This window comes from Dromaius novaehollandiae, chromosome 8, assembly GCF_036370855.1.
Source record: "Dromaius novaehollandiae isolate bDroNov1 chromosome 8, bDroNov1.hap1, whole genome shotgun sequence".
Lineage (NCBI taxonomy): Eukaryota > Metazoa > Chordata > Aves > Casuariiformes > Dromaiidae > Dromaius > Dromaius novaehollandiae.
The window spans coordinates 22,187,069-22,303,904 of NC_088105.1; the positions used below are offsets into that span (position 1 = coordinate 22,187,069).

Genomic DNA, 116,836 nt, shown 5'->3' on the forward strand with positions numbered 1-116,836 from the left:
AGCACTGCATCCACGTGACTTTGTGCCTACCTCCAACCCTTCCACCTACTTCCAAGCCTGCTCTACAGGGCCTGACTACAGTACCCTGCTAGGGAAGACAGCAACAAGCACTAAACAGCATCAGCTTCTGTAGAGGGGCTTTATCCCTCAGGTGAGGGTTCCTGCCACCCACACAGGAATGCTACATTTGGAGGTTGTTTACCTAATTACTGGTGGAACATGTATCGGAGACTGGGAAAGCCTGTGTTGCACCTGAAAGCTGTAAAGCTATGCTTTGTATAGAAAATTTAATTAAAAGGTATATATTCTGTATTGTTCTGTCAAATTACACTTGACTCTCAAAACGTTACTTGTCACAGTTTAACTTCTATTGGACTACAGTCAGTACAGCATTGTTTAAATGAAACACACTCAAACACTGATTAACTGGGACTTCCACTAACTTTCTTCTTTAAAAAGCAAACCAAAATTCATATTAAAAGTCTAGGAGTCCTTTCTCCACCCAGCAACTGCAGTGAAGGCAATGGCATCACATCATAATTGTAAACAATATATGGACTGTCTGGAAATGAGACGATAACTTACATTAAAATGTGCCTCCCTCTCTTCCACCATTTAGGTGAAACTTATGGAGTCAAGGCAAACCTAATATGCTTTGTAAATTGGCAAACATCACTTTTAGGTTCTGGAGATACTTTGGAACCAATCTCACTGGGACCTGTCTAGGAGGAAGAATTTTGCCCCTCACTAAGTACCAGATCTGGCATGCTTTCTCAAAATTAGAGAGCAATTGATCATTCAGCACAATTTTCAGTTATCACAGTTTCCACAAGCTCATGTACCAAAAGTGCCCAAGGGCCCTGTTTTAAATAATGAGAGCTAGCGAGTCACAGCCAACAGATGATCAACTTCACCTGCCAGGCAGAAAGTAATTGGTCCCTTTCTTTTCCCTCTTCATCATTTCCATATGCCTCAACTTCTTGAAGTGGCTCTTATTAAAGTAGACAAAAGTTAATTAAACAAAGAATAGGGAACAAGTTCCTTTTAGTATTCCCTGGTAGATAACTAGTACTAAGGCAGGTGATCAGGTACAGTGTTTAGCTGAACCAGATACGGTATTTCCAATGAGCTGTCAACCTTTGCTTCTAAGCTGTGACTAATCAAAGGTAGAGCAATCTCATCTATGGTGCCTGTTCATCATGGCAGCAAAGATGAGTCACTTACCTGCAGTAACATCCCACTTCCTACACTGATGCATACATTATTGAAACCCCTGGCTGGAGTCATCCTACATCTCAGGCCTCTTTAAAGATTTAAAGGAGCTTTAGAAGAAAAAAGGATAAAATCCTGTTCCACTGATAAATCTAGAATCACCCCCATACCCAGAACAAGCCGGACCCTGTGAAAGTGCATAACCAGAGGCCAAGTACAAAGTTTGAACAAACCTCAAAATTACTCACAAAATGCTGAAAGACTCTTATTGAGGATTTCTAAAAACGGTCTACACTTAGCATGTCCTTATTCTGGCTAGAGCTCTATCAGTCACCTCTCTACATTCTTCTATGACACAGTATATTTTCCACATCCATGTTGGAACATTTCCTTATAAAGTACTATTTTTATCATTTATCTCATTTATATCTGTTAAGTCATTTCTGCCAGATACTCTTGCACCTCTGCTACTTCTTCATCAAGCTTTAAGTTACTATATCCAGACAAATTTTTCTGCCTCCTCTGTCTTTTCCACTGCAATGAGAAGGTGGCTCTTTATTTTCATTTATAGAAAAGGTTTATTCCTCACCTGCCCTTTGGAGAGGACCCAGCTGATGGTTTATGATCCTGACTTGTTAAAATCATTCCCCAAAGAGTATAGTTAAATGGAAGACCACCTGCCTCATGACCATTAATTATCTTGACTCTAATTTCCCTCAGTGAGAATTTCCATCAATGAACTCAGTACTGTTGCTTAATTGGTTGCACTGGCTGTTCAGGTATACTGAATAGATCAGGAAACAGTAATCTCAGAGTGCCTCCTCTATCTGCCTAAAATGTTTCTACATTTTCTGATCTAGGGATCACTAACCCAGTTTTCTCAGAAAAGCATGTAAAAAGCATGTTAGCTGACACACCACAAAGGTAAAAAGGACAACTCTGTGACCTTGCCAACTTAGTATTTTTAGTCTGACACCATAGAAACTTACAGGGTATTTGTTTATTAACAGCTTTTGTAGACCATCATAATAGGAATATTAACAAAAATCAGATATGCTGATACACAAAATACATTATTTGTAAAAACAGATTGTGTGTCATTTTACCAGTGCAGAAGGTACAACAGGATTTTACAGAATTAATAGTTATTTTGTCCCAGGGTATTGGTAATTGTTACTTTCTTTCCTGCAACTGCTTTTGCTGTTGCCTTTTGCCCTCACACTTCCTGGTGCACTTCCGATTCAAGTCTACAAAGAGAAAAAGGAAAAAAACCAGTCAAATAATGTGCAGCATTAGTCCTATTACAGCATTAAAATGCTCACAGAAGTAAACTGGGAAAATAATTAGGGGTCTTTTGTGTCTGACATCCAGGATCCTCTCTCAGGGGAAAGACAGACCCTGGTTTGTTCTAGTCAAAAAAGTACTGAAAAATGGAACGACAGACCCAAACATTGAAGAAGTCAAGTACAACTATCCTCTACAGCAGCAGACTAAAACAGTGTTCTCCAGCCCAACTGCCTATACCACAAGAGTCTGTGAGAGTATGCCAGAACCTGGTACCTCTTGAAAGCAGATCAAGAAAAATCACCGTAATATTTTACGCTCCTGTAAGCCACAATGTAGCAGGAGTAGCTGCCAGAGTAGATGCTGCTGCACAGTCTTTCTCCAGCAGTCCTGGCTTCACCTCCCAGTGATGGGGAAAAACATCCCAGATGCCGAGCTCCTCAGGTTGGGCAATTTGCAATATCTTTGCAGATGTCAGTTAGTTAGCTTTTACTCTCAGGACTTTTGCCAGCCTGAGTGCAGGGGAACACTCCCTTCTGGCATCTCAGCTTTTTTACCCCAGCATAAAACAGAGCAAATAAATAAATGCATCGATCATAAAAAATAAAAATTAAAATTGTAAAAAGGGAGAAGACATCTAAAATGCTGATCTTACAGCTCAGGAACCTCAGCAGCTCCAGCATGAAAACAAGCGGGCTACAACTGTTCTGACTTCCCCACAGCAGACACGCCAAGTGCTTTTACGCCAGTGAAGGACTACCTAGATAGGGTTGCTCTCCCACCCCTTCGCCATTGTCCAATCTTTTTCTTCCTCTGCTAGGCACACTGGGGAATGGGAAGAAGGATGAGTACAAGTGTCTGACCCACCCATTTTGCACCAGCAGAGGATTTCCTGAGGAGGGAAAGCAATAGAAAGAAAAACAGGAGTCTGCGTTCAGGCATGCTGGTTGCTGTGAGACATCAGAGGATACACAACATCTACATCCTTTCTTCTCAGGATGCAAAGCAAATAACACATTAGCTGGCAGATAAATTACACAGCCTATACTCCTGTCTCACCATAGGTTGGAGCTCTGTCCCATCTTCATTGTCCTGGAAGGGTTTCATGCTTCTGTGTTTTTGCCCCTCTGTTAACTTGTTACTCTGATTCACAAAGGTCTACAAGCAAAAAATCAGGGTGAGATCATATGAGAATGCAAATCATTATGTAAATAAAAATATCTGGTAAAGAAAGATAATTAGCCTGAGGGTACAAAACGTAGGTTAGCTGTTCCCCAGCTGGATGACACTGACTGATACCGGGAGGAACTCTGCAGAGACTGCAAGGGTAATGAAAGCAATTAGGAAGAAGGCTGAATCAAGAATCTGTGTCACATCTCCTACTGCATCAGGGAATCTTCGGCTGTCTGCAATGACTCACTTGGTTCTCCACTCACCATGGTCCATGTTCTGAGGGCCCCAGAGCCTCCCCCTTCCACCCCCAGGTGTCTGTCACCCGACTGTAACACAGAGATCCCATGTCAGATAGCTTCACGTGCTGGGAAACTCCTAGTTCTGGGCTACATGAGCAGATGTACCTCGAAATGCAGTGAGGAGGGATCTGGATGTGCTCCCCCCACCATTTTTCCATAAAAGCTTATGCAGCCTGTCCTGCAGGGAAGGCTCCTCTCCCCTGTGCTATGGGAAGTCCTCTCTTCTCCTGAGCCCCTGCAGCATGGCTAACTACAAAAAATTAAGATCAGAGTTGAAGCAAAGCAACTACAAAATCTGGATATGCAGGAAAAAAAGCCTCTGACTGTTTCATGAAGAAGCATTGGCTTGAGAAGTATTCCAGCATTTGGCAAAACAGAGGGAGAAGAAGAGAGGTCAAGGCTTCAGAGTTTTCCATTCGGTAACATATTGCTATTTAGGACATGTGCTTAAGTACTGTTCTGAATCAAGGCCAAAGAATAACTATCTGCTCTCTTCTGTACAAAGGGTTAAGCCTATCTTTTGGCTTTTGCTTTTTTGTTGCTTTTTGGTTTAAATAGAATTCTAAGAACATTACAGGGAATGTAACAACAGCATTTAAAAAAAACAAAAACAAAAACAAACAGTTCTTATGACACTGCCCCTGACAAAACCTATCCAGAAGATTCACGTTATATGAGCTATTCTGGCTCCTGAGTTTGTTTTTCATGAATCACTAGCACTTTCTTTGTCACACGGTTCACAAAGGAGAAGGCAGAACTAGTGAAAAATAGCATGAAAGGAAAGAACATCTGCATCTTCAACCATTCCCTTCATAAGAAAGGAAAAGCATGTGTACACTCAAACACTTCGGGTACAGCTGTCGCTAAAGTGCTCTTCATCACTACTAACTATGCAATAACTCTCCATGGAAATGCCTGTAACACAATACAGTAATTATCAAGGTAAAGAGAAAGAACAATCTGTACAGATGCAGAAGGATTTCATCCGGAGACCTAAGACACTAAACTGGCAAAAGCATCTGTGTATGTATGGAGCAGAGCAAATCAAGTTTGCATGAAGTTTGTTCAAAACGACATCATCCACAGGATATGGATGGATACCTGACCTGCTGCTGGCAACAAGAGCTCCTTGTTTCTTGTTTTTGCTCCTTGCTGTACAGTAAGTCACAACAGATACAAACATCTAATTTTAGGACACATCATGGATAAAACTCTGCAGCTAGCTCAGCTTTTCTTAAGTACCAGCAATATATTTAACAAGCCATAAAAGTCAGCCATCACTTACGGGGTATAGCCTAAAAGAAGGCAACAGATCATAGCTAACACACAAGGGCCAGAGGCAGTCATTTACTTCAGTTTATAAATTCACATATAATTTGTATCCCTGAGCCCATCCTGTTCTAAGATGTTGGACTGGAAATGGCACTGGTCTTGGGTTCAAATTGGGAAAGAAAAAGTCCCTGAAAGCGTATAACAGCTCAAATGTCTTTATTATTACAGAGGTTTACCAGCAATTCCTGATCCATGAAGTATGGCTTCTCTGCGGATCCATCATTTGTTTCTATATCAATAGCAAAGCAAAGGAACAGGACATCCACTGTCACTTCAAACACAGACAGAAAGCTGTGGGATACCACGTAGGCAAAAAATCCAACCAGCAACAGAGGAACTACCCAAGCTTGCAACTCACGATGGTAGTTAAATGCCATCAGTCCTCCAAAAACAGTAAAACATACAACAAACACCTGTAAAGGGCAAGGGGAGAGAAATGCAACCTCATTAATCGTGTAGTAATGTTTCACAAAAAACAAACACACACCTAAGGCAAATACATTACAGCTAATATTTTAACAGCACATCTTGCATTTGGCACTACTGGCATCATGGAGTTGTCATGCTTTGTGTTCAATTAAGTGTGTAAATTTTGTAGGGCAGAGACAATATTTTACCATGTGTTTACCAAAGACTCAGTGTGACGGGAGCTGTAAGAGTGGGGCCAAGGACGCTACTGTAATACAACTGAATAACTGAGTAAAGACTGTGAAAACGATGAAGCACCCCAGGCATTATAGTCTGTCCCAAACTCGTTACACAGCCTGAACAAAACTAAGTCCAAGAAAAGTAAGCCTTCTTTACTTTGGGAATAAGAAAAGAGAATCAGACCTGAATTTTTCACTTCATTACTATGGAATGGTACTTTTCTTACTCTTACCTTTCCTAGAAATAGGATAAAACTTCCAAAACAGGTAATGGATGCAAGTTTAGCAGAATTCTTTGCCAAAATAAAGACAGCATCCTTAGCTGACGTACAAAAATTTGTCCCATTTATGGCTGTAGTTGTGTATGCATGCTGAAACGAGAGAAGATAATAATGCAAATGGACAGTAAAGACCCACATAATCTAGGTTTTACTTCAGCAAAATGAAAAGCTTTAAACTCTGTTCAGAAATACTGACTTAATACATATATAAAAAGCTGTTTTGCATAACATGACAAATTTTGCATAATAACTAAACTTCTGATTTCAATTTTTTTCTCTACATACTTCCTACCATTAGAAAATGGTATAACAAGGACCAAGTAAGTTTCTGAACACACCTTTATGCAATTAATTTTAAAACACTGAAGTTCTCTAGTCTAACTTTGTTAATAAATATGACACAAATTACCACAACACTCCTGTAGTCACACTATCCGAACTTATTTATTTGCTATGAATGCATCTCCAAGACTGTTGGCAAACTACATAAGTGGAACAACCAAGTTATGTTGTTATCAAGCCATCTGGGAGTCAATGATTACAAAGGTTGTATAAATAGACCTTTCAGAATATTCATATCGTTTTGAAATTTAAGTTCATGGTTGTAGCTGTAAAACACAACCTTTTCATTAAAGACAAAATCAACTACGAAAATGATTCTAGAAGAGCAGCAAAAGGATCCTGGACTAGATCAGTGAGTCTTATGTGAGGAAAAAATAGCAGAATTTTACCAGATAGCCATGACACTCACAGTTTTTAAGGTACTAAGGATTTTGTGAGATTTCTCTTTGTGGAAATCTGCCATGACAGGTGGGAAGGACAGATTAGTTACCTTCTTGGGCTGGACTATTTTAGCACCTCTTCTGGATAACTTGGTGCATCTGTCCCATTTATGGAACTCTTCAATGAAATGTTGAATCAGTGTCCAAAATACTGGCTAGGAAAAACAGCACTCAAAATACCTGAAATGTGTGCCAGCAAATCTTATGAATAGTTTCCCTTTTCTCAAAATATTAGAAGGTGGATTATGTCACAAAACATTAGTTACATCTGGTATGTTCAGTAAGAACTACAGTGTGCAAGGGATTACTGTTCAGAAGGAATTTATAAATCCTAAAATGTATTTAATGTTTAGATTACTTACTGCTTCATCTGGGAGTGAAAAAAAATCTGTTTGCTGAAAGTGAATTATATTTGTCTACTACAAAACATTTCTGGTTCAAAAATACATTTTTCCTTACTACAGATAAGCACATAAAGTAGCTTCAGATATCTTAAGGCATATAAAGTCTATTTCTGCAATGTCCAGTTTTACCCCATAGCAATTTCTGTAATATATTGTAGTGTAGCACAGCTATATTGGCATTACTGAATCTTAAAATATTACAGAGGAGAAAGAAATTAAATGCAGGCAAAGATCCTTGGTATCTTCATTGTGTCTACTTACTTCATGTATGAAGGAAATTGTTTTTCTTACTAATCAGGGCAAAAAAATCAGTATAAGTAAATAATGACATCCTATAAGCATAGTACTTGTATAGTAATAAAAGCATCCATAGATGGAAAAAGTTAATATAGAGACCATGGATTTACTGTGTACTATAATAAAAACAAAAACAAAAAACAAAGATTCCACTGAACTCTATGGAAACACAGAGTATTTGCATAAAAATCTGTTTAAACAAGCAAGTTCACTCCATTCCTAAAGAGGAACAGTGCTGTCTGTCCTAGCTGGCCTTCACTTGCACTTCTGCTGCTCCCCTCCCCGCAGTGCCGCAGCGGGACCCGCAGGGAGGTGCACCCTTGGCTCAGCTAGGCGCCGACTGCGCCGCCTCTGACTTCTCGGTTGCCTGTACCCCTGGAAGAGGAGCCTCCTTGTCCCACCTGCCTTACTCAACCCGACCGTCTGCGAGCGGCCTGCTGCCATCCCGCGCTCGGAAACGCCCCGGCCCAGGAGGCAGGTGGAGGGGAGCCGGCCGCTCGGGGAGGCCGCCCCAGCCTTGCTGGCCCCGGGTCTCCCTAGGGTGCAAGGTGTGCGAAGTGGAGGGCCTCAGGCCAAACTCCCGCTCCGTCTTTCATCTGCAGCTGTCACTGCGCATTTCAAAAGGGTTAGACCTACCTTTATAATGTGCTGCGAGTGACATTTGTTTCATCATTCCCATTTACAGACAGGAAATTGAGACATGAACTGGAAAAATGGCTTTTTGAAGTTTGTTTCTGTCCCTTAAGAACTAAGGCTGCAAAATAGATCCTGATCTGGTGAGGTCAGTATGAATTTTGCCAATAAATTAAACAGAGAGTCTGTATTCATAATAAATAGCAAAAAAAATCCTCTTTCAAAAATTAAAAAGAATGCTGAAAATGCATGTACACTTGTACAAACACTGTTTCTAAGCTTAAAATAAATAACCACTTGTTTGCACTCTGGAATTAGCCACTTTGGTATCTTAGGAATGTGCAACTAAAAGAATTTCTGATACTTATTAACCAGCACAGTTATCTTGGAAAGACTGAAAAATAATACTGGGGAGTGAACACTACCTGCATAAGGATTTGTGGTGTTACAAACCAGTTAATAGGAAACAGCATTCATGGCAATTATAACTTCAAGAAATCATATAAATACCAGCTAGTCAGGACAAAATCCAAGCAAGGTGGACAGCTAGGTAATAATCCAATATTACAGAAAGAATAAAAGAGATGCAGAGGTGAATGAGCTGCCAGATGCTACAATGAGCTGCCAGATGCTACAAAACTAGTTGTTAACTCAGATAAAGTCAGGACTTTTCTCTACTGTTGCAAACCAAAGACTTAGTCAAGTGATGTCTACCTTTTGATAGACATCATATTTCTGAGAAAAAAAAAAAAAGTATTTTGAGGGTTTCTTGTTCAGACTGCAGCTTCATACATCACAATTCTCAAGTTTCCTATACAGACCCACACCCTGATCCCATCCAGCCCTATAGAAACCTATATGTTCTTATTAACAAAATACACTTCTAACATTTAATGAAGCATATGTTCCCATCAAACTCAGAGCTGCACAGAAATGAGCTATATCCTTAAAAATCAGTGCTTTCCTTGAAGATGTTGCTGATTTTTCATCCTTACCCACAAAAAACCCTAACACCCCCCCCCCACACACACACAAGCTACTCCCAATATTTGCAAATCTTTCTGGACTTTAGACCAAGAAGCTTAGATGTCTTGTGTATTTTCTAGTTCCAGGGTATGCACAAAAACCCATTCCCTTTCGAAGAAAGGGAAGTTACAAAGGCTAAAATGGTAGGCTATAGTCAATTAAGAACTTGCTCTCATCTAGGAACAGGTTATTTAAATGTGTTTCTCTCTACAGACTGTATTCTCTTTTCCCATGCACAAAAGCTTTAGTGGAATTGGAAATGTTTGAGAGAAGATCAACAAGAATGACCCAAAAGGTATGGAATGTCTTCTGTCTGGGGAACAACTGAGTATACCAAACTCTCCTGGTGTGGAAAAGAGATGACCGGAGGAGGATGCGGTAAGAGATCTACAAAATCCTGAAAAATGTGGAGGGAGTAGATAGGGTTAGATGGCTCCTTGTTTCTTCCAGCGCAAGGACTAGGCAGAGGGGGAACCACACAAAGCTAGTAGAAGCCAGATTCAAAAAACTGATGATAGTTCTTCTCACTGTGGTTTGTAAGCTGTGAACTGCTGGCCAAAGAATGCTTCAGCTGCTAATAGTTCACATGAGCTCAAGGGAGACTGGAAAAGTTCAGGGAACAGGAATCCACTGAGAGTTATTCAACACACAGAAACCATAACCAGCTCAAGAAGTCCCTAGGCTGGAAATGGATTCAGAAAGGACACTGGGGATAGGGAAACAGACACTGTTCTCACTCTTTCCTAGCAGTCACTCACAGCCGCTGCTGGAGATGGGATACCGAGCTGGATGCAGGTTCAATCTGATCCAATATAGCTATTATTATGTTCTTAATCTTTGCTTAATGCATCGATGTTTTATAATGGTAGTCTCTGCTACACTGATATGCAAGTAGCAATGGCCTCAGTGCTGTACCATGGATCAGAAAGCCTGGGGGACAGTGGGTCAGGAGCACTAGCAAGTCAGTCCTGCATCATCACCTTTGTGAAGAACACAAGCCTCTTTTGCTTGAAGCCTGGGAACTAGACACTGGTTTCTCAGTGTCAGAATGAATAAATAAGGAATGTGAATGTTTACATATTTTCAAATACCACAGTATGCAAAAAACTATTTAAAGAAGACATCCTTCTGTGCTTCAAAACACAGAATGTCAAGGGTCTTGGAAAAACTGACCTGCTAGTTTCATGAGAAAGGCCCTGTGGCTCAGATCCAGGCCATAAGTTCCCTGATTGTTGAGAATAATTGCTACTTTGTGTAACAGCTGAATTCAGCCCTCCATTCTAGGACTTGCTTTAATAAAATGAGCTTGCGGGGAGAGGATTGCTATAGCAACAGTCTTCTTAAAAAAGAAACAAGAGACATGCTGCTCTTGCATCCCACTTCAGCTTTTTCTGCTCTACTGATATTTTCAGACTGACCCAATTTTCTTGTTGCTGCCAAATCTCTTGGGGGCTGCTCTGGTTATCTACACCCAGGGCAACGTTGTGGAGTTCAGATGGGACTTTTAAGTGCTCCTAGCTCATGAGTGCACAGCTGAGGAATCCCCTCAGAAAATAAAATCTAGGGGTAGCCATGACAGTGCTGTTTCTGTGGCTGCTGTACGCCTGTACTGATACAGTGAGAAAGCTGCATCATGCCTCTCAGATGGTGCTGGGAAACTACACTGAACTGATGAGGACACGTAAGATTGGAATGGACTTCCAGCCACTCTGATCCCTGGCTGTTTCAGACTACACAATTTCTTCTGCTAAGTTAAAAGCTCCCTCTTTAAACTACTTAGGGCTTTCCCCCCTCCCACCCACTCCATTTGGTGCTGTTCCAGACCATTGTCTCTCTGGCCCTTAGGAACCTTTTTCCAATTTCCAGACAACATCTACTCATGAACAGTTTACATCTATTCATTCTTCTTCTGATCTTGTCTCGGCTCTTATCCCTCCTTTTGTTTCTCTTCCTGATATACTGATAGATGGCGAACCTGTTTGCTCTTACCCTTCATTTGTCAGAGTAGACACACCAGGATATTCCAGTCCACTCTCGTGAGATAAGCCTGACTGCCTAATCAGCAGCCTGTACAGTGACATTGATCCCCCTCTCTCTATTGGAAATACTTCATCCTAACACCTCCTAGGACTGAATCTGCCCTTTCTGCAGCTGCATTAACTGATGGCTTTTGTCCCATGGTTGACAAACATGCTAATATTCTCCATCACTTCCAACCAATAAGCATCCAGCTGATACAGAAATGATTATTTTCAGTCCTTAGGTTAATCATACCAAGCCATTATATTTCATCCCATTTCTATTACTCCAGTTCCTCAAGCCAATTGTATCTGTACGCATTCCGTCTTTCTCTTCGCAGGTCTTCACAGAACATCACTTAGTGCATTCCAGGTCACAGTTCTGCACCCACTCCCTCCATGGCTGTCATCCACTGGGTACAACCAACACGTCTTTCTCCTGGGGAGGGTAGTTGGATCTCCTTTCAGGCAGCAACTCATTGCTACATCTGGGCTCTGTTTGACCCACAGGGGCTGGACCACAAGGGTCCTTCCTGCCTTAAGCGCCCATCATACCACGATTACATCATTACTTGAATAGCTAACAGTGGCAGCTGCATTACTGCAGCAACGTTCTCATTTAGGAGTTCCAAAATAAAACCAAACTAAACATAGCCAGAGTAGTTCAGAAATTGCCCCTCTTAAAAGCATGAATTACTGGTTGCTTGCTTCATTGCCTTTTCTTAAGGGAGGAGGAGAGGAGAAAGGCTTCCACTTAGCAAACTGGAAATGCTTCAGGGAAGTTATAAGACACTGTCAGGTTACAGACCACACCGCTGTTCAGTTCTGCCTGCATCTAAGCAAGAGTAAGTCAGTCTTGTTCATCTCTATCCTCCGCATAGTTCACCATATAGAGCAAATAACAATCTAATAAATTTTATCTTCTGTTGTAGCACATGTAAAGCCTCTACAAGGAAAACAAACATATTTAAAATACGATTTCACTGAAGATGAATATTTTAGCCAACTGCATTTTCAAGATGATTGAAAATTTAGCTTAACATGTAGTAGCAATTTTGTCAGTAACATTAAAACACAGTATTGTTTTTTTGGAAGGAAAAAGAAGTGTTAGACGGAGTGAAGCAGAATGCATTTGGCAGTGCACAGGAGAACTGTATTTACATTAGCATGCATGAATTTTGGTTTTATCTAGCTCATTTCTGCACAAGGCATTTATTTAACCACAAACTCCTGATAGGCTTCCATCCAAAGTCTGAGAGACAACCAATTGCCATGGATATAAGACCATTAGTCAGTCTTGCTTGTGGGGTTTTTTTTTGGTTTTTGTTTTGTTCTGTTTTGCACAAGACAGTTGGTGGCTTTCAGTATCAGCAAGGGGTCTCAGGACCAGGTTATCACACTGCCTTTCATCGGTAATGGCTACCACCAGGCCCTGGAGGCTACACTGCAGGTCACTGTGCTGATGAAAACAGAGAAACCACACACTGCTCAGCAACTCCATCAGAAATCCATGTGTTGCACTTTGGAACAGTTGCTTGCCAACTGGCTACAGATGAACCCAAAGCAGACACAAAAAAGCAAAATTATCCTGCAATAGATATACTATGTTAAAAAAAAAAAAAAAGTAACTGCAAAAAGACTACAAAGAAAAAAAGTGACTTCTTTGATGTATCAAAAGTTAAGACTTTGCCACAACAATTTAAAAGAGCAGGAGACAGACAGACCTTGTAGCTCCCAAACCACATAAAGAAAACAGTATACTCTTTTTATGGGAGAGCAGTTTCAATCTACCAGATTTTACTTGAGATGATTGGACGTGTTTATCTGGAACATACTGAAACCATCAGAGCCAGGAGATGAAAAGTCTGTGGTAATTCTGACAAGTGTTGGCAAACAGAACTGTCAAGTAAGGATAATGACTTTATATTCAGAAAGCACTTTTCATCCAGATAGAACCCAGAGTGCTTTACAATTGTTACTAATGGATTATACACACACATGAATCACTTTGCCCATGACTGAAATGGAACAGCTTAAGGACTGAACTGTTTAACAGCACATAGCAACGCTACACCACAGTTTAGCACAGGATCCAGTTGCAAATCCAAGAGAAATCTTTGGAAGGCAGAATGTAATTATCCACATTGCAATGTGAACAGGATACCGGGTTTACATTCCCATTCCTCCAAAAATTGCCACTGGAAATACGGCAACTGTCAGCAACTAGCACAGCACTCTGACACGATGGGAAGACAAGAGAGTACCTTTTTGGCCCCTTTTGAGCGAGGCTGCAAGAGAGTGAACAAAGCTGAGTTTGGAGAAGATGAGTCACTTTGGGGAGGCATGCAACAGTCAAAGTGTCAAATCCCGCATGAATGATGGCACACTCAGCCCAAAAAGGACCCTTTGACAACCTAACAGAGCACTTGGTGGATATTGCATGGGAAGAACGAACCTCACACACTGTACCACCAATGTTACTTCCTCTGACACTTGTTTCTCATCCGCAAGTTTCCCAGAGTGAAAACAAAGACTCTGTTTAAGCCTGATTAAACTTGTGAATGAAGGAGGAGAAAGAATTTAAATCACCTATGCAATATAACAACGGGTTGAGAAAACAGTGCAGAAGTGATGAGGAAGGCTGTCCTTTTCTCTTTCTTTTTTTTTTCTTTAGAATTTCCAGGTAATTATACGCTTATTACTGTGATGAATGTAATTCTGGGGTAAAAGGCAACAACATAGTAAAGAACGTTAGTACACACAATGAGTTTTGGACCAACTTTTGTAACAGCTGTTCCACATTTTAGTAATTTCAACTCATATAAAAATCAGAATCTTAATACTCAAAAATACTTTCAAAATGTTAGAAACATATGTATAAGCAATTAAAAAAGAACATGAAGTCTTATTCTCAAGTCCATGCTCAACAACTATATGAAATTTCAAGGCAGTACCCAGCAACTTTCACCGATCTCAATGAGAGCTCTTAGAGGTCAGCACTTCTGTTAATCAAGCCATATGTTAAGCTGCTTAAAACTGTAGATTCTGATTCTTTGACTTTTTTTTTTTTTTTAATCATTTGGCCACAGATTTTGCAAAATTGAAGACTGGATTTTATTTTCAATCTTAATCAAAATATTTTTTTAAAATCAGGCTTGAATATATTCTTTATAGGAAAAAAAACTTAAGAAAAAACTGATTAGATAAATTAATCATCCTACGTAATGCACTAATCTGAGCCTGATGTTACCCTTTCATACAGATAAAACTTCTATTACATATCTTACAACATGTTCCTGCTTTTCTTCTCCAACCCTCTCCCAAATTGCCCTGGGTTTGGAGCAGATGGAATGCCATCATCTTTGCCAAAAATATGTTCAAACAATTATTCAACAGTAAACATAATATCATCATCATTAGGTAAAACCCAACTCATATATAATAACAAATTTCTTTTCCTGCAACAAATTAGGAAACAGGAACTCTTTTAAGAGAACAAATATAAGCTTCTGAAACAAAGAAAGAACAGCGCAATAATTATTTCTTTTTTTTTTTTTAGTAAACACATAGCATATAACAGCTGGAAAAAGCAAACACAAGGATGCTGGCTATCTCTTTGAAGGGCAGGAAGCCAAGGGAAGGATGACTATAAATGGAATGCTTGGAGTCAAAACTAACTCTGAGATTCCTCACCAAGTCAGGGACCGTAAGATCTACCCAAAAAATGTAAGTCTGGAAAATTCATCAGCTAGAACTAGAGATTTTGCCACACAAGTACTTAATCTAGACTGCAATAAATGAAAAACTTCTTCTGTATAGTTGTCCAGGATTAAGTTTAACTTATGCACCTACATTAGAACAACTCCTCAGACAATTTATCAGAATCGTCTTGTGTACCTCACTACTGGCCTCAGCAATGGGAATAAGAAAAACAACAGTTACAGAGCTAGGAATCAACATGAACAATATCTGATTTCTTTCACATTAAGAATACCACAGCCACCAGACAACAAAAGGGGACTGACAAAGAGAAAATTTAATGATATACAATGATGCAAATAGAGTTGGAAAAAAACTTGGAGAAAAGAATCAGGAAGGAAAGAGTAGGAGTCAAGTGTCTGAAAAAGTGCTGTCTGTCGGAAATCATCTATTTCCAATAAAAACACTTTTGAAACAAACTGCTAACAAAACAAAGATGTCTTTCAAAGAAAGAGATTATTATATCATCTGGCTTTTTCATCATGGCTTATATTCCCAGATATATTAATAACAGAAATCAGCCAACAGTTGAAAGTTTTTTTTTAATAGGGACCTTCAAAGAGAAAATAATATAACTACCCATAATGTTTTATAAAAGCAATGGACAGGAACTGGGTACAGAGTCTAACAAAAAGGGTCCCAGTTCTGATAAATAAAGTCCCTAGATTTTATCTCTAATAGAAAAAAAGTAGTAAGCTGCAGACATCCAGTTCCCTAGTTCAATGACATCTCCTGGTGGGTATCTTGCTTCTTCATTGCTTCCTTCCACCTGGACACTCCACAGTTCAGAAGTCTATCTGGCACAGCTCAAGGAGATGTTAAGTCTTCACACCCTTGGAGATAGCAGGTGGCCCTCTGAAAGGGCCATCTCAAGCTGTTTTAACAAGTTTTCTGAAATTTACACTCACCACCTTGCATGTTTGTCAATTCCTTGTTTCTTGGCAACATTCTTCACCTAACTTGAAGATGCTTTTTTTTAAAAAAAAAAAAAAATTTAGCTGGCCAACAACTAACTTTGGTTTTCATGTACTGGACATTGTTTGTTGTGTTAAATGGAGGTAGATATATGCATGGTTTCTAAAGAGGCATGCAGATGGTCAAGCGATAGAGAGGTGATAGACTGTACCTGGTTAAAGTATCTTAAACACCTTTCTAGGCACCAAAACCAGCAGAAACAGCACTTGAACAGGCACTTTGCACATGCACTTTCCTGTAATAAAATGAAATATTTGGTTACTGGACACAGAATTAGACTCATACAAAACTGACATTTTAGAAAAACTTGCTTTACAGGACACTATTTCTTCTTACAAAGCATTCATTTAGGCAATAGATATTTCTTTTCAGATTATAGGAAATGTTTTTAAGTCAGACCCTACAGTACTAATGACTGATGAGCTGAGCATTTTGTTCTTCCTGTGGATGAAAGATTCTTCTCTGAGAAAGAAAATAAGTGCTGTAAGCAGCTTTAGTGAGCTAACAGCTGCATGGAGAACAAAACAGGCAGGCCAGTCAGTAACCCTTACAGTACTTTTCAGTGACCAAGGAGTACACTGGCAATTTTTTATCTTTTTTGTCATTTGTCAAAAACCCTTCACATTTCTGAAATGACTGGTATGCCAACAGACAAAAATAAAAGAAAGAGCAGGAGAATTTGTGTGTGTGTGCGCATGTATTGACCCAGAGCATACATTCATTTTTCAGGGCAGAGGGGAAAGGCTTATATTTTCCTGAAGAAACCATTCACTAAACAATTTGAACTCTAACAAGGATATTGATCTATATTAACTTCATACCAAAAACAGAGCAGAAAAGCTCAGTGGTTAATCCACCCCGAACACCATATCAAAAGCTCAGAATTGTTTAACACGTAAAGATATTACCAAACAAGACAAGAAAAAGACATCTTGGCAGCCATAGTAGCCTTCCAATTTTAAATGGCCATTTTGCTCAGGGAAAGGAAACTCATTTCAGGGATATATGAGTCTTTTCAACCTTCTTTTTTTCCAGAGATCAGAATGATTTTGTTTTGCTTTTGAAAGTAAAGCTCTTACAGTCACTGTATGAAATCCTCAGGTCCCATAACTGCCATGGAACTGTGCAGAAATCATGAACTTCCTAACTTTTTTCTCAAGAATTTCCTGCAAATATTCTAAGATTAATTCCTTCAAAATGGCCACTGTACATTCATACAAATACATACACACAAATTCCTGACAGCAGTGAAATACTTTTATGTTATCATTTTTTGTTGGAGAAATTATTTTACTAAAAATGTATAAACCTCACCAGATGCTATTTATTAAATACCTATAGCAGGGGCCTTCAATTGCAATCTCCTCTCTGCTATTCTGCTTGAAGATTTCCATGTAGGAAGTACCAGTGAATTTACCTGCAAAACCTGCAGTCCTTCTCAGACAGCTAGATACTCCCTGACTTCTGCACTCCATAGAGAACAGGAACATTTTTCGCACAGGTGGCAAAGTCAGGGTCAGCTCTACAGGAATGCAGCATCCCTTCTCCATTCTTCACTACTTCTACTCCTGCCCTGTTTGGAGGGAACCTCAGTGGAAAGGTGCCACAGCCCTTCCTTCCTTCCACGGGAACGAGCTAGGTTACTTTGGTGGGGGATTCTTCTGTGGACTGGGCCCATGAGCAGGCCTGAGCACTCTCTAGCCTCTTTAGGAGCAGTTATGGCCACAGGTCATGTCACACCTGCCTCAGCTGGATGCTTGGCAACTGGATCAGAGGAAGACAGAAGAAGCTTGAAGTACACTGCTATAGACAAATAATCCTTCTTTGCTAGGTAAATCTTCTACAGCTAGTCAGATTACAAAAGCGTGTACCCAACAGGTCCACTCATTCTGCTTCCTTTAAAGGCAGAACATACTCTATCTTCTTTCTAGCAATACTCATCCCACCTACCCTCTTTAAACAAAGTTCTTAATTAACCCAACTCACCAAGTTTTATAACCAAGACTTCCATACAAAAGCGACATAAACCCAGACGCTTATAGATATGCTTAGCACCTAATTAAGAGTGACTTTTATTTTGGTGTTCACAAACATGTCTCACACGCGCCTCACCAGTACCAGGGATGCTGAGTGTAAATACCCTCTCAGAACTACACACAACTTGCTTCAGGGCCAAGGCAAACTTTGGAGGAAAAGGGATAAACTCCAAGACCTACATTTGAAACTTTCTGTCTAAATGTTTCTCTAGAATCAGAGCTGTGCAGTCATGAGAACCTCTCTCCTTGCCAAAGTGCTGGAACTAACTGCAACGGTGTGTTTTCAGCAGAGGGTGAGAAATGAGAAATGTAGAGAACCATGAAACAGAGAAAGAAGGCAAGCAACAATCAAAACAGCCCAGCTATATTTTTGTATGCCTTAAAAGATGTGTTTGGGATCCTATGCAAATGCCTGGAATAGCTCTTATTTCACATATCCTTTTTATAAACTCACGTCACAAGACAGGTGAAATCTTTTATATAAAAGACATTTTATACTCAAAATAAGTACATCATTTTTAGTTATTCTTTTTAAAAATTTACGATGCAAAAGTTTTAAATAAAGCCTTCTGCCAAATTTTCATTTTCCATTACCCTTCATAAAAAAAATGACATGTAAAAAGTAAATAATGATCTTTTTAATGCTGGTGTTTTCTTATTTTGAAAATATCTTAGTTGAAAGAAAAAGGTAAGCACACTTAAAAGACTTTTTCCATAAAGAAAATGGCATAAAATATAAAATCCACATTCTATCACTGATTTTTTTAAGCAACATATGTATTCTTCACATTTTTTTCCCCTGAATCTCACCTTATAACTACTAATTTTATGGTGTTACAGGAGTATATACCTACCTTTTGTTTTAAGAAATTATAAAGGTACAAGAGAAAAATCCTTGGTATTCTCAGTATTGTGATTAAAAACGACCCTTTTACAACAGTTCCTAGATGATAGCAAAAAAGAACTGATATGGAAGACAGGACTGGGTGACGTGGTGGGCTATTTTTATTTCTAGAAAGAAAAACAAACAATTTAAAATGTTTCAGAAACTGTTATTTAAGAAGATATGCATTCTGTTATTTAAGAAGATATGCATTGTATCATTTCAGGAAATTTCTGGAGATTTAAAGAATTAATCTGATATCTCCTTTAGCACTTAACATAACTCCAGTGTTCCTACTGACTTCATCTGAACATTCACTGCAGTCCAAATGAAAGTCGCCAAGTTTAAAACTTTTATTAGATTGGTTTAATTCTTAAGCAATGACTGTTTTGACGTATTCCGTAATGGAGAAGTATCTAGAAAAACCTTGTACGGAAAATATCAGAAGTGAATAACATCTGAGAATTATACTTCCCTGAACACTTCTCTCCATTTTCTGTCCTTTCTCTTTCCCTCTGCAATCTTTTATTTGACTGTTGTTTCAGCAAGAGTTTAGTCTGAAGGAATGAATTCACTATTTCTGCTTCAGTGGTAAAACTAAAGCCAAAAAAAATGACAAGATCTCATGTGTAAAACTGTCTACTTTTATTGCCACAGCTTGGCCAAACTGCATTTTAAATTTTGCTCAGATAATTAATACATACGTCTTACCATTGAGCAGGTTTTGTTTTAAATGGAATACACAAGAAAAGAACTTGATACTATACATTAAAAATAATAATTTGGCCTAAAAGAGCTGTAATGCTACTGCACATTAACCTGTATTGTTTTGGGATAATAAAGTGTATTCCAAAATTGAAAAGGAAAGATAAAAAATAACCTATTATAATTGGTCTAATAATCCAAATACAGATTTTATTTTCTTGATTTTTATAAAGGTCAGTTTAATGTGAATCCTTTACAGAGAAGTGTATGACACAGCTCTGAAGTATTTATATGAAAACCAAGGAATGAATGTAAAGCCATTCCCCTATCCTTGTTCAAACACTAAAAAAATCAGATAAACACTATAAATACCTAACAGAAATGTTTTAGAGGACTCAAAAAATACTGATTAATATTCACAAGTTATCCTTCCATAAAGCAACCCTTAAACAATAGGAATAGTTCCAAAAAAATTTACTCAGGCAATACAACCAGAAGCAGTATAATTAAAACATTAAGTAAAGATCAGACCTTAAATTACAAATAAGACGTTCTACTTCTATAAGTAATTCTTTCAAAATCTGTTATCTCAAGAAAATTAATAGTTTACAGAAGAAACTAAAAAATAAACAGGACGAGATAAGAGAGAGTAACTGGGCGGGACTAAAAAGGTCTATAAATATATTTTTATTAAATCCTCACCTCAGCAAGGATTTAAATCATACACACTATGTCAAGATAGCTATCACAGTTCTGCAAGAATCCTGAAGGTATCACTGCAGCCCTTTCAACAGGCTAGCTACTTTGTATCTGAAAAGTTAAATTTAAATATGTGAATATACCACACTATTTTAAATAGGAAATTCCAGCAAAGCAGTTGCCGCATTTATTATTTTTGGTCTAATAACTTGGGGAACAGCCTGGGGGATACTGGAATTTTATACTGAATAAGCCTTTCTTAAAGACTTTAAGTTTCTCTGTTAGAAACACATACATCCCAAAATACATGAGCTTTCCACCCATACAGTATCATTGCTCCTTTTCCTCTTACAGTACCTTACCTATGACAGTCTCAGTCAGATCTCAGAATATAAAATCTGCGAGTTAAATGTTAACCAAGGGTAAGAAATACAGAAAGGACAAAGTTTACTCTTGCGTTAATAATTTACTTGCCGTTGAAGAGAAAAATGAAGAAAGATTTTGATATTTTTATCAGGACTGATTAATGAGCAGGAATGACAGGACCTGAAGTTTGGTTTAGATAAATTTCTATGAGTTTGGAAGCTTTTCCCAACCTTGTCCTAGCAAAGGAGTTCTCCCTGCCATGGGCTCTGACAAGGTTGCTTGTTTTGCTTTGAAACTGCTTACAAAAAGGACAAAGCTGGCTCAGCACAGGAACCGTAGGAAACTGGCTACCTAACCACAGTAACGGCGAGTGCGTGTGACTCAAAACAAGCTCAAGATCGGTTCAGTCATCCACCTATACCAAATTGCCAAATTCCCATCACGGCTGAAGTTTCACCCAGCTTTTCTACACTGCATGGCTGCAATCCTGAAATGACTTCAGCACAAGCCTAGTCGCGCACATGCGTAAGCTTTTGTCGATGGCTCATATCGTGCAGTGAGTTCTGTGCACGGAGGCTCCCGTGCGTGGACACGGTACCCCGGGGCACACAACGAGGTTTCGGGGAAAACCAGGGATGTGCCTGCAGAGGACTGGCTGCATGACTGGTCAGGGCCACAGCTTGATTCTCCCCTTTGGTATTCCTATTTCATGTTACCCCAGGATTGCTTGATTTACATGCAACACCACTATTCCAAACTCCTGTGCATCTGTACTTAATACCACATCAGCTTTTAACTATTCTATTTCTCTAGTGCTGCCAGTTGTCTTTATTTTATTGTGAACTCTGTGATATTTGATATCTTTCTTAATACCAAGTTTTTTGAATCAAGTGATCACACATGAATCTCACCTTTCATTTTAAAACCACGTCTTGTTTTTTGTGAAGAAAAAATTCAAACTATAAGACCAAAAAGACTTAGATAATTGAAAGTAAAAAAATGCTTTTCTTTAAAAATCTATCCCTCTTTTCAAAGCAGTGCTTATGGTTTTTTTTCAGTCCTGTCTCATCTTTTTCAAAGACTGTTTAAAAGGAGATCAAGAGTTTTAGCATAAAAATACTTTGTAAAAAGTGTTAATGAATTAATCACGCATTCCCCAAATAAATATGAATCTCAGTTTTAAAAAAAATGCAACAAATTACAAGATCGCAGTAACAGAGACATTATCGAATGAACACAGGGACTGTGCTTTCAACCTCCCTTTTACCCGCTCCGCAAAGCACAGGGGACCCGCCTGACTGCAGACGTGCTGCAGGGCCCTTTTGCATGAGCGAGGCCAAGTATGTGAGTAGGGCAAAGGATGCTTATAAATATGACAGTTGTATTTGAAAGGGGGAGGGGAATCCTTTAAAAACATGGTCCTGGTTCATCTCTTAATGACTTTGGTGCAAATTCCTAAACTTAGATTGTTGACCTCCTGAGAGACATCTGGCAGTGAATTCTGTGGCATTTCAGCTCCCAATGAAGCCAGTGGAAGTTGTGATGCTGAGCACCTTAGAGACAGACTCAAAGCCCCAATCCTGGAAACACTTGTATACATGTCTAACTTCAAGCCTGTGCAGCAGGGTTTGCAGAGCAGAAGCACTGATCTCCAACCCTACAAATGCATAAACATTCAAATAATTACACTCAGAATAGTAGCATGGGGAGGACACAGATAAATTACAATTATTGAATAAACTCCAGCATGGACAGGACTGTGATCCCTGTAACATGAGTCAATTCACCATACCACCTTCCTTTAATCCCAGAGAGGGGCAAATCCACATCTCATTGAAAAGGCAAACACACGCATAACCCCTAAGCACATCAAGGTGAAAATAAACCTTTTCATAGAATAGCAACACTAACAAAGAGGTTTTCTTAAAGACTGAGCCTGTTTCACAAGTCATAAAAAGTAACCGTTAAAAAGTTTTATTTCATTAAATTCATAAAAACTTTCAGTTATTTATGTTTAATCTGAAATTAAAAAAAAAGGCAAAATCCATTTTCAGTGGTGGTGTTGCAGATCAAATATATATCACCTGTAAAACTAATCCAGCCAGAACAACTCCCTACCCTCCCTATTCCTAGCCGCGCTTGTGGCTGTTGGCCACGCAGCACATTGCTGCGTGTGCTGCGGAAGAAGATTTCCGCAAGGAAAGGCCAGGCCATTTCCTCAGAGCATTTACTAGCCAATAAGAAAGTCTTTGTGCAAGGTATCATAAACAAACTCCTGTGACATGGCTTTATGACACGGCCCCAAGGAATAGATTAAAAATACAGAGCAAACAAGCTTAGAATTGCTGGAACAGCTTGAGATAACCCCTGTCCTTAATGATGCAGCAGCTCTGCCTGTTCCCCATCCTCTCCCGTTCCTTCACTGTTCTGGTGTCTCTACGGATCTGCGCTGGCAGCCTAAAGGCCAGGAAGAGGGATCACCACCACAGAAATATCACATTTCCCTTCCCAAGCACAACTCTCTCAACACAGTACATGTTACCTGGCAAGCAAGAGCAGGGCTTAAAAGTATCTGTGCAAAATGATTTCAATACAATTGGGAGCAGGAACCTTCTGTACCCTGCAGCCAGTTCCTGGAGCAGGAGAAAGTAGCTGGAAAGCAAAGTCTAACCGCGTAGTAAAAGTCATCAAAACAGCTTCTACAGCTGCTTCCCTGCTCTGCATGAAGACATGGACAGTGTCTTTGCCTTGGGGACTTAGATGGTGTGTCTTACCAAAATGCACTGCAGTACACAACCCAGTAAAAGGCAGTGAAACTTCCTTCCTTTCCCGTGCTTTCTCAAGCAAGCTCCTTTAAATGAATCCTTAGTGCCCCAACATTCAGCTCTACGATACAACCATCAATTGCTAAAGCTTGAGAAATACAAATATGTTTAGAAGAAAAGAGCAGTCAACTATGCACAGAACCACAAACCTGCCAGTTACTTGAGTTTAGAGCTTCAGTCAGAAAAAGGAGATGACATATGAAATGAGAATCCCTCTCTTTTCAGGTCCTATCATGGCATATAAAATAGCAGTGTGAGATTATGCCACTCTACAGACACCAACTGTGGTGGCCACTGCCTATTACCGGGGCTTCCAGCTTTTCAGCTATGGATGGGGCAGAGCCACCGTCAGCCACAGAGGGAAGTTCTCAGAGTCAGCTCCTGCAAGCAGGGCCTACGCTGCCTTCCCTGCTGGATGGAGGAAAACAGAGCACTTGGAAGTCTTCCTGTGGAAGGTTTTTCCATCAGAAACTGAAACATCCAGGGATACATTCTGAGGAGTGTCAACAATAACCTAGTGCCTAAGCTTTGGAGAAGTCCAAAGCCTTACCTCCCAGCACCCCGGCAGCCTGAGCTCCAGGCTCCCTGGGCGCTCTCCTGCCAGGCTCCCAACCTCCGAGGAGCTCGCCTGAATTGCCCTCAGGCCACCTTCCTCAGGGGCTGGTCTTTCAATAAATGGAGATTAGCATCATATTCCTCTACTACAAAAGGAAGAAATGCCTTAAAATGCCAGAGTTTTTCACAGACCAGAAAATCTTGTTACGGGACGTGGAATAGAGGAACACAGCAATGAGGTTAAGAGAGCTCATAAAACATTTATGAATAAAAATGTTCTCAGGATACAACTCTCTTCACTGTCAAAAAAAACTCCAATAGTGTATTATTAAAACTAAATATTCCCCCACAATGTTAGCATAATACCATGCCACTGCATGAAAACAGCTTAGTTTCATTTTACAATACTACAAGAAGTGGGACAAACAGCATAAACCATAAAAAGCAAATAAGATTTTTCCTCAGTTCCCCCACATTTATCTATTAGGGTAGTACAAAACTCAAGTAAGTTTGTTTACACATCTCTAAATTTTTAATAGTGCTGTTAAAGGACTTGCAGTTAACTGAAAATATCTGCACAAAATGAAAAAAAATACAGCAGACCAGGCATTAATGCAGACAGAACAAACAAAAAGCCAGAGCAAGGACGAACACTTAGGAGGAATATGCCTATGAATGTATGAAATTACTGAGCAGCTACGTTTTACATCTCCATTTGGAGCTAATGCAGTCTCCTGAGAAAGGGTCAAATGCAGCCTGTCCCTTATGAACTGCAATTTCATTAGACTCAACAGAGCTCTACTGGCTTGTATCAAGGATCAGTTTGACCCAGTAAGCGTAGAGGTAAGGGTGAGTCATACTAATATCATACACATTGTAAAATCTTACCCAAGATCTTGCAACAAGCAACATTATTTTAGATTCAACTAAATTCCAAGATATCGGCATAAATTGGAACCTATTTGACAGTACTTTTCCTAGAAAGAGATTGAAAGGACATGCTGAAAAGAGTGCAAAAAGTATACTTCGGGCAATTCTGCACTTACCTGTTGAAGTAACAAGTAACCAGTGCTCCAGCAATCGTCATTTGCTGACAAGCAAGAATGAATTCACTAGTCCAGATAAGGCCAACAAAATGGTACCATGCCATGTAGTGAATTCCAGACAGAGCTCTATATTCTACTTGTCCTCCTGAAGTAATCTGTGCAGTGCCTGGAATTGAGATTACATCACACTATTAATAAAACACAGCAGTCAAGAACAAAAAAGTACATAAAAGAGCTTTTGTACCCTTGCTCTTAACTTTTCTTCAATAACATTATATAAAAAGCATGTGTTACTTATTTCTATTCATTTTCAACAAAATCAGAAAGCTAACATTTTGCAATTGAAATAGAATTTTGAAAAATAAAATCTTATAAAGCACAAAGGCTTACATTTAAATTGGGTCTTAAGCAGAGCTGCCAGTAAAGTCAAGAGCACAACTATAAATCAGTAGAGATTTCTGAGAAAAGATTACTCAAGATTACTCAAATGCTTCAGAATGCTTCTTCATTCAAATTTGAAATAAATTTGTAGACAGTTATGAAATGCTTTAAAAATACATTTTCTCTATGAGCAGCAAAAGAGAAAGATGGCTGCAGAAAAATATTAAGGATACATATGTAACATCGCAACAAAACAAAATTACTATTCTAAATACTATCACTAATTAGAACCATAGCAGAACAGGTTCCTGTTGTCTATATTTTGCAACTTTTGTGTAAAGTAAAGCATATAAAGAAAGCATTTCCAAAAATACTTCCAAAAAGCAGAATGCAGACATCTGTATGGTACGAAAAGCTCCAGTGCTACCAGCATACTGAGGAACACTGACAAATGCACTTATTCAAGCTTATTCAAGCTAACATTTTTTGTCTCTGCTCCTGCTAATAAAAAAGAACATATTCTATATACAAAAGATGGTTTTCACAACAAGCTAGAGTAACTCAGGCAACATTAGCAATCAAACTTTTCCCCGTGCAATCCCATCTATGACACTTGGCTTTGAAGTCTAGTCAGGGAATGATGGAATCAGGATATTCCTAGTGAAATGTCTCTAGGGCTGTAACCTGGCATGTCCAAGTCTCAAATCTATTAACTTTAAAGATAAATATATTCGCAGAATAAACTGATCTCTGGAGGTGAGCAATTTCTTATTTTAGCTCTATGAAAGAAAGAGCAAAGGGATATGCACAATTCCCTGTTGCTGCTAGAAGAGCATTATAACTTAAGCTTTAATTCTTCATGTTTTCCTACATGACAGTGCAACAGCTCCAAATTCAAAAATACCACAGACATAAAGCTATTTGTGAAACTGTTCATTTATCTTTCCTTTTTCTTCCTCTATAGCCACAGAGTTCATGCTCCATAATAGCTGAAGGTAGAAGCAATAAAAACTTGTTTTCAGCAATACCATCAGGTTTAGAGAACCATTACAAGTCTTCAGAACCTTGATCCATTTGTTTGTAAATTATGAAATATATTAATCTACCCTATGCATAGCAGTGTTGCAAAATTATTTTTGAATTGCTTTAAAAGGATCCAAAAACGTTACATGGGTGCATAATTGTTATTACATAGTTAGCTCAAAGATGTATCTGTCTAAAAAAAAAAAAAATTGCATTCTTTTACTCCTGCAGCATTAGCACTACAAGAAACTCATCCCTGTCAGATGCTGAGATGAGCTAGTCTCTGTTCAAGACAAAAAAAAAAGAAAAAAAAGAGTAAGTCCATGAACAGATTTACAGCTCACAAAATAAGCATTCTTCCCAGAGCTGAGCCAGTCTTACTCTTAGCATTCTCATCATCAAGACTTGCATCCATCAGCACAGTACAGCTGACCTAAAGAAGGAGTTCATAGGTCCCATAACAGACTAGATCATCAAGGCAATCTTTGCTGAAGTGCAAACACAGACATATTTTCTAGCTATTTTATTTTCTGAAAGGCTATCAATTTTAACAAAACAGGAAAGCTCTGTAAAGTGCTGTAAGGACAATCATTCACACAAATACTGTTGCTTCCGTTATATTCAAATGTATTTTAAGCCTGTGAAATGCAAGATACTTGATGCTGCGAAAAAGCTATGACTCTTATCTCAGATTTCTTCTCTCAAACTCTCTCAGCCCTTCTTCCCCATCCCCTGCCTCCCTTTTATAAGCTTGGATTCAAAAGTTATTTTTCCTTTTTAAGGGAGTTTTAAAGGATAGATTCATTTACTTTGATGCATTAAAATAAGCTCTCTCCTATACCATTCCTTCTTGTTCTGAATTCAAGGGATTTTTCAGCTCCCTTACTTCTTTTCCAGAAGTTCTAGACTACCATTTTCTTATAGCACATACAACTGGCCAAATATGCTCATTAATCATAGCTCATAGCCCTTACCGAAGAACCTGTGCAAACGATGAAAATGATATGACAATAAGACACAAAAAGATCTCCTACTTCTCCATTTTTCTGCGAAGGCATTATGTCATTTGGTAGCAGAATTAAGCATGTTTTCTGCCATACAATCTACCCGAATATTTCTTTTCCAAAAAAGGCATATTTTAGGCTTTGCTTCTCTAGTGTTGTCATAAAGATTGACAGATGTCCACATCATAGATTAATTCTATTTGCTTTTTACCAACCTACTGAAACAGCCACCTGCAATAACAACAGTAACGCCTTTGCCTTTCCCAGCCAACCTTGTGCAGTGTGTGTATGCACTGCTGTGCTCTGCTCCACGAAAGTCAGGCACATCCATCCATGAGTTCACCTTTGATCATTTCACTGTCTAGATATGGAAAACTGGTTTTGTTACCTCACAGAAATCTATTTCCCTCGTAAATATCTGCGTCTGACTGATGGCCTGTGCTTGTGGGCCTACCATGCATGTATAATTTTGACGGCAGAATTATATACTATGCTATTTTTTGTATGTAAAAGTATGTCAGTATTACTAGTACAGATACACTTTTAAGGCTATCCTTGATACCCTTTTGAAAAAGTTCATGCCCTTTTCCTTGTCACTCCACTGTGATCTATCCATTCATGCAAGCTAAACATCCTGAACAAAGCCTCCAAATGTGGTTTTATTTTGTCCACAGAATATTTTTCCTCCAACTGCATAATCACAGCAGAGACTGCTGAAAATGAGTCTTTCCGGTTTACTACAGGTGCTTAGTGGTAACATCAAGAAGTTAGTAAAGAACTGAAGTCTCTACAGCTGAATCACCAAATCTGACAAAATCTGATCAGTACAAACGTTGATCCACCACAAATATTTCTAAGAAGAGTTGTTAAGAATGCAGTCACTGTTAACCAGTTAAGTGTTAACCAGTGCTGTGCCATAAGTCAGCACAGCAATGCAATGATCTAAAAGTCAGTGTGTGCAAGCAATATCATTAGCTACATTTTGGTGCTTTCAGATTTATGCCATATGCTCTCATATGGCAACAAGTACTGCAAGTTTTTGCTGATGCCTTGGGCAGCAGGCTGTTGTAAGGGGCTAAAATTCCTGGGAAGTATATTTTAACAATTCCTTTATCAGAAACAAAGAAACACTGACCAGAATATACTAACTCAGAACCTATTCATCAGTTCCTGTTAACATGACAGTATGATCTGCATTTAACACCTCCCACTGCTAAATAAGGAAAGGTTCTGGCATCGTACACTGAATCTTTATGCTTCCCCCACAGAATTTATTGTGTTATTTTATCTGCCCTTTTTCCATGTAGTAGCATTTACAGTTAAGCTAGGTGACTGCAATTAGAATGCCAAGAATCCTGCAGGAAATATGTTTTTACTATCAGTTTAGCTACTGCACAACTTTATGTGGCAGTTTTACTGCTCACTTCCCTGTAGGATGCACCTTCATTACACGAAAATCGCGCACTGCCATCTCATCCTGTGTTATTTGCACAGCATTTATGGCACATGGATTTTGCAGCTCCTGCGTGCTGTAAAGTCGAAAGAACACGTTTTGCAGTGCCACATGGCTGCTTCAGTTCTGCAGTAAAATACAACACAAATTAGCAAATAGTAAGACTCAATACTCCTAAGACATAACAGCTTTTCCAAAGCACAGCTGAACTCCATTCCTACCCGACTAATGGTTCTAAGTAGTGCCACTGTTTGTGCTGTCTCAAGTCTTCCAGAGTCTGGCATTTCTCCTAGTTTTCTAGGTTTGGAATTCACTCAGTCTCTGCTGCTCTTATGCACCCTGAATTACCAAGGTACTTCAGCAGGTGCCTGAAAATGCATAAGTAGTCCCGCTATTTTTAATAGTACTATACATGTGTTTCAAGCTAGTCATGTGCATAAATATCTTTCCAAGTGGGGGCTATAATTTTCTGCAGCTCCTGAGAAGTCAGTCTCTTCTCAGAGTAACATTAACTTTTGGAAAAGACATAAATGAGGTGTCTGTGTGGTCACATAAAGATCAGGTGCACCACAGCTGAAGCAAGGATCAGGTGCTTCAGAGCTGTAAGATGCACAGACACCATAAATATTATATAACTACAGGAGGTTTAAGTAAAATGTTAAGAACAGGTGCAGCACAGTAGCAAGCCAATTTCACTTGCCCATCTCTCCCAGCTTTGTATTAGACAAAAGCTAATGTCTTCCTAAGTATTTCATTCTTCCAGCCTTCTTAAAGTCTAAATTTAAAATATACTCTGCTTAGCCCCATAAAACATATTTGTTAGAATAAAAAGTCAAAGTGACAAAAACAAGAAAAAAGATACATATTTGCTGAACTGAATCCTGGCTAAGAAATGATTCGACAAGAGAGAAAAACTGCTCGAAGCGAGCTTATCTTAGGAATTCAGAGAAGTACTATCAGCCCTTGCAAAAAGTCCCCAAAACTCAAAGAGCAGGAGAAATATCTTCTATATATGGAATCAGCTGATTCTAGAAAAGAAGTGGAAAATACAAAGCTGTTCTGCCAATGCATTATGAATTAGATAGCACTATACTTATTTGTTTTTACAGGATCACAAAGTACTAGTCATTCTAAAACAGCAAAACAACCTGCAACGTACCAACCCCCTGTGAATCGCTTTAACAACAGCCAGCATTTCAGAGGACTCAAATTTGGGTTGAAAACTTGAAATAAAATTTAAAGGAATATTCTCAATACCAAATCTAGCCTATTGTTTACTTGTCCTAGTTTTGAACTACAGAAAACGTGAGCTGTTGTTCACCAGGTAGAACAACTCTCACACCCTTGCTGACACCAACCTCCTGTGTCACCTCACCAAGTTACCTCAGCCCATGGGCTAGATAAAACAAGCCTTCCCTACCTGACCAGGTGATTAAAAGGCTAAAATTGCCTTTATTGTGTTTGAACTCCTCCCATGAGAAGTCATTCTGTAATAACAGCAGCTGTAAACAACTGAGCAGGTTGAGGGGAAACCTTCTCAAACGACTTTATCGGCACCTAGCGGACACAGCCGCCGCGGCACGGTACCTGCTTCCACGTTTGCCCTGGTACCTCAGCCCCTGGGCTGTGCTAGTAACTTGCATTTGTTGGGTAACAACAGCCACCATTTAATGTAGACAACTTCACACACAGAATTGTTAATACAAATGACAAAATCAATGGAAACTTTGATCAGAAGAATCAGCTGAGTGCCATAGAGGGGCATTTTCTACCTGCATTGATACTTAAAGTTGGTATTATTTATCAAATGCGCATTCTCTCCTAAACATCAACACCCTAACTGCTAAACAGTAAAATCTTACGAGGATTGCTACCTACACTAAAAATATCCTGGCAGAAGATCTCAGTCAAAACATATCTAGATTCCTCACATAACAATGTATCGACGGTTACAAGTACCTGGAAATGACTTTTCCTTCTCACACTAAATCTGCAAGTAGTCAATTCTTTCACAACGAAGAATTGTCTTTCACAACTAAGAGTATCCTAGAAACATTACCATTGCTCTGCTGTGCAGAAAGGTTGTGCTGCCTTCTGTACTATCTTGTTTCTATCAGTTCGGAAAAAAACTCTCGGGAAACATTTGCCTTCCCATCTATGCTAAGGGAAAAACAAAAAAAAGTACCTTTGAGCCAGGAGATAACCTGCTGCACTATAAATGTTACAGAAGGTCACAACCTGCTTGAATTCTACCTTCCAAGCCAGTAGAAAAAAAATGCTGAGTGGAAATGTCTACCAGGAAACAGAGAATATAACCAATGAGGGAAAACAGCACAACATGGAAAAAACATTAAAAGCCCCTTGAAGATAGTTTTTATTGGGTTTTATTTCCCTGTGAATACATGTGGAATTCATTCTGGGATATAACGCGCAACTCACTACCTTCCTGCAAAGTCCTGCAGCATCCAGAATATATCTGGCTATCTCCCCACCCTGCACTTCTATCATCAAGTTGTTTCTGTCTTATGAGCTAAAATATATCTTCTAATGACTGCTGCATTTCAAAAACCTTTTGACTATGACAGACTCAGCTGGTATTTTCTAAATTTAGAAACATACATCTTCATATTAAAGTACTAGAGAAAATTCCTATGGGTAATATGCTGGCTCAGCTTAAAATCAAGAATGTATTATTTCTTGCTAATATTTCTTGATAAATACATATTTAGCAAATCCGTGTGTTGTCATTCACTTTATTTACCTACTATTAGATTTATTACAGTTAATGTCTGATCTATATACAGGTCATTAACTAGTTAAATTGTATCCGATGCAAGCAGGTGCATGAAAAGCAATTCTGTAACTCTACCTAAAAATGAACAGTTGGTTGATAGCTCAGGTGATGCTACTTTCAGTAAAGAACTAGACTGAACGGGTGATGAGATAGCCTACAAGACCAGTCTGAAAACTACTGCTTGCCTGTTTGATACGTACATAAATGGCATGAAGGTTTTGTGGAAAAGCTAACAGCCACACAAAGCTGTATTTGGCACATAATAATGTCTCTGTAAAGGAAAAATCTAACTAAGATGGCTGTGGAGAAGAAATATCCATGACATCCTTAAAGAAAAGTGAATCTGACTATTTATTCAGCCAGGAACAACTCGAGAGACTGCAGGTTGAACATCTGGCTTCTCTGGGTCGGACAGTTTTGCAGGAGAAGCAGATCATCAGCCAGGCAAGTGCTTCAAGCAGACATTTCCGACAGACATCAGCTATTGGGCAAACAGTAGCAGAAACAGGGAGATCCTTGCAAACCTGCATGACTCTCCAGCTAAAGCTGGAAAGAAACAAACCCCTTCTAACCTAAGCGCAACGGGCAACTGACTTGCAATACCAGCATGGACTCGGACGTTCTCACACGTTACAAGTGAAGTGGGATTTGTACACAGCCAGATTTAACAGAACAAGGCTGAGATGGCAGCAGTAGTCAAGGGATGGGGATGAGGTGCTGGGCCTACAGAGACAGTTTTCTCAAATGGGCTTAGCTACGGAGAAGTTGGAGGCTTTTCTGGCCTAGGAGGGATCTGTAGGCCTGTACAGAGGAGTTACTGCAGCCCAAGGGGTGGAGGAAGGGCAAGACAAAATGACAGCACATAAGTATTAGCAGGGCTTGCCTGCATTTGGTTTTCTAAGCAAAAGCACAAGCACTATACAGTTTCAGAGAAAAAAGAACCCAGGAACAAAGAAAGTCCATGACAAACAACTGCCTCTAACTCCTCTGTGAATTCAGCATTTACTCCAACCCATAGGACAACAGTGAACTTCCTAGCAGTGGTCCTAGAAATTTAAAATGCACAAACCCCCAAATCACAATGCTTCCTTATGTGCAAAGGCTAATATCTCCTTGAGAAGTTATCCCCATAGCTGCACATACCAAGTTTAGCTTCCTTTCTTTTGGTGATGTTCGTCATAAGGACAACCTCATTCTCCCTTGGGTGTCCTGATGCTGCGCCAAAGGCTGGCATTCCAAATTATTCCTAATTATTCCTGGTTCAATGAATGACAAATCTTATAATGATATGCCCCTCAGTAATACTACTTCCATACTCAAAATCTGTTCTTACAGATCATTCATATTATGATTCTCCATCTTTACAACAAACCTCTATATTACCTTACCTTCAGAGGTAAGGACCTCTGGAGTCATTCAAATACTAGCATACCAAGGCAAATAAGTATAGCAGTTTTCACCAAACTACTGCTCAGAAACAACATGCTGTCTCCAAGACAATTGGACATTGTTTATCTCATGGTAGATTAATGTTCTTATTTCATAACAACTGCACTAAAAGCTATCCTCCCCCCTTCTCTTACTTTCTGCATTTAAATACATCAAACGTGCTACATCTTCCATAACCTAATCATAAACTAAATAAATGAGAAAGAACAAAAGTAAAGCCCACATCTAGGAACAAAAATAGTGCTATGGCTCACAGAACTATGGCAATGCTGAACACTCCAACAAGTGTGAGGAACAAGAACAAGAAAGAAAAGGGTAACACAGCCCTACAACAGTGCTAGCCCACATTTTGCACCATAAGGTCCTGTATTTAAAAAGCGAACTTAGGAAACAGCTGGCATTCATCCCAAACCATGGAAAAGCATATATTTACCTGCAGTTCCTAAGCTAAGTAGCACAGCAATCCAAAATACCCAGAAGACAACGAGAATCAGAAAGCTCCAAAGTGGTTGGAACAAGAGGAAAGGAATTCTGCTAATTATTTTGTTAACAATCTGGAAGAGCTGTACTGTGAACTGAAGCCTCTTTCTTAGTACAAGCATGAGGGAAAGCAGAACAACCTGTTACAGAAGAGAAAAAAAAATCAGTTTGTTTTTTTCTTAAAAAAGTATTGAAGTTGTCAAATGTGGGGTCAGGGAACATGAATGTCACAAAAACATTACAGCAAGGCATTTGACATGAACTTACTATGCACTAGAAATGTCTTCTGAGACACTGTCTACTTTCTCAAAGAGCTTGTGGCTTAAAATCGCATTTTATGAAATCATGTTGCGACTGTTTCTTTAAAACAAAATAGGATTCATAAAACTGTGACTCACCCAATGCAAACAGCCCTTTTGCTTTAATGTAATGAACACAAATGTATGCTACATGTTACATATTGCTTTCACACACCCTGTATGTTATGAACATTTAAACTTCCTTCCTACCAGGTCAGCTTGCCATTGTTCATGATGGGAGGAGGACCAGTCCTTTTCTGCAGAAAGGACAGAAGCAAAGAAACTGATTTGATAGTTGTGTATGTATGGAGACAAAGCACAGATAAAATGAAACCTCATTTAAAGAAATTATTTTCTTCCCAAAGGAAAAAAAAAGAAAAAAAGCAAAGGCAAAAATTCCACAAGGTCCCATGCCCTCTATCATTTACAAAGAAGTATGAACAGCATTTAAAAGAGAGGCTGAAATTTATAAAACAATAAATAAAACCAGTGACAGCTGTTCCTCCACTTCTCTTGCCTGCTCTACAAAGAAGCCATCTGCTCTTAAGAATAACCTGCAGTAGCGGATGCTTCCAGAGTTCTACAAATGATAGTGAAAGGTATGGGAATGAACATGCTTACAAATGAACTTATTCTTTTATTATCCACAGAAGTAAAAAGGTTATTGTTCATAACTTACCAGGATATGGAAAAAAAAAAAAAATCTGATGTGTAACACATTTGTATCTGTCACTGTAAATTGTCAAGACTATTCATATTTGATGAATCCCATCCTATTTTGTTTTAAGGACAGCAGTAATGTAATTTGCACAATTCATGAACAATTCACAAATTTTTTGCACACTTGTATTGAGCAATGACTTCTTTAACACTGCAACATCAGAGTTAAAAAATTCACTTTAAAAGTCACAGTCAGGTTTCCTGTTGGGAAATAAGAGATCAATGAAAGAAAAGCAGAATTTACCCCTGTAACTTGAGGCCTAAACACTGACCTGCTGCCTAAGCTTCATCCCATCCCCTTTTATAGTCTAAGAGCTGCCACCCCTTTCTTCTACTGACAGGGTAGGTTGAATTCACAGATCTCATAGGCATATGCAGCCAGTGCCTCTCTGTTCACTCAACATGATTTTCCAGTTAGCTGATGCAGAGAAGAATGGGAATGAAACTTTATTCTTGTATTTCTACAATACCAGGGCTAACAGTGTTTGTACAGGGTTTCAGTGTGGCAGAAAGCCGTGTCCTGACACATGAATTTCATGATGAAGATACGAAACTATTTAAATGCATATAAGCAGATCTTTTCATTCATTCACCATTTCAAACTGGAAAGGAATGAGGAAGCGCAAGTATTCTAATTGTTTCATAACCACTATAGTTCAAGTTTTTAAGTTACAGCCTCTATCTGTCATTGTTTACTGTAAAATGCTACTTACTGTAACTACTGTAGAGAAGATAGCATATCCAAGTAGAAATCTTATATTTTCCTTTTCAGTTTCCAATTCAGTGCTGGGGCCATTCCTGTAGTCGTAATAGAGCCACCAAAGAACACCTGAGACAACTGCAGCAAACACAGATCAGTATGAAGGCCAGCAGCACTCCACCGGTTGTGGCACAATCTATATTGTTGGCAGGCTGATGTCCACTTGACATGTCATGATTCTGCCACCCTTCTTCCTAACTCAAGTTCAACTGAGGAATACTGTAGTGTAACAGGCAGCTACAGTATCAGTGATGGTCTGTTAGTCTGAGGTAAAAATGCAGCAGAAAGTTTGGTTTTCTTGCTGTCTTGCTAAAACTCAGCCATGTAATTTCATTCAGGGGGTAAGAAGCATAACTTTTAAGGAACGTCAGACTTTAGCTAGACACATTCTTATAGTTCTCTCCTTATAAAACAGGCAATATTAAACTTTGTTAAACTTTCTTTGAAATGGTAGCATTTTCATATCTGCATTCATCTGTCAGAAGAAACATAATTTCCTAGCATCCATAAATAATTAAAACTCATCATCACCCCAACACTCCACAGCTGGAACACCACAGCCAGATTTGGCTCCCAAAGGCAGGTAGGGTTCTCCTTGGAAATGGCTGTGTTAAGCTTAAGCTTACTGAGGATGGCAGTGGAGAAACAGGTTTGTTGTTTGTTCAGCTGCCTTTCCTTAAGTTCATTGAAATGATCCATTTAACTAAGCACATGCTAAAAGCTAAATATACTTACATAGCAACCCGAACACAACCAGAGCAATCAAAGTATGGACCAGAAGTGTTCGAATGAATCTGAAGGTTAAAACCAGTATAAAAGAGAAGGCTGAAAAATATGGAAGGTAAGGTTATTATGAATGTTACAATGTATTTAATTTAACTATTATTTACTTTAAAGATAAATTACAGTTTCTGGCAGAACTGGGGTTTTTATTTTTAAACAGTGATCTCAAAAGCAACAATTTTTAGTAAAACTAGCAACCTTTTTAACATTTAAAACACAGTTATCTGTAAGTTACTAATAACAAACTAATAACTGAAATACTTCAGCTTGGGAATCATTAGGTTTTCAGTAGTATTTTTGTAAAAGATTTAAGTTAAAATCAAAATGTTAACGCTGACACTACTATTTCTTTCATCAATAGTTTCTAACAGTCCCCTGAAAAGAGGTAAATGATGGATCATATCTAAGAACACAAAATCTGATATATCAAAGGACCGCATTTCATCTCTTAAAAGTCTTCTGATAACAAACATTTTTTAAAAAGACAACTCTGCCCAGAAAGTATGAAAAAGATCAGTACTTTTAAATTAAAAATATAAAATTGATAGAAATATTTAAAACTTCACATTTTAATCAGACATTATTGTTCACTTTTTATTTATAACCTTACCCAGGGAAAGGACACTCAGTCCTATTACTGTATCTCTTCCTGCCAATATTCCAGCCAGAATACGGTGAAGAGCATCCATTTCATTAACCATATTTATTAAGACAGACGCATAGTTGGAATAGCATTCAGGATTTTGTGGAACACACCGATTAAATAATGGAAAAGATTTACTGGAAGGTTAAAAACAAAGATGGTGAAAAACGCCCATTACTGGAAATACGGTGTCTAATTCAGAGATCAATTCCGCTGCTCTAGTCCAAGCCCTCTGCGGTACCCCACCAGCACCCTAACACAGTTTCGCAGCACCAGCTGACCAGGGTGACCCGTAACCCCGCAGGTGCCCTCCCCACCTAGGGCAGACCTTTCACATGGAGTCTGACACACCAGCACACTGGGAAGTGGAGCAGTCTGTTACAAACGGTCAGGTGGTCGTTTTCTGTTGCATCTGAAAAATGAACCCCCAGCAGCATCGAGCCTGTATCATAGTGCCACACCCATTCAAGACCAGCCGGGGGAAAAAAAGTGACCTACTCTCTCAATCACCAGCAGCATGTAGCTCCTATTTAATTACTGGTCTGGCTTCACCTGCTTTGCTGCCATGTGGTTACATAAAAGCTAAACTCATGCTAGCATGGCTGTGAGCTATGTTGTTGTAGGTAATTCTAGACCACAAAAACTTTGCACAGTTTTTATGATATTTAAACATCCTAAAGGCTGCATCAAAACAATGTTTGTAAGGTACAATTAACCCCACCAAAGATTTACATATAAAGTTATTTGGCACTCCCAGCTAAGCTTCTTGAATATGTTTATCGCCACTCTTTGGCAATGCTGCGCTACATCTATAGAACACATATTCATACCTAAAAAGGAGAAATCAGTTCATCGGCACATTAATACTTCTCTGACTAGCTTTACTTCTACTAGGGAATGTGACTAGGTAACATAAATGACTTTGGTGAGGTTTTTTGCCAAACGGAAAAAAGCATAAAATGTCAAAGAAAGTAGTAAAACATGCCTTATCTTTTCATCAGTTTACATGCCCTCCTTTGATCCACTTTAAGTAATGCTTTGATGTGTCTCCTGCTCTCTTATCTTTGTTTTTTTCCTCTATTTTCTCATGTTCAGAGCAGTAGATGAATTAGCTCTGCAAGCATGGAGATTCCAATTTACTGTATTGTCATGAAATAGTGGAACATAAAATTAACCTGGGGTTTAAGGATTTTGACTCACAAATTTGTAATCAAGGAAAAAATCAAACTAAACCAATATCCAGACTTTATGTGCTATCAAATGCTAAAGACAGTCCATCTGCCCAGTGCCTTCCACAGACATATGCTTCAAGCCAGCTGGGTGTGAATTGACTCCGGCAGAAAATTTCTGGGCTCAGGATAATATGCAAGGTCTGCTGACAGCACAGCACCTTTTCCTTAGCCTTGAGGGAGTGAGCAAAAGTCTGTGCAAAACACCTTGAAGGTAGATAAGTCGCTGCTCATGTGGAGTGCAAAGTAAGGGCTTTGTCCCTGATTTGGTGAGGAAAATCTCTCAAGGGTTGAGGAATAGAGTTCTTGTTCCTTCTGTGGGACAGGAAACAGTGTTCACATGTGCACACACAAGAATGCATAACAAGATCTGTGCAAAAATAAATAAAGCAAAAACATTTGGATTGTGAAGCATCAAGTCAAACACAAAACATGAGGAACTAATAATTCTGAAGAAGCTGTTTGGACTCAAGGGTGTGTTAAAGTACCTAGTAATTCTTACCTTGGTGGAACTGGCAGTGTGGGACACAGCTCAGGTGCCTTTGGATTTAATGTGTAACTGGAAACATTCAAGTTGTAAACACAGAGATAAGAACCTAAGAAATTAAAAAAAATCCAATGGTAATTTAATATTAAAGTCTGTTTTGGGGAAAAACTCTTTTTCAAGTAAGTTTTGGTTTCAATTCTGTTTTGATCCCTTAGCAGGCCATATCCATCAGTGATATTCTAGTGGGAGTGTAAAAAACAAATTCGTTAATGGGTAAATCTAAAGCAACCTCTGGGGCATCTAGTCATGTAGGCTTGACTACAGTTCCCATTTACTGATCTTCCTGGACAGCAGGCACACTATTCATTCCTCAGGTCTAAACAGTTAGAGTTAAGGCAATGGAAAAGCCTTTAATGACAGAAGCTACAACAGAATTAGGCCCTTCATGATACAGAACAGAATACATATCTACGAAAAAGCTAAACACTTTCTGGGCTAAGGTGTCTAACAATACTCTGCTTCATTATATAATGCTTCTGAGAGAGGAATGTTTGAATGCATTCAAGCCATTCAGAATGCAACACTGCCATCTCCCTCGAGATAAACTCCTAAGCATTTTTAGTGTGGAGGGAATTTCATGTAATTTCGTTCAGTTACACTGAAATTACTTATGTAATATCACAGGCATTTACAGCGTTCTGTACATACCAGAAGACAGCAAATTATTCCAAAATGAGATTAAAACAAATGTCATTTTAAATAGCAGTTCTTGCCAAACAAAACAAGAAAACCCAAAGGGACGGAACTCTGACCCCCAATACACACAGCTAACACTCGTGTGGTCTGCAGTTTATGCACACCCCACAGATTAAGGGTCAGGCCACGGTTTATCTATTTGTTGGAAATGACTGAACTGGAGCTGCCCCTTTTGCAAAACAGTTACTTCAGACATCATGTTCATCTTGAATAGCAGAATTAAAAAAAAAAAAAAACCTCTGTGGAAAGCTTTGGGCTCTGATTTCTAAAGGGATAACAATTTTTGTATATCTCTAGAATTAATAATCCCACCATAGTTTTAAATCAATTTAAAAGAACCAGTTGGACAGGCTTCTCAAATAGCATATGAGCTTTATCCACCTACCGGCACCCCCAACAAACTACACTAGCTCATTTTCAACAGCCAGTTTTCAGCTGGATAATCTCAGCATCGGGCAGAAATGAATCAACAACTTTTGAATTCACATAAGAGAGCTGTAAGATTTCTGAAAACTGTGGCTTTGAAATAGGTCACAAAGAAGTTTTATTTCCTGTCATTATGGACTGCTCAGGAAATTAACGGTAAGAAATGACTCCCCAGCATACCAGGCATATCAGCGATAAAGTGAAAGCTGCTCAGCTGTTCTACAGATGCATTAAGATATTCATGCTCTCTGTGACATACCATTGTTCCTTGCAAAACTCTGGAGGTCTTCCAAAGAGCTGAGTTGCTCTTGTGGACAACTAGACACACACAAGGAAATGGAACTGATTTTGAGGCTTTGCATTTCCAGGTTGCATGAATTAAGAAAGAACACATACCTAGAAAGAAAAAAAACAATCCTCTTTTCAAAAAACAAGATTTCTGGTATTCATAGGTTTAAATTCTGAGCCTTCTTTTCATCTTTTTAAAGCATTATAATGCAAATGGAATTGTTTTTCCACACAAAATGAAACAAAGATTTTGAAGCTAAAAGTTATGAAGTAATGTGAGAATATGCTACATTTTTACACTTTATTTTAAATTCTTAAATGGAATTAAAATGGCATCCCCCTGTCAAGGGGCATCCCATTCCAAGAGGGCGAGTTCTGATGCACAGGTATCCGACAGGATGACTGGGAATATCAACATGAAACTTCTGTAAATACAAAGATTTGGGCATACAGAATGACTGCTGTTTTGGCAAAAGTCCTATTTGCAATCCTATTTAAGAAGAAGCCAAAAGAAAGGATAAAAATGTAGCACATTTTCAAATTCCATCTTAACTTAGAGCTTCACTCACTATTTTTCAGCATTTTCACACCTTCTTGTTTATTTTAAGCGTGTACATGCATGTATATATGACTGACAACTACAAGATGTATATCCTGTGAAGTTTTGCCCAGATCTCAAACATTTGTTTTATTTAGGCATTATCTGATGTACTTACTTTTTATTAGTCATGTCCTGTCCAGAAAGGGGTGCTCCTTTTACAGGAGAGTTCTTCCTACCACATATGTTCCCGAAGCTGTCGTATCCAAGCACAAGTCTTTCTGCAGCACCAGCCATCACAGCATAGCCAGTTATAAACATCTATTAAAACATTTTGCTTGTGAAATCATGCTACCATATCTTTTCCCTTCCATTCCATAAGTTTCCCTTTTAACCCATGGCTTTTTGTTGTGTGAAAGCAAACAGTTAAATCCAAAATTCACCCCTATGCACAAGGCCAGAGCAAGTAATATGGACAAGTTAAGCCCTATTGTCTCTTTAGAGCTTTTCCTCATTTATCACAGAAACTGGAAAGTATATAATTAAGCAGAGTATCACAGCAGAAGAAAGATAGGACTCATGATTAAAACAACTGGAAAGAAACAGTAAGGTGTGAAACAGCCTCTACCAGAGTTTCTGCGTGTCAATAGGCAAGGTCACTCAACCCACAGCTTTTCACTCCAGCCACTAACTGCCTGCTCCTCATTTTTCAGGGTGCCCTTCATGACATACCAGGCCAAAATATCTGCAGAAATGTTGAGTCCTTGCAGGTGTTATTGAATTTAATCAGAGGTATATTTTAAACATGTAAAGTATAGTTAAAATGTAGGTTATCTCAAATTTCAGGAAGATGCACCCTTTAACATGTGTGCAAAAACCTGGAGAGAGATCCACAGATGAAATTGCCACCACTGAAGGTCAGGTCCCAGTAAGCCTCAGGGGCCGCAAAGCACCTCCACTCACTGAGTAGGGGACACACCTTGGTCAACACAAGACACTCTGTCTATGAGGGCAGCTTAAATCCTGCTCTTGTGCACCATGACGGGCCAAAAAGCCGCTTGAAAAGAACCTTTCCAAGTGCCAAGCAGCAGTAATTCTTTTTCTGTGAAGTTTGTGAAACCTTGAGCACTACTTTACTTAACACTTTATTCATAGCACTCCAGTTATTGAAGAACTTGGTGATTCAATCACCTCCTCTGGTTCATGGGGTGTGAACCACATTTCACATATACAAAGGGCAACATGCAAGGCTCTTGGCTACATGCCAACTGCTGGCAGCAGCAAGTCTTCTCAGTCCCACTTGAACCACTACTGCTTTGCATGGGGTAACCAAGTATCAGAAGTGCTGGAGAGAGGCTGTATGTACCAGATCCAGCACAACTGCTTTATTACTTAAGATTTAGTGCCTTTACTTTGCTATTCCAGTGGATCCTGGGAGGTCTGGGAACCTACATTTTACAGGTAGGCACTTAAAGTGGCTGCAAGTACAAATCCTTTCTAGGTCTGTTTCTTTAGGCATCTACATCCAAACGTAAAAAGTCTAAAACCTAAGCATTATACCACACTTGCAATACCCAGAAAGAAATTCATCATTCTGTATTTGATAAACAGTTCAGATCATGTGTTAAACAAAGCCTGGGGACACAGAATGACTGAGGAAGATAAAAAGTAGCATTAAATAATCACCCACTCACCAAATAAGGCAGGCATCTCATGGAAAGAGGAGTACCTCATCATGGAATTAAAACTAAAAGAACATCTGCTAGCAGCAAAATTAATCAGGGTGAAACCTAACGATATAATGTTGGGAAATGGAGTGGGGGGGGGGGGGAGGGGGAGAAGCCCTGAGGGGACAAGGAGAAGAAAGCTGGTAGTGTGGAGTAAGGGCAAGCACGCACTGGCAGATTAATTTATCTGCAGAAAAGTAAACATCAAAAGTAAACTCCAGTCCTGTATATACATGGAACCCGAAACATATGGGCAGGATTTGAAGTCCATGTAACGCACACTGCGGCAGAGCACTGCACCACCACAAGTGCTGCCAGCTCTGCTCCAGTGCAGTCCCGGGACCCTGATGCCTACGCCCGTTATTTATTTCACCTCAGATTTCATACAGTGTAGCGCAGAGTCTCTTAGCTCTGAATCTCATTTCTCTTTCGAGGGAAAGCATGCTTACCAAACCAGCCCAGAAAATAAAGAAGAGAAACAACCAGAGAAGGTCTGTGCACTTTCTATAAACGACTGGTCTCCATTCCCTCCGCTCAGAAACACTATCTTCAGGATCCTAAAACGAAAGAGAGGAGGAGGGGAAAAAAGCTCTCTGAAACTAAAACCAAGTTTCAAATGCCTGAGATGCCCCAAAAGAGAGCGACCTGGCACATGAAACGCCAAACACCGGGCAGCTCTGTGGCCTCCGAAGTCATGCCGCTGGGCCGCGCCGCGCAGCGCTCCCGGCCCGCTCCCCGCAGTGCCGGCAGCGCCCGCGAGCGCGGGGGAGGCGCGGGGTCCCCGGCAGCCGCCGCACGCCGCCTGCGCCCCGGCCCGCGGCGCCTGGGGCACCTCCCGCAACGACCGGCCGCGCCCCCGCCGCTGCCCCGGGCCCGCTCCGGCGCCGCGTTCGCGGGGTGCCCGCCCGGCGCTCACCTGCTGCCGGCCCTCGCGCCGCGCCATGCTCCCGCCCGCCGGGCAGGCCCGCGCCCCCCCCGCCGCGCAGTGCTGCGCCGGGCCGGGCCTCGCGGCGCCGCCGGTCGGTGGCGGTGCCGGGCGACGCTCCCGACGGGGCCGGCAGAGGCCGGGGCCGGGGCCGGGGCCGGGGCCGGGCCCGCCCGGGAGGAGCGCCCCGGGGCCGCGCAGGGGCGGCGGCCAGGGGGACCCTCCGGCAGCTCCGCCCGCGGCCGCGGGACGCCCGGCCGCCTGCCGAGCGCTCCCCGCCCGGGCCGCGCGGCAGCCCGGCCGCGGCCCCGCCGGGGAGCTGCGCTTGCTAGAGCGAATGGCATTTTCTGTCCCCCCGACCTGCAGCCGCAGCCCGAGGGGGCGCGCCGGGACGCAGCCCCCGGGGCGGCCAGGTGCCCCCGGGCTGCTGCTTCAGCGCTGCCCCCGGGAGGGGCCTGAAGGCCGCCGAGCGCCCGGTGCGAGCACGGGGCGGGGTGTGTGTGTGTGTGTGTGTCACGTTTCCGAGGTTCTAAAAGTTATTTTCTTCGAATAAATTCAGCCACTTCCTTCTTGCGAAGGGACCCGCGCAGCCTCTCCGGGCGCAGCAAGGCCCCGGCCGGCCCGGGGCGCCCTCCGCGGGGGGCGCTGGCAGCCGCGGCTCTGCAAACCCGCACCGGCTGCGTTGGGAGGTTGGGTTTTCACCATTAATTAGTTCATTTGTGGAAATTACTGTAGATTTTTCTACTGTTCCTGCCAGTGCAGGATGTGGCCCACTTGGTTGGGAAAAGCCAACTGACATCCCCTTGGCTAGTCTAGTTGCATTATCAAAATACCCCCAACCAGTCATAGATCCTCCCCCCCTTTTTTGAGGGGGGTACAATTAAATTGCACTGACATAACTGAGGGTATGTATATGTTAGATCATAATTACCTCTCATGGATGTCGGTCTGAATTCTGTGTGCGCAGGACTACGCACACTGAAGTAGATCGCTACTGTGATGTGAATGACCAATGAATGCAGAAATCACCAGCCAGTTTTAACGACCTGTTTTCTTATGCTGTCCCTGGTTTGTATTTTCACTATGCTCAGCTCTATAATATAATCTAAAGACAACTAACGGTATAAATTAGAAAACAGTATGAAAAGTACATCTTTTTTCCTCTTCCATGAAGGTCAATGGAAAAAATGTCCTCCTTAAGCAGCAATGCAACATCTGCAACCACAGTAAAATAGAAGTAAGTGGAAGCTGTTGTGAAAAGCTGTTTAAGAATTGGTACAGCTTGTGCAGGAGACGGAGCATTTTTGAAGCATTTTGCTTAGAAAAAAAGAATTTATTCCAGTGCTCAGGCAAAAACACAGAATGAAACTTTGGTGACAAATTAACACAGATTTGAAGGTAAATTGCTAATATGAGAAACTGGGATTAAAAAAAAAATGAATTTCTGCCCCAGAGTATTTCAGGCTCCTTCTAAGCTAACGGGAAATAAATACAATTTGTAAACGTAAATACATTTTTCTACAAAGTTAGTCTGTGTAGTGTTTCTGAAATTGATTTTTTTAACTGAATTTAACAGAGCTTAGTACAATTCTGACTTAAATTAAAAAACAGCACAAATGGGGTTGCTGAGAAAACACAATAGGAAGGATCTCTAACAGGCTCACCATTCTTGTCTGTATCAGTGTTGTACTTTTTAATGTTCATTGTTCTTCAGTTGTACAATGTTTTAAGAATTTGTGTAAAATTTAGAATAAAACATTGTTTAAAATTTAGTACACTTTGCAGAAGTAATTTTGTGTGTGCAGAATGTAAATAGAGGACATAAAATAACTTTTCCATCAATTTGCACTGTTGCACTTTTAAAATACATGGTAAAATATGCACAAAAGTAAAACTCATTTTCCTTTGAAATATGAATTTCTGTAAAATTTCATGTGAAACGCTTAACTTTTTCTGTAAAAGAAATCTAGTATTTTGAATAGATCAAGAAAAATAACCAAAATTATTAATAATTATTTGGAACTTACTTAGACACAAAGAGTAACCTTCTTATCTGATTGGGAAAATCATTCAAAAAGGACCATGCCAATGATGAAGGTTAATATTAGAATTTGATGGCTTGCTATCATCAAATGCTAATATTAGCGTTCATTGTTGATCTGCCTCTTTTTGAATTATTTTCCTTAAGCTTTGTCTTACATTCTTATTGTGAATAAAGGAGAACAGCAAGCTGAACAAAAAAACCATTTTTTTAAAGCCAGGTTCCAAGCAGCTGAAGTTCCGGGGGGGGCGAGGGGGGGTACCAGCAGAACCCCACCGTCAGGAGGAAGGCCCCCTTTCAACAAACAGTATCAGTCATAATTCTTGTTTCCCTTCAATCAGAATAGGAAAAGTCATCTCACACTTGATAGTAAATTCTTCAAGATTTTGATAGGAGAAAGTTTAACTGCAAATTAAATATTTTAATCGTCATTTTTTTCCTGAATTTCAAACATCAAAGAGACCGCTTGTTCTTAGCAGCTGATCAGTAATTTTATTTTACTTCACTAGGTGGTGCTCTGCTCCATCGTTCATATGTCACTGTGTCACTCACAGTTTAACCCGCCTGGTATGTTGTGCTGGGGCACTGACGGAAGGGAGATCAACATTTTTAAAACTACTCCTAGTTTTTAAGAGCTTTATCTGCATGTTGTCCATCTTCAGACATGTTCATCTGCATCAGCAACAGAAATACTGCAGCATTGAAAACTCATGAGCACTTTTCTCTGATTTTGGTTCGAGGGTTTTGTCACAAAGTCACCCAGAATACATGGAAGAAAAACAGGCATAAACCTCGTCTCCTGACTTCAAGCCCCTGCCTTAATCACAATATTCTTTTTATACCTTATGAGTGTGTTGTTTATTCACAGAGAACAAATCCTGGTGCACAAATCCTGGTGCTGCCTACATTTAGGGCTTCCCCTTCCCACCAAGAAACTTAGCTGGTTAAAACTGGGGCAGGGATAGGGGGTGAAAGAGAAATGTTTTGAATGAGAGCATTACAGTTCCTTGCTAGGCTGGTTAAGTGAGATTACTACTCCTGTCTGTATCCCCCTCTGGGTCAGACAAGGCAGAGACAATAATTATTTTAATAGCAGGACACAGCAACTGAGAAAGTCAACATAAAAGCAAGCATTTTCTGCCTAATTAGAGGAGGCACGGCTGGGTATAATTTCCATTACTCTCAGATGATCTTGCTAATGTACAGTAGTTTAGCAAGTAGGCAGTGTTCTCCATACGTAGCTATGTTATTTGGAACATCTTGGATTGAAACACCCAGAGACTGAGCATAATGCCAGCTATGATGTTCAAGATGTCTCATCAAATTGCCTGTTAGCCAGGTTTCCTGATACTTTCTCCACTCTAAGACCTTGTTTATGACATTGTCTCACTTGAACCATTCAGACTGAAATTTCTCATGGCACATGTTAAAGATTTTTTGACAATTTCAGACCAAATTGTTCAGTCATTTCTAAGAAAGAAGTTAGAGAAGAAGACATTAGGGTATCCATGTTAAATAAAGGCAATGGTCTTTTTTGGTAGTAGTAAAGAAATTCTTACACGATCATGATTTGGATCAAAAATTTCAAATGGCCAAAGGGAAGCAGTGCTTTCTGCTTCTTATCATATCTGAGACGCTTCACTCACATTCACTCAAACTACTTTGATAAATCACTGTAGGCTCCGTCATCTTTCTGGCCTTCATAGCTAAGGAGTCTGAAGACTGTCTGCATGGTGTATTCCTGAGCCTGCTTGAGCTTGTTTGCACTGCCCTGAAACATGCTTCTGACCTGTCACGCACTTTCGCTGTTTTGCTTGTGTCTCAGTGATTGTTCTGATGGTGTCCAGGCACAGTGGAAAAAGAAGGATCCTGAGGTGAATGTGGAGAAAGACAAAAGGAAGAGTGGCTCTTGCTGGTAAACAGTTTCTTGCAGCTGATGAGTGTTGCGCATGACATGGTGAATAAGGTAAGCAAGGCCTAGGAATTACCAGAGGAGGATCAAGGGATTCACAAAAGTCAGTGTGAGCAAGGATCATTAGAGCATCTAATTTAATGTTGTAAATGGTGGGCCATTATGCTTGTGTGTTCAGTAATCTCTGACTGACTGAAAGCCAGAATTGGCTCAGCGAAGACGTTAGAAGCAGAAGTCTCAAAGGGAAATGGAGGACTGTGACAGTAGGGGACTCATAGGCAATGAGAAGAGGTGGACAGAAGACTGGCAGAGGAATAGCATGTAGCACCGGAGGGAAGGCTAGGACTAGATGTGAATGAGGCTGACAGCCAGGAGGAGATGGCTGAAAAGGAAGGGGAAGACTGGACAAAGAGGGACCCTGAGAGCTAAGGCAGATCAGGATTGGTATAGGGAAGTATATAACTGGCAGGTAAAGAAGAGAGTAGATCAGAGGAGAAGCATGAAAGCTATGCAGGGGTTTAGAAAGCAATTGCACAAGTCCGGAAGGTGCATAAGGGATTAGAATTGTGGTGAATGAGCAAGATAATCTAGATCTGCTAATACCACTCCCCTGTGCAGCTGCAATATCACCTTTCCTCTGCTGCCAGCAAACATCCGCAATGCTCACTGACAAAGTGTCCTGTTGTACTCTGGGCTGACTGGCACCTCAAATCACCCTACTCAGTCTCTGATCAACCTGCTAGTACTGTCGGTTACTCCACTGGATCAGCTGGCAAAAAGGTCTGTGCTATGTATCTAGCGTATCCAATCCTTTTCATGACTCATGTTAGTGTCTTTATGATGCCCGATGTTAGCTCTTCTGTCTACTCATCTACAAAAACCTACCTGATAAAGCTATAAAAGAATATGTTTACGGCTGGAAAATTAAGTACTCTGTATTATCCACATAATCATGAATAAAAATTCACAAAAGATAAACAGTATTCTAGTGGTGTTTCACTTCTCAGCCCTAAAAGTCACTTGAATTTAACAAGCTAATCATCAATTAATAAGCCACTTCCCCATTATTTCCAGCTTCCAGTGAACAACCATTCCACCTTATTATGGGTATTTCCAATGAATTGAGGGACTCAATTTTTATTCATTTCTGAGTAGATTCCTCAGAGATCTAGAAGAATAGACTGTGCATCTCTCATAGCGCAGCTACATAGCTTCAGCTTACTACTCTTCATTACCAACCCTCCTGTTATTTACCAGTCCTATGAATCATTCAGGGAAGAAATACAACGCCACAAAGTTAATTTGTTTCAGTTTCCTGACAAGCAAGTGGATATCTGCACAAAGAGCTCTTTCAGCCTTGTCAATACACAAGCTAGAATACAGTCTGACCCTAGGAAAGTATTCTGAACATGTTTGCTGAGCTGAAGCTGATAATAAACTTTAGAGCTGACTCATTTCAAGGTCTTGGAACAGAGCTAGGGGGTCAATGTCTTAGGATTACATTGTACTTTATTTACAAGTCCAGACAAGAAATAGCACTAGAGCTGTAGCTTTGCAGAATGTCAGAATTACAATGTACTTATTAAATGTTCTGACTGATAAATGGCATGGGTAGCCTAAGAGTAAAGAGCCTGAACTGGAAATACTTCCACTGTTCAGGACTGTTAATGTCCCTCTCCAGTCCAAGGAGTAGACATGCTCATACATCTCAGTGCATTCAGTACAGAGAAGCACTTGGACTGCTCTTCACAACATACAACAAAAGCCAGGGAAGGTTATTGTTTGAGCTTTGGAGAAACTGAGAAGTGAAAGTGCAGGAATGATTCGGATTTCAGTAGGTTTTATAAGGCCGACTTCCTCTGTAAATCATGTAAACGGAAGCAAGGATGGAAGCAATTCCCGAGAACAGCAAAGGAAACAGGGAAAAACATGAGACAAACCCAAATCAAACAGGCAGCTAGCAAAAGGCAAGAAGCAGGACCACGCAGGCTCTGTAGAAATATCTGTGGTCTATATAGTCAGGTCTAGTTCTGAATGAAAAGAATGGAAGCTTTTCATTAACTGGGTGAAGACCAGGGCAGTGTGTTTTTTAATCAATGCTGAGTTAAGTAACATACCTACTGATATGAGTAGAGGGAAGTCGTCTGTGCCAGCATAGAATCCTTTATTGATAATTTAGTTCCTGTAAGGACAATTTATTTTAATGAAATAGGTTCAGCTATTCAATGTTGCCTATGAAACATAACCATATTGAGTACAGACAGAGAGCTTGGACTGTAGGCTTGATGTTAGGGCCCTTGCAGGACCACTGTGTCTGCCCAGCATGAAGAGCTGCTGCTCTCACAGATTTACCCAGACGATGTCGTTCCCAGGCAGTTTTGTTGGCTCTGATCTTTGACTACAGCGGAAGGGGGATTATGAACTCCAGATGGCAAGTTCTTGTGTAAAACATGACTTTGTTTACAGTATCTTCTAATTCATTTAAGTGCAATTTTGTTGTCAATTTTAGTTTTGGATTTTCTGGCAACTGCTTTCCACTGGTACCCTTAGTGACTACTTAAGACTAATTTCCTGTATTTGTTGCGTCTAGATGTTTGTTGTTTTGCATGGAGCTTTAAAAGCATGTAGAATTCTGCTTGTATGGTATAGTTGTCTCTTTAAAACATAAACCCTTTTACTGTATAGTGAGGCTTAGGCAGCAGCATATATTTTCCTGTTTTCTTTTTCTTATAAATAACAGCTTTTATGTAGAGGAAGCATTAGGTCATCTAGGCCATTCAAACTTACCCAGCCTGATGCTCTCAACTCCACTACAGGCAACCAGCAGAGACTCTACTGACTCTACTCAAGTTTTGAGACTTCACAGTGTGGCCTACTATTGTAATATACTATATAAATGAATAATCATTACTGTAGTGAGGAGCTCCACATCACAGGATAAGGCTCTTCATTGAGTAATATTGTGCTTCTGCAACATTTTATAAAGTTGGATGAGATCCAGAGTTCCACTGCAATGGATGTTAAAAGGACTGAGAAACATGGCATTTTCATTGCTTGAAAACAGAATATTGAACATCCTGCTTGTCAGCATGCCAACAGCAGGAGGAAATGTGGCATTCTGTTTGCTCAGTGGCAACATGCCTCCCTTCCAAAGAACATACAAACTGCTTTAAAAACACTGATGTTTGAACACCAAGTCTAAAAAAACCTGAATGTAGGTATTCATGGTGTGTCAGATAATGGCTCACAAGATGTCTACTATTTATCTGACCTATTGCTTATACTACCTCTGGTTTACCTTCATATTCCTGTAGAGACACATTTTAATAGTCAACATTTCTCATGAATTACTCCCTCAATTAAAGTTTCACCTTAATTAGTCATGAGAGGAAAATGAACGGCAAGTGGAATGCAACAGCCGAACTAGCAGTCACTGGTAGTGCTACCGAGTGTGTGACAGCATGAGTTACATAAACAGTTCGTTCATCCTTATTAAAGTTACACTGAATCAGCACCAGGGCCACAGATGAAAAACTCTCTCAGATGACTAGCTCTAACTCATAGGAATTATGTAGTCATCTTTATAGAAACCGCTATTTACAGGACAAAGGTCCAATAACTGAAATATCTGCTAAGAAATATGGCCCAGTTCTGCGAACCCAAAATTAAATGTATTATAGCTAGAGAAATAATTCCAACAAAGTAAAGCTTACTCTCTGAACTAAGGACTTCTCTATTAAGAATTTGTAGGATCCAACATTATATGCTACTTTTTCAGAGAGAGGAGCCCTAAAACCTAAAAATTCTTTTCCATGACATTTTAATTTTGATCCCTGTTATCCAAAAGGTATCAGATATTGTCACATGTTAAATATCAGACTGTCTCTGGTAATGTCTTCTCCTTTATGTACACATGAAGCCCAACTAGTTAGAGCAGCTGGACGCTAAAAAGAGAAGCCTCACAGCTCCATGTCATTGGCCAACTGTGCTCCATTTCAGGGGTCCATCCATACGTCAGGTATCGACATAAAGTTGCATACATTTTTTAAACAAGTCACACTAATGTTTCTGTTGATTGTTTAAAGTAAAAGAAGAAACAGCTTTCCTATTATAGCAGTAAGACTAGTATTTACTGCATTTGTAGTATTCTTACTGAAGTTAATTTTGTTTCATTTCAAGACTATTTTTAAGAACTACATTCTTCTGAGACTTCTTTACAATTAATAGCACTGCTTCTGTAAGAATAACTCATTCACTGCCAACATAATGCTTACTACAGATTCCTGATGCAGCTTATGAGCAACTTCATGTTATAAAATGTATTTGTGGTGAGATAGATATCACTTCTGTAGTAGACATTGAGACAAATGAAAATTGTACATAAATGTCTCGATATTGCGGCAGTGTTGATTTATTTTCATCATTTGCACATAAATCTAGGAGTGTTATATATCTGTTGTGATTAAGTAACAGAAAAACAGTATGCCTAATCCATTGCATTATTGATAAAGTTATGGGATAGCTACTGTACTTTGTTAGTCTTCATGCAATAAAAAAGAGTTATCGCTCTACTAGCTGTTCCTGCAAGAACTACATTTTTCCTAGTAACTACATGTTGTAACAATGGAGTAAACCATTACATAATGTATGATATAAAAACACTTGATGGAAGGTAAAAATATCTTTTGGAAGTAGCTATTTGAAGAAACAACATTTTGCTGCAATCATTACATGTTTAATAATGGAAAGACACTTTTTGAAAAGAGGATGTTGATCTTTCTTTCTAGTGACTAAAATTTGAAGTGCTCTGAGCAATGGCCATACAATACGGTTTCCTGTTCACGTAACATGTTTGCACAATATAAAGTTGCTGATAATGCTAACTACTTAGTAAAGATTATAAAACCCAAAGGACGTGCATATGATTGGGAATTCCCATGATCCTTCCTGTCTACCAGTAAAGGGGATTTATGGTAACGTGCCAAGACTTCTAACATCTGTGGAACGAATCATACAAACCCTTCACCCTGTTAACCTGTGACCTTTATGCTTCAAATTTCTGTATTTACACAGTCAGATACGTAGCCAGTAGTAATCCAGCTTTCTGTCAACACTTGGCTTAGAAAACAACATGCCACAGCAAGCAATGATTTTAAATTTGACTCTTTTGTGTATAAAACTATGCTAGGAGAGTTAGAGTCAGCAGGTGATTATAATTCTGCTTTAGCTCTGACTTCTCTTCGAAACCATAGAAATCTGCAGGTCAGCTAGTGGTCTAGCTACTGTTGCTGAAAGGGAGCCATTTTGCAGCAACCAGGGACAAACCACCAACTTGCACACCATGCGCTCCCATACTTGTTTGTAGCCTCTGCCATTAATATTGCATTGGCTTGCTCATTCCTGCAGGAAATATTTGCATAGGATTGGAATCATATGTAGGGATCTGGCCTTCAGATCTCTGCTCAGTTCGTTTGTGCCTCACTAACTGATGTCGAACAAGTGTCTTCACCTCTCCATGCTGCAGTCCTGCCCCTTGGTAAACAGGGAACAGCTGTGCTCTTCTACTCTCATAAAACACCCTCAAACCAATGTACAAAAAGCAAACTATCTTTGCCACAATAATTTTGTTCATTATATTGATCTGAGTATAGTCTCTTATGGCAGAATGTAAATATAACAAACAGTGCAGGGAAAAAGATATGTATATTACATGTAAGTTATAACACGGATACTACTTGTATGACAAGATTGTTGAACTTTTAGAAAAAGTGGCCACTGTACATCATATTTTCCCTATTTTCAGCTGATTTGTTAAAGAAAAACAGTTGAAATAACACTATCTTGTACCAGGAAGATAGGCATCAAAACCACATATATTTATTTTAGATAATGTAATCTGAATAAAGACATTTAACTGTGACATATTTCCCCCAGGAATCAGCTATCTGCAAAGAGGCTTCAACTTTCACATCACTGAGCTGTTACAGATAGAACCTGATTTCCTTGAATTTCTTTTTTGAAAAGCATTACTAAAAACAGGAGTTTTGCATTCCAGCTTTGCACAGGAAAATGCAGTTTCCATTCTCCTGATACACAGCCCCAGAGAAGTATATATTGTATGTGTACCTGTGTGTATGTGAGCTATAGAACCCAAGGAACTTGAGTACGCATGTTCTGCATTACTTATCACTCTTCTTATAAAAGCGTTACGATACAAATGGTGGAGTCCAAAGTAAATAGTCTTTCAGCAGTTGATTAGTAATGTGTGTCATGGATGTAGCCTGTAAAATGATAGCTGGTCAGATCTTAGGGAAGTAGCTGCAAGTTTTTTTCCATATTAACAAGCTGTACTCTACGTTTCTGTTCTTATTACTGTGGAGTAGCCTAGAGCCGTTGCTTAAAATGCATGAAGATACTTATTTTCTAAACATCATAAGCTGCCAGTATGGACACAGAGTCTTTGTTTCTTCGTACTCGATTTTTAAAGCTCTCCTGTTAATATATTTGCAAATGAAGCCACTACTTGCGCCTTTCCCATTGCAGCTTGCTTCTCCCAAATCACACAACACTGGTCCTTCAGTATTCTAGAACACATCAGTATTCTGGATGTATTGGTATTTTTGGTAACCGAAAGGAAGTACTATTGCTCACGCTGTTGTTTGTTGCAAGCTTCAATTGTTTAGAAATCCTTATGTGTAAAACTCACTTCCTTCCCTCTAGTGATCACTAAAGTAGCTTTTTAGTACTAGCCTACTCTGAGAGTTTTCTTTTTTATGCAGCTCTCCATTCCTCTTTAGACTCAGTTGATGTATATCATGGAACAAACAGTGACAGATGTAATACAGAAAATGTGTTGGGATATAGAAAACAAAACAACTGATGTCTCAGAAGTTCGAAGATCAGAAGCAGAAGTTCCAAGCTTGTGGTACTTGAGGAGGATTACAACAGGAAAATTAATCAGAAGAGAGGAGAGAAGAGGAGAGATCTGCAGCAATGCATCTCAGGACAATGATCATAAGGTCTCGAGTCATCAGGGAGCAGAGAGGCCTTCTAAGCATAGACAGAAGCCTTTCTCAAACAATCTCTTGCTATCTTTTCTTAACTATTCTTTCTTATAATACAAACAGAATGAATTCAGAAATCCCATGAGCCTCATTTCTGGTCCATATTTCAATGGCAAAATATAGGAACAGACCAAATCCTGCCTGTCTATTCAGGAAGATTATAGTAATTGTAAAATATTAAACAAAAGAGTTTTAAGGTTTGGGTGGAAAACCAAAACCAGACATTCAATATGATTCTCATCTGTCATTGCTCATTGTGGTAAAGGAGCAAACAAGATATGGAGGAAGTGCACTAGTTACTATATTTGCTGTCCTTCCTAATGTCTCAACAAATGAACTGCACAGCCGTCACACCTCACGCCTGAAACTCTGCAAGGATGGCAACACCTTTGTCAGAAGGTGCCAGTTTTCCAGGACTTGTGAATATTGTTTCTCAGACTTTGTACAGACCATATAATAATAGTTGCAGAGGAACTGGCCATCTGTAAATGTAATTACTATGTGTAACTTTTTCCTGCGAAGAAGAAGCTAATGGAATCATGATTTCTTGGACTGATTCAGTCTTTTCTTCTGTTCGTGGAGTATCAGTGACGATTATTTTGTTGATGTTGAACTTATTCAACAAATAATTTTTTGATTTTTTTTTACTTTTCTGTTATCAGTCCATATTCTAAACCCAAGTTTGCTGTTCAGCTGTGATTGGCTAAACAAAAGTATATATTACTGTTAACTTCCAATGATATGAGTCTGAAAATATTTATGGAACAAATATTGAACAGACAGTTGTTTCATAATACATATTCAGCACTGGTATAATGAAATGCTCAAGTGTTCTTGCAGATGGGTGCAAACATGACTAAGGTAAACTGATTTATTTATATGCTCAGCTTGCTGATAATGAAAAACATATGCATTATTTTCCCAGTGCTTGATTTAATCTAATTATTATATGGGCAGTAGCACAAATTAGTATGTAGTTGTTAGTATACTTCATATAATTAGTAATTCTAAGGAGGTAATTGTGTGACTTGTCTGTGTTTAAAAAATGACAGCAAAATAATATCAGACCCTGCTAAAAAAAAGTACACTAATATACCATTGATGCTTTACCTCTTTTGACTCAGGCCCACCTACATTCCAGCATCTTTTCCATGGGTATGCATGCCTGTTTACCAGTATGCTGTGACCATACACTTAACCTGAAAGTAATGCTACTGTGAGGATGCTGTTGGCCAGATCCTCATAGTTTCAAGGCATTCCTGAAAACCCAGAGTAACAAACCAGTTGGAAAGCACAAGTACACACTACTTGTCTGTGTTCATCTTGCATTAGCCTCTAAACTGAAAAGGAAATTTTTATGGCACAACACTGCAAATCTTCAGTATGAATATGAACTGCTGAAGCAGCACTACTAAGGGGTGGATAGAGGAGTGGACAATGCAAAACTACCCTTCTATTTGTTGATTCCTAGAAATGAGTGGGCCAAACTCACTGAGAGATGGGCAGATTCATTACTTTGTTTCATTCTTCTGAAAGGAAGCGATGTAAGTACAGGAAATAGAACATGCACTACATACTTCTGGTGTTTCTAACATACTCCCTCGGTGTTTTGCTTCATCTTTTTTACCCTGCTGCATCAAAATTGGGAAAGAGAAAACAGATGAGAAGTGGACAAAAGACAAATGAGTGGCATGGGCTGACTCATCCTATTCACAGCCTGATCAGATTGGACTTCAAGGATTCAGGTGGGCTAATGTGGGGTAGCCCTGCTGTTATAGCTCACTGGATAGACAGACAGTGTCTCTGGAACTGCCAGGCTGGAATTTTTACAAGAGCTACAATTCATTGAAAACAGCAGTAATAAAAGATGAAGTGGAAAAATATACAGAATAAAGTCTATTAAAAAAAAAAAAACCTTCCATGTGCCTACTTCAGGTTGAACTACTCTAGGCTGGCAGTATTCAGCCTGTGATTCAGGGACACTGCAGGTCTGCAAAGACATCAGGAGGTAATCTGCAAAACAATTATTCCCCTCTCCCCCACGGTATATACACAGGAGTGCGCACAGTTCGCAGAGTTGTGTGAGTGCTTCCTAGCAAACATAGACTGTCCATAGCTCCCACAAACTCAAAAGTCATACTATTTTTTTATCCTTTGTATTTTTATTAATATGGTTAGAGCAGCTAAAGTGTGATACTATACAGCAGTAACATTGTGCTTACCCAAACAAAAAGCACTTCATTGTCTTCCCTCCAAGTGCCAAATAGTGCGATGCATGATGGCTTTTTCCTCAAAGTGGCCAAACAGCCACCTTAATAGAAAAGGCTGCAAACTGTGTGCTCACTCATGGAATGATGGGGAGCAGTACACAGACAAGTGTATTCCCTTCTGCAAGGGTTCTTCAAAAACAGAGAAAGGACTCCAGAATATGCTGCAGGACTTGACTTTGCCTCTCTGATAGGGAGCATTTCTTATGATCCATCTTCCCCAGGCCATACTGCCTTGAAAAAGTAGGGTCCAGTCCAAGACCTAGTGATCTTGGATACTCTAGCTGAACTTACTTGCTTTCAAGTGAATTGTAAAAAGGGAATTTGCCCTGCTCCTTGTTCTGCCCTGAGGCTTTAAAAGGATACCTGAAAAAACAGGCAGGAGCAAACCCCGTCTCTCAATGGTGGACATATATTATGGCCCACTGTCCCTGTCTGATGTCATTGATGTTACAGAAATCACAGAGGTAAAATTTCTAGTCGGTAAAATAGTCCCTTCCTTCTTCACCAAAAATACAGCATTTTCTCTAAAGTTCAGTCAGAACCAGTTTTGACCGAGGACAGCTGATGAGGGTTTCAGCGCTTGCCCAGGAATCTGTTTGACAGCCAACAGATTGTTCTGCCATTCTCCTGAACATTATTTCTGGCCTCTGAAATTCCTAAAATAGGACATTTTCTTTCCTATTCTACTATTTACTGTTATGACCCTATTACCTTGCCAGAATTGTCAGTGATCATATTGCTCCCTCAGATAGCTGTTGACTTATTTAGGAAATAGTGTAAAAATGTCTAACACAGAATTAGGTTGTAAGACTGTAAATTATGCGGTAAGAAACTATGCAATATCTTCAAGGTTTTTACAAACAGTTTAAAATTATTTACTTAATCATCCTAATGTATACCCTTTTGGGAACAGCTGCCCAAAACAGTTTTCCTTGTTTGTGGCTTAAAAACAAAACAAAGTAAAACTAGATAAACAGAAACAACAGTTGTCATTAACTCCATTCATACATGCAGAGTCCAGCCTTGTTCACTTTCATGCAAGAGTTTATTCCTCTTGAAAAACCATGACTGCCAAAAATAGCCACTTGGTGATGATGATTAGCAGCAAATGCAAAATATTTATATAATGATATATATGTAGCCCTTAAAGTCATAACAAAACTGAGTCATTGCCCTGACTAACATAAGCAGACACACAAAATGGCTTGGATACAGGAGGAGGTGCAATGGAAAAGAAGGAATAACAAACATAAGATGTGGCCTCTTTTCAGACATACAGTAATGATGACCATAGTCAATCAATGCCTTGCCATTAGCAGGACATCATTCTCTGAACACACTGAGAGGTGAGCTGTGAGGAGCCATATGAAAGTAATGTTGGTCTTTGAAAAGTTGTATTTCTCCAGAGAGGAGCAAGAATATGTTTCCAAAATAATGAGACCATATTTATAAGTCAGTCCTAATGGTACTTGGTTCACTGCAGAAACTGCAGAAGAGGCAATGCCAAATTCATCCCCAGCATCAGAACCAGTGGTATTACTTGCAGGATGAAACTGATTTCTGACTGCTCCACCGGAGCCTGCAGATTGTGCAAACATTTTCTAGTAGGCATACAAATTACTACTTGGAATAAGGTAATTTTCTTCAGTGAAGCCACATCTTTAGTAGGATTAGTCACATCCACAGACGTGGCTCTTGGTAGTGTCTGAAGAACAAGTCCCCAAACAGAGTATTGACACAGTATGTTTGCAGATTAATTTAGCTTTTAGTAAAAGCAAGTAGAAATATCATTTCACATGGGAACTTAACTAGAGAACTCTGAATAGGCAAGAAATGTTTGTTTATGCCTTGTAGCTTGAATGTTTGGATCTCATTTGAATGATGAAGTACAGTAGTGTGGAGACAGAGCTAATCTATAGGTATATAAAATTATGGATATTAAAGATCTCTTTAATGTGGTGTAAAAGGCATAAGAAGAAATCCTAGCTAGAAACTGAAATTCAGTTGAAATTCAGACAGGAAATAGAATTTTTCACCAGTGAATATGATTAATCACTGGACCAAATCGCTATGGGAAATACTAAATTCTTCATTCCTTTAAGAGTTTAGTTAAGACTACAGGCTTTTCTGGAAGGTACATTTGAGTCAAACAGAAATCATGGTTTAGTCACTTACACATTATAAGACACAAAGCAGGATTAACCGGATAAATTTAATGTCCTCTGAGTTACAAGAGGTCAGTGCAGACCACCTGGCACAAAGTCCAGCTGGAGGCTAGTCACTAACAGTGTGCCCCAGGGGTTGATGCTGGGCCCTTTCTGATTAACCTCTTTATTAATGACCTGGATGACAGGACAGAGAGCATTCTCAGCAATTTTGCAGATGATACAGAACTGGGAGGAGTGGCTGATACACCAGATAACTGTGTTGCCATCTGGAAGGACCTTGACAGGCTGGAGAAATGGGTCGGCAGGAATTTCTTCAAGTTCAGCAAAGTCCTGCACCACAGGAGAAACAACCGTAGGCACCAGTACAGGCTGGAGCCAACCAGCTGTACTACCAGCTGCAGAGCAGCTTGGCAGAAAAGGACCTGGGGATCTTGGGGGACAACAAGGTGAACATGAGCCAGCAATGTGCCCTTGTGGCAAAGAAAGCCAACAGAATCCTGGGCTGCATTAGGCAGAGCGTCTCCAGCAAGTCAAGGGAGTGACTTCTCCTCTCCTCAGCACTCGTGAGACACAACTGAACTGCTGTGTCCAGTGCTGGGCTCCCCATGACAAGAGAGACATAGACATCCTGGAGTGAGTCCAGAAAAGATGATCAAGGGACTGGAGCATCTGACATACGAAGAGAGGCTGAAGGAGCTGGGACTGTTTAACCTGGAGAAGAGAAGGCTCAAGGGGATCTTATCCATGTGTATAAATATCTGATGAGGGGCGGGGGTAAAGAAGAGGGAGCCAGACTCTTCACCAGATTCTAACATTTCCACTCCTAGCTCAGTGGAAGCATGCCCTGTCATTGCTGTAGCACATAATATTCCAGAAGTTGGCTACAGAAGCTAAAAGTGAGCCACAGCAGGTCAGCGCAGAAGCCTGCCATGCTGGGAACCATGTGAGAGACACCATAATTGATACCTCGCACTGCAGTTCATTTCACGCCTATCTGGCAGAACAACATTTAGATTACTTCACCTAGTGAAGTATAAAGCCAGTGTTTATCTGAAGAGAGTAAACCACAGATTAGTGAGATGTGGGCAGGGTCTGTATTCAATTTTTCATACATGCCACCAAGCAGCCGTGACATTGCCCAATGGCATTGAGCCCAAGGTTTGTGGAGAAGCAGAAGAGAGGACGCACAGAGATAAAGTCTGGAGTACGGGGATGAGGTGTGGTGCCAGCAAGGCTGCAGCACAGAGATTTGGGGCCCTTGGCTGAGGGAGGTGGTAGGATGGGCAGGGCAGTGCTGAGGAACTGAGGCCCCATCGCTGTTTTAGAGGCGGAATAGACACAGTGGAGTAAAGCTTAGGGGCTGGGAGGGTGATGGGAACCAGGTGTGGTGAGAAGGCAGCTATCAGGGCAGGGTTCCAAAGGCAAGGCAGGCATGAGGAGCAAGACCTGGGGCAAGGGAGGACCATGAGAATGAACCAAGAGCATAATGAGGAGGTGCAGTTTATGGCACCACTTCAGATGTGGGACAGGCACATGTGTGTGGGGCTTGGGGCTGAGGAGGACCACAAGGATGGGCCAGGAGCATAGCAAGTCCCTGCATGGCTACAGAGATCATGGTCCCCAGCAGCATGTCTGAAGCAGGGGCACAGAGTGAGGCTCAAGGTTGCAGACAAGAGCTACCAGATCGGGCCCAGTAGGTGCTAATGATCCAGGGCAGGGCAGGCACAGAGGTAGGGACCAGGGTGCAATGGGGATAAGGTGTAGCACAGCTGACAGGATAGGAAATGTTGAAATGCCCAGATCTTGCCTGTGTGCCCAGACAGTGATAAAGAGGAAGGGGAAAAAAAGAAATCGCATAGAGCAAGTGGCAACCTGCTCTGTCCCTCCTGGAAATAGTTGGCACCTAATGGAGTGCTCTATAAAGTGATTTGTGTCAAGTGACAACAACATTTCTGGGAAGCCTAAAACTGGCTTTAGTGTGTGATTGAACAAGGCTGCAGGTTGTAGCCTGATATCACATTTTAATTTGTGGCAAAGCTGATTAAAAATGTGCCATTGTCTCCTTCTCCAGCTACCCAGCGGAAAGGAAAGGTTACTGTCAGCCCTGCCATGGGAGAAATCATATATCTGGTTTATAATTATTTTAAGCTTCAAGAGTAAAATAATACAGAGTATTATTATTATTATTATTATTATTATTTTGCTTTTCGTTTTTCTACAAAATGTATCCTTTCTGCAGTTTAAAAAGAAACACAAATGATACAGTTCCTGTAGCCAACTAGAACTGAACATCTAAAATCCCAAGAGATGAGAAGTTTTGACTCATATATATGAAACTTGCTGAGTAATGTTAACCCTTAAAACAATTCTGCTCTAACTCTTGCAAACTATTTTGCTGTTCTTCAAACCACATCCTCCACAAACAGAGGATCTTACTCCTGCATCTTGCATAATGTCTGTAGCAGTCGTGCTTTTTATCAGCTTTCTTGGTGCTTAATAAGCATACAAATATTTTCCATTTCTGTTTCGCTTGTTGTGTCTCTGTATGGTTACACTAAATGCTGTGTCATAAACTGCTATGAATGGACCACTCTGTTACATTCCTTAGCACTGAGCAGTACCCTTTCTTTAGAAAGGGGAGGTATAATTCGAAATCAAGCTCTTTTTTTCCTGGGTGGTGCTAAATATCTAAGTGTATATATATTTACATATATGTATACAAGTGAGACTTGCCTATGTATACATACGTATATAGCAATACACATGCACATTGCTATATACGCGACATAAAATACCATGTTTCTGAATATTGCTATGCAAATGTTCTATAACCTAAATATAACTACTGGAACATAAAAGACACAGTGCAACCTACCTGCATTACAGACACATTTTAGAGTTTTACTAAGTTTAAAAAGGCAGAAAGAAATACCAAAATACTTAATTTTATGTCATAGAAAAGACAATCCAATAAAGAAAAATAATAGTGAAATCAAAAGGCAGGAAACTTCTATCTACCTTCCTGAAAACTATTCACGTCTTAATTCTGCATTCCTTGTGAACCTTAAATTCCCACCAAAGTTGATAAAACGCAGTAAACTGATCACTGAGTTCTTAAAATCTGTTCACATAGGTTAGTGAACAAATATTGACATGACTGCAACTGCTGTCTTTAGGACACTAGAATAGAAGGAAGAAAGTTTGTTTACCTCAGAACTGGACCTTAGTAGTGTAATAATGAGAATCTATACACAGAGGTGATCTTCCAGATCTTATTTCTTTAGCTGATTAAACATTTCCATGATTAAAGGTTTTGAGATATTGGTGAACTACACAGTGAGATGTGAAAGCTATGATACCACGCTAGGCAGTAAAAAACCTCTAAACACCCTGGAAATTACAGGGGGATATACAAATATATGAAGTTAGTTCTCTAACGTTTATCAGAAACTTCAAGGAAACCTGCACTACCAGAATATCAAACAGCAACTAGCAGGTGGGATTTGTTCAGCTGTGACAATACGAGAAGATACTTTTCTATTTTAATAGCGTATCTTTTGAAGTCATATAACCTTTAGCCACTGTCTCTTATAAAGATGGAATATATTTGTTTTGAGTGAAACCTTGTCTGATCTCTACGTCAACCTGTATTTGCTGATTTCAATCAATTGGCCAAAAGCTTTTCTCCACTGACCCAGAAGTTTAGTTAGTTGTACAAATAGCTTTATCCACTTCCTTTGATGCATCTCTACAGTCAATCAAAGACTATTATTATTTCATGGGACATATTAATTTTACAAAACTGTGAGAAAAGGTCATGGCAGAGCAAACATGCAAAATATAGGCAAGGAAATACCCGCACTATCTTTACAGCAAATATAAAAAATAGACAAATATACCAAAGGTGTTGGCAGAACAGTCTGGCACTTGTAAGTTAACACTGAGTGCTAAAGTTCCCAGATGACTTTGGCCAAGGCAATTAATTCTCTGTGACACAGTTTGCCCATCTAAGAACGAAAGACAGTATCACTTAGACCTCCACTTTCCTTTTATGAAATTCTTTCAAGATCCTCAGATGAAAAAAATAGATTGTTGTTACTGTAATTCTTTTGGTTTGCTTTCTCCAAAATACTCTGAAATATAAGAAATAAATATGAATGCATGTTCCTTGTTAGTGAGTCTGGTAGTGGAGAAGGAATACTAAGTGCCCTTATGTCTCATTGTCTCCTCTGACACTACTACAGTGAAAGATTACTTTATGGAATATGGATAGCTACAACGATCATTACAGTGCTGAATTACTTGTAGGAGATGATTAGTTTCAACTCAGAAGCAGGAAAACCTCAAAAAGTTAAAATTTTGATTTAGTTTTAATGCACAATAGGCATTTAACTATATGTTTGAATACTTTGCATCTACCAAGATTTCAAAATTGTGATGGTGGCTTCACAAGAAGTGATTATTTTCCCCAAGGTATTTCCAATTGTCCTATTTGCTTATAGCTGTGGTGGAAACAACAGAAGCACAGTATTTCTCGAGGAATTGCAGTGCTTTTGTTTTTGATGCTAGCCAGAAGTTATAAGTCTAGTTTATGAGGTTGTTCAATTGCTTTTAAGCACTATATGCAAATTTGGGGTAAGATGGTGCAACTAAAACAGTATTGTGATGAATAAGCACTTCTGCTCTGGGAACTTGATTAATATCTGTCTTGGATCGCACACATAAGCACATTAATGATTTCAGTTTAACACAGAAAGAACATTTGTGATCATCAAATAATTTAATACAGAACTATTCAGTGCCCAGAATATGCAGGATATATGATACTGAACAGTAAAAGAGGGAACAACTACCATGTACTCAGTTTGGCTAACGACACCATGAATACACACAGACATTTTGCACAGTCATTGCAAAATTCCATGGCCTTTTAATTTTTAGGTTGTACTTTTGCATGTACTTTTCTTTTTCTAGGCTACTAAATAATTTTTAGGCCATGTAAACAGCCATGTACATTACACAGTAACGAAAGTGAGAAATCTGTGCCATTTGCCTGATGATGCATGCCATAATGAATGCTGGACATTTATTCTCTTTGTTCATTTCTGAGCACTGTTTGAGGAAGTGTTTGAGGTCGTCTGCATGCTACCCATTCTGGGGCCTGATTGCTTATAGGACTATCTGTCTTTATGCAGTATTGTGACATTTGGAATTATCTAGCATGTTTTTACCAACAGTAACATTGTAGAATGGATTCAGGTAACTGTCAACTCCGAGATTCATCCTAAGAAAGCCTAGACTTGTTGGCTTTGAAGACATGAATATGTTTTCTTGGGCTTTTTGCATAAGGTTTGTTGGTGGGAATTACACTCATTTCTCCTGGAGTGGAACCTATGAGGTATAAGCATTTATTCACAGGTTCACTCTACACTGTTTGATAGCTCTGCTTATATAGTGTTTTAAAGACAGGTTTAAGTTTGTTTAAACTGAAATTTGCGTCCAGACTCTTTGAAGATGAGTCTGTGCTCATACATGGACTCTGAGTGAATGTGAGAGCATTAGAAAGAGCCTTCCGCTCTGTAGCACAGGCCTAAGCATAATCCTATTAAGCAGTGTGCATAAGTTAGACATGGACATAGTTACATCTGCTCAGCCCAGCTCTGCCACTATACATCCCATAATACCTTGCATCAATATCAGATGGCAGCCAGGATGCTATATTGCTCCATGATTCTCCCTGTGACCTAATGTTTCACATAGCAGAGTCTTATGAGAAATACAGGTTACCAAGACTGTCTTAAGCATTGTGGATACCTAGACTGTGGGATCTAGAATAGACTGTGTTTTTGGCTTCGTCTTGGACTTGTATTCCATTTAGCAGCATAAGGGTCAACAACACACGAAGAGAGTGTTAGAAGGATGCTTTATACATATTTCCAAATAGATAAATAGAAAGAAGAGATCTCTCTGTATAGAAACTTTGCAACATTTTCAAAAGATTTTGTTTCCAAATTGTTTTTTTCAAATACTCTGGAGGATCCAGAAATTCAGTATTTAATGTCTTCCTGTAGGGTCTTGGAATGGACTTTCTTTGAGTGGGAAGCCTCTGGGGGAATTCTGAGTACACAGGAGTCAGATGTTAAGGGCAAAGTTTCTTTGGGTTTGGAAAGATTTCAGCGATGCATCTGACTTAAAAAGAAAAAACAAAAATACCTCTGTCTTTGTTCATTTCCAGCATATTTATTTATTTTGAGCCAGATGACTGCCATTAACCTGTTGGTTGGGCTAGGCTTCCTGAGCAGTATTGCTCTCTCCAGTGCTAGTTCTTGCTATTTCATTTTCTGTATGAAAAGCTTTCAGAGTTCCTCCACCAGCATATGAATGGTATTTCTTTCTTTACTTCTGCAGAAAGTCATATCACTCCACTGCTCTGCGGCCATGAAATTGCAGAGCCCTTGTTCCTTTATATGTGTAAATGCTTTCCTACTTTTCAAAAAGTGGGGGGGGGGGGAGTAACAAATCAAGTAACAAGCAAGAAAATCAAGAAACATCAAGACTTAACTTATGAAGAGAGAGCAGAAGCTGTGCAGCCTTCTCTTCATATACAAGCCTGCCTTTCTTCCCATATTTTTCTTCAGTGTTGTCAGCACACTCCAAGAAACCAATCTCTGTTTTCTCTCAAAAGTAACCAGTTTGTTGCATCAGAAGCAGACAGGACAAGAGAAAGGAAGAATTTGTGCTGAAAAACTGAGATTCTGAGAAAAAATTGGTTGTACACTACATCGGTGGAAAAATGCTGGTAAAAATCAATGAAGGCTCATCAGAACAGGCACAACCATAACAGATTAGAAACCAGCCCAATTTGTTCTGCAATAGAGTTTAACAGTCCACTTACTTCCACGTCTGTATTTGGAAGGCATCCTTTAGGAAGTTAAAAAAATATTGCCGAATGCCAAAACCTTCATTTTTCAAAACACTTTCTACTGCTGTGCTATCTGTGCTTATCTGGTTTCTGTTTGCAAAATAAGTGGCATCAGCACATATCCAGTATTGACTGGATCTACCTACTCCCATTTCGGGTTGAGTTAACAATGGTTAAGAGAACTCAGTGAAGCTGGGCTGCTAAAAAAATACCAGGCTCTAGTTTGGGCTTCTTTAGCTGTTAGAAGAAGAAATTGAATTGCCTTGTTCAGCTTTCTTTTAACCAGAGATTTCCTGCACATATCAGTGCAAACAGTAATAATTTGTCTGCCATTAAGTCCTCCCTTTTACCAGCGTGGGAAAAGAAAGTTATGTTCAGCTGGCTTCACAGGTGGCTGTTCAATACACAAGTCTGTCTATTGGATGCTAGGGAATAATTAGCTTTCCTTTTTTCTCAGATTGGAATTTTGTGTGCTAGAGAATAGGAAAAAAATAATTAAATGTCTCATCTGTGGCTTAAAATCTATGCCAAAAAATGACTGGACAGTTTCTTAAATTAAAACAGTCATATTTCACATAGAGAATATTCCTTGGTATTAAAAATCATATTTGCTTGGTATTTGCTTTTCAGTGGTTGCACATTTTTATTTCACAGACTATTCCATTGATTTTCAGAAATTAAAATATTAGAATTATTAGTTTTTAAATTTAGCATCTTTCATAACATCTCTCCATTCTCAAGTGCATTATATTTCTCTGCTCCATGCATCTGGAAAAGATTAATATAAAAGTGGGAAGCTGTGGAAAATGAAGGACATCTGACTCACGCAATTAGAAATTGTGGCCAAACCACTCAGCAAGGAGGAGGTAAAAATGTCCTGGGAAAACTGAAAACTAGCTGTTGTGAACAAGAAATGCCAACTGTGTTCAATAGGTCTATGTGAATCTGAGTTTTTGGTATACCACCCTGAACACGCATTCAGCTACGCACATTTAAAATTAATGGGACAGAAATTCACACCAGTAGGTAGCAACTGAATTAATGGAACCAATTAAAATAACTACAATATTACTAGAGTCTTTCTGTATTTCAAAGAATAGCTTGGATATTTATATATTAAAATTATTTAGGCATCTGTAAATGTTAATACAAGACTGATCATTATGTAAACAAACCATAAATGTTATTTTTAATAAAATCCCAAAGGTTTTTGCTGAAAAGTCATTCAGGCTTAACTGTTAAATTAAAGGTTTGTACTCAAAACTAGCCTTATTTTAGAATAGAAGAATCCCGTTTTTGATTTTTGGGTCTGGTACAGCAGACCACTGCTATTGAGTCACACGGATAGCCATCATCTTTTCCCTCTCACTAGATGGAAAGCTGATTTTTATTGCTTATTTACCTGTATTGTATATATGGGAACCCTATTGTTAACAAGCAGAGGTTTGAACAGCAGTGTCATCAACTAAATATATCAAGAACTGAGATTTCAAAATATTTCCTCTGCACATCAAAAATAAAATACTTGTGGCACTGTAACTGTGAGGATTGCACTGGGGCATATGGGTCCCCTCTGAACACAGTAAAGCGGAGAGGCCCAGTGGGACAGGAGAAGCAGGCAAACGCTGCCAAGCGCTGGCCAAGGCCCCAGGCCTCAGGGAGGGCCACCTTCGGCTGTAGTAGGAGCTGTGCAAAAGGAGCTGGGTATAAGAGCAAGCACCGAGACTTGTTCTCTTCTTACTGGACCCTAGACTAGCTAAACAGAACAGATGCCTGAAAAGATTTTTTTTTTTTCATTCAGGAACTGAATTACTCTGGTAATTTTTAGTCTGACTAGCAATGAAGTCTACCAGAAAGACTTTCTGTGGAAGCTGTGACAATCATTGCTTGGGCTGGATTACCTTCAAGTACTGGCTAACATGAAGAACGCAGCCTTGGGAAAACACAGATCCAGAAGACCTGGTAAAGGGGAAGTAGCACAAAAACAACTCTAGCACATTCTGGTGAAGCAGTAACTGCAACTATTAATAACAAATCCTGTGAATAGCTACTGAAACGCACAAATAACTAGAAGCAAGTCCAACAGAAACTGCAGGAAAACCAGTCCTGTTAACAAGTATAGCAACTCCTTGCACAACAACTGCAGTTATGATAACAGCGACTGCAGGGAGAGAACCAACAGCAGCAGCTCCTGCCTTGTCTGCAGAACTGTGAGAGCCAAAGTCCCCACTGTGGCACTAGGAGATGCTACAGGAAACAGAGAAATCCCCTTAAAAATCGGGCACAGTTAACACAGAGGCCACTGTAAAAACTTTTGAGATCTATAACTGAAGAAGAGTTAAAAGGGCCACCCAGGTAGGTCACAGTTTCCCTGCGAAAAGCCTTGCAACAAGTATGAGGTGCAGGGCAGTGAAACAATACAGATTTTTTTCATGCTGCCTATCTAGGCAACCTTAGCCTGAATGAGAAAACTAACTGTTGGTAATCTGGGCAGAAAATACCCCAGAAATCCACCCCTGTGCAGTAACCTGATACCTCACAGATTTGTATGTATGTGGAGGCTGAAAACTGAAGCACATTGCAAAAATCATGGAGCAAGACAAACTAAAACAACTTGACTACATCTTTGTAACAGACCTTGGTCCCACCAGCAGTGTGCATTTCAGATAGAAGAGGCAATATACCTGATGAAAAAGCTTGAAAGTGAACTTGAGAGTGGAACTGGGGTGCTGGCTGAGACTTGGCAAAGGGATGCATCTAAACTCAAAAGTGACAAACCCAAATGTTGAGCAAACCCTGGCACAGCCAGGCTTAGGTTATTCTAGGTGTTGACACCCAACTTGAAGACTTGTTAGCACTTGCAAGAGGCACGCAGGTGAAGAGAAAGAAGTCATTTCTTGTTTTCTCTTGTGATCAGAAGGTGGCAAGCGCAGAGGCTGCCCCTTTGTGTGGTGTCTCATCATGTACTTCAGAGGCTAGGGAAGACCCACCAGCTGATGCTGTTTGCAATGTCTGTGTATGTATGTGGGCTGCCTCTGTAATGATGTACATTTCTAGCCTATGCATAGAAAGTCAAGCAAGTTGTTAACTGTTACTCAGCAGCTGTGGTACCCAGTAGTTTTGGCCTAAGTCTGGGACACACAGTGTTATCTCCTGAGAACAGTCTTGGAACACTTAATGGAAAAATACTGTCCAACTTCTGACCCTCACTTGTTGGTTGTTAGCCAGTATTCTGCTGGAAACAGTGCTGAGTCAGCAGGGAGGTGTCTGTAGACCAAAGCAACTTGAGGGGATAAAAGAAAAAGGAATGCAGTGTAGTACTGGAACTCCAGGGAAACATCTTGGGAAGCAGACTACTCCCACAAAACCTCTGTGACTGACATTCTCTGATATCAATACAGCTTTTGTCCAAGGTCCCTCCCAGACCCAAAAGACCAGGGAGAGTGTCTGGAGAAAGGAAGATTTTTCCTTGGTTGAGGAGGATCAGGTTAGAGATCATTTAGGAATACTTGACATCCGTAAGTCCATGGGCCCTGATGGGATGCACCCACAAGTGCTGAGGGAACTAGCGGACATCATTGCTAGGCCACTCTCAATCATTTTTGAAAGGACATGGAGAACAGGAGAGACGCCTGAGGACTGGAAGAAGGCTAATGTCACTCCAGTCTTCAAAAAGGGCAAGAAGGAGGACCAAAGGAAGTACAGGCCAGTCAGCCTCACCTTGACTCCTGGAAAGGTGATGGAACAGCTCATCCTGGATGCCATCTCTAAGCATGTGAAGGATAAGAAGGTGATCAGGAGTAGTCAGCATGGATTCACCAAGGGGAAACAGTGGGTCCAATATTGTTCAACTTACTCATCAGTGACCTGGATGAAGGGATACAGTGCACCCTCAGCAAGTTTGCTAATGCTACAGAACTGGGAGGAGTGGCTGATACGCGCAAGGGCTGTGCTGCCATTCAGAGGGACCTTGACAGGCTGGAGAGATGGGCAGAGAGGAACCTCATGAAGTTCAGCAAAGGGAAGTACAGAGTCCTACACCCAGGGAGAAATAACCCCCCCACACCAGCGCAGGCTGGGGGCTGATCTGCTGAAAAGCAGCTCTGTAGAGAAGGTCCTGGGAGTGTTGGTGGACGGCAGGCTGACTGTGAGCCAGCAATGTGCCTTGTGGCCTTTAATGGTATCCTGGGTTGCATTAGGAAGAGTGTAGCCAGCAGGTCAAGGGAGGTGATCATCCCCCTCTACTCAGCCCTGATGAGGCCACATCTGGAGTACTGTGTTCATTTCTCAGCTCCCCAATACATGAGAGACATGGAGCTCCTGCAGCAAGTCCAACAAAGGGCTACTAAGATGATGAAGGCACTGGAGCATTTCTCATATGAGGAAAGGCTGAGGGAGCTGGGCCTGTTCAGCCTAGAGAAGAGAAGGCTGAGGGGAGATCTTATCAATGTGTATAAGTATCTGAAGGGAGGGTGTAAAGAGGATGGGGCCCAGCAGTAGGACGAGAGGCAATGGGCACAAACTAAAACACAGGAAGCTCCGTCTGAACATGAGGAAAAACTTGTTTACTGTGGGGGTGACGGAGCACTGGAGCAGGTTGCCCAGAGAGGTTGTGGAGTCTTCTTCCTTGGAGATATTCAAAAGCCATCTGGACACAATCCTGGGCAACATGCTCTAGGTGATCCTGCTTTAGCAGGCAGGTTGGACAAGAAGATCGCCAGAGGTCTCTTCCAGCCTCAACCATTCTGTGATTCTGTGATTCTGTCAGAGAATCCTGTGTTCTGTACACACTGTTCAGCAGATGGTTGACCAAATTCTGTATTCTGAGGTTTTCTGGGGATGATAATCCACAACATCGTGACAGGACAGGGGATTGAAAGCACCCCAAAAGAGATAATATGCTTTTTGGGCTTTTTGCTGTTTGAATGGCTATATGGAAGGCAGCTCTATGAAATACTGGACCTCTTCTAGTAATATGATCAGAGGGTCTATTTGTTTCTCTTTGGTCTCTGGTAGTAAATGCAGCATCCAAATGTTAATGTTTATTTAATGCCGTGGTTTAATGAAATGTTGGAAGACTCCAGGAAAGCATAGCACGTAACTGCACCTGAAAGGATATTGTCAAACAGTGTGGGCGCCAGAATTCAGAGACCCTTACTACACATCTCTAAATCATACCAGGTTAAGAGTTCATGCTACACAGAGTTTGAACAATGTTTTAGAAAGTGCTCTGGCTTCCATGCAGGTAGTACACCTTGGTGATCTGGAAACTGTCCAGGAGTCTAGCTGTCAACCTGGCTAAATGTCAAGTCAGGCATGGCTAGACAAAGCACTTGAGATACACCCTGAAGAATTAACCTGCCTTCCACCAAGAATTAATCTTTCCTTAACTCCCTTATAGGAAAGGTGAACTTTTCACTGGAATCCCCTGTTTCTACTATCGAACAACAGATCACACTCTGGGAGGGCTTCAATGAACACAACCCCTTTAGTTGATTTGTTAGGCACAGCAATGTAGAGGGTGCAAATCAGTATAGAGGAGGCCGGTATAGATGCATTTGGCAACATGTAAAGCCAAATATACAACGTTCCGAACTTTACTCCCTCCCTAGATGGATGTTTCTGAATGGGGCTATTACTCTTGTGGGATTTAGGTTGCTACTCAGTGGCTGACATAGTTAACTGCTACTTTGCTATGGGTGTATAACGCAATATAAAATTTGTACAGAGCTCTTTCAAGAGATGTGATCTCTTGCTATAGGTAAAAGCTACTTAATCACTTGTATTTTTCATAGTAACCTATTGCTTTTCAGCTTATTAGTCAAAGCTGTGGAACAGACCATGGAGTTCAGTGAGAGCTGCACTCTCAACTTATACCAATGAATATGTAATAAAATTAGGTTCACTGTCGCATTTTGCTTGGCATGGTGCACATAGGCCAGAAACAGTGTCTATATAAAATCCTGGTATGCTTTTACTTAGAGTTCTGTTCTTTTGTTAAGTAAGTTGCTTACAAACTGCTGAATGATCATGATTAGAGTCATAAAAATTTCTGAACTGTTTCATGGGATAGGAAGGAAAGAAATCTACAAAACTAATCCAGTTTTGTACATAATATCCATGTTATAGATATAGAAATCCATGTTCAGGTGATTTTAACTTTATTTTAAGATTCTATCTATGTATTCTACCTAACAGAGCTACTCAAAGATTCTGGACAGCTGAAGGCAAAAGACCATGGGCCTCCCATTGAAAAATGTTTTAGGTAAAGATAGAAGCACTTTTTAACCCTACAAAAAGGAGAAGCCTTGAGCAAACTCCCTCACTTCTGCCCTTTCCTGCCTTCCCCATCAAGGCACAGAATTATATCCATGCCAAAATACAAACTCCATCCTGTTGTGCTGATCTGTTTCTGCAGTACAAAGCTACAGGAATTATACTATAATACCTGCCTACATCTGACTATATTACATCTGACCAGTATTACAAAAGTAATATACCATGTAGCTGAACCTTAATAATTAAATTTAGTTTTGAGAGACAGCTACAGGAGGGTTGATAAAGATGTTAGCTTTTTAATAAAAATCTTTGTCCAGCAGCGTGGGTAGTCCTACAAAATGACTCAGTGATGAACTGGGGATTTGCTTTTTGTACATAGACCGAATGTGTTAATAAACTATTAGCTACCGGCTTGTTGTCTGTAGATAACTCCAGAGCACTCACCTACTTCAAATAAAAAAAAGCTCTTCTGAATCTTTCACTTCTTTCCTGTAGTTACCCAAGGAAATCTGCACATGCTCTGAATGTACCTCATCTGCTTCATGTGTGGCAATTTCTGGAATTTCCATATGTACTCAGAGCGACTCATCATGTAATGCATGATGGCATGGGAAAAAAGCAGAGTTTGGAGAAGGACCTTTGGAAACCAACTATAGGTTTTGATTCGGGATTCCTATGAACAGCAACTCTGTTGTGAGGCACAAGAATCCTTCATTAGCTCTTCTCTCTATCTATTATGTCTGGAATACAGAATTAAAAATTTGAAACAGGAATTCACTACTGAAGCTCTTCAGTCCAGTAGTCGTTAAGTTACTTCATTACAAGAGAAAGGTATCCCAAATATTTGTTAAAAAGCACTATTAGTGCAACTTCTTATCAAATCCAACTATTCTTGCCAGAAGAGTTTTTCTGAAATAGGCCAAATTTGTATAGGAAAATAAATTTACAGGCAATAATCATCAATACCTCTAGTGCTTTCTTATATCTATTTTTTTTCCTATCCTGATCTTTCCCTATTACAGTACTCCTGTTAAATCCCCTCTCTGCTCAATTCTTTTCTCTCTATGCACTACTACCTTTTAACAGTCTTGCGTAAATACAAGGAAAAGAAGGTACAGTGTCACAGCTGAAACTGTATCTCTGGATGTTGCTGTAATTCTAGTTTTCACAATTATCCTAAACCCCTATCACTGCTCACTGAAATGAGAACAGTTCCTTCAGCTTTCAATTTGTTTTGTTAGTTTTAGGCACAGATTCAGTATTGTCTAAATATAAAGTAATTAAATTAAATGCGAAGTTAATCCAAGGATAACATGTGGTCAAAAGACTGAAAGTGATCTCATTAAACAGCAGTTACTTGTTATCATTTTCAAATAAACTATTAGTTGACAACATGCATATTCCCAGCTCATTGGAAATATGAAAACAAATTGTATTAATTTTTACCACCAGTAATCAACAGGATAGGAGAATACATTTGGTCAATTAATTAGTATCCACTCATGTTATAAGATTAATTTGCTAAATTGCAGTAACTAACTCCACTACTTATGACCATATGTCCAGGCCCTCATCGTACAGCCTAATCCCCCTCTCATTGCCACTCTTGAAACCCCACTGCCTTCTGTAGGATTTGGGGGATCTAAATGAATTCAGCTTTTTAAGTGCAATAATCATCCTGCTGTTGAGGCCTAACGTCTAGGGTATACCTAATATTGGCAGAGTTGGGTATTTGGGAAAAACATATCTTGTATTTTTTGACAATAAGACAATATTTTTTGACAATAAGCTTCAGTTAGTCATTGGGGAGGATGTGAATTTCTCTCACTGGAGTTCTAGAAATCTGAACAGAGAAGGCAAGCTACACATTCATTTGCAGCTACTTGAAAAAACACAGTCATATTTGGCAGGACATGTTAAGCAGGGGAAATACAGAAAGGCATTGAAAACAGGGGAGCATAGTCCTAGTAAAAATAAAGCCAATTTAAAGTAACTAAGACAACTGTTGGGAAAAAAAATCTAACGAATGAAGAAAACATAAAGAAAAGAAAACTACAATAAAATGAATGGGGCAATAGTTTGTTTTTTATAACTAAACAAATGTAATTTCTGCTCAGACTGACTTTGATCCATTTAATATATGAAAATGTAAAAGAACAGAATTTGACTTAATAGTGAAAGTTTAATCACTATTTTTTGTGTTGTTCACATGCCGCAAGCAAGGAAAACAAAAATGTGTTTAGGAAGTAATTTTTGTATTTTATCCCCTTTAAAATTCTTAATCCTTCAAAATAAGGATTTTCATCTCCAGGTCATTTGAAGTCAAGATATGGGAAAATTTTCCACACATGATCAATGTGTACATATAAATATTATATGTATATGCATACACAAAATATATATATATATATAAAAATATATATATGCATACAATGGAATGTTCCACTGTGTACATCAATATGCTTTCATGTGAAAGGAATATAATAAAAAGGGTAATGCTTTTATTAGGAAGTGTGTCAGGTCATAACAATAATCCCAAAAAGAAAAGAGTATAGTTTTATCTAGTGAATCAGATGTAGAAATTTGATGTGCCTAAAGCCTATGATTACCATTGTGTATTTGTGCACACAAAGCCAAAAATACAGTAATCCTTTTGTTTTAACATTATCATCTCAAATTCTTTTAAATGTCTTTTTCTTTTTTGGTTTTTCTTTGTTTTTTAAGGAAATGTCAATCTTTGGTCAAATACTAAACCCTGGGTTAAAGGAATGCTATAGACCAAGACCTATGACCACAGATTAAATGTCTAATTGTTTAAATGGCACTATTTAAAAGGAGTGGAATAAAACCACATCTTGTCTTACTAACAAATACTATTTGCATGATCCTTTTTGTTTGCATATAATTTGAATATCACCTACACTATCTAGAATTCAAGAACTGGAAACAGAAATCAAGTGGAAAGAGAACTGTCTCTCCCTCATGATTCTGAGAGGACTAAATCTTGCCACTTGAGTGGACTTTCCTGCCAAAAACAGAATACCTGCAGGAAGACTGGAGAGTACATGCTGGTTTTAAGATGGAACAAATCAGACTGCAGGGTTAGCTGTAGCCTTCCACTCCTAAGAAGCATTACAGATCGAGAAGTTTGGAGTCTAAGGGACCTGTACATCTTCAGAATCACAGCTGAATGAGGAAGTTCATGCTTGGGAACTAAAACCCTTAAGATCTTTCTTGGAAGCCTACCAGTCTCCAGCCTGGAGATAGAAGACATTCTCCAGATGTGATGCTCTGAAATCCAGGACTCAGTAGCAGTAAGCCAAATGAGTTAGTGGGGAAGCTGACAAGTCTCTGTGACAAGGCACTGCATGGTATCAGAAGCCCTTTAAAATACTTTTTATGCCAAATGTTTGTTTAAACAAATCACAGTTTTCTAGCAAAAACCTTTTAGCAGAAAACTGGTGACCAGCCCTACCTATCACCTTTTTTATGAGACCTCATTCAAAAATGGAAAAAAACAATCTGTATCTTACAGAATTTGTACCACTAGATGATTTAAAATAAGATCTAGAAGACAGATCAACCAAATACTAAAAAGCTAAAACTATGAAAACATATTTAGATGAAAGGAAATGAATGGGAACCTCACATTCCATGTCCTCGTCCAGTGCCATGAAACTAAAATCATCTATTTCTAGACTCTACTCATCTTTAATTGGTCATCTTTAACAGACATGTATTAAGAGCTGCAACATCTACTGACTTTAAAGAAGTTATGCAAGGGATAAAACTCTAATACTGGTTTATGCTTTACTTTAAGAACATGCGCAAATTCTTGAAGTTCTAAAACTTCTTTCAAAATCTTAAGATCTCATTCTCAGGCTTTGAGCAGCCGGACAGACAGAACTTCCTATGCAGATAACATTCTAATAGCATAACATTCCTTTCGGAAAAAAAGTAGCGTATGATTATTATAAATGCAGCTCTTTTTTCTGACAAAATTATGTATGAACTGATGGCCTCCAGATGTGCATTGAAAACTGCTTTTGGTCTCTTTCTTCCCAGAGTACCAGATGGTCTCACATCATGAGGTTCCTCTTACTTGAGCATTGCAGTTTATATGCTTAGTCATTAGAGCTACAAATAGTCTAATTGCTACTAAAAATATTTGTACAGCAATACTCATCAGCTCCTTTCACAGGAAAATCTCTCTCATGTGGAAAGCAACAGCTTGAATACATGGCTATTGGAAATTGTCTTTGTTGAAACTGATTCAAATTTAAGTACATAGGGTAATTTCTTCAAAAAAAAAAAAAAAAAAAAAAAAAGAAAGAAACTTTGGAATTGCTCCCCTAAACTACAGCAATGAATTTTAGCTATTAGTGGCTGGTGTGGGAGGAGATGGTAGGAAGGAGCTGGTAATAATTACCAGTGAAAATCTCTGCCTTTGGTATAGTCTGCCTTCTTCTGGGACTTGCCACATGTATCCTTTATGCCAAAAATCTGTTGGCAATGATCACTCAGTTATGCGGGAAGCACCCTGGTAGTGATGTCAGCTTCCCAAGGTTTCTGCTGGGAATGGTTCTTAAAACATCTTAGAAGAGTAGAAAGGAGCCTCTTTTATCTCTGTGTTGGCTTCATTATGCTCAGCAAGTCACTGATAATATCACATTTCTGTTACATTGTGCTTTTGCCAGAAATCAATAAAGAAACTCCAAGGTCTATGGACCTGCCTGGTCTAAAACTCATGGAAGAAATCAATGAAAAGACTAATATCAAATTCAATGGGTTACGATCACCAAATACCCTTTTTACTCTGAAGTGTATGACTCCTTCCTCTCTTTTCTGAAGAATGGTGAATTTGGTAGGGGTCCAAACCTAAATCCCAGTCCCGAATTCCCCACGTATTTTGAGAGGGTACTCACTGATGTCTGAACTGTGTAACTGGTCCCACAATAATGTCTGAATCAAGCTGAGATACAAGCACCTCAAGGGCATAGGCAATTTGTACCTTTTTTTAAATCAACCTATTTAATTCTTATGTACGTAATTGTCTCCCCTGTCCAAACACCATTAGGAGAAAAAAAAGAATTCACCTGTAAACTATGAAGTTTTATAAACAGCTTGCCTGCAACCAAAAGCAGAAAATCCAAAAGTAAATCACATTGCATTTTTTTATTGACAAAATCCTAAGTTTTCAAAACAAAAGTGAACATTGTTTGTTTTCAGTTTGTTTAAATGAAAACTGCAGTTTTAGGCAAATTCAGACATCTCTTTCTCTTTTTTCAAATCAGAAAAAATATTTTCCTTAGCAGGTCACATAATAAAATATCTGTATAAATTTTGCTAATGCTTAAATATCAATTTGAATTTTCTGGGTTTTTAGATTCTTTACTCTGATATTTGAGATACCACATAAATGATGCTTAGAGTGACTGAGAAACAATTCTGTTTTCAGAAGATACTTTTTTGTTCTCAAATACATTTTAATTTCATACACATTTCAAAATAACTCCTCTCCCTAGGCATCACAGACCTGACTCACACGCTATGATGATCAGCAGAAAGCACTCTGCATACTCACAGATGTTTTCTGTGACACACATTGGAACTAGTATGAAATGCCTTATAAGGTACTGCACTGGTTTGGCCTTGAACGAATTATTCTGGGACTTTTGGGCCTGATTTATAAGAAATAAAAAGTTACGTAATCCAAAACCTGCATGTGTACAATGAGGAAAAACCTTGCAGGAATTTAAGTGCTGTGGTGTTTGAAACAGATAGAGTATGCAGTGATAGCTAGCAGTAGTCTCCAATGACCTGGGTTAATCGGCTTCATTATTAATTAAAATAATAAAGATTTAATAAAATAAACAGAAGAGGAGCAGTCATAAGTTTCTAGAAAGGAAGCTTCATTCTGCTTCCCACTTAATATGCTAATCGAATATTAAGAAACTGCTTAATGTGAGTAAAGATGGCAGACTCTAGCCTTCAGACAACTCTGGAGAAGTAGTCTCGATTTAGAGAAACAAAAATACATAGCTTATAGATTTTATCTGTGCATATTAGTAACTACAGATACAATACATAAGAGCGTGAAAGTGAGCCTGTGCCTATTAAGCTATTCTATACCAATCATACTGCTTCAGGATACTTTTGCTATACTGCTTGCTTGGGGCTCCTGGGCAGTCTGACAATGCAAGTAATACATAATAACCAGGCTTTAAAAACAAAAAAGAGAAAAAAATAGCCTTACAATATATTTCATAAATAAGGCTTTTAAAATCAAGATCTTGCTTTTAGTTTGCTGTTATTAACACATACAACCAAAGGAATTAAATGTGGTAGCAGGGTTAAGTCTCATATAAACATTTAGCCAAAAATTAACATGGATTTCTGACAAGCTGCTGTATTTGAAGCATATTTTTCAGTTCTTCTGAAATGCTGCTTCATCCAGAACTAAGGTATGAAATGTCATGAAAGATCATGATAACATTTCTTATTGGAAATAAGTGGTGGATAGCTAAAAATGTCTTTTCCTACATTACCTACATACATAGGTTTACTTGTTCCTAGATTATTTATTGATATAATTTCTACATTATTATTTGTGTTACTATAATGCCTGGGTATGCCAGTGAACACTAAACCACTAGCATTGTCGTTCTCTTAGTACTTGTAATAAGGTGCCTCAATTGCAAAGAGCTGAACAGATCCGAGAATGGAGAAAGAGGTACTAGACATAAGAAAATGAGATGCAAGAAGATGGAGGCCTCAGTTTTTCGGCTTAGATATATCCAGAGCACAGAAATATATCAGAGTCCACAGATCCTCTTCAGTGCCTAAACATTTTTCACAGTTTGTGCTCTGAATACTCTTTCTTTTTTGCTGGTCAGGGCTGTTCTCTCAAATTCCTGTTTGTCTTTTCCCTTCTAGTCTCTGTGTTCTAGGATTGTTCCTTTGGCCCTTCTTCCCCTTCTTTCTTCTCTTTTCCATTCAGTATTGCGTCCTTTTCTGGTGAATCCCAGTAACTTTCCCTCCTCACCCCCAGCACTGTAACAGCACTTATTCAGGAGCAGCCTTACTGGTTCTTCTCCTGCATATCCTATTCTTTCCCTCTGCCCTCTTCCCAAACTCTCTCTAGCATGTCTGCTCACACAGTAAGCTCTTCAGGGCAGATATGGTTTTGTTACCAGTTTGTATTGTGCCTAGAACAGTAAGATCCCGATGTCAAAGTCCCACTCCCTGCATTCTACACACACACACACACACACACACAGAGTGCAAAAGAACGCATCCATGAAAGGTGCGAAAGGCTTTGCAGTATTCAGTTTAAGTGCTGTGGCCACACAAAAAATGTGCAGTGTACCTCAGAATCAAACCTGAACTTTCACAAAGCTTAATCGGTGCCTTCAGCTCTTTAAGATAACAATTACTGCGTTGAGTAGGTGTATGCATGCCACAGATTTCTCCCCAGTTTCTCCCTCAATAGGAATACTTTGCCCACAAAACAGCTTCTCAACTATTCTGACCTCTGTCTGGGATGACATGATTATAGTGAGACTAAGTCTAATTGCTAGAAAAGCTGATACTTCCAAATGCTTTGAAATCTAATACTTAAAGTCCAAAATACCTTGTGCCTATTTTTAGTTACTCACAACACTACTGGTTAATAGCACTCTTAGCCAGCATATATGAAAGTAGTTGCATAAATTCAATGGGAAGAGTTTGTCGTATTTTACACAATACATTCAAGAGAAACCCCAGTAATTTTTTTCTACCTAGTTCCATTCTCAGCTGAACTTCCTTGCAATTCTTACAAAGCGTATTGATGTACTTCAGAGATACTGGGCATGACACCTGGAAACTGGACGAATGGAAAAAATGAAATGTCTGTGGACCATGAGGTTTCCAGAATCAATTTTGAATGCAGTTGCACATGACTATCATTTACAGAGAAAAAGCTGTTAAATGACTGCTGGTTGTCATCTTCAACCAGGCATACCCACTAGTAAAGAAGACTGTTCCTGACTGGGAATTTGAAAAACAGGAAATTACTCTTCAAATGACAGCACTTTACTTGAATGGGGGGGGGGGGGGTGGATGGAATCTGCGATTGCTCTAACAATTTATCACTTTACCAATGCCATTGGCAACATGGTTTCTATAGTGCCATGTTTCCTCCTTCCCTCTGCTATTGACTCTGAAGCATTTTAGGCCTAATATTTTAAACAATAAATTAGAAACAAGAAATTACAGCTTCCCCAGTGATCCCATTTCTTTGAGGAAGCAAGATATTGAGATGATTATTGTAGCATCTGAGACTGAAAGTCACTGTTGGATGAGGTTATGATGAAAATGCAGGTGAGGCCAAAGGACCTAGTGGGATCAGGCTCAACAGCCTCAGACTTATTTGCTTCCCTTCTGGGGATTTGGACTAAATAAAAGCCCTTATAACAGTTGTGCTCTCACTCAGTGACCTGCGCCAGCATCAGAGCTGCACTTTACAGAAGAGGCACACAGCTCAGACCGGCGCCTTGTGTTAGAAGATCCAATTGTGCATTCGTCCGCTGTTTCAGACATGTTTTTCATCTCAGTGGCTCCCTCATTTCCTTGGGTGCAGTGAAAAAAACAGGTTTCCCAACAGGTTCCTCTGAAATGGTGTTATTTTATGGAAGTTTATAAAAGAGCAGCTAGCAGCTTCTAACCTTTCTGGCTGACTATTTCCAGTCTCTGTTTATAGGGAGAGAAGTTAGTCATTGCTTCCCGCTGTTCTGCTCAGGGGTGAGGCATAGCTAACTTATCATAATGCCAGATTTAGGAAATTACAGTCCACTGTATAGGCCACAAACCCTTCTCAATCCCATGATGTTTTTGCTAAGAAAGCTCCATTATTCGCGTTCTAGTCAAGCCCGGAAACAAGCACATACAAAATCAGTTTCTCTCCTCCACTCAGGGACATTCACTGGCTGTGCTCACGAACTGCATCCACTGCCAAAAACAAACAAAAAGAAAACAAAAGAAAACAAAACAAAACACCTTATCAGTGCTTCGAGGGCAATAACATCTGAACACTGTGAGTTCACCTTCCACCTTACAGGAAACCAAGTGAGTGACAGGCAGTAGAACTATTTACTTTCTCTGCTCCTATATATTCTATGAGAGGTACATTGTACATTCTGTTAAAAAAGTCAGTTGGCTAGGTAGAGAAAGGCTGCTGGTTTACCTGACCAGGTTGTCATACTCTAACCAAGGTCTGTTATCTGCATAAGAGAGAAAGAGGAAAAGGAGATCAATCTATCCAAAGAACAACTGAACATGCTCTGATAGGAAAAGCTCCTGGGGTACAGACTGAGGCAGCTGAGAAAGAGAAAGAGTAGCCGTGTAGACTGGGACACTCCCGAGAGGAGAAGGCAGTTCACCTGCAGCAGGCAGCAGGCCTAATACCAGTATTACAGGTGTTGGATAGAAGGCGGCTTTGACCACATTAACAAGTGAGATAGGAGCAGACCTGTAGAGCTGGTCCTGCAGACCTAGTATCTGCAGTGCAAGCAGTTGAGAGGTTTTACTGCAGACAAGCTCTAGCCTGGTCCTGTGGTCAGAAAGCCTAATCACAGTTGAAGATGTGGAGTGTCTGGCAGCACATGTTATGATTTAGTTTCACCTGAAAGGAGTCCAATTTGTGGACTCTGAAGACAGCTCCATGATATGAACGAAAGTGCAACAAATGGGAACCCTAGATATTCACTTCAAAGGCACACTCCTGATCCAAACAAAAATGATAGAGTGGGTGCACCAAAGAGTTTCCTAGGAACCCAAGAGAACCACCTGAAATTAATTTGAAAGCAGGGAGTCACCAGAAATGGCTAGACTTCAGGCCTGCAATGACAGAGAAGCAATAGCTTTGTTTACAAACTTTCTATTTAATTTTCTATGCCCAGAAGAGTAGTGTTTTCTATTATTACAGAATTACCTGTTTCTGGTTTATTATTTGTGTGTTCTAATAAAATAAAGTTCTTTAGAGACTTGAAAGCTCTGGTGACTTTTGACAAGCTGCCCTTAAGGAAAAAGCATATGTGGGAAGCAAGGGCTGCAATTCCTCCTCGCAGCTCTGGCTGGCACAGCTGGGCAGTGTATCTTGGTGTTTCTGTCACCACCAGGATGTGCCATGCTTTACTGAAAAGATGACACTACAGTCTGTAACAGTCAGAGTAAGTGCATTTGTTTTGTCACCTGCAGAATACATAGTTACCTTGTCCTTCACTTAAAGGAACAGTTCCCCAGTATTGCCAAGCTGCTGCACATGTTACTATGTTCAAGACCTATTCCACTGCATTACTAGCCTCACAGACATGAAGAAAGTGTCTTCTATATTAATAATAAACTCTTGACCTTTTTTGTGCAGTTAAGCTCCTGCCACTCATTTTCTGATGTGATGATACAAGGAGGAAATAAGAAATGGAATTTGTGGTACTGAAAGTCAAGCTCAGAGCAGAATGAGAGGGAAGTACCTTTATTTCCTGATCAGAGAGGCGCATTACGGGAAAACAGTGTCTAAAATCTTCTCTGTGGTTTCATACGTGAGGTCAAGAGAGTTGCTGGGTTACATTCATTTTAACACTGTAAGATGTGAATTAATTTAGTTAGAAAATGCAATTACATTTTATAAAAATTTTGGAATCAGTATGTGTTTAATTCCATTTTTATAGTGAAGCAATCTTGGCAGTTTCATTATGACTTCTTTTAGATCTTAATCACTTTTAAAGAAAAGAAAATATATATTTGAAAATTCACTTTGTCATTAATACACATACAATTGGAAACCTATTTGCAAACATCAGGCATTTTTAAAACACGATTATTATTAACTCTGCTCAATATTTGAGAGCTGTTGATGTTTTTCAGCCTTCCAAAACCAATTCTGTGTATGGCTACAGGCAGCATAGTTTGTTCTCCAATTCTAAAACAAATCCTAATACTCTCCATAGCCCATCAAAAATTTTAGTTTGCTTCGAACTGGAGTGCTACTGCCCAAGTTTTGGTCTCCTGTGAGTATTGTGCCAGCTCTTGAGACCTGTGCCCTTACAGTGCCAGTTCAATCACAGGGATACAAAGGGTGGATTCTGAGGAGAAGAGGCTCCTAATCATCTTGTATTGGCATAAAACACTCCTGGAAGTCTGATTTGGGTAGCAGCTCCTTCCTCCTGCTATGCCAGATTTTATGAATGACCCCAGCTCCTAACTCCATAGCTCTTCTGAGCTCTGCTGACGATCTTCAGTGTATGTCTGCAATATACAATCACGACAAATTTTGTCTTTTTGTAGCTCTACTCAAAGCAGGGCTCAAAATCTCTCTCCCAAGGTCTCCAGCAATGAACAGATGCTTGTCGTGAATGTGGACAAAGTGACATGAAAATATGTTGAGAGGAATCAGGAGAACTTGAAGCTAACTGTTCTTGTAAAATTCCTGGAAGCACGCTCTCTGGTACCTGTATGCTCCCATATGTCACGGGCCATCTCTTAGGCACTTAAGTCAATTTAATGGAAGATTTCCTAGCTACTTAAATCAATTAGGTAATATAACAGTCAGAGATTTTTTTGCCTCTTTTGCAATTTCCTATTGGCAAAGAGAGAGTTGATTGGCTGGGCTTAGGTCAGTACTGAGCATATCAGCTAGCTACCAAAAAACAAATTTCAAACTAGCACATCCTTCATGGTATATATAGACTAACTGCACAATACACTATACATTTGGGCATGAATTTAACATGTATGGAAACAGAATAGTGTCTCCACAACTGTACGGCAAGTCATATAACATTCAGCAAAACAACAGCAAATATTCAGAGGATACCTAATTAAATACATAGGAAGTCTCACAAAGCCTATGAATACTTATTTTTCATTAAAATTAATGGGAATGCATTTTCCAAATCCCACAAATAGCTTTGAACTGTAAATATTTTTTAGAAAGGGTGTCTATAGATTGGCTTATGAGATCCCCTGTTCAGTGGTTTCTGCATCAAATTTGCAACTAATTTGTTCGATCTTGAGCAGAGAATTGCATTCTTTCCCACTTTACACTAGAGTCGGTAATCAAGACTCCTGCAGACCAAATTAGATGATCAGCTACTTCTACTAATCCTAATATCTTGTGTATACTGGCACAGATGTAACTGGAATTAGGAAAGAAGGTTTCTGTTAAAGCACAAGACAGTAGTATCCAGCTTCCACTTAGATGTTTTTGAAATAGCAGTAAGACATAGTTCTGCCAGAGAACAGAAAATTAGAAAGCTATGGTATATAAGTCAGTAAATGCACTAAGTTCTGTTTCATAAAAAGAATTATGTATTTTTCATGACACTATCCTTTAGCAGTTGAATATATTTTTCTTTAACAAAACCTTGTGACACAGACCTGATAAATGCATAATGAATTGTCTAGAAAAATTAAAATTCTGAAAGTTTAAAGAATGTCTATTTTATTTTTGTTAACCACTGACCTGTCTGCCATAATATTACCCTGGAGATGTGCAGTTTTATGGCTTTCCAGACTCTTGAGCTCAGTTCTTAGTTTGTGGTGCCATTTGTGCCATTGTGGTGCCATTTCTCAACAGGTATGGAAGAAGTTTACTGATAATTTATTGAATTTATTAGATCTGTTTCTTCTTATTGTAATAAAGCACAGCTCATTTTAGAAGGGATATACAGACATGAATAACATTTAAAACCCAAATAAGGCTTTTACTGCAAAAATGAAATCACTGAAAGAGCTCCTTGTGAACAGGGCATGTTATGACACACCCACTCTAGAGATTTTCGACAGTGCAGTTACACAAAGAATTAATTTGACCAAGGATATGAAACTTGACCTTGTTTTTTTTTTTTTTTAAGTAGTCACATGGGAAAAATGGAATTTACTATGTCAATACACATATCAGTCATCAGTATATGAACCTGATATAGCAAACTGAACTTCAACTGCAACTGAACTGTATAATCCCTTGAAAAATACATTGGCATGAGTTCATCTGTGCGACCCATTAGAGATCAAGGAGTGTTCAACAGAACAGTTATGCAAACGGAACAAGGTGTTCCCACCAATGAGCAGACAAAGACGCACAAGTGTTGGGAATTTTCCAAAGTGCAGGGGGAAAAGTGAGCAGAGGGAAGATGGTAAAGCACAACTAGGCCTAAACTGCTCCTGCTCCCTTTGACCAGGGGAAAAGAGCTTGCCGATAACTTGTCTTTCCTCTTTGGTTGATGTGATGTGGGTTTCCCAAGACTGAACTAATTACTGTCATTGAGCCTTGACAGTGACAAAAAACTGTAAGTAAGAAGAAAAGTTAACAAAGCCCAAATCAACGCCACGTTTTTCACAGCAGAGAGCTGACATGCTGTAAGGCATTACAGTTCTGTAATTCACTAGCTTGCTGAGCCTGATTAGCTCAAGTTTAAGCCTTTCATGCTTAGTCTCGCTGAGTATAACAGATTACTCCCCAGTCAGCTGCATAAATGGTAGAAGCCTGCAGGCTTTTGCAAGGAAGCTCTCAATTCAAACCCAGCTTATCTGAGTGCATGTATTTGGACACAAGATATAAGAATACCTAGCTCAGTGTGCTTGATAATTTGGAGAAAAAAAAAAAAGCTGTGTGCATCTATAGTATAGCACTACTGGCTGTAGTGGCTAAGTTGGCTTGAGAGGTTTCAGGCCTTTGCTGTTTGCTCTCACCTGTTTTTGTGACTCATAGTTCCTCACTTGTGCCACTACAATACTTTTAGGGTTCTTTTACAAACTAAAATTTAGCAGCTGAAGTCAGCCTTTCATTAATGTATGCTCTGTACGGCAAGATGCCATCTACCTTTAAAATAAGGTCTCTAGATGTTAAATTTATATGGCAAATATGGGTTACTGTATCCAAATACAGCACACACACACAGTTTTATTGGTTTACTGTGCTGTCTGTGGAGTGACAACACAGCAAGTTTGACTTCAGGGTATGAATGTTTAGGTAAGTAATACTTCACTAGAAAAAGTGAAGACTTAACTAAATCAAGCTTTATTTTATACTATGCCTGCTAAATTTTCCAGTAATTTTGTAGATACCACACCCCATTAAATAAGTTTCTTCATTATCTTCTGCCCAGGTAAATTACTTCTCCAGGATTTCAGTATTTATTATAAGGTTTTCAGAAGCACAACTCCTTTTCATGATCAGCCCTTATTTTTACCTATAAAATGTTAAGCCTTCTTCTCTGCATATAGCATCTTTGCCCAAACAGCATTGATTTCATTAGATGAATAGATAGGATGGAAAGATGCATGGCCAGCAATTTCTTCTTTCATCTGAGGTTAATTTGAGAGGTGTCCCTAAAGCTAAGGTGAGGGAGTAGGGCTGAACTTTGTTCAGTCTATCTATTATTGTTCTGAAAAGGAAACAAAGCTGAGACCAGTCCTAGAGATTTTAAACTTGAAGCTTAAAGAAGTGTTTGAGCATTAGTGTCTGCTGTATAAAGACATTTTGTCTTGGTATATAATCTCAAGTGTTAAAAAAACTATCATAATATTTATATATAATGTTCTACTTGCACTGACTGTTGAAAATTTTAATCTTATTACTGATTTTAAGGTTGACTAGCTTCAGCTTCTAAGTCCTAATTGTCATTATGACTGCCCCTCTAGACTTAAGAGAACCATCTTTAATCAGGAATCTCTTCTGCAAGCAGTTCCTTTTAGGCTGGCAGGAGTTGTTTCTTGGTCTTTATATCAATAAGTAAATAGGTTGAATTAATTTACTATTTCACTAAGGAGGGTATGTTTCTCCATTATAAAATCATTCTGTTATTATACTATAAACTATGATACTTTCTTTTTTTTTTTTGAATATTGTATCTAAAAGCCACATCGTATAGTGATTTAAAAAGGGGGGGGGGGGGAGAGGGATAGTTGAGTAATTTAAGAAAGAAGCAAAGAGAAACATTTGGAAACATTTTTGGAAAAGGTCATAATTTTCCTGAATCTGAGAGTCTAATTAGTTATCCTGTCTAGCCAGGAAAGAGAATGAAGGGTACTACAAAACATATCATTTTGTTCTTTTTCCTTCTGTTTTTCACTTGGAAGAAAAGATTCCAATTGTTTCTCTTGCAGTCACTAGCCCTAATTGTGGCTGCAGTACCACAACAATCAAAATCAATGCAAGTTGGTGCTTCCGCAGTCTGACTGTATGGTGAGCCAATTCTGGGAACTAAACTAGTAAAAATTACTCCTATTATTTTATATAGTTAGTTTGCTGGCAGTTCAATTGCCAAAGTTATTCCTCTGAAGGATCAGAAAAATGCCTGAGCAAAAACAAGAGAGGGGGGTTGTGGCAGAACTGAGTTACATTGGCTGTAGTTGTTCTGGAGCTACGCCTTCACCTTAGGCTTCGTATTGAGCAGGTTCTAACATCTTCTGCTCTAAATATTTACTTGGTGCAACAAGAAGGCCCTTGCAAGTGACAGTGATTTATGCTCAAATCTTTAGTTCTTCCCAGTAAGACATAAAGCCAATGATAAAACAGGTGGAGGTCTAGGAGCTAGCTCTAACTTAGCTTGTTGGTATACTCATACCAATGATGTTACAATGGCAAGACATCAGCTGCTAGATATACCTAGCATCTTGGGAAAACTTGAAACGTCAGAAGAAACCTTGGCCCAATTGACTTTTACTGCCTCAAGGATGAAAAGCAAAATTCAACTTTCCACTGGCAGCAAAGAAGATTTGAAGAATGAGTCAGTGAGGAGTTACTTGAGCTTGGACAGTTTTGGAGCAGTAAATGTCACCTTTAGAGTGCATGAGGAGTAGTCAGGGGACTGGTACAGGTTAAGAGAGCTTCAGAAGGATGGAAGTAGTGGTGTCATCATAGACTCTCAGACTATTTAATCATGGTGGAGATGACTGCGGTCTTGTGTGTGAGTAGGAGCCTTGGGATTCCCTCCTGTAGGCTGCTGCCTCACAACATCTTTCCTCCTCTCCTTTCTTTCCAGACTACAGTACAGGACTCTTCCCCCAGCCCAGCCACTTACCAGGATGACCTCCCTTTTTCTCATCCCATCTCATCTCCCCTCCTGCACCTCCATACCTGCTGATGCAGTATTTCTGGCCCAGCTCTGCTGCATCTGCTTCCTCTTTTGTCTCCTGGCAGCACTAACAATACAAGAGAGACATGAAGGAAAGCATGGCTCTCCTCCAGCAGTGCTAGAGTTTGTGATGATACTCAAAATGGTTATTTAAAGCTAACTCAGACAAGTCTATGCGACATACTATTACACCTCCGGCCTGCAGTATGACCTGTTCAGAGAGGGGTCACTCAGCACTGGTGAGAAAACAAGAGATTCAGCACAGACCTCCAACTTGATTCATGCTTCCTCAAAAAGCCTGATGAGGCTTCCCAGCACCTTTTAGAAGGCCTGTGCCACATGTCAATGGCTACTTAGCCATGAAAGACCTGGAGACAGAAAACTGAACAGTGCCAATAGTTTTTGCTTCCATCCTGTTTACAGCATTCTGTTTAGGCTTGTAAAAGCTGTGGGAATCTGAGCCAGAGGAATTCCTGTAGCCCAGAAGAGCCCATCTGAGCTTTACAGAGAGATGATAGCCTGAACATGAATCACAGGAAAACAAGGGGGGAAAAAAACACAAAACCAGGCTTGATTGTTGTTGACAGCTTTTTACTGACCTAGTTAGGATTTCTGTTCAAACTATCAACTAAAGAAAATACCACAGAAACTTACTGCACAGCACTTGAGTATCATATGTGCCATACTCAAATATTTGTTTATGGAACAGATCTTCCATATACTGGAAGGCTAGAAGTTCTTCTTAACACAACTAGTTATCAACTGCTCCATTTCATAGCCTGTTCACTCACAGGTGAATAGATTGGTTTGTTCTTTTTCCTATTAAAGTGGCTAGTGCTTTTGGATTTAAACATTTTGCAGTATCTTTTCTTATATGTAAATCTTACTTTGTACATTATCATCACTAATCACGAGTGCTTACAATAGTTGAGTTTGGGAAGGGCCAAAGATACAGAATGGCCTAAGCATGACTAGTTTAATAATGAGAACTTCAGAGGATTACACAACTACAGAGCAATCTTACATTTTTAAAGCCATTCTAAATTTAACATACTGAATTAAGTTTTCAGCCCATGTAATGTGGTATAACTATTGAAAATAATGGAGTCAGTTAAAATTAATTTAGTTCATTTGAGGATCAAGCCCATGAGTCATATGGGAAAACTGCCATCTATGACATTAGATTTCACCTTTATATTTTGAATTCAGTAATGCTTTGAGACTGCAAGACTTTCCCAATTCCAAAATACTTTTTCATGTATTTCTTTCATATGACTTTTTTCAGAGAAGAATGATATTTAGATGAAAATGTCTTTGCACGTTTCTGAGGAAGTTGTACAAATTTCCCTATTTAGAAAGCTGTGACAGTCCTGTTCAGAGACGTGACTTCTCTGACCCTGGCAATCCTTGTGATGTCATTTTCTGTAATAGCCATTCTAGGAAAGTAAATTATTCTTTTGATTTTTATCTTGGAAAGCTAACTACAGAGGAAGTGTTTTCAGCAGTCAAAACCAATGTCATAATTGCCTTAGTATTTATGTATCCAATTGCACCATTTGCATTATATATATATTTTTATATATATATATATAAAATATATATATATTTTCTATTTCCAAAGAAATAAACATGAGGTTCAGCACATCACTGCAGCAATATTGCCGGTTCCGTTGGAAACAGCATGGAGTTGGGGTGTGTGGGTGTGTGTAAGTTTTGAAAAATATTTCTGCAATTTCAGATTTTTAACACTGAGAAAAATTTGGCAGGTATTTCAAGCATACTAACCTCTCTTTCAGTGATCCTCCCTAAGTATCAGTAGAACAGTTCTCAAAAAAGTCTTGATATTTTTATATAAAAGATTTTTAAAAGCTCTCTTCATCTGCCATATTTGATCACTAAAATAACATTGTCCAATGTGAGCTGCAGGATCACAGGATCAACAGTTTAGTTTTTTTCTAGTTGCTAATTCCCTCCAACTTCTCTTCTACCCTGTGCCCACTGTGCTTACGCCTACGACCTGCCACATTAGCTATCCATTTGTTAGCTCATGCTCTATTAGAAACACCACTTAACACACCCAGTCACTTCCAAAGTCACATTTCTACTTGTCTTCGATCACTTTTAAGCACTATCCCTCCTTTCCAACCATATTCCAAGACAGAGGAGTCAGTAAAATTTCACGTCCTCTCTGCATCTTCTCCTCTTCATTGGACCATGAAGAATATTGGTTACTCTAGTATCTTTTTCAATGTATAACAAGGGGCACTGTAGCATACTGCATCTTTAACTGCCTACGCTGCTTATGCAGTAATTTCAAACGCTTCCACAGTGCTTTCTACAATAATAGTAATAAACTAAAGCCAGTGACAGCATTAGTAAAGAAATCATCATCTGGCATGTACTCCTTACAATTTTAACTGTGCAGACTCCACAGTTAAATTCCTCTGCAAGAGGAACAAGCTTACAGTGTCAAGTCATTGCAAACAAAGCGAGAGCCATTTCCCCTGCCTCCTGCAAACTTCCGGGAACCTCTCGCAGTGGTTCTCTCTCCCTCAGCTCTGAAGCGATGATGCAATTTGCATGCTGATGGCAAACTGCAAACTGCAAATTCTAAGACTGGAGGACTAGTCCATTTTAGTTTCAAATGTGCTTCAAGATATGTTCTGTCTGCTCTCAAGGTATTTCCCACAGACATTCTGGCAGAAGATAAGATAGAAAACTCCTCTAAAATATTTGCAACTTGAGCAAGTTTCTGGAATTTATGAAGATCTGGACATAGGGTAATAGCATCTTCTTCTCTCTGACCTAAGAGAATTTCTTCTTGGGCACAGATACAATTCAGCTATTTCACAAAAGGACAAGTGTGTTTGAATTTGGACAGTGAAATCTTAAGACCAACCTTCTGAATTCTTATCCCATTTTTCTACACACCTCACAGGCCTAGCTGGGTTTGCAGAACTGCACACAGACAATAGACACCAGCATCTTCTCACTGGTTCTGCCCTGCTTTAGATTACAAATAAAAATCAATATTGTAGTACAATCAAGTGGATTGAACAAACATGAGTTTGTATTTAGATTAATTAGCATTCAACTTCAACCTCAGTTATGAGGTTAATCTCTTTCAGCTCCCTATATAACCATTAATTTTAAGTTAGGTTACTCCAGAGGGCCATTCAGCATAATGCATTCCCTATCCACTGACCCGCTTTTCAGGGGGTGAGGGAAAAACAAAACTTCTAACCCTGGTGTATAAAAGTATAAATATAGGCCATGTGACTATCCCCTCTTATCCTTATAACCCAGATAAATTTAGCATTGCTATTCATATTCTCTCTGTTCCCCCTTCATTTTCAATGAATATGCATTCTCCATTTTTCATTCAAAACAGCCTTCGGATCTCAAAAACTATTCAAGATACCCAAATCAGATTGTAAGTGGTCACTAGTTTTACATTCTTTGTTATGGCTGCCTGATCAGAAGTACTGGGTTTTGACTCTTAGAATTGTTAATCTGAGCTGTATGATGTGAGAGGACAACAGAAGCTGTGTTTTCACTTTACAGCATGCTGTGCAATGCCAACTACTTTGAAACATCAGACTTCAGGAATTTCAAATGGATAGCAATGGATAGCCAATGAACTAGTGGATAATTCTAGTCTTGACTGTCCTGTGTTGTAGCCGGCACTCTATACACTTCGGTATTCTTTTAGCGGAGTTTCTTGTGCGCAATGTGTACCAGATAGCTAAGCTGCTTTGTGGCTGTCTCCCATATAATTTTAATAGCAATTCATGCCTCAGTAATTATAATAGTTTTGCACTTTAAGGTATTCATGAATGAAGCTTTACAACATTTCAGCATAGTAGGAAAATATCTTAAAGTTAGAAATGAGCAAAACAAACCAGTAAGCACGTCAGTGATTAGCACAATGTCATAGCGAGAATTTTTCCCATGGCCAGACATAAAACTCTTGACTTGAGAAACTTGGCAAGGCTCACCAATTTAAGCAACTCCCAAATGAAAACCAATTATATAACAGTTATGAAACTACTATCAAATATCTGAATGTTGTTGTGACCTGTGTTAATGTTTTACAGTAATTTGAATCAGTTACCTCAGAAGGTATCAACAAGTTAGGACAGAGCTACTACTGTTTAAATAATGTTGAAAAAAACATTATAACAAAGCAATCTCATGCATCTCTCATAGTTTTATAATAATATTAGCAAATCTATTGCGTCAATGGTCTCACCTGCCTATGGAAAATGGCAAATTTGCTAGTATTGGTCAATAAATCTTACCTTAATATTTTGCAAGGTTGTAGAGCAGACTGAAGGAGAGAACAGAGGTCTAATTAACCAGCACCTCCAAATCCCCCAAATCTTCTGTCATAAAATAGGGGCTCATCACTGGAAACAAATTGGAGGATGGAAAAAACCCCTAGGATATTAACCGATCACAGAATGGCTATGAGAAACCAATAGGACGCCAGGATGAATGAAGTATATATGATCCTGTCTTGTGTCGGAAGAATTATTTCCAACAGAGAGTATCAGCTCTGTGTAAATCTTCATCTGGAATGTTGAAATAAAACTGGTCATCCACACTGAGGAAAGATGAACTTAAGCATCAGCAAGTGCAAAGAGGAGCTAGTAGTTTGATCAGGAGAACAGAGGTTCTGTCTTACAGGAAAAGACCAGAGAGCTTAGCTTGTTTAAAGTAACAAATGAAGACTGTGAGAAGATATGATCTGTGTATATAAATACATAGAAGAAAAACAAAAAGGAGGAAAAGAGCTAGTCAGGTTAAAAACAAATCTGATCACAAGAACGAATGGGTATAAGGTAACTATCAGTACTTTTACGCTCTCTCTCAGAGAAAGGTTCCTATTAAAATAATCACACTTTAGAACACTCCTGTAGGGAGGGGAGGAGAGGCAATCATTCCTCATAAAATTAAAAATGTTATAAAAGATTGCATGATGTGGCATCTGAAACAGCCTCAAAAACCTTATATACATCCTAGTGTAACTGCACATGAATCACTAACTTGCCTTCATAGCAAGTACATTCACTGTTGTTTTTAGGAGCAGTATACATAGGACTAAAATGAAATTCAAATCAAGGGAAAAGTGATATATTAACAGAATCTTTTATTTGTTAGAATTCTTCCAGTATCTGCCTTTGAAGTATTACTATTGGTAGACTTTGGCAGCTATGACCCTATTTTGGCTGTACTGAATAATCTTCTTGCAGAAAGATCCATGAACACAAAAGGTAATTCACTAAACACTGGAGACAAACGCGACAGTGTGAGGTAGGAGTTAAATCAACAGTAGGATTACATTAAGTCCTTTTATGTCATAATTGGCCTGGCTAAGTTTTGGTTGCTGCCACAGGAGTCTATTTCAGGACAAATTCTGGCTACCCCTTTAACTATCCTTTGCTGTAATTCCTATGATTTAAAGTACTCACCCGATTATTGTTTTTAGCTTTATCTACCACAGCGACAGGCATTTTCAAGTACTTTAAGGAGAGATAAAATACTTGGATAATCCATTTTTTTTCCTTGCCATGTGACTCATCTGAAAGTCACATTATCTTAAAAATATTCAACCTCCTATGACCGTAAAAGCAGAGAACTGGGAAATGCTAGACAGCCACCAATTATAAGTCAAGCATCACAACTTATATTTAAATAACACTATGAAACTGTAGCTAATTAACATCTACTGTGGTTAAGCTGAATTACTAATAAATGTTAGTACATTAATACAACATAGATAAGAAAACTACAAAAAATGATAAGCTTTTAAAGTCATAATATCCCCTTCCTCCCCTCCCTCTCCCACAGAAAATCATTCTGAGGAAGGTCCTGCACATAAACAGCTGTAATTAATTGCAATCCTCCAGAGAAGAAACAACAGAGCAAATCGTACCATTCTAACTATAGAGACCAGTGCCAAAACAAGCAATGAAACACGTAATTTTGAAGAAATAGAGGGGAAACAGAACCGCACATCAAACTAGTCACCAGGTAATAAAACAGAATGAATCTAAATCAGCAAACCATAGCCAGACATTTTGGGCTAGGCTGTACAGTTTATATAGAGGCCTATGTTGAGGATGCAATAGAGCTGCATCGGATCACACCGTTGTCACTGCACCTACTAATAGAGCTTTATAGTCTTTTCCTTGCACTGAAACCAGCCTTCCTTTCCCTCCCCCCACCCCGCTCCATGAGACGAGGACGGCTGCGGCAGGTGCACCTTGCCCTGCCCTAGCCCGTTTAGCACACATTACCATTAGCTCACCGGAAAAAGAAAGGTGTGCCTGAGTCCCCACACTGTGCTTTGCAGCATGTCCTTGTGTGAGTCATGAAACAAGACTGGAGAGAAATTCTGCATAAGCACTCACCCATACATACTTCTGTAAGGATCTGTTGCAATCTTCACTGAAGGGCGAGGAAACATCTACGAGCAGACAGAGCACAAGCAAACAAGTGCCATTAAGCAATAAATACACATGACTATCTTGACCATTTTATTTGTTAGTGGCAAGAACTTACCGCTTCTTGACTGGTAGGTGTGTGTTTAATATCACAGTACGCACCCAAAAGTGAGGTTATGAGTCTCAATTGGCATTGTATTAAATAAATATAATATCTTACTAGGGCAGAACATTTCCCATTGGTCTACTTTTGCTATAGCAGTGAGGTACAAGCTCAGTGTTTTGTCATACTCCTTCAGTATTTTATCACTTTCTTCAAGGTGATCAGCAATTCCTTGTGCTTCTGCCACTTCCATGCCATGAGGGTCAACAGGCTGAAATTTACTGACCATAAATACGTATTTTTTGGTATAACGATGAAAACTTTTGCTTTCAGTTTCATCAGCATGCCAAAATCAGAGCTTCAGAAAAATCACTGAGGATACAAGTTTGCTTGGATAGCATTTAGATTTATCAAGTCCTCAAAAGTGCCAAAAATTAGTTGAAGTGATTTCCTATTATGGTGAAATGTTTGAAGGTATCACTTTAATTACATCTGTGACTTGTTGCCCAGTGAAGCAGCAAAATTCATACCGACATTAGTGGTACAGGACAGAGCCTTTATACCTTTTAACCATAAATTGGGGGTAGGGAAAGCGCTAGTAGACATCTGAAGGAAGAACATAGGAGAGGTGTTCTGTAGAAAAAGAAGTGCAATGCAGATTTGCCATGGACTTGCAGTACACTGTAGCAGCAGGAATGGTCAGCTGACACTGTGTCCTACCTGGGAACAAGATGATTAGGCAAGTCTACAGCTCAGCCATGAATGCCCCCAGATCACTGCATTTGTCAGATGAAGAGCTTTTAGGAACTACAGCAAATCTGCTGAAGGAGAGCAATACTGACCTTATTAGAGTTAAAGCTTAACACTGACTGGGTATGTGGTGACTAAGGAAAAAACAAAGTAATAAAGACACTTAAAGAGAAATAAATCCCTAAAATGGAAATGGGATTTTTTAGAGACATGTAAGGAGGTACTATTAGTAATAAAGCAACACAGTTGAGACAGAAACTGAAGAAAAATATTATATTAGTAGGTAAATACTGCAAGATCTTTTCATCTGAAGTAGAAATCCTAAGGAAACCCTATAGCCAGGAGCAATTACGATTTTTGTAGCGGCTCGGACTACACAGCCTGATAGATACAAGACTTAGGGAAAAATCTATAACTTTATAAAATTACTGTAGGCCAAGCACAGGAAAAATTATTCTAGCCTACTAACATGCCGGAATATTGTCTGCTAGTGGGGATAACTGTGAAATGATTCTGTAAAGAGTTGAAACCAAAACATTCAAATAACAAAAGAGCAGCTTTCAGCTTATTTTTCCTTTTGATTTATTCTTCTCTGTTAGGCATGGTTTTAATGCAAAGAGGGGGAAAAAAAGAAACAGTTGTTTGTGGCTGTGAAGCCTTGGTAAATTACTGTTACTCTGTTACAGCACAGCTGTATTGAGAAGCAATAGATCTTGAAAAATCATTGTTTTACTACGCAAAAGCATAATGTTTTGCACAAAAAAAAGGACTATTTTACAAGTACAGCTGACTAACCTGTGTTGAAGCAAATATTATTCTGAGGAATTACAACTCAAGAACGGATTAACATATTTTCTCATTTAGACGTCAAATATTTTTTGCTGTATCTCATGCTTCAGCACACTCAGTGCTTCTATAAGTTAGCCATCAGATATAACTCTGGTTATTTCTTAAGCAGAACACATTTCAGAATCTGCAGAGGAAAGACAGACAGACAAACAGAGCTTCCCTCCTGCCTCTTTCTAAAGTAAACTGTAATAAATTCAGAGCAATAATATATCTGATCAATCCCCAGCTCAGCTAACAACTAAACAGGTGACCTGTTTCAGTTGAACATGCCTCTACCTACACTGTTTTCTTTTTAAATTTTTAGTATATTCTCAGCCAAGCCCCTAACAATACATGGAACGATTTTTCTTCTGGAGCCAGTTTGGGACAGGCAAGGAGAACAGATTCTGTCTGTCTTTCTACAAAACAAAAGGCAACAATCCTCTCTACTCTCCTGTTACTGGGTTCTCACAGGACAACCATCTTCTCATCCTAACTGCTGATATATCAACGATATTATCTCCAACTTAAATCTATTGGCAGCCCCAGTTAATTTTTGTTGTTGTCAATGGAAAATATCAAGCTTCTCCTCTAAGAAGCAGTAGTAACAACAGCTGATCTTGCCAACTCTTGGGGTAGCAGCTGACCTAAACAGCTGGCATGTGAGATTATTTTTTGCAGACAGTGCTATCATCATTCTTACAACTTGAGAAAACCTTTTTCCTCCTTTGTTTGGCCAAGGTGTGGTTTGTTAATCCATGCCCGTCTCTGTTGATTGACCAGCTGAAAACTTTGTCCATCAGGGCAGCAAGGCTTTACATTTAACCAGGCCTCCATAAACCCATCACAGGGTCCAACTTTCACTTGTAAAATCCTTTGCGTATTAAAGGCTAACAATATTGCTTCAGAACCTCATCCATCTGGTGCCATTTGCAGACTCTGCTAAAGACAGATCGCTTCTTTAAGAAGTATTTAGCTTGACAAATCTTTAATTAATATATCCAGTATATAACAAATAATAAAACTAATTATGTATCATAAGAAATATAAGGCTGGCTTTAATCTTTTCAAAGTCCAGTACATATTTGTGCACAGCTTCTAAGCTATTAAAAGAAAATCTCTGAAATTCCCACTTGCATCTGACAAGAATTCATGCTTTAGGTAAATAAAATAACTTGCCTTTCAGTAGGAGGAGACCAAAGTAGTATCATTAACAACACACACTACAACTGTACAGCAGATACTTCTCGTCCCTTGTTATGAAATAGCAATACTTAAACTTCTTTTTTGCAAACTGCTGAAATGCTGTCCGAGGCAAGACAGAGGTAGAGAGAACATATTTTAATAGTTTAACTACTGTAACATAACTCTGTTCCAGGGGTCATATCCAGAGTTCTCCGAAAACTAGAATAAGAGGGATAAACCTGTGTTCTGGAACTGCAAACTACAACGTATCTTCTATTGGCATACTGGGCTTCTCCTTTTAGTTAGTAAATTACGCTTCTTTCTACAAGTCTTTAGAGCAACAATAGTGAGCCTTAGTGTAAAAACTGGTATTAGAGGAAACAGATTGTTCCTCTGGCTGCTACTTTGCTGGAAAAAGAACAGCCTTTGGTTGTAAGTATCTCTTGTTCCAGTTCCTTGGGAAGCCTCATTAGCAAATTTCAATGTTCTTAGCAAAAGACAAATTAGGACTTCTTAAAATCTTTTCCTATTCTGGATAGTTTTCTTGGTAGAGGATTAATTCATCCTGGTATGACTGTGCTCCACTGCTCCGAATATATTTACAATATAGTGGGTACTTGGCACAAATGTCCTGTTGTTTTTTAAGATGCAGCCAAGATTGTCATACAATCATTATGCACACCCTGCAATGACAGGAAACTAAGTGGAAGTTATTGACTATGCCTTTATTCTCACATTGCAGGTTATCTTGGTAACACTTTTTTTTTTCTTTTTTTTTCTTTTTTTTTGCATAGTATGGCTAAACATCAAGTCTGAGCAGTATTACAAGTGCAAATTAAAATATTTTTGTAGTTCTGGGGCAAACAAATCTCAGGCTTTGAGTGCACTTAAAAATATTATATGAGAGGTAACAGTGGTAAGTGAATTTCAACTGATTAAGAAAACAAATAATAATTTAATCAGTACCTCTATCTTCCTTCTTTATCCTGGCAATAAAAATAGTCACGCATCTCAAGCCTGTATTTGTGTGTGTTTTGCATGCCTGTTGCTCTCCTTCACTGTCCTTAAAGTAGGTTGTTAAAAATGTAGCTTCTGATGTAATTGTACATGTCTTTTTGGCAAACTTTTAAGGTACATATAGATTAAAGTCACTTATAAATCTAAGTTGGCTGCAGCACAAACTCTGCTTATATCACTAGTTTCTTGTTTGCCTCCCACAAAATTAAACTGCAATCTTAAGGCCTTCAGGAGCTTTCTGTGACTGTTTACCCATGTACTGAGGTACTCTTCACTACAACCTTGCTGCAGAAAGATATTTGCACTGTTAGATACCTTGAAAATAATCATTATGAACTTGTACAGATTTCAGACTAAACTACTGTTCAGATGATACTAAAAAAAACCCTCAGTCACAGAAGACCTTGCTGATACTGACACCTGGAAGTCATATTTTAGCACCACACAAGAGGAAAAATATTTTTGGGAGCCATCTCCCTTTTGAATGAGGTAATGTCCCATTGATTTCAACATCTTCCTATCTAAAATGAAGACTCCTTGATCTCTGATCACCCTTTGTGCCTCTCCTCTCCCACTTTACCTTCCCCGTTCTGAAAACTTCAGATAGATGGTCTTCTCCAGAAACAAGTTGCATTTCTCTCTCTGTCTGTCTGTCCTCTCTGTCTACAAACATTTGGAGGTGGTCAAACAGTGTGTTTTATGCTGTTATGTGGAAGTGGACAGAAAATTGGAAGAGCTACTTATGACTCCAAATTCACCTAAACTTACCTTGCAAACTGTTCATTTCATTCCAGAAGATGTGGGAAACTGATGGAGGTGCCAGTGAATCCTTGAAGAGACTGAGATAAGTTCTGCATTACAGTCTTCCTGTAAGCACCATCAGGCTGTTCTACTGAGCTGACAGTATAATAGAGATCTTTGTAACCTGAACTATAAATTCATTTTTTTTTAATTGTGGGAGAGATTCTATACCACCAGTTACTCCTTCTGAACTCAAAGTCAGAACAGATGATTTTATAAGGACTTTCAGCAACATTTCTTTTATTATTAAAGTCTCTAAAATGTTAACATATTCACTAGCTGCTGCATGAATTTTCCTCAAAAAGTCTTTGTAGGATTGAAGTGATAAAAAGTAAGGCTATGTATCAGCAATACCCAGTCATTAGCCCCTTCCTATCAGCTGCACCTGAATAACTACACAAACTTTAATCAACTTCCAAAAGGAAGAGAATGAGAAAAGGAAAATAAAACACATCACCAGTTTACAGAAACGAAAAATGATTCCAAGAAAGCTTCCATGCCCAAAGATACATAAACACTCTTGGTAAGAGGTGGAAATTGTCATCTCGGATTCTTCCTACCCAGATTTAATTGTTAGATTATGCTGTCAAGTTAGTAAATACAGCAGATAAAAATAGAAGAGTAAGGCGTATGTTGAAACACTGAAATGTGGAAATGATATCAAAATTCATAATAACAAGGTCTTCTTTATAGCTTTTTCATACGGAAATGCTTCTCAATACCCAAAAAGCTCAGAAAATTCCCCTAAGACCAACCACATGCATCTACCAGAAACTTCAAAATACCAAAAGAGAATGTAGTTAAAATGTAATATATCCCAAATACTGAATATAAACATTCAGACAAGAACTGTGAAAGTAAACATATACAAACAGGTCCCAAGCAGCGACAGAATTCTGGTTAGTGGGATCCGTAAGATCTGCATACAGGAAATTGCTACAAACCTTCAGTCTTGTCACTTCAAGACAGAGGAGAAGCGTAGGAGAAGAAAGGAATGTAAGTTTCTGGCTGAGACTCAAGTCTTTTAGAACGGAAGAGATCCTCCCTTTCTTTTCCTTTTTTTTTTTTTTTAAGAACTACCAGTGAACTGCAGAAGAAATCTCATTCTCAGGGTGTTAATTAGTAAAGTAAATGAGACATACTATTGTTCCAAGTGGTCTTGATTTATGTTACAGAGAATCTAGTTTGAGAGAGTTTCAGAGTGATACAGTTCAGGTGTTTTCCCACCAGTGGCTGACAATCATTAATAGAGTTTTGTAGACTTACGTAGGTTTTACAAACAAAGATGTAGAAGAAACTCTGAAGACTTACTCAACTGGGTCCTTTGAAGAAGGATTTGGAGTCAAGAAGTGTATCTGGAGGAAAACAGAAGCTGTCTGAAGCAAAAGCAGACTAAAGGTTGTAGAAAAATATACAATGAGAAAGGAAAAAAAAAGAATGGTGCAAGCATTATTATGTCTTGAGCATGATTGTACAATCTGGTATGGTTAAAAGTAATGTAATATAAAGATGTAGTATAAAGCATGACCAAAGTTCAGGTAAGCAGGCTGTAAACTGGAGGGATGTGTGGAGGTAGAGTTGAGATAATCTTTTTCACCAGTCTGTGGAAAAGAGCAAAGGAGCCTACACACCCACCTTCCCGTTGATCACAGGCAGCTGAGTGAGCTTGATGACCTCAGCCCTGACCTCTTTACTGACCTGCATCCGTGTTTTGCCTGTATCTAGAGTGCTCACTTCCATTCTAAATAAATTTAAGACTGTAGATAGAGACTTCAGGAATTCACAGTCCTGAAAATGAACACAACTAGCAACAGTTGTGTCAGATTCACCTCTCCATTTGCAAACCTGTCACTTCCTTAACAGCTTATTCAGTTTGAGTGTTATTCCTTAAAAGAGCTCTCTAGAAAATCTGAAAGGCCAAATGCTCAACAGCAAAAGAAAACATTATGTTCATTTTAATAGAAGTGTTCTTTCCTGCAAAGGCTCACTATTATGGAAAAAAGTGTCCCTGCTGTAATCATATCATATTACTAAAACTTGAGTGCACTTAGAAATTAATTATTTGAGCTGTTTATACTGTTAAATTACTTGCACATTTCTCAGTTTAATGTTTTCTTTTTAAAAAGGGGGGGAAGAATACATTCCTAGTGGAAATTCTTCTTGGTGATGGTGTTAGCTTTGTATTCCTTACAAAGCGATATGCTACAAAAATGGTATGATTGATTGGTTGTTTCCTGCAAGTTGTTTCAAACCCTTAAAAATTAACACACTCAGCACAGTGACTTAAAAACACTGTTTGTCTTAAAAACAACACTTCTAAGTTAAAGGCTTTCTAAAATGAGGATGGCTGTTTTCCCTGTATCCCTTGTACTCCAAGTACAGAAGTATTCCATCACGAACTTGGTCTCCAGGTTTCAAGGGAATTGTACTAATGGCACTGTTAACAGAGAATAAGTCTGGAGAAGAGTAAAAGACCTGTGTAGTAATGTGAGAGCCAGACAATGAGATAAACGCACAGATGAACCATATCTCTCTCTCTAAGAGCATTTTCTTGGTTTGTATTTATTAGATCAGAAATCAAGCAATGGGGGGAGGTGGGCGAGTTCCTCATTTAATTCCCAGTTTAATCCATGCTGCATAAAGTAGAGTAAGAAGTTCTCTCTGGACAGTCTTCAGCTAAATAATATTGATTCCACATGTGGACTAGGTCACTGTTGGAGACATTCCTGTGAATGAACGCCTTCCAATTAAATCAGTCTATTACTATGTTTGGAAATAGCTATTTAAATCGTCATGTAATTCACAGGGGTTTGTCCTTTTTTACCTTCTAAAAATTGCCTTTTTAAGAAAAGAGAACAAGGACATGACTAGTAATTGTAAACAGAGAAGAAGGAATAAAATCATGCAGCAAATAAGCAGCTGTTGCTAATACAGGAAGTGTAATACGATTAATTCCACTAACTTCACGGCCTGGTTCTGTTCTCCCACACATGACAGCAAAACCAAAGTAGTCTTAACTGAATTAGCTAGACTTATTTTTTACTAATTTACCCAGGCCCATTTCTTCTATGACTCACCTTTTGTGTAGCCTTCTACACATTAAAAAGTGGATGTATGACACTACTGAATCATAACTGTGCATTTGTAATTCAGAAATTAATAACATCCCATTTGCATATGCACACTGGTTTCTGAGAACATGGCGATTATAAGAGGGGATGACAACAGGCCTTTAACACAGATCCGTTTAATTTAAGATCCAGCACAGCACTAGGACATTACAAAGACTGTCCTAATATGCTGAAAGGCCCCAGCCTCTAAACTTCCCTCTGATGTCATGTCATGATGCTACTTCAGACATCCTGTCTCTGTCATAGACTTCTGACTCACTGCTGCACATGAAAAGACATATCAAGCAACACTTCTACTCCAAAAAAGCATAAAAGGGAGTAATAGAATTTAGGTAGTAACATGTACCTAAAAAAGTTATATATGGATTCATAATTAATGGCGTCCAGCGGGTGAACAAAAAGGTAACTACTGAGAATAAATTGGAGTCAAGTTGTCCTTACACATCTTTTAAAAAATAATTTCCAATTTTTATCTTTTCTGCAGCTTTGTTCTTAGGAATGGCAATGAGCTATTACTACTGTTTCTGAATAATGGCAATGTTTCTGAGCAATGTGTTTTCTGAGTAATGGCAACGGTCCCTCTAGTAAGGACCTCTTTATCATCTAACCTCAATCAATGGGTTTAGATAAGATTTTCTTAAAAATGTGTATGACTGCCAGGCATGTCAGCTATCCTGTAAATCCTGCTGCTGCAACACCAGTGTATACTTAAAATAACTGTGGCAGGTTATGAAATGTCTTAACTGTTATGTATCTTATGTACCTGTGATAAAGCTCAAAATGATGGTCTTTGCTTGTCCATGAATTGGAATGGTAATAAATTTACCAAATGAATATTCATCCATTCATTAAATGGATTATTTTATTATTAAAATGCTTATAGCAGCTGGGCATTCTGTTGGATTACTTAAAACACTATTCATTCTTACTAGTAAAGCTAAAAGCATGTATCAGTTCGATTGATTTGCTTCTGAAATTCAGTTCAGGTAACAAACTTTTAGAAATATATGATCTAAAAATCAAGGATATGTTTACTTATAAGGCAGATGCAACAACTTGTCTATACAAGCTGTAAATGTTCCTCTGTTGCACAACGAATTTGCAATATTTTATGGCAGCACAGCATACTCACAGCAATTAATTTTTAACATATAGAAATACATTAATCTTCAGTGTTACTAGGATGAAGAGACAACCTTCAAGTCAAATGGCAACAATGCTGAGGGGGAGTTTTCATATTAACGGGAAAGAGAAAGTAATTGTCAACTGTGCTACTAATGCTGCTTCAAAGACCTTTTAGAAGTCATTTTAGTTAATTTTTAAAGAACAATATATTACTTTATACACATAAGAAATTAGCTGAGACCAAACAGCAGAAACAGTATAGAGTTTTGAAATAACAAAAGCCTAGCACACAGGTTTGGTGCTGATTACTGGTGGTGGCCAGGCTCTGAGAACAATAAAGCAAGGTCACTTGGTTCTTCATATGCATTAAAATATGCACTGTAGAATTTCAGAGTATCAATATCAAAATGTTTGAAATAGATGCTTTACAGAAAGCTCATCTGTCAAGCAGAAAATTATATTTGGGAATATCTCTCATTGCTCTCTATATTAATATAGTACACAATTGGGAAATGGGAAAGAGGTGGTTTGGGGATGAGATTCTACCACAGAATAAATGCAGACTCATAGTTAAGTCCATATTAAATTAGACCTGAAAATTCCTTCATTTTCACTGGCAGCCCTGTATCCTTATTGTTGGTAGCAAAAGTGAAAATGCATAAGTGGATATGTGCATTTTTATCAGATCACACAGACACATTAGACAACATGAGGCTTAGAAAGTTTGTAGCTGATTTTCTTCTCCTTTCCATCAATGAATTAATTCCATAGAATTTAAGCTGTCACATAGCCAGTCTTACCAAGATTACAATATGTGTCCTTTTAATGGATCTGCACAACTACTTAAGATTACAAATAGATGCAAATGAATTAGAAGTAGATTTAAAACTCACTTCCAAGTTCTTCAGATTCAAACTTGTTATGGATTATACACCTTCAAATTATAAGCATGCCTTGTAATTGAAAAATCTTCTGATTGTTCTGATAACAACCTCTTCTCTCTCAGATCTGGAGAGAATTTATGCTTCTTTAAGACTGGAAGGTGACTTTTGATCTGCCTTAACAGTACACGCTTTCTGAATCCAGAGATTACTGATGTGCAACAATATTGGCGTGTTTTCCTCAAGTGGCACATATGGCATTGCTGTTTTCATGAGATTATATCAATAGGGTGAATAAAGTTTCCAGACATCAGATGTATCTGAAAAAATGGAAATATAAATTGGGACAACAAAGTTAGTACATGTGAGCTAGCAGTGTAAGAGGAAAATCTCTGAACCTGAAGTAGCACAGAAGCAATTGAGATGACTATTTTCTATTGTCTTTCTTTTGAAAGCACTATTGAAGGGAAATTAGTGAAAGATTGGGCCACTCATCTTCAAAATAAATACACTTGAAAGAAAAAGAAGAAAAATAAAAAGACGTTATACTGATTGTAATAATTCCAAGAACAATGACAAAAATATTCATAAAGCTGGAGTTATGTCTCTGGATATACTCAATTCAAATGTGTTTTTTGCAATTAAAAATGTCATGAAGAGAAAATGAAAGCTGCAGACAGATTAATATTTTGAGTGTGAAGCTGGATTTACACTAATACAGTTAGACCTTGATAGCTTTCCCAGACAAAGGCTTTCTACAGTTGTCTGCATATGCCAGCTTTGCTGTTACAGCTCAGTTCACTTATCGAACACAGGTAAAGTGTACAGGAAAAAACAAGTTAAGAACAGAAGTAATTAATGTATACTTGACATATTTTTTTCTTATTTGAATTACCCTTTTGTCTGAAAACAAACTAATATAACAATTTTCATCTGGAATTACTGTTCTGAAGAATAAATAAGAATAAAAAAAATCTAATGTTAACTCTGTCCAATACAGCAACATATTCTATTTAATGAAAGGCTATAATTTTTATCATCTAAGACATCTCCATTGTATTTAGCAGTATCAGTCACTTTCCACTCCTATACTGGCAGAGAGAGAACCTGGGAGAGTTAGTGGGACAGGACTGAAAAGGAGCTGGAGAACTCAGCTGAGTAGAATGCCTTCAAAAACACAGCGGAAAGGGGGACTTGTTGCTGAGCAACAACCATAGAAACATGTCAGCACAGGTCATAATTGCCAGCTGATCTAGGCAAAACGTAGAGCTTGTGTGTACGCTAACCGGTGTGTCAGTTCAGCTTAACACCATTTTTATCTACAACATTTCTTTTTAAATAACTGACTTTTCTTTCAGGGTTAAACTAGGGCAGGTTATGACTGTAGTTACAGGCAACAGAAAAGAGATCGATAAAAGCTGCTCCCCTGCCTACCTTTCTCAAATGGAAGTCTACACTGCTGGTCAGTGAATAACCCAAGAGACAGAACAAAATTTGCCTCTGTTTCATTCCTGGCAGCAAGAAAATGTGTTTCTACAAGTACTTCCGTTAGTTTCTTTAGACTTCTACCCTCTTCTGCGCCATCAAGGCCAGGACCGAGAAAGTGTCCGTCTCCATCCTTTCTTTCAAGTGGCACATAAAAGCTTTTGTGAATACTAGAGTATTATGTGTGTCAGATTCCTGGTTAGAATGAATCACTGAGCGATGCATTAGTCAATCCATGGACAAAGCAGCCTGTATTTATATTCAGAAAGCGTCCATTTTCCAGTTCTTAGTGCTACCTCCCTCAAGAGGAAAGTAGCATAATCTTTATCATATGAAGGTTTAGTAATTAGCTGAAGTAATGAAAGAGGAAATTCTCAATGCGTACTTAATCCAAAAACCTGTTACAGAATTGAAATTGTTAGTTGTGTGTGTATTTTGCACACCACTACACATGACTTCCCAATTAATTCAGGCAGTCTTTTCAAAAGAAGCAACTGAACTTTGAATGACTTGGTCTTTTGGACAAGAATCCACAGAGTATTCAGAAATACGTGAGCCGCCACAGCACAAGGATTGGAGACAGCCTTTCAGGTTCTGGGGACATAGTTTTGGACTTGACACAAGACAGCAAGCCCGGATATAAGCAGAACTGTGCAGCAACTACGTGAGGATTGTGTCAAAAGAGTTTGGAAACTGAAATCCAGCCAGCTCTGGCCTCTCATACTGGAATTCCACCTCCCCCATTTAATGACTCTCTCTGCCTGGCAGTACAATGTGTTTAAAAAAGTAACACCTCAGGATCAAAGGACTGCAGAATTCCTCCTGAGATTTGAAAATTCCAGTATTAACTCAAGCCTCTGCTGTATGTCAAGAGTTGCCTATGCCAAGCATGCCTCTCTCAGGATCAGAGCACAGAGGGAGGAAAGGATCCTGTGAAATGTCTGAAAAATGCAATTCAAGATTTTGTTTGCCTAGCCATTTTTACATATTAATTACAAGGCTCTTAAATTTCCAACCAGATTAAGAACAAGGGAAGGCAACATATAAGGTTAGAATCGGGTGCTATAGAATTCTATGCCTCCTTTTTTTCTAAAGCATTTCAGGAAAACTTTTTGGGGCTGATCATGTAAAAAAAAACAAAACAGGAAAATGAAAATGCTGTTGAGGACAGCAACAGCAGGCCCATAGTGCCTATTTTACCCTTAGTGGGACTGTTAGCACACCTTCAGCTATCTTCAGTCTCTTGTACATACTGCACAATGTTATATTTGGTAAAGCAAAGGATCAGCATAGATGCTACAGATTATTCACAAGGAAACGCAAATCTATCCATGTCAAGCAAAATCTTGCCTAATCTTTCCATATCTAGCAAAAACTGAAGTACTGCTAGGGCAGGGAGTGGTTATTGAGTGTATACTCTAAGCTTTGCTGCTGCAAAGGCACCTGCAGAAACTATGTGAGTTACATTTATGAAAGTCAGTGTTTTTTTCCCTGCAGATGACTTGCACTAAAAAACTGAAACTACCTCCAGTAACCTTAACTGTTGGACATAGGCAGATGTGATGAAGCATGAGGTATGCTGTGCTATATGTATCTATCTGCATGAATGTAAGTAAGCCTCTGCATCATTATCAGACACTACTTTGTTCTATTTTGCTCCCTTTCTCTTATGCCACCTCCCCCCAAAAGCAGCAATTGCACTGAACTGCAGCAGCAGAAGATACTTCCTTTGCATACTCTTCGAACCTTAGACTCCCTGGGTGTCTGAGAAGTTAGAAGGGGAGACTTTAAGTATACTGGTCCTGTTTTGAACCCTCTGCTCAAATGTTGCATACTGCATCTGCTGAAGATCAAGCATTCTACTATTTTTTAATAAATTGGACTTCATCATATATGAGGAAATCTCATTTTGTATTCATGAACTCCAGTGTTTTCATACTTCTCAAGTTGCTAAACATCAAGTTCTCAAATTCTTACGTCTCTGTCATGGATTTTGAATTAAATATTGCTTTTGTTCTGTGAAATGTATGTTAAATTTTGTTCAAGTTAAATGTGATTATAGAAAATGCTGGGTTCGGTTTTAGTTTTTTTAATCAAATCTAGTAAATAACCTGCTATATAGTGATGGAAAAGCTATTTTACAAATAAAGAAGTACTGCACAGTAATATCAATTGTCACTTACGGTCCTAGGAGATGACTATCAGTTTCTCCTATTCATTGTAACTTCTGGCTTTTGATTATGATTGCTTCTGAAAGGATGCCTTCTGCACATACTGTTCAGGAGAATCTGATTTTCAATGAGCACGATACTCAAACTCTATCTCTTCTATTTCAGTCTAGTACATAAATTCTTGATGTAGAGAATGGTTAAGGGCTGCTTCTTCATAAGGAGGACCCAGAGAATCTATGCTGTTCCCCCTCTGGATGCTCTCATTCCACATCAGAGTATTTGTTATGGAACTAGGTTAAGTTGACTGGTGGAGATGTAGAAAATCCTTTGAAGTCCTAGGGCACACAGTATATGAAAAAGACCTGGGAACTATACTTCAAAGTTTCTGCTAATCTGGGGACCTGTTACCAACCGACATACTACTCCTCGTTCACCAAAGCACTGAGGAGCCTATGTTTGTAATTGGAAGATTACGGGGGGGGGGGGGGGGGGGGGGTTTACTGTCTAGATATCTTAGATAACGAAGTAGTATTTTATCTTTATATGGAGGTACTTTTCCTCCTATGCTGACAGTTGTTGTATTAGTCAGATAGCAAGTGCACTGTTTAAATCGAGAGAAAGCAAATTAGGAGCTGCAGGAGAGATGCATAGTCCAAGATGTTCCTGCTGGTATCAGCAGGAATCACTATCGCCCAGTGTGGTATAGAAGATGAAGACTAGTAGCAGGAAACAAAAACTGGGCCGATTTTATTTTGAACTTAAATATCAGGGAGAAAGAACAAGCATAACTGGACTCCAAATAACATCAGCTTTTCAAAGAAATAAAAGTGTAGGCTATTTCTAGCTGTTAATAGAATTGTCTGAATACTAAATACAGGTTCTTTATGAGCAAAAGCAAAAGCATTTGAAATTCAGACAAGACAGTGCTACCCATTTTTAGCTCTTCTTTGTTCTAATGAAAACACTCAACCTAAGAACATTTTTCCTGTCTACTTTGCATTCCATTCAAATACACTCACAAAGCTCCAAACACAGCTCATCAAACATTTCAAAATCAACAGCACTAGAATACCAGGGTTACAGCTCTACTACGGACCCTAACTCAACTCCTTACACATTAAAAAGCAAAATATAATGGCACAGTTGTTTTAAATTTCTTGAGACTCTCAGGGTCGACATTCAGTACTTTGCTGCAAACCACAACTTTTCCAGCTAAATAGTGGTTACTGGAAGTTTACTTTCGCTCATGCTTTACTAACGTCTAAGTCAAACCACATAGGTCTGTAGACATGAACTCTGTTAACTCTCTGATATGGCGAAAGAATGTGTTTGGGCGCTGGCTGCTGCAGGAGGATTGCTCCACACACAGGAATGTAATACCTTAGTTCTTACCAGCTGTGCTGTAATCATGCTAACCTTAAACCAGGTTTGTTAAAAGTATTTATGATGTTCAAATACAGAAAATGTATGTGTCCATAAAGGCAAGTGTACAGATATTTAAGAAAACCACTCCAGACCCTACCTCTCCTTCATCACAACTAAGATGTTTCTTTTTCTTTATACTGGACAGCTAAGAAGCTGATTAAGAAAAGCAATTGCCTCTCCTTTGCGTAGTTTGTTGAGAGAGCTAAAATTTTAAGATCCTTACACTGATATCTACTATTTGAGTTGACAAACAAGCTGAAGCTGCATAGAACATCTAATGAGGGATAGAGTCTCTGCCAGTTGGTTTAGTCAATACTGACTGACATCAGAGAGCTTCAAGACTCAAATCCTTGTTTTGCTCACAGCATCTGGAAGGTAGTGTTCACCCTTTCTTGTCATGATGTCTAAGTCTAAGCTCAAACCAATGGTGCTGCATTAGCCATTGAAATATTTTCCTTGTTCTAAATCCTTTATAAGAAGATTCCAGGCCTAACTCTAGGGGGACAAATGCTCTAATTTCACTGAATATTATGCCTTATTTACATAATTGTTGTTTAAAATAAAGTTGTTTTACTGTGATATTTAATTATTCAGTAAATAGTAATCCATTATGTGAAGTTAAATAGATAATATGCCTAGTGTTTGGATATTGTTCTTTCTATTATGCATTAAAGATTTTATTAAAGAATAAGGTGTGACTTGAGTTGTATTTTTCTGAAAGATATACTATTATTTATCTCAAAATCCTTAAGCAAAAATCCTTCTTTAACCAGTAAGGTAACTATAATATTTAATGAAGTACAGTTCTAGCTATCGTTGGCATACTTGGTTTTCTGAAGAAAAGAGAAATACAAGGCGTTAGAATCTACGGATTGTATCATATATGTTTACAAAGATCATTACAATATGAACCTAGAAAGTTCAACATACAAACTGTACTGTGACTGATATGTAATATCATTGCAAACCAATCATTTCCCGTCGCAGGGGACTGGGCATTTAAGGGCTGCCTCCAGTCAAGGAGGTAATCAGTGCTGAGCCTTGTAGTGGAACTATAGTAATTTAGAAACTGGGGTATGCAACTGTGCTTGACTAGGGTTCTTTACAGATGAGAAAAATGCAGTATTGGGATGGTACAGGTACTGACAGAACACAGAAATCTACTGGCTGATTGCTGGAGAAGCAAAGCCATATCTATGTCAAGTAATTATCAGTGTATAGACTGTAATTCAAAGTACACAATAGTCAAAAGCTGTCTGTGTCCTCCTGTGCTAAACAGGAACTCCTGTGGTATATTTTTAAGAAGTCAGCCCTGTGTTTGAAAAGCCCATTGACGCCCCCTTAGCGTGATACATGAAAGCAAACTTTGGAGGTGGAGAAACCGTTTCAGAACAAAGTCTTTCAGGCTATAGAACAGATGAGCTACAGCTGGGAGTTACAGTGGTGTATCAGGCTAGTTCCGTTCGATTACCAAATCCAGAATTACTCTCTTATAGCTAAGCTGATCCATCTTCCAACAGATACAATATACCATCTATAATCTTTTCACTCCCTGGTCAACAATGAAGGAAGCTTCACAACAGTAACGTAGTACCAAGGAACACAGATGCAGCATGCTAAAGAAACTCTCAATTTAAGTTTGCTGGGTAGCTTCAGTACAGGAATGTTTTTTGTTCATATCAAATGACTCCAAAAAAGAGAGCTGTATTAGAGGATTAAACATTACAATAGCCAAGTCAAACAGTACAGTGTGCCTTGCTCTCTATTACAGCTCCTAAAATGGGTGTAATGACAACCTAGGGACTATATTTTCTTCAAACTGAAGCTCTGTTTTACCTGACCTTCAAGTCATGCTCACAAGAAAAATTTTTAAGGAACACTGAATTTGACTTACAGTGTCTTCATGGAGAAGTTATATATGTCACATCTAATATAAAAGATGAGCATTTTTAAAACATTTATGGGGGGAAGGAAATAATCTTTATTAGCTGTTGTAAATAACTAACTGGTAGGATTAATTTATTATAATTACTTCATAGAAAAGTCATGAGCTGAGACCAGATTTAATATGAAAAAAAGATGCCACCACAGGTTTTATTGTTACTTATTATTTACGTTGCATTTTTCTTAATTTAGCCACTTTATACTCAGAAAACAGCCACAAAATAAATTTCTGGGGAAAAAAAGTTGATTTTTTTTTTGCCAATGCATAAAGAATGCATATTGGTTTGTGTGACAGGATGTTAAACATCATTCTGATCTACTTATATTAAAATGAGTACCTCTACTAATGTCAGAGGAGATTAAATTTGTAAAACCAAGCTAATTGGGATTAGGGCCACTGACTTTACCAAGGAATCCTCTCACAAGCATGAGAAGAAAACATAAGTAAACAAGATCTGGTAGTTGCATTAGTGTCTGTCATCATTTGGAAAAAAAATCTTACGAGGGATGTTCCAAAGAACTGCAAGACTAACTCCTGTTATTAAGACATTCTGGGGTAAAGGAATTATTCTAAGACGCTATTCCACTGTTGTGCTGGAAGGTCTGGAGCAAAGAGAGGACTGACAGCATTACAGTGTCAAACACCATATATGCCACATAACAATAGTTTGGTTTGGCTAACCAAGACCAGGCAGGCACAGGAGATACAATTTAGGATTTCTCTCTAGCACCATAGTTTCCGCTGAGCTTTGATGACATTTATTACTACTTGATATTACTTGCCCATGAGCTGGAGAGTGTCACTTATAAAGTCTCCCATAAGTCAAACTAAGCAAATAGTTTACATTTAGCAATTTAGCTTAAATTTTTGTGTATGCTTACACAACCTCATTTACCCCAAGGCATCTCTGATGACAACAAAGTTAAATGTACACACATCTGTACATTGAATTCCTTTCTAAGAAATAATGCTCAAAAAACTTTTTGAAAAAGATGATGAATGCATCACACATCACACTGTGAGTAAGAAACAGGAAAGCCGCCAGCAATTTTGAATTAACACCAAAGAAATGTCTATGAGAATTTTCACTGTTGGAAAGGCTCAAAGCTTCCCACCCTGGGAGTCCTCCCCTGCCTCCCACACATGCACTGTTGCCACACTGGGAGATCCCAGAGCAAGTCCAGACTCAAAAACTCCCACAAGATTTGTTCTTCTGTTAGTGTCTGTTTTTAAAGTAACAGTATGGTAAGCGAGGGAATGTGTGTATGATGAACATGGTGGCAAAACAAATTTTAAAAGTACAGTATCAGAAACCCATAAAAATATTTGCTTGAGGTGTTTTAATATCAATCAGTAATTCATATTGTACATGTGATTCCACTGTGAGAAATATCTATTTTGTTGATATTGATTTGCCTTATTCATTTTTCTTTCAGCAAGTGAAAGGAAGTTCCATTAATATCAGACCCGGATTTAAATTTTAAAGTAGTTTTATACCAGTGTAACTGTATAATTTTCAGTTAAGTTACATGTGATTTCATAGAATCACAAAACAGCTTTAGAGTCATAGAGTAATTAACCACACATGCACAAGAAATTTACTGCACTAAGAAGTTCATTGGTGTGGAGGCTTCAGAAATGAACAACACTGCTACTCTTAGATATAAGAGATAAGAAGAGTTGATTCTTCACTCCTTTACACTAATTTTATCACATTGCTTTCCACGGGAGACAGTAAAATTACATTAATTCTATTTCTGTACATAAAAAGGGGGACTAGTTACCAAATTTTACAATGTTACACAAAACCTCCTAATTACAAATACTGCTATACAAATTTTGTCAATATAGCCATTTTTAGATAAGCCCTAAATCTATTATTTGTTTGTAGTTTCTCTAACTTTTCTGGCTTGCTGTTCAGTGTGCTAACAACCTACAATTCATGTTACAATTACAGAAAATGCAGCTGTTTAGCAGCTATGAAAATTGGCCAGTAATAATCAGAGTGCACAGTGGAATTTTTCAGTGACAGGTTTAACTTTGGACCGCTACATGCAACTAATGAACTCTCAGGTTAGTTCTCATATCCACCTTCCATGCCTTGGTGCAGAACATTAGGGCACATCAGTTACTCGGCTTTCTGAAGATTTATAGAAGTATCTAAATACTGAATCTACATTTTTCTAATTGTAGAAAATGTTTTCTAGATTTCTAAACTAAAGAATTTCAACAGATAGAAATTTTTCTTTGCTTAATAAAAAAGGAAGTATAGTCTTGTGATTATGGCACAGGAACAGAAATTGGTATAAAATCAAGACCTCATACATTCCTGACTTCACCACAGGCTTTCAGTATGTCCACGGAAAGGTTGGGTCCTCCCTACATACAAAATGGGTGCAATACAACTCACAGGATATAATAAATCTATATTAATTAAGAATTTTAAGGCACTTGCATGCAAAGGCAGAAAGCATTGATGTAAACTTGCTCACACTTCAGGACTTTTGAAATCTTTTAGCAAGTTGGCTGGAATTGAAAAAGAAAAAACAAATAAGAGTTATGCCAGGTATACACAGTGCTATTGAATTGCACAGCCTATTTAGTGGCACTACATACAGATATGTTTTAGCTGACAAAACTATTTAGTTACCAAATATATTAATTATAGTACTGATCATAAACAATGTTTAAAAGGTAGTGGTATTTGTGTGTCTATGTATGCCTTTATATCACTATATTTGACACAACATATTTCCTAGAGAAATGTTAAGACATTTCTAGAAGCAGGTACCAAGTCAGAGGTTGCCCCCTAAACTTTTCTTTTATCTACTTAAATAAAATTAATTGCATATGATAAATTCATTACCCAATAATATGGGTCACTGAGACACATTTAAAAAAAAGAGCGAACTGAAAGGAACAAATATAAGCAATTTCATTTTGGAAAAAGCTCTTGGAGATTTCAGACCTTACTCACACGAGTAAAATTTACAGTATTGGGCATGACAATATTGCTGACTTTAATGCAAGCAAGGAATGATGAATGTTCTGTAACACCACAAAATTTCAAAACATTAGTAAGTATTATAAAATTTTACTTAAAATATTGCAGAACTATCAACATAAGGAAACTGATCTGTTATTGATGTTATTTGAGGCATTCCACTTCTACGTCAACAACTATATATGATAGTATAGAAAGCCTATGAGGAAATTGCTTTGCTAAGCAAGAAATTTTTTCCTAGCTATCTCTAAGCTAACCAGTTTAGAGACCTGGAAGATCGTACGATACACATAAAAATACGCACCTCTCCAAAAGAGAGGGATTTCACAGGTTTAGTTTCCTTTCTCTTCTCACCATTCCCATAATCAATATGCGGTTTAAAAATGCCTTGATTAACATTATATAATGACCAATAACCCATCTGCGGGTTGGTTCCACGGTATACCTATTAAGGAACGAAAATTTGTAGAGTCTGCTCCTAATCTGTGAAACTTTCCCAGTGGTGAATAACCTCGATTCCAGTGTGAACTCGCCAGAGGTGCACACAGAGGGCAAACGGTCCTCTCCCTACCCCAGGGCATGCAGCCAAGCTTGCGCTCCCGCATGTGTCTGTTTCCTGCATATTCAGAAAACACACAGGAAGATCCTGGCCTCCAGCAATAGAAATCTCCCATTTATTTCAATATGTAAATGGATGAATCTGATTTGCCTTAGATGTCTGTACTAGGAAAATATGCATTTCACTTCAGGAATGAAATTCTCCCCTGCTGACTGTAAAATGAGCAGAGAATGACTAAATCCGTTATAGACATGTACACTGTAGATGCTTACATTTTGACATTCCACCATAGAAGCCAAATTCTGAATTTCTAAACAACTTGCAAGAGCTCTAAGTCAGCGAAATGCTTGCCTGCCTCTAGAAATGTATTTTTAAAATAGTGGGAAATTTTTCTGTCCTAAAGGTGCTGTTGAAATACGACTGAGGTGGACAGGAAATGTGACCTAGAATGTCACAGTGAGATCACTAATTGCCGAGCAGAGACTCTCAGCTCCGGGAGGCAGCGGCCCATGTCGGGCAAGGCCGGGCTGCTCTGCCCCCAGTGGTGCCTGGAGTCAGGCAGCGCTGCGCACGTCGTCCTTTGGTCAAATCTGCACCAAGACCTGATGAAAGAGGAGAAAGGAGAGCAAAGGCGGCGGCAGCAGCTGTTCCTCACCTGAGTGCTTTCCTCCTTTGTCCATCACCCTTTCCCCTCCCAGCCTGTTCTAGCCTCACTGTCCCCTTGGCATCCTATCTCTCTCCCCCCAGCCCCATCTCTCCAGTTTTCCCCTTGACTTCCTTCCCTCAGTATGACTAGCTTGGTAAAGTTACACCATTTCCCCCAACCACACAATTCCCCGCCCCCGCTTGATCCACGCACATCCTTCTCCTCAGGCCCTGCTTCCCACTGCTCTGGTAAACTGATGGCCTCCTTCCCTCATGCCACAGCATGGAACGGTGCATCTAAAAGCCTAATGTTAGGGAATACTGGAATATCTTGCCGGAATTTGGAATAAAGTAACACTGGTCAACCTGGTTAATCTGGGTAGAGCCTGGAAGGTTCCCAGCCTGTGAACCTCTCAGATATGAGAGGGCATGACAGAGGAAACAGGAGTGAGGAAAATGAGAAGGGAGCAATGAGACCATCTCCAAAAAAAACTGGGAACCACAGCTGACCTGCTTTCCATCCTTTATGACTGAACTGCAAAGAAATTTAACTGGAATTAGAGTTTAAAGGTGATTTAAAATATTATATAAATGCCTCTTCTATAAACAAATGAGTATCATTTCTCCCTGTAAATCAACTGTGATTTTATAAGATGACAATCTTGAAAATCTAGTTACACAAGATAAGTAGTCCATACAAAGTTAAGAGCACGCAAGATTTTTGACTGATGTAATGCTGACATACAGCTGCATAGAGACAACACTGAAATTTGATAAAAAACAAGGCAGAACAATCAGAAGGTGTATGGCTGGATTTCAGTGAAGGTAAGCTGATTATTTAAAATTCTGGGTTTAGATGCACCGTGAGACATACTGTATGAATTCTGATGCAGACTCCCGTCAAAACGGATATTGTAGTTTGGTCCACAGCTATCTATTTTACGTTTTGAGACAGAACTGATTATATCTAAGTATGTGGCAAGCATGAAAATAAAAAGGCAGTTAAATATGAAACTTCCCCATTACTCTTCTCCTCCTACCTGTATCTTTGCAGTACAAGACATTGTAAAGTTCAGCCTCAGAATAAAAAGAAAACTCAGCTTAACACTATAAAATGCATCTACTCCCTTTCAGTTTTTAGTAGGCTCTGCTACAT

At 39.0% G+C, this 116,836-nt stretch overlaps 1 protein-coding gene across 5 annotated transcripts; it reads right to left on the reverse strand.

Moving 5' to 3' along the window:
* Positions 1-2,192: 2,192 nt before the first annotated feature.
* Positions 2,193-100,312, reverse strand: SLC44A3 (solute carrier family 44 member 3). Of its 5 annotated transcripts, none has more exons than XM_064515887.1 (16): positions 99,277-99,307; positions 94,593-94,648; positions 40,929-41,071; positions 40,184-40,320; positions 38,758-38,851; positions 36,994-37,163; positions 36,336-36,425; positions 35,554-35,678; positions 33,775-33,961; positions 25,238-25,403; positions 19,013-19,169; positions 16,274-16,357; positions 6,181-6,318; positions 5,477-5,713; positions 3,556-3,654; positions 2,193-2,459 (listed from the first exon to the last, which is right to left on the reverse strand). In XM_064515887.1, exons 1-16 carry the CDS (start codon positions 99,290-99,292, stop codon positions 2,454-2,456), a joined length of 1,905 nt encoding a protein of 634 aa, XP_064371957.1. In that variant the 5' UTR covers positions 99,293-99,307; the 3' UTR covers positions 2,193-2,453. The 5 variants fall into 5 exon arrangements, with proteins under 5 accessions (XP_064371957.1, XP_025950061.1, XP_064371955.1 ...); XM_026094276.2 differs by lacking the exons at positions 94,593-94,648; positions 99,277-99,307 and adding exons at positions 42,445-43,034; positions 43,763-43,903; XM_064515885.1 differs by lacking the exons at positions 94,593-94,648; positions 99,277-99,307 and adding exons at positions 42,927-43,034; positions 43,394-43,736.
* Positions 100,313-116,836: the final 16,524 nt, after the last annotated feature.

What these genes read in the sequence shown, in the direction of transcription:
- SLC44A3 (XM_064515885.1), bottom strand. Translation starts at nt 43,420, where the DNA reads ATGGCGCGGCGCGAGGGCCGGCAGCAG. An exon ending in GAGTTTTGCAAGGAACAATG is followed by an intron (nt 38,852 to 40,183) that starts GTATGTCACAGA and finishes TTAATTTCTTAG; the next exon opens with GTTCTTATCTCTGTGTTTAC. An exon ending in ACTGAGTGTCCTTTCCCTGG is followed by an intron (nt 36,426 to 36,993) that starts GTAAGGTTATAA and finishes CATATTTTTCAG; the next exon opens with CCTTCTCTTTTATACTGGTT.